Source organism: Lutra lutra, chromosome 5 (assembly GCF_902655055.1).
Source record: "Lutra lutra chromosome 5, mLutLut1.2, whole genome shotgun sequence".
Taxonomy (NCBI): domain Eukaryota; kingdom Metazoa; phylum Chordata; class Mammalia; order Carnivora; family Mustelidae; genus Lutra; species Lutra lutra.
In genome coordinates, this window is record NC_062282.1 from 80974497 (window position 1) to 81118675 (window position 144179).

Consider the following 144179-nt stretch of genomic DNA (forward strand, 5'->3'; position numbering starts at 1 on the left):
ATGGTGACTTGGCTAAAGGAAGCAATAAAAGTCCTGATATCCCAAGACATAAGCAAACTCCACATAAATCTTGCAATTTTCTTTGTTTTATAAGCAATAAGGTAGGTCCTATAAACACTTACATGAGCATAAATATTGAAAGCTCTTGGAGTTTGCAGTGGATTGTTTGACCAACCTCTCTGACTTGCAAGGAACCATTTCAGCCTCCTGGGAATAGCTCCCTACCCTCCCTACCCTACACACACCTCCTCACACTCACCCACATAGTCTCAGGGTGAGCAGGCATCTCTCCACAATGTGGTCACCCTTAGGCCGCCTTCTCCTTGCTGGAAATCTGTTCATTTTGAGACTGAGAAAAAACATCATGGGAATCATTTGGGAATAATGTCTGCTTCAGAGCTCAGGATTTTCCTGAGTACATCAGGAGGAGGAGGAGATTTGGAACTGAGAACTGGAGAGCTAATTACTTTCAAGGTGTTTGCTGATCATCCACTTGGCAATGTCCAGCAGGCAGTTGAACACACTGACCTGCAGCTCCCAAAAGAAGTCCAGACATGGGTTGGAAATCGTCAGGGAGCAGCCTGTCCACAAAAGTTGGAGCAGCTGTAGTAGCCTAAGGAGAGTGGGAGAGGCCAAGAATAGACCTATAGGCAAAAGAAGAGGAGGGAACACAAAGCAAAAGAGATTGTGAAAGATGCTGAGGGCCCTGGGCCAGGCCTGTATCACTATCCTCTGCTTTCTGAGGAGACAGTCTTTGGCTCATGCACGTGCCCACTATCTGTTCTATACATCACCAGTTCTCATTATGTTGTGTCCAAGGTGTCAGCATTTCTAGGACACATTAGTGTTCTGGCTTTGCCCAGCAGTCTGTCCGCCTATGGGAGAATTCATAACTAGGTGAGGTAAAATATCTACCCTTCCTTTGCCACATTTCATGTCCTTACATTCTGCGGAGATTGACCAAATACCCATTAGATTGTATGGACGGGATCTGAGTGGCTAGACAGCAACACCACAACCCTGGTAACTTGTTCTAGGCCAGAGAAAATGAGTAGGTGTTCGAATCCAGGTTTTGGCCTCTTGATTTCTTATTTCAATTGAAAAAGAATGGGATCTGTAACTTTGCTCTTCTAGGGGACCAACAAAGGAAGGGATGGTTCCGGTGGACAACCAAGAATGTCAGAGTCAGGTAGAATCTAGAGTTTTGAATCCTGCCTTTGGGCTTCATGAGACTGCTCAGGACATCTCCCTCTTTAAGTCTTAACCAGATTCTCACCTGGAGTGAGGTGAAGTTGAATGCCTTCAGCTGAGTCTGGCATCTTGCTCCCATTTCCATGATCCCAGAGACAAACTCAAACACACTGCTTTGGTTGGGTGAATATTTTTATGTTTCAGTTCACCAGTCACAGAAAATGAATGGATATGGTTTCAGTTTGAACTACATACCCTGGGGTTTATTTATGTACTTAAAACATAAAGTTAGTCTTGCCACTGAATTAAAATAAAGGGGGGCGGGTAGAGAGGATAAGTGAGCTCAATTCAAAATTCACAAAATGTGCAGCTATTGGTAAATAGATAGTATGGGTCAATTCCCTAGCTCTTTATTCTTAACTGTCTCCTTCAGAGAGAAGTGGATAACATCGTACCCTTAACTAGAAAGGTCTATGGAAAAATAGGCTTCTTATTTTTCCTACTCTATTTTCCTCTGAATGAAGGGGAATATTCCTAAATTTAGTGAAGTCCAAGTAGATCTTCTTTTCCTTGTCATATTGTTCCTGTTCTGTTCGTGATTCTGGCACAACTCTTGTGGTCATATGGGGGAGTTATTTTTCAGGCAAAGTGTTACTGCTTCTTTTCCGCCTAAGTGTTAAGGACAGAACCTGTGTAGTAATCCTGGACAGAAGAACAATGATGAGGTTAATGAAGTGTCAGAAGACTGCAAAATCCGCTCCATTGTTACGCTCTCCAACTTTTTAATTAGGAGTCCTGATTGAATGGCTTGCTTGTAAAATGTTCTTTCACTGGGTGACACGCCCTCACCCCCCCCCCCCATCCCCCAGCCCAGTCAGGAAAGGTGAGGAAGTATACGATGTGATAAAGCAGGGCAGTCTGTCTCTGTCTGCTTTATTCCGTGTGTGTCCGGCTCACATCCAGGGCCCGTAGCTGCCCTTGGCTGCCATAAATTATGTCCCAGGGGTTTCCAGAGGCTTCCAGAGGCCAGAGCTGCCAGCGTAGCATGAATTACCATGGAAACATGAGATAGCTGGGAGCTGTCTGTTACCATGTTCTTCCTGCGGGCCCTTGGTTTACATCCAGAGTTTCCCACAGCTTTTTTTGGTGTGCTTTCTAGATGGAGCCTTAAGATTTGGGCTTTTGTGGGATTGTCTACTTCCAGGTACTCAGAGTCATGAAACCAGAAGGTTTTCTGGAGCTGTCATTATTGAACGACCTAGGAGACTCATGATAGAACCCAAATTTGGCCAAGTTTGTACCTCAGAGAAAGTACTCTAAATGTTTTCCTCATTGTGTTGTGATAGATGTGTGTTCTTATCATCCAGGACCCTGTGGACACTATCACTGGGACACAGCCACCTTTCTTTTACCCAAGTGAATAGAGTTTTGTTCAGGAAAGGTATCCAGGCTAGAAAGACAGTGTGATTTTATGGGGATGGATGAAGTGCAGGGAGAAGAATTCCTTCTAGGAATAGAAACATGTGATGCTTTGTTATAATTTTATAAAACATATTTTCCAGACTGTGATCTTTGGACATTTTGAGAGAGGGAATTATGGGGAGCCCAGGAGAGGCTATACCTCTCTGTTCTCTCCAGCCCCTGCTACTCTCTGTTTGTCTCTTCTAGATACCTCATATAAATAGTATCATAAAGCATTTGTCCTTTTGTGTCTGGCCTGTTTCACTTAGTTTAAGTTTTCAAGGTTCATCTGTGTTATAGCGTATCGGTATTTCCTTCCTTTTTATGGCTGCACAGTATTCCCTTGTATTTAGGTCCTGCATTTTGTTAACGCATTCATCTATTGATGGACACTGGGTTGCTTCTACCTCGGCCGTTGTGAATAACGCTGCTGTGAACATGGGGGCTCTCGTATCTGAATCCTCGCTTTCTGTACTTTGGCCAACCCTACTTCTTAATTTAAATTGGTGGTGTGGGCATGTATGTTGGAATTATTTCTATGAATCTAGTGTTTTTTTTCTCTGAACCTAGCTGTCATTGTTCTTTGTATTTAGCATTCTTTTTTTTTTTTTTAAGATTTTATTTATTTATTTGAGAGAGAGACAAGAGAGAGTACAAGCAGGGGGGAGGACCAGAGGGAGTGGGAGAAGCAGGCTTCCTGCTGAGCCAGACCCCAATATGGGGCTTGATCCCAGGACCCTGAGATCATGACCTGAGCTGAAGACAGACTCTTAACAAGCTGAGCCACCCAGGCACCTCCGAAGTGGTCTTTAATAAATGTTTTACATGATGTACATTATCTAGCCTTTGCTATACATTTCATCACAGAGTTGGCTGAGCCATTAGGAGAGAACTTAAGGTTAGGGACAAAAGTACCTAGTGAGAAGTAACTCTGAAGGCTCTGTGCTTTTTTTTTTTTTTTTTTAACATTTTATTTATTTATTTGAGAGAGAGAGAGAGAGAGCAAGAGAGAGCGAGCATAAGTCAGGGGAGGGGCAGAGGCAGAGGGAGAAACAGGCTCTGCCCTGAGCAGCTGAGCAGTAGCTCAGTCCCAGGACCTCAGGATCATGACCTGAGCTGAAGGTGGACGCTTAACCGACTAAGCCACCCAGATGCCTCTTGAAGGATCTGCTTTTATTTGTAAGAAATGTCTGAACCTACCTAGTGTCAGATAGCTCAGCTAAATTCCTCATGCATTTAGAGTAATTGGCAGTAGGGCCAGTCTGAACTACAAGAAGTACAGAAAACAGATTATGACCCTCAAGCATGGACCTTTAGGGCCAAGAGCCTAAGAGACTTGCCTTGATTAAGTAAGAGATAGCTATAACTTATTTTTAAGCAGCTTCATTTGTATACAGTAGGGTCTAAAGTCACTTTAAAAAATGGTGGTTTTTTCAAGCAGTGAAAAGTTTATCCTCTAGTGTTACTAGTTTGCTTATTAAATTTCTCTTTCTAAAAAAATATTTTTATTCTTTTTGGTGGGGGGTTAGGGGCAGAGGGAGAGAGAGAAGCCCAAGCAAGCTCCACACCCAGTGAGGAGCCCAGCATAGGGCTTGATCTCAGGACCATAAGATCACGATCTGAGCTGAAATCAAGAGTTGGATACTTAACTGACTGAGCCACTCTGGTGCCCCTTAAATTTCTCTTGACAAACATTATAAAGATAGTTCAGTTTCATCCAAGCCTTTCTTACCATAAATTACCATCCCATAAAGATTAAAACTGTAAGATTTTGTTTTAAATAGTGAGCCTGCCTTCTTGGTAGACTAAATATATAGTGTGGTTTTTGTTTTGTTTTGTTTTTTTGTTTTGTTGTTTTTTGTTTTCTTAATGTTATAAGCATTCTTTTGCCCCTAAAGGATGACAAACCCTCTCCTTTATTACTGTGCTGCCACAGCCTGCCACTAAGACTAAGGTTCTAACCCTGGAGCAACTCCGTTGGCTTAAAACCCTTCATTTCCAGGAAGCTGTTAAATCTAAGGGTGGTGTTCTTGTTGGTGGTGGTGGCGTATGTGTATTTCTGTTTCAGAGAGGATCTCTAAAAGGGAATGTAAACCTATTTTGGATTGCTTGGATGTTTACCCCGTTGCTCAGTCTGGATGCATTGTTACAGCTCCCAGGTTTGCATGGGAATTCATGCTCACACTGGGAGCAAGGGAAGACTGTTGACTTTCCATCACAGGGTAGACTTAAGGGAAAACATGATGTGGAAATTGAGTCTTCAGGAGGCTCACGCCAGCAGAGGTGTTCCAAAGTGAAAAACCTGATGTGATGGCCACCTTTTTCATTATAGGCAAAGACTTGGCCAAGAGCCAGCTTGTAGATTCCAAGTTCATTAGGACTTTTTACTTGAATAGAAATTTTTTTGGTATTTTAAGGTGACTCATTAAGTGTCAGAGTGATGGAACAGAAGTTAAAATTGGTTTATTATCAAAGAGGACAAATTATAACAATAGTAATAATAACTGGTGAAGCCCATTTTATGTGCTGGGCACTGGGCTAAGTAGTCCTCTCCTCTTGTTGCATTTAGTCCTCATAACATCACTGATTTGGGTTTCACTCTCTTCATTTTAGAGGAGAGAGATGGGGGCTTAAAGAGATTAAGTCACTCGTCCAAATCACACAGTGGCCTTTCAACCCAGGCAGCCTGACTCTACTCTGAACCTGCTTCAATGAAGGAAAAGACAATTTTAGAGGTGCCTGGGCGGCCAGTCAGTTAAGTGTCTGCCTTTGGCTCAGGCCATGATCCCAGGATCCTGGGATCGAGCCCTGCATTGGGCTCCCTGCTCAGTGGGGAGTCTGCTTTTCCCTCTCCTTACACATGCTCTTTCTTGCTATCTCTCTCTCTCTCTCAAATATATAAAATTTTAAAAAAATAGAATAATCACAGTTGTAGCCATTTGTCTCAGCAAAATAGCATCATCTGCCACACATAGCTATATTTTACGTTTTATTGTCATAATTTTGCTTATAATTTCTTTATCAGTAAATCCTATTTCTTTATAAATTTGTTTTGGTTTAATAGGTGTTTAAGAACGATAAGCATAAGGGTTTATACCTACTTTTATATATTTGTATGTATTTAAGTAATATTATAATAAAAATGGCTTAGGTCAACACTGGCAACCCACAGCGTTGAGTCATTAGCACCCTCAGCACATTAACACTGTTTACTTGAAATAAAATCCCTTAATAGCCCAAGAGACTGGACATATTTGATGGATCGGGAGTGAAGAGGTAATGAGAAGGCTAAAAACAGAAGGGGTGTTCAGAAATAGCTCTGCAGCTGGTTGCAAGGTACCAAAGGCGGGGGGTGGAGGGGGGGAGAAGTTGAGATCTATTTTCTCTCAGCACTTTGAAGACCAGATTCTGTTCTCCCTTGGCCACTGCCATTGTGTTGACAAGTCTGCTGCCAGTATAAATGCCACTTCGTAGGCAATCCCTCTTTCCTCCAACTGTTTTGAAGATACTCTCCATGGTTTTCTCTCCCCCCTCACAGCTGTTCGTCTAGATGTGGCTGTAGTTTTGCTTCTACTGTGTAGGGCTCCATGTGCTTCCTGAAACTTAGGATTCATGTCTTTCATCAACTTTGGAAAATTCTCAGTAAAAATCCCTTCAAATACTGTCTGTCCACATTTCTACTCATCTCTCATTTGACAGCTCCTCCTGTCTTTCTTTTCTCCCTGAACTTTTGTTGATTTCACCATGTTACGTTCTGGTTAATTTCTTCAGATTTATTTTTCTCTTTACCCATATGCTCTCCCATATGTTCAGTATAATATTTAACCCATTCCTTAGGACTTTTTTTTTTCCTTTGAGAGAGAGCAAGAGAGTTGTGCAAGCTGGGGCAGTGGGGGCAGAGGAAGAGGGAGAGAGAGAATCTTAAGAAGGTTCCATGCCCCAGCACAGAGCCCGATGTGGAGGTTTGATCTCATGACCTTTCAGATCATGACCTGAGCTGGAATCAGGAATTAGATGCTTTACTGACTGAGTCACTTGGACTCCCCTCATTAGGGCTTTTTTTTTTAGTGGAAGAGAGATAGTTCATCATTTACATTTTAAAATACATTGAGATATCATTTATGTACAACAAAGCACACCCACTTAAATTATATATTGGAGGGTTCTGATGAATGTATGTGCCTATGAAACCCCCACAATAAAAATACAGAACATTCCCATCACTCCTAAGAGTTTCCTTATGCCCCTCTATTAAGTTTTCAGCAATTCTTTCTTCAAATATTTTTTTCTACTCTTTCTTTCCTCCTCATCTTCCATTGGAATTCTGATTAAATATGTTTTGAACATTTGGATATTATTCCCTCAGGTCTCTGAGGCTCTCCTTAATTTTCCTTAATCTTTATTCTTTCTGTTTCTTGGTACTTCTGTTGCTCTATCTTCAGGTTCACTAATTCTTTCTTCTGCCCTCCTCAATAGATAATTGAGCCCATGTAATAAACATTTTAAATTTCAGTTTCTGTTTTTCAGATCTAGAATTTCCTTTTTTTTTTTTTTTTCATTTTTCTTTTGGAAATTCCTAACTGTCCTTTCAGTATGGTACCATATTTTCTTTTACTTCTTTGAACATATTTCTAATAATTGCTTTAAAGTCTGCTAAATTCAACATCTGGAGGCATTCAGAATCAGTTTCTATTGGCTGCCTTTCCCCCTGAATACAGAGCACACTTTAACATTTCTTTGTATGTCTAGGAATTTCTGGTTGAAAATTGAGCCTTATAGATAATATGTTATGGCAACTCTAGATTCTCTTTTATTCTTCCAAGGTGCATTTTTTTTTTCTAGTAGGCAATTAACTTGTCTGGACTCCAGTGTAATTTTTGTCACCGTTGGGTATGCAGCATCGAATATCTGTATTCTAACGGCTTCTCATTGCTACTTTTTTCACCTGGTCCTTTGGGAGTTCTCCACTTCTTGTAATATAGTGGTTAGTCAGGATTTCAACAGAGATAGAGGTCTTGCTTTTAGGGATTCCCCTCTCTTTAATTCCTAGCTATTTGGCTGGTTTGGGGCTCTTTCTCTGAACTTTCAAACCTGTAAAATTCAACTTTCTGGTTCCTGACTTGTGCATGTTTGGGAAGTTAAGTCAGTTTTGAAGAAAAAAACCAGCAAACTCACAGATAGGGCCATACACAGCTTTCTTACTGAAGAGCACATTGCTTTCTGGTTTCTGCCCATTTTTTCTCTAGGCCCCTTAGCGCCTCTTCCCACACATGCGTAGTTTAGCTCTTGGCCCAGGATTTGGACAGAGTTTATACTCAGAGTTTTATACTTCTTCTGTGGTTTTTCTGCTGCCAGTACTTTTCCTGTAGATTTCTAGCTATGTTTTCAGCCTTGAACTCTGATCTTTGGCACCTTAGCTGGTAAGGCTGTGGTTTTCCACTGCTGGTTTATTTATTTTATTTTATTTATTTATTTATTTTATTACAACTAGAGCTATAAGGATTGGGCATCACCCTCAGTCCGGGAAGACATAAACTCTTAATTCTGACTCCTTCCTGTGGCAGTTTTTTAAGATTAAACTCTCTTGCTTCTGTCTGCTTTTGGACTCTCTTCAGGGTCTAAAATACTGTACATAGTTGTCCTCTAAAAAATATTTCTTTAATCTTATTTCTACTATTGTTGTCTATAGGAGAGCTTCATGTCTGCTTCACTCCCCTGACATTTCTGGAAGCAGTCTACCCATTAGGTTTTTAATTTCAGTATCTCTATTGTTCTTTTGAAATTTTATTTCACTCCTATGTGAGTTAAACCCACCTGGTGTTCAAGATAGTCTTTTTATTTCTCACACTGTAAGTCCCTTCTAAAAAAGTGTATTGGGCCACTTTAAAAGTACTTCTTGATGGTCTGTATCCAGTTAGTACTCAAAAGTCCAGTGTCTGAAGTGCTTGAGTGTCCCACAGCACCACTTTTGTCTACTGACTCCCTCTTGTTCAACATCTAATAAGTAATTTTTGTTTTGTTTTAGAGAGAAAGAGAGAGAGAGAATGCACATGTGTGGGCAGGGGAGGGACAGACGGAGAGAGAGAATCTGAGGCAGGCTCCATGCTTAGCTCAGAGCCTGAGGCAGGGCTCCATCTCATGACCCTGAGATCATGACCTGAGCTGAAACTAAGAATCAGACACTTAACCAACTGAGTCACACAGTAATTTTTATGTTGTTTGCTTGTACTTGGTGCGTAAAGAATATCAGGGACCATTGTCTTACATTAATTTTTAAGGGTATGGGTTCCTAGATGAGGCAAGTAGTATAAGTTTGTGGCCCAATTCTACTTGAGGGTAGGCTCATGATTATAGTTCTTAGAGGGAGACTTTCCTTTCTCATCATACAGACTGAGGACAACCATATCCCCAAGCCAGGGGATAGATTTTTTCCCTGTGATCCATCCCACCACTGACAGAACAGCTCTTTGAAACTCCTGGTTAGGGGGCGCCTGGGTGGCTCAGTGGGTTAAGCCGCTGCCTTCGGCTCAGGTCATGATCCCAGGTCCTGGGTTCAAGCCCCGAATGGGGCTTTCTGCTCAGCGGGGAGCCTGCTTCCTCCTCTCTCTCTGCCTGCCTCTCTGCCTACTTGTGATTTCTCTCTGTCAAATAAATTAAAAAAAAAAAAAAGAAAGAAACTCCTGGTTAGTAGTTGTCTGTTATAGTTTCTGCTTACCTCCAGCTCAAGACCTCTCCTTTGTCACCCCACCCACCAGAAGATTTTAACACTTCATTTACTTGATTACTATGAGAAATGAGATGAACTTCTAATACTGCCAGTTCCCACTTACTACTCTGATTTTTTTTAATATATTTTATTTATTTATTCGACAGAGAGAGAGATCACAAGTAGGCAGAGAGGCAGGCAGCGAGAGAGAGAGGAGGAAGCAGGCTCCCCGGTGAGCAGAGAGCCCGATGCAGGGCTCGATCCCAGGAACCTGGGATCATGACTTGAGCTGAAGGCAGAGGCTTAACCCACTGAGCCACCCAGGCACCCCACTACTCTGATTTTTTAATTTTCTAATTGATTTGACTTACTACTCTGGAAAGTTTTGAACAGAAAAAATTTTTAAAAGAATGTAATAAACTTCCATGTACCCACTTCTATATTTCTTCATTGTTAATATATTTTTTAAAGATTTTATTTATTTGACAGAGAGAGATCACAGTGGACAGAGAGGCAAGCAGAGAGAGAGAGAGAGGAGGAAGCAGGCTCCCTGTGGAGCAGAGAGCCCAATGTGGGACTCTATCCCAGGACCCTGAGATCATGACCTGAGCTGAAGGCAGAGGCTTAACCCACTGAGCCACCCAGGTGCCCCTCTTCATTGTTAATGTTTTGCCTATTTGCTTTTGTATGTGTATGTGTGTTTGCTAAACCATTGTAAATTATATATCATGATATTTTACCCCTAAATATGTTACAATACATCTCCAAAAATGAGGATTTTCTTTACAGGATTGTAATACTATTTCATATCTAACAAATTGTATTAATCAGGCTTCTTCAGAGAAATTGTGTGTGTGTGTGTGTGTGAGAGAGAGAGAGAGAGAGAATATATATATATATAGAGAGAGAGAGAGAGGGAGAGAATGTATATGTATGTAGAAGGGGTATGAGAAGGAAAGAATTATCTAAGAAATTTTGAGAAAATTCTCTAGAACCAAAAATCATGTATTTCTAGACTGAAAGGGTCCACCACTAACCTACCTCAATGTATGAAAAGATCCTCAGCAAGGTGCATCATTCTAATACTTCAGATACTGGAGCCAGAGAAGATAATGAAAACTTCCAGAGAGGAAAAGAGGTAACATTCAATAATCAGGAATCAGAATAGCATTATACTTCCTCACGTCAGCACTATAAGCTTAAGGGACACAGAGTAATGACTTCATGTTTCCAAGGGAGGGTAATTTACAACTGAGACTTCCATACCCATCTAGACTATCAAATGAAGACAGCAACACCTTCTAAAAAATAACTTTCCATTTACCATTTGTGAAAAAAGCTACTAGATGTAATATTAAATAGCCAGGGACTAAATCAAGAAAGAAGATTGCATGGAAATCCTGGAATAGCAAACCTAAAACAGGAGAGAGGCATGAGGAATCCCAGGAAAGTAGTGGTGGGAAGCCACAGGGTCATGACGCTGCCAAAGGCCCTCACAGATCTGAGGACTCCAAGAGGGATGTCTTGATGAAAACTGAAATGGTAAAAAATGTGGTTGAATGTATTGAGAGGCTTTTTAGAATCTGTCTGAAAGGTTGAGGCTAAATTAGTGATGAGTAAGCTGAAAACAGGGAAACGAAAGACAGGCACTTGTATGAAAAATGACATGAAATCATCCCCTCCCTTACGTGTAATTAACTGTTACAACATTTTACTAATCTGAACATTGAATCTTGAACTAACAAGTGATGTGACTCTTTAGGGATGATGGGAAGGGCCCTGGGATGGGGGTAAAGCTTATGTAGATAACTGGCTGACAGATCTACAGATAGCTATCTACATAACAGAAGTTATGTAGATAACTGTATCTTCCATAGAATGAAACTAATACATACTGTTTCATAGATACTGCTTAGAAATACAAAGTGAAATATCAGGAGAACTATCTAGAAGAAATAAAAGTAGTTGCATCTGGAGAGCAGGAACCAAGACCACAATGGGGAAGGGTACTATTGCTATAAATTTTGTAATACTGTATTATTAAAACTGTGTGCCTGCATTAATTTGATTTTAAATTTTTAAATTAAACATAAAAAATTCATCAATTTCAGGATGTTCAATGCTCTTTGTAATTAATTAACTGTGACACACATAAAGATGTGTCATAACATCACCATATTGGTAAAGATCTAAGTATTCCTTACCTTCTTCAAGGGCAGAGTGTTCCACCTCCTAAATTTGCACTGTCCAATGCTGTAGCCCCTAGGCATGCATAACTATTTTATTTAATATTAAATAAAATTCAGACTTCACTTTTGTAGTTGTACTAGTCACATTTCCAAGGGCTCAATAGCCACATGTGGCTAGTGGCTGTTGTACTGGACAATACTGTCCTAAATCACTCTCAGATTCTTCTCTTTGTCCCAGCTCATCGCCAGTATGCAGTATGGCATTTTGAGACAATGTGCAGTAGCAATTGAAGGTATGGGCTCTGGAGTTACAATGCATGAGATCCAGCATGGGTTTTATTACCTCCTAGCTATGTAGCTTTGGGCACATCTCATAACCTCGCAGTGCCTCAGTTTCCCCATCTGTAAAATGAGCATAGTAGTAGCACTGATACCTCCTGAAGGTTGTAAGGGCAGATCGTGGTCATGAATTTACATGAGATGCTTAGCATCATGACTGGCCCATGGTAAGCACTCAGAAAAGGTTACCTGCTACAGCCAATGTCCTCTCATCATACAATGTCATTGTCATCATCATAATCCCTTGCCCCATATCTCTTCAGCCACTTCTGAGCTTGCATGCAGCCTTGTTGGACAGTCCACACACAAACCGGCAGCTTTCCAAGAGTCTACCTCCCTTTTTCTCTCTCCTCAAGGGCTTCCTTGGGTGTTAAAGAAATCTGCTCAGTCTGGAGGCATAGCAGCTCAAAAGTGGGGGGATCTATACCTACAAGGGAATCCCTGAGCTGGAGAAGGGTGGCATCACTGGACAGGTATCCCACCTCCATAACTGGGACAATTCTGAGGTGTCTTCTCCACAGCCTTGTGGAGACCCCAGTGGAATTGAGCCTCACTTGTCCACAGAAGGGACCTGTTCTGTGAGGCATGATTAGCCCTTCTCCTGTCTATCCCTGTCCTGTTCTCCCCTCCTGTACTTGTGCTTTTTGGGATCTCCTCCCAGCCTGTGCCCAAGTCATGGTCTCAGGGTCTGTTTTGGGGGAACCAGCATTAAGAAAATCATCACCATCACCACTGTCATCAGCTCAGGTTCTCCTCATCCCAAGAACATACATACTCTTTTAAAATTTTTTGAAGATTGATTTATTTATTAAAGCAAGTGGGTACATGGTGAGGAGGGGCAGAGGGAAAGGGAGACAGAGAATCTCAGGCAGACTGCCCACAGAGTATGGAACCCAACATGGGGCTTGATCCCATAACCCTGAGATCATAACCTGAGGTGAAACCCAGAGTGGGATGCTTAACTGACTAAGCCACCCAGGTGCCCCCCAAGACCACACTTTTACAGTAGCTTTCTGATGAGTTTTCCCCATCTTCTTTTTCACACAATAGCAAGAGCTATCTTAGTTTAACATAAATGTAGAGGTATGACCTACCTGCAGAATGTCTCCATTGGTTTCTTCTTGCCCAAAGATAGAATTTAAGCTTAGTCCCGCAAGAAAGAATGTTCACAGATCCCCCAAAGCCTCCCTTATCAGCCTCACCTCTGGCTGGCTATGCTGCTCTCCATCCTCTGAACACACCATTCTCCTCTGTCGCTCTGTGTCCTCACGTGTGCCGTCTCCTCTGATTGGAGTGATGATCATAGCAGTAAGGGTCAAACACTTACCTTGCACCAAGCAGTGTTCTATGCAGTCTACACTGTGTAGCTCATTTCATCTTCCCCATAACCTTGTGAGGGAGGTTTTAATATTTTCCCTGTGTTAGAGATGCAGAAATCATACTGAATAGTGGCGCTGGGTCACTCCCAGCCTGTGCCGTGTGTCTGGAAGGAAAGTGACATCACACACACACAGAGTTAACGTAAAAGAAATCCACTTTACCAGCTCAGGAGAGAGAGAGCGTGGGGGAGGGAGGAAGGAGAAAGAGAACAGTAAATACTGTGGGTGATCTGCCTGACATTCTACTCCTGCGTCTGTGTGCTCCCAAGGGGAGCAAGAGTCTGCTGCTGTCCTGGTTTTCCAGGCCTCTTGTACTGGGAGCACCTGGCTGGCTGAAGGTGATTACAGGGCTTAATTTTTCACGGGGTTCATACAATATAGGTCCCCCAAATGCATGCTGGTTCTTCACTGAGATATGGTATGTCCATCTAGGGTCTTTTCAGGACTGAGCTTGACCATGGGGTACTGACTCCTCTTTGTACGTGGACTTTCTTGCTTCTAATCTTCGTGAATGAGGTGAGTATCATCCTGCTTCCCCCTGCACCATTGCCCCATAGTCCCCCCCTTTTCCTGCTTCCTTCCCCGCCTGGGAGACACCTGCTCATCTCTTCTGACACAGGTCAGACATCACCTCCTCTGGAAAGCTTTTCCCTAACTCCCCCGGAGAAGAATTTTCCCTTCCACCCGTGCTCCTGGAGCACCCCACATGCATTTTGTTCCGTGCTCTCTTAGGTTACGTTTTGACGGTTTTGTTTATAAACGGCATCCCCCAGCTGAGTGTCGGAGTCCTCAATAGACCCTTTTTCTCCCCTCTTCCCCCATGTCTGTTTCAATAACCTCCTCAACGGCAGAGACTCAGGAACTGTCTTCTTTGTTTGGTTGTCAAGAAGGCAGGTCTCCTTGTCTTCCAGAAAAAGAAATGAGATCAATTCAGAATTGTTATTATAAAGAGTTGGTCATGTTTCTTAAAGAATCTGGAGTGCCCAAAATAATCTATTCTGCCTCTGTTCACTTTCTGTCCTTTGAGTTCTTTGTTTTTCCCACAAGGTCACTGTTTGGCTGTAGGACTTTAAGAGCCCACTTTCTACAGGGCAATGTGGTCTGTTGAGTTTTCCTCATTAGAGCTGTGTAAATATGTTTGTGTTCTCTATTTTCATCCCCAGATTAAGACATCTCCATCAACCAGCCAAATCCCCCCTAAACCCTGAAACTGGCACCATGTCTGAAGAGTTTCCAAGTTGCCTCTCTGTGTTTTGTTTTGTTTTTTTTTTTTAATCTTACGAAGGATGTGGGTTTTGGTTATGTGATTCTTTTTAAGCCGCTTCATTTGTTTTTGGACTGATTAATAACATAGCTCCCCAAACTTGGACAGAAACGTCAAATTCAGAATCCCTGGAAGCATAGCAGTAAGAAGCTAATTAGCTCATGTTTTCCATATGAATGAGACTCAAATACACAATCACTGCTTCCTTGTTCTATCTCTCACCCTTGACTGTGAGGGCAAACCTTGCTCTTCCTTTTTCGATATGAGGGGATTTGTTGGGAACCAAAAACATTTCCCTGTACTCCACCTGCTGGATGGAATGAATAAAAGCCTGGGGGAAAGGTCTAAATATTTAGCAAATGTAACCTCAGCCCCCAAAGTTTCAAGTCTGGAATATATTTCACAGTCCCAGGCCAGAAATTTGCATGTCGATGCTGCTTATTTGTGTCCTTTGGCAGAGGGTCTAGAGAAGTGTTAAAATTCAGTTGTGTGGGGGAGAGAAAGAGGGAAAGAGAATGATTATGTACATAGAGCTTCAACTTGGTTATCTACAGATGTTGGAGAATGGAATCTACCTAACTTCCCTTTTCCCATCACTGGCCTCTACTTTGCCAGCTAGCCTCAGTTCGCCACATGCTCCCTGCCCTTTTGGTCACCACACTTGAGCATCATTGGCATTGTGTTCCCTCCTGCCAACAGGGCCTTAATATATGCTGCTGCCTCTATCTGGAATGTTCTTCACAACACACACCCTACCTCTTTACCTTGCGAGTTCTAATTCTTCTTTCATTTATTAGCTCACTTCCTTAGGGGAAGCCCTTAAATAAGTTAAATCCCCCTGTTATATATTCTGAGGACCCTGGATACTTCTCATTATAAGCGTTTGTCACACTTGCAGTTTTACATGTCTCTGTGTGATCCTTTGTATAAATTGCTTCCTAAAGTATGGTACACATATGGCACAAATGATTTGCAGGTGTTCACTTTTTTTTAATTTTAAAGTTATATGTTTAATGTGTATTAGAAAAAATATGGATATACTCATAGCTTATCCTTTTGTGAACATTTTAGCCTACATTGGGCCTAACGTCAGTAAAACTGTGAATCCACCATCCATAAGCTGGAGGAAGTAGAAGTATTGTGATCAGGCAATGGAGACACAGGTAGGTAAACATTTTGGAAGAGGTATGCAGATGACTGAAGTTTGGGAAGTAGGTTGATATGTTTCTCCTCACTAGAATGCAAGCTCCAGAAAAGAGCTCTTTTGTGCACTGTGTCTTCACCAGGCTTGGTGTATTTCTGGGCCCTGATAAATAGTTGTTGAAAGACTTGACAAGTGCTTCAGTCAACAACGTAATGACTCAACAGGTGCCCCTTGTTAGTGAGTTGAGGCCAGCTGTAGATCAGACAATAATGAAAGAAGGCTAAGATTTCTCTTGAGAATCATCTGTATGGATCGCGCGCAGTGGACACAGACCAGAGCTTTGTAGACTTAGAGCGTTCAGCTTCAGATGCCCAGTGGCTTTGTCGAGTCATGGGGCTGCGGGGCCCTTTGCAGTTATCCTGCTCAGAGCCCTGCCCCTAGCATCCTGGGCAGGTGTCATCACAGGCTGGGCTTTCTGAGAGGCAGACAGTGAGGTGAAGATTCACCTGCCGGCAGTTTATTAGGCATTTGGGGATCCACTTCTGTGGGAGGGAAGGAAGCAGGATAGGGCAGAAGGAGAAGTGAGGCAGTCTTGGTAGGAGCCTCAGCCGACATTTGGAGAAGCTCTGAAGCTGAAATGATCCTTGAGATCTGTCTGGTGTTGAAGCAAAGGAGCCGGGCAGGTATACCCTATGCAGACTGCCTCCAGGAGGTATGCCCTTGAGTAAGGCAGGTGTCTTCACCTAGGCCATTCCTGAAGGTTGCTGATGGCTTCATCTTGGGAGGGAGACGTGGGTGATGTGTCAGACTCTACCACAGGTGTCCATCCAGTGTCTGTGCGAAAGTCTCTGGGAGTGGCAGATACCAGCTGCTAACCATGGGTGTCCTTCAGCCACAGCTGGAATGGCTGTAGTTGTGACAAGTTTTTTTTTTTTCCTTTATGCTGAACCCAAACCCCTTCCTTGTTAAGTTCCCTGTACCTATTCTCATTTTGACCAGCAGAGAAAGAAAACCAAAATCACCCTTGAACTAGCTGAAGAGAGTGAAGACAAACTCATTTTAAATCCTTTACCAGGGGCGCCTGGGTGGCTCAGTTAGTTAAGCTGCTGCCTTCAGCTCAGGTCATGATGCCAGGGCCCTGGGACCAAGTCCTGCATCGGGTTCCTTGCTCGACAGGGAGCCTGCTTCTCTCTCCACCTCTGCCTGCCGCTCTGACTGCTTGTGTGCTTGCATGTGTGCTCACATTCTCTCTCTCTCTCGTAAATAAATAAAATCTTAAAAAAAAAAAAATCTTCTAACCAAACACACAGTTTCTTCAGCTCTGTTTTTGCACATGTCTTTCTGGCCCCTTACTACTCCTGTGTTATCTTCCACATACTTTTTTTTTTTTTTAATTTGTAAGATTTCATTTAAGATGTGCCATATAAAAAGTAAGCTTGGAGATGATCTAGACTTTTATCCTTTTTTTTTTTTTTACAGATTTTATTTATTTGAGAGAGAGACAGAGGTAGGAAGAGAGTACAAAGGGAGGAGCAGAGGGAGAAAGACAAGCAGACTCCACTCTGCATGCAGAGCCCATCATGGGGCTCTGTCCCAACACCCTGAGATCATGACCTGAGCTGAAAGCAAGAGTTGGATGCTCAACCGACTGAGTCTGGGTGGTTTTTTAAAATATTTTTTTAGAAAAATTTTTGTTAAATTTTTAAAAAAATTTTGTTATTTTTAAAAAATATTTTATCTATTTGAGAGGGACAGAGAACGAGAGAGAGAGAGCACAGGCAGGGAGAAAGGCAGAAGGAGAGGGAGAAGCAGACTCCCCACTGAGCAGGGAGCCCAATGCGGGGCTTGATCCCAGGATGCTGGGATCATGACCTGAGCTGAAGTTAGACCCATAACCTACTCAGCCACCCATACACCCCAATTTATATCTTTTTTAAATGAACTGATTAAAAGCAAGATCTTTCTAAATGTGGGTTCATGAAAACAATCTCTGGGAACCTGAATGGAGATTCTAAAAGATCATTTTTAGCTCTATCTTATACTATGTACAATTTATATTTATTATAAAACAATTACAAACGTTTATTCAATCCTTTTTGTACGCCACTTACTGTGTTAAAAGTACTTGCGTGCCTCCATCTCAGTTCATCCTCTCACCAAGCCTGTGAGGCCGATACTGTTTGGATCCTCACTCTTTGGAGGAGGACATAGAGGACAGCTAGATTATGTCACTTGCCCAACATGACCAGGTCAGTAAGCAAAGGAGCCAGGATTCCAACTCTGCTGGTGTGATTCCGGAACTAGCTTCTTCTCTGTGTCTATATTGCATTGGTTACAGTTGCCTTAAAATAACAAGTGACCTTATTATTTTCCTAATAAAATAAAATAGCAAATTATTTAATATCTCAAGGAAGGACCTTGAACATATGTGATGGTCTTCAGAGAGGCTCAGAGAGCAGTGATTTTTTTCAAGGGCGTAAACCAGAAAAAAATGATGCCTTCATCTAGGGACTGTCTGCCTCCATGCTGACAATAAGCCTTTTAAGGGCAAGGCCCACATTTGTTCATCTCTAATGCTATGTCTGGTGGAGTATCTAAATCATGGTTGTGCAGGTTGTCAGTTGACTGCGTCTGTTTGCGATCCATCCCTCTTTGCCTCCTTTTGTCATGCTGCAGCTGGACCCTGACGATGATGTTTCTCCTTTGCCAGCTGATGCAGCTTTGGCTTTGTCAGCAGAGGCACCAGAGGGACACTTGAAGGGTTGTCTTTGGGGTTCTTGTGCTTTTCTTCTTGCTCCCGAGGCACAGTGGCCAGCGGTCAGCTTCCAGCGCGAACCTCCAGTGAGTTGCCCTGGCTGGGCCGGGCCACAGGCTGCTTCTAGGGACGCTTGTCGCTGCCACTTGGGAAACTCCTTGAAGCGCTCCAGTGAGATCCATCTCCATCCTTGGGCCACAGACACCCCTTTGCTTGTGGAGTCTGAATCTCATCCCTGAGAGAAGGCCTTCTCTCAAGTTTTTTCTTCCTTGAGTACTTGCCTTAGCCTTGGGACAGAAGCTTCTCTCTCCATCTTCTATGCCAGTATTGCTTCAAGATCTCTCTACCCACTCAGTAGTTAATCCCTCTTTATTAGTTAATAATTCTTCCCATTAAAATTTCCCTGTTCTGATGACTGGTGTGGTCTTAGTTTGCAGACCTGACCCTCACGAACTCAATGCTAGATGTTAAATAAATGACCAGTGAATGAATGAATGAGGGAGGGAATTGAGGAAATGTGCTTCATTTTCAACATATTCCTGCTGCTTATTCTTGAGGACTCGACGGTATGGGGTAGCCCTCTGCCCTGCCAAACTCTTCCAAATGTTCAGGTTGTTGAGAGTTACGAAATTTCAAGTAGTCTATAAAACCTACCTATCTTCTTCTCTTCAGGTAAATATTCTATGACAGATTCCAGTGGCACCATGGATAGGGAAACAAGTTCCTCTCTCATATGTCCCCTCTGCACACCTGCCCTGGATTTACAATTTGGTCCTGTAATATCAGAAATAATCCAGCCAGTCCTAACACCTCCCCTATTTCCCAGGTCACACTCAGGGCTCCTAATGGAGGTGTTTTTTTATTTGTTCGTTTTCAAAGATTTTATTTATTTGAGAGAGGGAGAGTAAGCATGGAGTGAGACCAGAGGGAGGAAAGGCAGAGGGAGAGGAAGAAGCAGACTCACCGCTGAGCAGGGAGCCTAACTTGGGACTCAATCCCAGGACCCCGGGAACACGACCTGAGCCAAAGGCAGATGCTTAGCCGACTGAGCTACCCAGGCACCCCCACAGGTGTTATATTTTGAGAAAGCCATAGATCTTACTGTTTACTTCTGTAGGGAACAGCTGAACTCTCAACACACAGTTGATATTGCAGACTACGAACAGTCCTGTTTTTACAATCCAAACAGAACATGTTAGTGTATGAAGACATCCCTGTAACTCACTTTGGAGGAGAAAGCTCTGGGTCAAGGCATATCAGTAAAACTGCTCTTATATTACCTCTGGGTAAGATTAACAAAAGAATATCTCTTAAGGCAGGAAGATAGGGAATGCCAAAGTCCCAGTGATGTGCGTTTCTGTGTCTACACCTACATCCCTAGACACAGCAACCAAGTGAGCCAAATCCTGAAATTGAACACACTTCCAAACAAGGAGGGCCCAGCCCTTCATTAAGGCTGATAGAGGAGCACATCAAGGACATGGTGAGGTTTTGCTTGTTTACATAATAAAATAGACACCAGTGTTTAGCTGCTGAATGTGTAAATGTAGCCTGTGTGACAGTGGGTAGCTCAGAGGAAGGAAGCAATTTAGGAAATACCTCCTTCCCACATCACACACATTCTCAGAGCAATCAGAAGACCCCAAAACTAGGCCCTACAGTACATGTGTTTTATAAAGCAAACCCACCCTCCAGCTTCAGGCTGTGTGTGACCTGGTTTCTCTTTTTAATTTTCTAACTGGGGTGGAAAGCTAACAGTGTAGTATGTCATGGTCAATATGTCAACCACAGAGTGGGTACAGTGTTACAGAAAGATCCCGGTAGTCATTTTAGTGCATTTCCCCATAACTTGAGAGAATGTTCGATGGAACACTGGGGTCCCGAGTGCCTTGTGTCAGATCCTCACATCTCAGGCTTGGAGTTCTCTGACTGGGTTTTAGAGTAAATTTTATGTACAGTAGCAAGGGAGTTTCTTTCTGGGGCTGGAGGACAGGTCTGAGGAGTGGAGGGGGAAGGGGGGGGTGTGCCGCTTTTCACAAGCCATTACTGCAATTTTAACAGTTGTCAAACAAATGCCTAATGATTTTGAAAAAGAGAAGTTACAAGTCCCATGACTAGGTTGGGCTTAAGTATTCCTATATTGCACTACAGCTCCTTACAGATCATTTTTGTTAATTTGTACAAGTGCACATGAAGGCACGTCTTCGAGGTATCACTATCACCGTACTCCTCAATATAATGGCAACCCAAGGGTATTTAGGGTTAGGATTCTCCTCCCCTCCCCATCCCTTGGCAGCTAGGACATCACTCAGATAAACGTGGAAGGCAGTGACTTCAGTTACGCTTTTCCCTTTTGCTGTCAAGTTCACCCGTAAGAATCCGATTCTCAGCCAGCCTAACCCTCCGAAACATTTAGGGCTTAGAGTTACTTTTTTTTAGTTGGTTCAGCCAGCCAAGATGAAAATTTTCGAATCCCTGTATAAGATGCATTCCAGTAGCAGTGGTGTTTATCTTGTCACTGAATTATGGTAGGAAGATAAGAGGGTCATTGTCAGAAAGTGATGGAGGCGGGGGAGGATGCTCAGAGACCCTGGGTGTCTCACCTTTTCCTGGCTGTCTACTTTTCAAGTCTTGTTTAGAAATAGTTATGAATTAAGAGTTTGGGGATGGGGGAACAAGAGGGAGGAATGAAGTGAAGACAGTGGGAGTTAGGGAGACAATGCCCTCAGGCTCCACAGTGATGAGAGTTTCAAAGGATGGGAGGGGGCCAATGTCCTCAGGGCCCTTCCATCAGAAATCGGCTAAAAACATTGGAGGCTTTGCAAACAGTGGTGGTTGCCTGTGGGATCTGCATCATTACATTCATTATGCATGATTAGTAGCAAACCAACTAAAAGAATTCACCAAGCCCTCAGAACAGATGGTTCCTGGGTAACAGGATGTCCCCTTGTCTTTGAACAAACTGTGTCTTTGAAAACACTAAAGTCGTAATACAGGATCCCTTATTGGGTTTCTTCATCTTTGGGAAGAAGACCAGTTGCTTTGAGCCTGTGTTTTTCAAAAAATTGTGATTGTAACCCATTAATGTTGTGACCCAATTTAATGGATCTTTGCAAGCATTTTTAAATGGAATGTAATGGAAAAAATGCATTGTCTGTGTATAGTTTCCTGCTGTTTTTGTTTTAGTTGTGTGTGTATACATATGTATGTACTGGGTTGTGATAGAAAATGTAGTTCTTACTGTGGATCAAGCTCCAAAGAGTAGGAAAATATTGGGTTTAGGTGACTTTAAAAGGAAAAGGAGTGATTGATGGTGGTGTGTAGTTGGTAGAGTAGACAAACACTGCCCAACCATTATTAATAGGTACTGCTTGTTGAGAGTGTGTGTGTGTGTGTGTGTGTGTGAATGTTTGTGTGTGCGATCTGATTCTGTCTAGGAAGAAACAGTATGCTTTCTCCTAAGAATAAGAAGTCCTAAGATTTAGGGGTGCCTAGGTGGCTCAGTTGGTTAATGCCTGCCTTCAACTCAGGTCATAATCTCAGGGTCCTGGGGTCAAGCCCCCTTGTTAGGGCTTCTTGCTCAGCAGGGAATCGGCTTGTTTTTCTCCCTCTCACTCTGCTCTTTCCCCTGTTCATGCTCTGTCTCTCTGCAAATAAATAAATAAAATAAATAATAAACAAATAATCAAAAATAAATAAATAAATAAATACAATAAAAAGAAGTCCTAAGATTGAGAAGTTTATTTAAAGAGATGCTGCTTAGTATGAAAATCATATCAGAAAATCTGATGGGCAAATTAATATCCTTTGTTAGGCCCTTGAGATGAAAGAGATGCACCCTTTGCCATTGGCTACAAGTTGTAAGTCCTTAAATTTTTTTGAGGGGGTCATAGAATGTTTGCCTCAGCACAAGCTGGTCAACTGTATGATAGTAGCATAAATTTTCATAATTTTTACTATGAAGAAAAAATATCAGTTGATTTAGTTATGATACTTGGCTATTCAGGGGGCAAATCCCTTGAACGTACTTCCCTGATGGATCCCTAGAAGAACACTAATATTGCCTTAGGTTTCCAAACAAAATGAAAAAGGCTTCTACCTTAGCTTTCCTGTCAGCTTTTACGGTATCCTCTGGTGACAAGCTGTGTCTAGAAAACACAGGAGCCACACTTGTCAGGTGCGCTGGGGAAAGATGGGGGAGACCTTCCACAGGGAGATGAGACTGTGTTGTTTTAAAACTCAGAGAGACATTATCACCTTTTAGTGGAACATTTATTAATACTTGTAAGGTGCCCAAAAAAAGAGCAACAGTGATGTAAAATGATAGGCGTCTTCTTCATCAGAGGTCTGCTTTGTAGCCCATGGTCTCGGTTGGTTTAGGCAGTACGTTCCCCAAGGCTGAGAAGTCGGGCTCTGTCACTTCTGACACAAAGCAAGGACCTTGATCTTCAGGACCACTTGATGCTCTAGTCAGTTTTTGATAAGTCCACACTGTTGGCTGGAGGAGGCTCTAATTATCATCCCTCACAAGGAAACAGATCACTAACCACCTCCATGTTGGGAACAATCAAAAGCATAAATGCTCCTGATGCTTCATACAGAATATCAGGCAATTCTTAACAGTTGGCCTGAGAATGAATCCAAATGAGAGGCATGTGACAAGCAGATGGCTACATGACTTACTCAAGGAAGAGAGAGAGCACAACAGCAATGTTCCATCCATGTTTAAGGAACTAGAGCATGTTCCTTGTGGCGGGGCATCTGACAACCACCCCCCCGCCCCAACAAGACCTGACAGGCTCTTTTCTCAATTTGAAAGCAGTGCCCCTGAAGCCGACATGGTTCTACGGTTGAAAATAGTAGGTTTACCTCGCCATGTCCTCTGACACCTTGATAGGGATTTACCTTACACTGGGTATTGCAAATTCTTCCAGAACCTGGGTTTCTGGGTCTTGCTGTTTGTTCAGCGGGAATCTATACAGTCTGCGTTTTCACTTGACTGAAGAAAATGAATCCACAGCGTCTTTCATCATAAATATAATGCCCTGGGAGAGAGTACAGCAGTGAACCAGACAGACAAGGTTTCCAGGGGCCCCGGGACCCAGGACAGTGCCTGGCACACAGTAGTCACAAAATACATATTCACTGAATGAATGCATGAATAATGACTGGGCAGAGGTTGTGGAGGCCACTGTAGTGTTTCTTCTAACTGCTTTGGATCTCTGAAACCACAGACTGCTGTCTCATCTGTTAACAACATTTAATTTTTCTTGGCCAGTGTTATATTTGAATTTGATTCATACACTAAAAATTATGGACCATTATAAATATCTTAGATTTCCCCTCTCGGTACCCTTTTCTGCCAGATCTTCAGAGTAAGGAGATATTAAACCACACTGCACGATCCCCATCTTGCCCATAAGGATTTACTAAAATAACATAGAATTGTCTTATCCAAGTTACAAAAACAAAAAGCTCTGAATGCAGAATGATATTATGAACCATAGTATGAACTTAGTTCAGTTCCTCAGTTGCACTGTTGCTTTGAACTTTCACAAATTGTCTTCCCCCCCATCATAAACATGACAATTCAGTTAGTAAAGAATTATTTTTCCATTAGTCATGTCAATTTCTTATACCATGAGCTAATATTCTCAACAGTTTTTATCCACAGTTATATCTTTGCTTCAGAGTCCCCACTTTCAAAGGAAAATTGGTAATAGCACAATGGAAAATGAAGTACAATCTCTTTTTATAGGTAAGTATAGTATAAGTAGTAGATAATTGAAGAACTTATACATCATAGCCTATTATTTTATCCTCAGTGGCTGAATGCTAATCAGTTAACTGCCTTTTGAGCTCTATATTTTTAAATGTGACTAAAACATACAGTCTCACAGTAAATGTAAATGGCTTATTAAGGGCCTTTACATGGCAACAGTATCATATGTCAGAGATGAATGGTGTTTCTAATTTGCTAGCCACTTGGGTCAAGTTTACTTTAAGCAGGAAGCATATTTATACAAGTAATCGTAACACAAATGGTCTCTTGAGAAAAGCTGTTGGTGAGGGTTTAACATTTTTGAAGTATGCTTTTGGATCTCTTCTAAATGGGTATTTTATAGCCACTGGGCCAAAGCGCCTTAAATCCATGATCCGTTGCACCAGCGTCACTGCTGCTGGCGCTGCCCAAACGCTCAGGATGTCTCGGGGTGTGTATATTTCTAAGGGGGAGGCAAGAGAGGGTCAGGGGGCTTGAGCCACATTCCTTTGCTTCAGCACTTTGCTACATAAAGTGGGGGTGGGGGAGAGGGCAGCAGCCCCTGACGTCTTCAGGGCATGTTAGAAATACAGACTGCACCCCAGTCCCACTGCCCCAGAATCTACACTCGATCCCAGTCCACTTGTGATTTTTAAGTCTTGCCTGGGACCCCAGTTCCTCTGTTTTCTGGGGACTGGGCACAAGTCATGGTGTCCGTCTCTCTTTCCTCCTCACTTCTGGAATCTACCTCTTTCTAGGAAAGCATCCCCTCAGCCCACATTTCCTTTCTTTCTCAGCACTCCCACACTCCAGACCCAAATGAATTTACCAACATTGGATGTTTTCACTTTTATCAAGAGTCTGACATCATCCTGGGGCTTCCTGCTCCCAAATAATCTTGGGAAAGTCAAGGCATCGTAAGGACTTCCAAAGCTATGGATGTATTCTGCTTTCTTGCGACTAAGCCTCCCATTCTTTGTTAATTCTGCATTGAGAGCCCATCCTCCTAAGCTGTCCACCAGAACCCAATCTCCATTTGCCATTTTAGTCCCTTCTCTTTGGGGCGGGGGATTGATTTCTTTGTCCCAGTTTCCACTCATGGAACACTGCCTTCCCCTAACCTAGTCATAAACTTCTCTGTTTATATATGGGGGAACTGAAAGGACGAAAGGACATCATGCGAGATGTTTGGGGGAATCACCAACAGAGTTTACTCAGTAGAGGGAATTGTATGCAGTTACTAATGACCCACATGGCAGGCCCCTGAACACACTTCATTTGGCCACACCTTTGCTTTGAGAGGCTCAGCCTATAGCAGGTGCCCGGAGGCAACTGGACATCCACACACCCAGACTGACCAGCCAGTTGGCCCCTAGAAGCAATTTGTTCCCTCTGCTCCAAACTGTGCTGGGCTAAGAGGCTCTGCAAAAAAAAAGTGAACGGGGCATTTAGAAGCGCATTGCTTACAGATTCAGGCTCTGTGGGCCAGGGGTTAGTGCAGCCATGGTCAAGGGAGCAATCTGGGGTCAGTTGGGTGAGGATCCCCTCAGCCTCCTCTGGAGTGGTCGGCACCCAGAAGAGATTTCTTTAATCAGAGGAGACTGGCAGGGGGAGAAACAGAATTGCTTTCTGGCCATAGTGAGTCCGAGGACCGCGTTTGCAGCTTCCATTCTTCTTGAGACCTACAAACCAATTCTTTTCGGCGTGCTTCTTGGATGTGTAGGTGTTGTAATGGTTTTCTTCCAGCCTTTCCAGGAACAGACATTCCTCATTTGGTGTCTGCTAAAAAGATAAGACAGGAGAGAGGAGAATTATTCGTGACTGGTTTTCAGTGTGGTTTCTCTGCCTGCTAGCCACTGTGACCTGGGGCCAGTCTACGGAGTCTCTTTGTGCTTTGGTTTCTTTCTCAGGAAAAGCGAGATTATAATGGGACCTGTTTCTGAGGGAAGTGGTAATGGTAATGACTTAGAACAGAACCCAGCACCTAGTGAGCCTTCAAATTCATTTACTGTTTTTGCAAGTTCCCCTTCCTTCTGCTGTCCTCAGGACCCTGGAGTTCCCTGCTGGGGAGGTCCCGAATGATCAGCCGTAGCACATCAAAAGCAGGGCTGAGCCTTTCGTCTCTAAAGGCTGGCACATAGACATGACCCTGAAAAATGGCCAAAATTGGTAAAACCAAACTGTGATGTGGTGGGGATTTTTAAGTTTGGACTTGAAAAATAAATGACAACCTACTAATATTATTTTATATCCTGGCAACTTTCACTAACAATATCAGGATTTTTATGTTAACATTGTTTGGGATATAAACACTTGCACAAAATGTATCTTAAGCATAAAACATTATTCTGTAACTTAAAAGTTTTAAAAACTGAACATAGCTTTATTTTTTCCTATGTATAAAAAATATCTACTCATACAAAGAATTGTCCTTTTTTTTTTTAAAGAATTGTACTTTTAAAAATCACAACTTTACTTTAAAAAAGAAGGAAAAAATTAAAATAAAACAACAACACCCCAAAGCCACCCACCCAGGTATAAGGGCTGCTAACAGTTGATGGAACATACTTTTACATATCTTTATGTATGTACACATGGAGGGACATAGATAAGGCCATATGGATAGAGACTGATGATGTTAGCAAAATGGCATGCTATCCCTGCTTTTAAAAAGAAGTGTGAAAAAAACCTATGAAAACATTCAATCTCACAAGAAAATGCAAATTAAAAATAATATAACAGGTTGGCTATAATATCTGCAAAGAACAAAAAAATTGCAATGCTTGGTATTGTGAAAGCATAGGACATAGGCACTTCTGTGCACTGTTGGTGAGATAAATTGGTGACTATTTTCTCAGGGTAGTTTGGCAATATGTATTACCTTTGACCCAGCAATTTCATTTGTAGGAATTGAGCCCTAGGAGATAGTTGAGCAAGTATAAAACGTTATTTTCAAGGATGGTCTTTGCAGTACCGGGTATAATGGGAACACACTCAAAGCAACCTACATCTTTATGGAAAGGTGATTGGTGAAGTGGCTAGGGGCGCACCCATGCAGTGGAATCCAGTGCAGTTGACAATTTATTAATATGAAAAGATCACTAGGACATATTAAATAGTCCAGTTACTTGAAAAATAGCTACTAACAATTACTGTTTTACTTGGAATTCATCTGCTAGAATGTAGTAAGAAGGACCCCAGGCATTTGGCTTCCTATTTCATCAGGATTTTCTAAAACATTTGTTATACTTGAAGATAAAATACTTAGGCTGTATATCAACTTTGTGCCAGTTCCTAGTCACGTGATCTTAGTATTATCTCTTCACTCACAGTGGTGGGTGATGCCCTTCCTGGTGGTTTCCAGTCTTGTTGTTCATCATTCTTTATTCATGGGCATGTTTGTGTATGTAGCTGTAAGTCTCACTGAGGGAAGAGGTGGAAACTTGTCAGCCTTGCATCTACCCAGCCGACGCAGAATCTTGCGAAGGATAGGTGCTCTCCAGCTAGGTGGTGACTTTCATTTGCTTCTTGAGAGTGTGGAAAGCAGTCCATAAAGTTCCCTTTGGTTTGTAAGGAACTCTGGAACAGGAAGTCTCCTGCTCCTTATTCATTTGTAGTCTAATGGAGTGACATCTGGGTGAGACACTTTGGATCCTTTTAGAACAAGATGGGAGATAAGGGTAATATCTGATTGGGTGACTCTTGCTATCTCTGCAGGAACTTATCCAGGCATTAGTGTTCGATGCATATTGCCGGGTGTGGAAGGGGGTGGGCAGTGGTGGACCTGCATGGGTTGCTCACTCCCGTGTAGGGAGGGTCCCCCATGACACCCCTCAGTGGGCGTCAGGCCTGTGTTCTGTGACGAAGCTGAGGACAGCCACGTCCCTCACCTGACGTCTGTGTTACGCTAGAGCAGTTGACACACATACAGTGGCTGAGTCACAGGCTGAGTCAGCAGGCCGCATCAGGGAACTTCGTCTGTCCCTCCACCAGGATTTGTCAGTAGTTGTTATGCATTTGGTGCAATGCCAAGGGCCTGGAGATTAATAGTTGATTCATAACTATTTTTAAGATGATTTTTTTAATATTTAGCTCTCTTTTTTCCCCACTATATGGGTGACATAAGCCTACTGTAGAAAATCTGGATAAGACAGGCATTCACATATTATACCATTGGATGGTTATCACCCCTAGAGATAACTATATTAATATTTTGATATATAGTCTTTCAACTTATTTTCTAAAATAACATGTCCTTTCCCCAGGCATAAAAATTTGTACCAGGGTGGATTAACACCTAAAACTGGTTAGACATGTGAGGCAGAACTCAGAGATATTTTAGAACTTATCATTATTGGTGGAGAAATATATAAATTATCAGATATGATATATTAAGATTACCCTCTGAATATTTCAGGTGAAGTATGGGGATGGCCAGGACTATGGTGGGAACCTAGAGGAAATTGGATTTGGGGATTCTCCCTCAGTATTTTTATACAAGTAAAAGATGGTTATATTAAATGACAAAACGGATTTAAAAGAGGAAAAGCCATAAACTGTAAGTATAACCTGGAAAATAATGAGGATAAGCGATTTATAAACTTATTATTCGTCTTCTAGCTCTCACTGATGGGGCACCTCACACGTGTCGGCAATATCGGTGGGTGGGTTCTGTGCACTATCTCTCGGACCCCTCTTAACGCCTCTGTGTGACAGTCACCACCCATTACTAGCCTCATTTTAGACAAGGCTCAGAGGAGGCAAGTAACTTGCCAAAGTTGCAGAAAATGTTCAGTTTTGAGTCTGAGATTCAGTGATTGATCAGTTGATTGATTTTATCACCAAGAAGAAAAACCACCTTAAAAAAAATCTGCTTTCTATGTAACAGCTACTGCCTATCTCCAAACCCTTTAAAATGGCCCCATTTGATCCATATTTCAGTGAACAGCCTATAGGAGGCTGCTCATTGCTCTGACAGTGTCGTCTCCTGACCCCTAGCAGGCGGCATGAGAAACCAAACTGTGTTCACATTCCCAACCCTGCCTGAAGTTACAGCTTCAAGAGGCAGTCTTCTGTGCCCACTGCCCCTTGGCAGTTTGATGTAAGTTAAAGAGAGGTTCAGACCAAAACCCCCTACTAGCTGCCTTTTTGTAGACATCTTCATAAAAGGGAAGAAAGGGGTTTGGCCAAGCCTCAATGATCAATTGTTAAGATATAGAGAAAGGATCACTGACATGTGGAAATAATTTCAAACCTTGGGCCCATTGGCTTTAGTTCTCTTTCCATTTAAATCTTCTACCAGAGATACCAATAGGGGCAAAATTACACTGTTTCTTTTCTTTTCTCCTTAAGACCGATACATATACTGAGTCAAACCAGGGCAAAGCATTACCAAGGAGAGGGTCGGAGCAGAAGATGTGGAGGATTTTTAGCTCCTGAATAAACTCTGAGACCGTGCTTCTCAAGGACATGTGGCCCATTCATCATCACATCCCTTCAGGCCTTAGACATGGGAGCCACTTGCTAAATATTTGTTGGATGACGAGTCGCACACTGGAGTCTAGGCTCTACAGTTTTTGTGAGAAGCGTAGAGAACACATAGCCTATGGTGTTGCTCCAGAAACATTGTGGGAATGAATGAATGCAGTGGGAATAGGTATTCTGAAATGACTGACTGAAGAGTTACTGAAATTTTAATCAATGTCTCCTCTGTGTCCAGGCGATAGTATGTTTGAGTATTTTGAGAGAGCACCACAAGAAACTCTTTCATGCCTGCACCTAAAATAAGGCAGGGTAGAGGGTGGGAATCCTGCTGGAAAAAACAACAAGCAGAGACTAATTGTTGCTTTCTAGTTTGCATCACTCAACGTAACACGATTTCTGGAAACCTCAAACCTTGGCCGTGTCCGGAAGCATGTCAGCCTCATACTTACTGAGCCGTACAAAAGCCCATCGGTGTCCATGGCCAAGTACTGGCCAGTCTCGGTACTCTTTATGTACACCTCCCCCACGCTTTCCGCACTGAGCTGCAGCTGAACTGAAACAAAAATAACACGAGCAAAAGTAAATAAACACTAAACCTTTGCCGATAGGGCCTGGCGGCCAGGACAGTTAGCCATGGAAAATTTTGCTCATCCATTTCTCAGTGCCCTCAAGGATGAGCCTCACAGTAATCAAAACATAGAAATACAGTTCCTTTTTCTTTGCCCTCCAAAGAAAGCTGCCCTTTGGGAATGATGTTCTTGAGAGAAGGAGAGATGATGATGGGCGTGCCTGCCATCCCCCTGTTGGTTACAGAATGACCCCTCACGCTCTTCCTCTGTCTCTATCCCCTCCTGGTGGGGAATCACCATGGGAGGAAGCGACGTTCACTTCCCTGGGTGCTGCAGAGTGGGCAGCTGGCCAGTCTGACTGTGTTCCAATTTAATTAGGAACCTGCTTTGGGAGGGCTTTTTAGGGCCCCAACCTGTTCGGCGTGGGAGCTTCTTGTGGACAGATTGTTATTTTTAAAAATCCCATAGCATTTTTTTCCCAGACAGAGAGGTCCCAGGAAGTTGGACCGGTTAGTGCATCTGAAACTCAGGGAACACTCCCACTGTGAAGTTCAGTCAACGGCCAGCCTCTGTGGCAGCCCATCTGGGACAGAGGCTGATGGGAACCCTGGCTTCTCCTCGGGAAGACAAAGTGGATGTCTGGAAATGCAGGGATGGGAATGGTGGTTCTCGTCCTGGGGTGATGTTCGCCAGGTGACATCTGACCATGTCTGGGGACATTTTGGGCTGTGTTGGCTACAGTGCAAATGGTACATCGAGGCCAGGGATGCTGTGACATGTTCTGCAATGCTCAGGGCGGCCCCCACAACAAGAAATTATTGGGAAACTATGAGGCCAAGGCCAAGGACCTGAGTTCCTCTGAGTTAGACTCCCCATTTACACTGGTTAATACCCTAAGGAGCCTTGCCCACTGCTGGACCACTATCTGGAGTATAGCAGCCATTCAATAATTCTTCATTTGTTCATTCTCTCCTAGTGGCTCTCGAGGGGGAAGATCCTTTGATGGCTCACATTTGAGAAGCAAAATTAATTCTGGGCTCTCTAGATGATGTCTTTGGTGACTAGACTGTCACAACCATCGTGATGACTAGGGGTAAAAAAATCTAGCTGAGGACCAGTGAGCACCCCGTTCTCCGGGAGGACAAGTTGGTCTCCCTAAGGGTCGGCTTAGTCAGAGGCTGGGGGGCAGGGTGGGCTAGAAGGAACATGGGGCTCTGGTTGGCAGCTGGAGACCCCTCATTGCTTTTCCTTGTTTTCCTGCTTTAGTTAATTTCTTTGAATAGGAAATACATTCACCTGTTTCAAACTTGGAAACCGTGTAAGAGGAGACAGAGTGTTCCTTCTGTTGTCTCTGTCCCCCAGCCTCCCAGGTGCAACTGTTGTGGATACAGTGATTAAACAGGACAGATGAGACACTTGTCCTTCCTCCCAGAACACATTCTCTGGTGCTGGGGAGAGGCAGAGATAAATGAGTAAACCCCTCCTAGATCTATTTTATGTGTACCCTTCTAGAGAGCTTTTATGCACATCTGGGAAATACATGTTATCCTTCCTGCTTTTTTTATTTTTTAACACCAGTGGTATGATACACACATAACTGTGTACCTTGTTGTTTTGTTTGTTTGCTTAACAACCAACTAGAGATCTTGCCAGTTAAGCACTGAAAGAGTTAACCTAGTTTTATCAGCCAGCTGCTCCGTGTTCTACTACGTGGCTGTACCATAATCATTTAACCACTTCCTTATTAATATGTTTGTATTTTCCCATTTCCTTCTGTTTTCCTTATCTTCTGATTCATCCCAAGAGTGATACATAGTTACTCACCCTTACTGAAGATGCGGTTCTCTTGTCCTTGGATGTGTTTGCTACAGAGACTCTGGTCTCCTCTAGCTTCCTGTGGTCAGTGCAGTTTATCTAATTCACAGGAAGGAAACTGGAAGCCACTGATCTCCTTTCCCACGGGTCCTCCTGACTTGGGTTAGTCCAAGAGGGTAGTCATGAGAGAACGGGCCAGAAGGCCTCCATCATGATCTGGGCCTCCTCTCTAGCCTCACACCACACCACTTGCTCGCTCACTCAGCCCGCCCCACCCATTTAATTCCCCCGACACATCAGGCTCTCTCCCACCTCAGGATTCCTGCCCACGCTTCACGCTTTGTCTGGCACCTTCTTCCCCCTGATGTTGATTCTTCTCCTCATCCGGGCCCCAGCCTAAATGCCCCCTCCTCAGGGAGGCCTTTCCCACCAAGGCCCCCACAACTGTCTATACACAGCCTTGTCCCTGCCAGTGCCACCTGAGTTCCCCCATCGTCCTCTTTCTCAGCCATTTGTTTCCTCTGTGGCACTTTCTGTGGCAAACACCTATTTTTGTCATTTAGGCATTTGCTCCTTTGTTTCTGCCTCCCCAGGAGAATGTGTACCTGGGGAAAGAGCAGGGATCTTCTCTATCTGGTTGTCCGTAGATCTGAAGCCCCTCCCGCTGGGCCTTGCCCACTGGCTCAGCCAAGATAGATTTGTCTAATGGACAATGTTAGGCCAATATTTGCAGAGATGAACCTGCTGTCCATCATCAGTAAGCTGTGCACTTTGAATTGTGTCTCCAGTGATGCTTTGTGGAATGAAGTAAGAGGGACCGAGCTGAGCATTCCAGGCTCTCCCACCAGCCTGCTGGGTGACCTTGGTGAGGCTCCTTAGCCTAGAGGCCACAGTCTCTTTATCAGTAAGAGGGCAAGCCTTTGTGTCTAGCCTCTAAAGTTTTCCCCAGCTCTAAGAGTCTATGAAGCAGTAAATACCTTTCACAGCAATGCTGCATGCAACAGAATATTGTTCGGCCCTAAAAATGAACAGAGCACTATTACGTGCTACAGCGTGGATGAGCCTTGAAAACATGCTCAGTGCAAAAGCCGGTCCCAAAGGACCATATATTGTATGGTTTTATTTAAGTGAAATGTCCAGAGTCGATGGACTCATAGAGACGGGACATAGATGAGTGGTAGCCAGGGCTGAGGAGGAAGGTGGGGAGGACAAAGGGGGAATTCCGGTTGAGAGATCCAGGATTTCTTTTGGAGGGGATGAAATTGTTCTAAAATTGAATGTGGAGATAGTCACAAGTCTATGAATATATATATGTAAAAAACCCATCAAGTTGTACACCATAAGTGGGTTAATTCTATGGTATATGAATAATATAAAAATTGGGTAAAATTGGATAAAATTGGGGTTTTTTAGCACTTTGTGCTTTCATTGGCTCTTATGGTCTTCAGAGAAGTTTTACATATATTTCTCTGCCATTTTCTCGGCATAATCTTGATGTTTAAGAGAGACCGAGGGAAGGGACTGACTGTGTAGGGATCACCTAAGCGTGCCAGGCGTCGTGCTAGTTTCTGTTCTGGTATAAACAGTATAAAATTAGAGTATGGGTTCCAGAATCAAACCACATGAATTCAAATTCTGGCTTGGCTGTGTATTAGCTGTGTGATCACTGGGCAAGTTATTTAGCTCTTGTTGCCTTATGCATGATGATAGCACCTGCTTCATGGAATTGTTTTGAGGATTCAATGATGTAATGCATAGAGAGGGCCCAGGACCATCACTGTCATTTCCACTGAGCTACAGTGACTCCATTGCTTTTCCCAGCGTTGTCTGGAGGAAGGTGGCAGTGACTTTGTCCTATAGGTGAGAAGACTGAAGCTCGCTGATGACATGTTTTACCGTTGTGACCAGGGCCCAGCTCTGAGTATTGCAAGTATCCTGTGTTTTCTTCTCTTTAAGACAACACCTTGGGCTCCAGTGATGGGAAAGATGACTCCAAATCCAGCCAAATTCTCTTTTCTTGCACCCTCTTGTGTTCAAGGTCAGACAAGATGTACAAGATGGCAAATGGTCATCCAGTATCCCACTTGCAGCTCCTGGTTAGCTGCTGGGACTTTTTCCACCTGCCCACACATTATATAGATATTTATTCAAACACATTATAGGTGCTACAGAAATCCCAAAGGACAGGTCCTTTTGTGTAATCAAGGAAGATTTAAAAAAAATAATAAACTTTATATTTCCAAGCAGTTTTAGGTTCACAGAAGAAATGAAGGGAAGTCAGTGATTTCCCCTGTGTCCCTTGCTGTCACACGTGTGCAGCCCCTATTATCAGCACCCCCATCACAGTGGTCCATTTGTAACAAGTGATGGACCTAGACTGACACATCCTTATCAGCAAGGAGTGTTTTTAAAAAGATTTTCATTTCCTAGCTCATTTCTGTTCTCTGCCTTCCTTAGTCTCCGTTCGTCTTTCTGGGGTGGGGGGCAGGTAGAGTCAACTTCGTTGTCTGTGGACTCCCATGATGGCCACATGAAGGCCTCACAGAGGTAACCATGAGCCAGAGCTGCTTGGCACAGGACTCGGTCCTCGGCCATGAGCCCCAACGCCAGGCTTGTTGCACTGGTGAGAGTTCGTCTCAAGAGTTTCCTCTGTAAATATTATTTCTCCAGGATGTCCAAGTTTCATAGCTCATTTTCACTGGATTTCTTTCTGGCTAAGTTTCCTAAACATATATCCTTTGCGAGCGGGCCTGGCAGGAAGGAGTAACACCCAGCCGGGGCTGCTCATGGAACTGACGAGGTGTCCGGCTCCCTTCAGTGACTTCATCCACTCTTCTCAACCTCCAGCTCTGGCAGTTGTTGCCCAGGAGGAGCGGGAAGGAGGGCGTGTGAGAAAGGGGGCTCCGAAAGGGGAGGGGAGACCACACAGCCTGGCCCAGCGCCAGCTCCTCCTTCTCAGAACAGCACCAGGGTTTGGAAGCCGCTCAGTCCACACACATTCCCTGCCCATCCATCCCTGGCGTGCTGAGAACCGCGCACCGTGCCACACAGGGACCCCACACTGGGAGCCGAGGGGGTTCAGACCTGTGATGGTAAATATGCCCACTTGAGAAACCCTGCTCATTTTTCAGCTAGAAGCAAACACAAGTGCAACACCCACAGCAGAAACTCTCTTTCTCATATGTATTAAATAGTATTATGATACATACACATATGTATTAGGTAGAATATATATAATCTTTCAAAGAAAAGCAGAAAATAATGCAGAGTGAAAAAAGCAAATCGCAAAAGAATATAGTAAATCCTTGATGAAATCCTTTATAAAACACGAAACTGTGCATAGCTCATGAATATATAGGGAGTAAAATGAGAAAATGTGCCTTAGATTCAGAACAGATTCCTACCAGTTGCTGCCCTGGGAAGGATGAGGAGAAGGGCTGAGTCTGCTGAGGGCAGTGGGAGGAACCTCTCTTTTGTCCTAGCTCTTCATTTTGTTAAAGACACAATTCTGAGGCAGACCCAGCCATCAGGTGACCCTGGTTCGGTCTGAGTGGTGGGGCTTCTGGTGACCGTGGACTTCTTTTCAGGGACATCGTGGTTGTATAAAGCTCAGCTCTTAGTCAATGCGCAAACACTCAGAGCTGGCCAAGGCTCCTGTTGCTTGCTCTTGACCACTGGGGCTTGACCCAGGCCCCTTGCAGACCCAAGCACAGGTGTCCATGAAGGAGAGTCTTCTTAGGGGGTGATGGAGCCAGGAAAGTTAATGAAGCAGGACAGGGATGAGGGGGCACTAGGGCTCCCCTGTTCTCTGCTCAGTTTCCTTTTCTATCACCTTCCACCAGGTTAACCAACACCTGCACGAACAGGAAGAAGCAGCTTTTCTTTATCCTGAGCAGGAATTTAGGACTTCCTGTCTGAGATAGGAGGGTCCTTGACTCTAACCCATTCCCAGGATGAAAAGGCAAGTACTTTTTCAAAAATGAGACAAGTCAATTAGTCCATAGAGTACTTATTGTTCCACTTTCGATTTATCAGGAGAAATGGAAGCATTTTTTAATTAAACAACTTTTTTTTTAATTTATCGCTTTATTTTACTTATTTATTTATTTATTTATTTTATTATTTTTTAAATTTTAAAAAAAATTTTTTTAAGGATTTTATTTATTTATTTGACAGAGAGATCACAAGTAGGCAGAGAGGCAGGCAGAGAGAGAAGAGGAAGCAGGCTCCCTGCCGAGCAGAGAGCCCGATGTGGGGCTCGATCCCAGGACTCTGAGATCATGACCTGAGCCAAAGGCAGCGGCTTAACCCACTGAGCCACCCAGGCGCCCCAATTACTTATTTATTTTTTATTTCTTTGTTGTGGTTCCCCAGTTTGCCCAGCTCTGCCCCTGCCTGGGACTCCTGCCTTCTCTGCCCCCAGCCGGGCCTCTTCTCTGCCTCTCACCAGCAAATTTTTTAAAGGTACTCTAGCTAGATATCAGTTTCCTAGAGAAATTCAAATTTACAAAGCAGTATAACATTTTTTATACACAGGCTATGTTTGCTTGGTGGATTTGTGACCATCATGTGCCCAGTAGAAACTGGGAAGCACAGAAGGCTGTGCTGGTCTAGGAATGTGTTCTTTATCAAAACTAAAGATCAAGGTAATCTCCACTTTTGTGGATCGCGCTCCTCCCTGCCCCCCTGCTTACACTTTGAATCCCTTCACGGGGCTTTATGCTTGAAGGAGTGTACATAAAGGTGAACCCGGAGCTTTTGGGTGGACGTGCCAGCCCCAAACTAGGCAGTCTAACCTGTTTTTCTGCCAGAGCTCTGCCTGTATCTCTGGTGTTCTCTTCTCCACCGTGCCTTCCATTAGCTCTTAGCAGTACTTTTATTCACAGGAAGATACATGATTCTTATTTCCAAGGATAGAAAGAAAGAAAAAGGTGCCAAGAGCCTACAGCTGCCAAGACAAAGGGAGCTTTGGGGCCCTGCACATGGTTCCGCACCCCAAGCCATCCTCATGTCTTCCTCTTCTGCCCCTAGAAGTTTTTAAAGATAAGATATCAGCTGGTACGTTCAGGGCACAAATGAGTGCAGAGGGAGGTTCTGCTCTGGTAGCATGCCCATGGCCTTTAAGCCTACTTTCCACCTCTGCTCTCCAAAGAGAGGCCAAAAGAGATTACGTGCCTAGTTTATTCTGGGTCGGAGACTTCCCGTCCTTTGCCGTGTTTACTCAAAGTGAGGTCAGCCTCATTCAGAACTCGGTGAGGTTGTTTTATGTCAGTGGCATTTATAATTAAAGTGTAGCCACAAGCCGAGCTCCGTAAAACATTAGAGGAAGATGGAGAAGTTTAAAAAAAAAAAAAAAAGTGAATTTGTGGAAAGAAAATTCCAGTGGTTTGGAATACATATGTGTATGAAAAAGGCTTTTCTTAGAATGTATAAAGGTGTCTGCTTCTGCTTTAGGGTCTGAAAAAAAGATCCCTGGAAAATTTCGATATAGTCCACGGACTATGTGATATTTTAAAAAAAAAAAAAGTCTTTCTAGAGATTTTTCTGCATAACAGATAAGGGATGAGTGGGATGAAGGGCAGGGAGACCTCTGGCATCCTATCCCACCAAGGTGGGAACAGCCCGCAAGGGGTTGGGGAGCATTTCTGCCTGAAGACTGGCCCTGCTCACTGGCTTCTGCCAACAGGGCCCAGTTGTGCCCACCCTGGTGATCTGAAAAGCTGTCTTGACTTGCAGCACAAGCCCGTGGGGAGCCAAGTGTCCTTACCACAAGGTGCCAAGTCATAGCGGACAAACTGCAGACTGCACAGCCCCAAAACAAGGAGGTGGGAGGGATTTTACTTAAGAGGAGTCTGCCCTTTATAAAAGACTGCAAAGTACCATTTCTCTGACCAGTGAACTCCCTTAGTGCCTTTAGGATGTGGTTTGATTTATAAATATTTGATTGGCACACACTTCGCTCAGGAACCTTTCCATTTGTGCGGTGAGCAGTGCCAGTAATCCTGCTCCCCACACAGCCTCTTGTGTGCTTGGGAAAGCAAGGGGGTGTGGGTCACAGCAGAGGCTGCAGATCTGGGATGCTCGCAAACTTGTTCTCCAGTTACCATTCACGTGTTCATCCCATTGAGGAACAAATCATGTCCCCTTTGGCCCGAGAGGAAGGTGCAGCAGGAATGGCAGAATCGAACATGGAGCCCCTTCTTGCTCTGCCCACAACAGTTCGCTCTCTCTGCCAGAGAAGTTAGACAGGACAGGGCTTGCTGGGCCTGGGCCCATTTTTCCTACATTCCAGGCCATGAGAGCTCCAAACCTAGACGGTCCTGGCGACACCGAGTTGAAGAGTAAGACTAAGTTCCGTGAGCAAGGCTAACATTCATTTAACTTAACAGCCTACAGAGATCAGATGATTACAGGAAGAAGGTTAAGTTAGCCTAGAAATGATGATGATGGTGAATAACATTTTTTGAGCACCTGCTATATGACGCTTTTAAGGTTCCTCCTTTACTGTGACATGGGAACTGTTTTTAAAATGAAGAAACAGAGGCCTGTGGGGAAGTAACTTCCCCAGGGGGACAAGGAACTAATGAATAGGGAGCTGCGCCTACACCTCTCTGATCCTCATGACAGGCTGTGTGAATCCAGTACTTACTTACTTTCTTTCTTTCTTTCTTTTTCTTTCTTTCTTTCTTTCTTTCTTTCTTTCTTTCTTTCTTTTTTTAAGATTTATTTATTTATTTTAGAGATGGAGAGAGAGAGCACAAGTGGCAGGGGCAGAGGAAAAGGGAGAGAGAATCTCAAGCAGACCCCGTGCTGAGAGTGGAGCCTGACATGGGGCTCGATCTCACAACCCTGAGATCACGACCTGAGCTGAAACCAGGAGTCTGAATTGAAACAAAGGGTCAAGACGCTTAACTGACTCCACCACCCAGGCGCCCCTCCAGTATGTTTATTTAATCAGTTCTTGCGGGGAGACCACCATCATCCTATTGATGTCAGGGGTGGTAGTGGTATATGAAAAGAGTCTTAGAAGAGGAAGCTTCCTTAGAAGCAGAAGCTATGGACCCCTTTCAACTTTCCCACTTACTGAGTGATCACAGGCCCTTTTAGCTCAGTGTCTGCAGAATGATGATTATTCATAACTTTGTGAGATTATGGTTAAGTGGAAATGCAGGACTCTAACACAATACCTGGCATTTATCAGGTGCTCAGTAGGTATTTACTGAATCTGTTGTTGAACTTGAATTGATCTGCCACCAATACAATTCATTTACTCATCAAATTCATATTTATTGGGTACTATGCCAAGTGCCAGTCAATGGACTAGACACAGAATTGGATTGTTGAGCTCTAACAGACAAAGTCCCCATCCTCAGGGAGCCTAGTGGGGGCAAAAAGCATTAAATACTCACACAAGTGAGTGTGATTATAACTACAGGGAAACATGCATGGTACAAGAGGCACTCCTCAAATGTTCTGTGTCTGAAATGGAACTGGTCATCTTCCCCTGGACCTGTTCCTCTTCCAGGATCCTCCCTCTCAAGGTGAGGCCACCATCTGCCCATGTCCCAAAGGAAAGCCATAGGGGTCCCCATGAATCTTCTTGCAACTTAACATCCATTGCCTTGTCTCGTAGTCTGCAGCTCTTGACTCTGATGTTGCCTGGCTTTCCTAGAATGACGTTGTAACACATCTTCAAAGCCTGTATGGATCATTGCCTACAGCCGTGACTTGAGGAGCTTTGGGAACGTTTTACTCAGGCCTACATTACAGTGGCCAGTGCACAAACACCTGTCATAGGTTTATACTACTCCAAGAGAGGCCTTGTGTTAAGTACTTGGAAACTTACTCTCCTGGAAGTAGGAAGAAGATTAAGTTTTGAAAACACTCCAGTTTTGCCCAGGGCAGATCTGCTGGTTGCAGACAAAGAGAAGCCACGAGAAGAGTTATTTTTTTGCTTTGTAGAGCTGGAAGACACGCAGTTCTACTTGGTATGATTTATGTAGATTTATTTCAATATTTGATTGGGTTTCATATATATTCTCCCTGACGGCGGAAGTCTTAGAGTATGGCTCTGTGCCTGTGACCACAATCTCTAGTCATGCTCAAACTAATGATCTAGGAATAGAAACCATCCCCTTGCCAGACCATGCTAATCAGTAAACCAAGGTCATTTACTCTCTCTGACCCTGCCCTGTCCAGATTGATTCTGATTCAAAATAATCTGTGAAATGAAGAGGGTGTGTGACAGTACCACCACTGGGCAGTAGAGGGCGACAGAAGTACACTCAGCGTGTAGAGAGTCCTGTTGCCTGCCGGATCCTTTAAGACTTTTCAGCCTTTTCAGACACACAGAGCAGTGTCATTGTTCCCATTCCACAAGGTGAGGAAGCTGAGTCTCAATATTATTCCCAAGGTTAGACAGCTGGGAACACTGGAGACATCTACATTTCTAGACAGGAGGGGTGACTGGAAGGGTCTTTGGGCAGGGGAACTTAACGTTTATTTTGCAGAGCATTTTATGCAAAATGGGGAAAATGGTCATTGTTCAGTGCTGTCCCAGTTAGAAAGGGACAGTGCAAGAATATGAACTCAAGCTTTCTGACTCCAAATCTAGGGCCCCTTGAGTCTGGGGCGAGTATCTGCATTATCCTGTCCTCTTGGCACTGATAAGTACAGAGATGGATTTCTGCTCACTCACCCCACTTAACTCTGATTTCTGTCCCCCTTGGCCCTTGTTCTTAGTTCTAGAGTAAATAAATAGGCAAGCACAACTCTGAATGTTGCCAGACGGGCCCTGAATCAAAACAAGAATCTAGACTCTTGACCTTCCTGGGAGATAATATTACAGAAAAGATGAAGGGAAGGTCCTCAAATATTATACTGTATTTCCACGTGCTGAGTTGAATAGTTGGAAGCTTTGAGGTGATGATGATGACAGCAATATTGTACTGAGCTGTTCCCCTGAGTTAGGCACTGTGCCGGGGACTTTAACTCCATCATCTCATTTAATCCTCCTGAGAAACCAGCGAGGCAAGTCATTTTATTCTTATCTTACAAGTGAGGAAAGTGAGGCCAGAAAGATTATGTAATTATAGCCCAGGTTCACTTGGCAAACAGTTGTTCCAGCATTACTGGGAGGTAGACCTCCTCACACCCACTCCTATAGCTTTGTTGTGCTTCATTCCAGGGGTTCCTGATGTCTTAGGTCAGGCGGCTGAATCCACAGCACTTTCAGAAGTTGTCCGAATGTTATATACCCGGAATGCAGTCAGTAGTATTAATGATGGAGTGACAACAATGAAATCAAATGCCATTTGTATAGAAATTCCAGTACTTGGAAGTCCTAACTGTAGTGTCTCATTTCCCAGAATTCAAGATGTCCCAGAAAAGCCAGCCTAACCCTGAGGAACACAGTATCATGCTTGTCTTTCCCCAGGGATTCTGAGCACCAGAGAGCATTCCCATTGGTTCAGAAGATGGGTAAGACTTACCAGAAACATTTAAAATCCTGGAGGAATCAAAGCTTCTTTCCTTTGTGTTATATGGGGTAGATCACACAAATTGTGTAGCTTGCCTCACACAGTGGACTACAATCTAAGTCCATTTGTTCACAGTAGATGTTACTTATATACATGTATATGTTTAATGTACTAAACAGAGTCCTTTTTGCCTTACTCTGGTACCTAGTTTTCATCAAATAAAAGGCGTTCAGTAGGCCCACTTGAAGACAAGCTATCAAAACAAACCCCCCAAAAATCTGACCCTGCAGCTAGAAGGCCCAACACCAGCCTTCCTGCTCTTTATCTCAAGGGTATGCCTGGTGAGTGGGAAAGAAGAGACTGCCTTCTGCTTCATAGATGGCAGCTTCCGACCCCAGGACCTTTGCATTTAAAAGTAGAGTGAGCACCACTGAGGTGGTCATTTCTGCTTACAGCCTGCAACCTTTGGTGCATATTACATGACTAATTAAGACTATTTGGTAAATCACATCAAGGTCAGTATTTTGCATTCCATTTTATAGCCTGTTCTGTAGAACCTCACTTTCCACCTCTGCTGTTACTGTGCATCTCTTGGTTTCCTCTACACTTTTCTTTTCTTGATTCGCAGTGTGCTTCACCCATCAGATCACTGACTCTCTAAGCAGGAACTTAGGACTTTTGGCTTTTCCACAACAGCTAATGCCTCAGTGGTGCTCAGGGACTCCCTGATAACAACCCAAAAGGGCCCAGACACCTAATGTCAAACAGACACACCACCGTGAGAAGTACTAAAGCAGAAGGAAGAGGTTTTTATTCTTAGAGAGTCACAGAGATTCTTTTCCTTCAAGTCATACCTCAATTTATCAACACCATCTGAGGGCTAAGCTGGCAGGAGAGCCTGAAAGAGAGAGCCTTTGGCTCCCACTGCTCCCGCTCTCCAGTTTCTATAGGGTCTGGAGAATGACTTTACCCCTCCCAGTTACCACAGCCCCATCTGCGTGATACGTAGAGTGAGTGCTGCATAATTTATGATGTGTAAGACTATGATTATGAACTAGGATTTCACAGATCAGGCCCGGTGGGAGCATAAGCTGGAGAGTCCGTGACCATGAAACTGAGCCCAGGTCTTTGTGAAGGGTTCACTTCTCCTCTGCCCCATGTGGCTCGTCCTGTCAGAGAACAGGCAGGGCCCTCACCAGCCTTGGGAGCCAGGCCTTTCTTCACTAGTGTCAGAAACCCACAGCAGTTGAACAGTGGAAGCCATATCTGCTCTCAAAGCAGTTGCGTTAGGACAACAGAGAGCCCTTTTAAAACTTGGTATAGGACTCCTTTAGTTAGGCTGGATATCTCACAATGTGTTATTTTCTACACCTAGACCCTGGACACAAGCTTCTGAGTGTGTCAGGCAGAGAAAGGGTACCCATATGTAGACAGCCTCCCCACTCGCCTCCTTGACTGAGAAAGACACCAGGAAGGCAGGAGGCTGCAAGAGAGATGGGTGCTTACTGTGCAGGTCGCTCCTGTCCCTTGTGCCGTCCACTGTGCCATCTGGAAGGATCCTCAGGAAGTGGCCCCCGTTGCTACAGTAGAGGAGTTTGGGCTTCTTGTAATTCCCCGCAGGCAGATTAAACTTCTCCATCAGGGCGGTGAAGGTTGTGATTTCTCCTTCAGCCATGGCTCAGTGGCTACTGGTTATGGTGCTTTCAAGGCTGTAAGAAATCAGACAACCCTGTAGAATGTCCTTCTGGTGAAGGGGCCGCGTACCCTTTCCAGCAGGGAAGGAGAGCCTCAAGGCACGGGGCTCCCGGTTAGTCAGTAGCCACAGACAGCCCAGGTGATGGCCACTGGAGACGGGCCTGTGTGGTGGGCAGCAGTGAAGGAAGAAAGGTCTCTGGCCTGGGAGGGATTTTCAGGACATTTCTTACTTCCCAATTGGACACAGCTTTGGACCAGGCTGTGCATTTTTTAGAATTTCAAATTTAATCACTTGGCCAAGGGGAAAAAAAAATAATGTTTTGGTCCCTCCTTCTGATCCACACATATCCTCAAATTAAACACTGGAGTGGCACTAAAATAACACCTGGGCCCTGGCTGAAACCCACAAAAGCCGAGAGGCCGGCACTGAGGTTTTGCTGTCCATCCTCCCACTGTTTGGGCTGGGGACTGCTGGCCCCGTGGACACAGACAGCTCTGACATTCTGACTGTTGGGGACCCGTAGAAAAAGGGATGGAGGCCTTGCAGACCACCCACAATAGGGACAGTGAAGGGTTCATGCATAAAGGGTTTGCTGGTGGGAACAGCACCAGAATGGGGAACAGGCCTATGGTGGGTGTTCCGTGGGGATTCTAAAGGGCAGACGCCACACCAAAGGAAACCTGATGAGACAGATCATGATGAAGGGTCTGCCAGTTATCCTTCCCCAGCTTTCCTTACCTCCTAATATCACACAGAGAAGGCAGGTCTGTCCCTTGTACAAAGGGTATCTTCCTCCTCGTTATTTTCAAATGAGACCTACTTATTCTGATGAGGAAACTGCCATATTACACAGTATAATCCTCTCATAGTGTAGACACCCACTCTGTCGAGATTTATACCATCAGTGTAAAGATGTATCAGTGCCACAAAGCTAAGTTTTAAGAAGCAAAAGTAATGAACATTAGAATTTTAAAACCTCTTCTTGCCCCACCATTTAGGAGAACAATGCGTTGGCCACTACAGGGCTACTCAGGGAAGAGGCGAAGAGCTGGAAGATGACTTCGGGAGCTTCCTAACAAGAGTGAGCAGGTGGTGGTTGTGCACAGTGATTATCCAGGGGCCTTGTAATAATCATGACCATCATCATTCACGCCTCCTCCATTCACGCAAGCAAGTTAGCTTGTGTGACATTCCTTAGTACTTTTTAAGACAGACACTCATATTATCCCCATTTTTTCTAAAATGATGCTGAAGCTTTCAGATGTTTGATGGCCTCTCTAAGATCAATACCTTCTAGGTGGTGGTGCCGAGCCTCAAAAGGAGTGTGTTGAAACAAAACCATCACTTGCCCTTAACACCAGGAAAAGGTGAAGGGACTTCACTGATACTGTATCATTGCTGGAAGTGGGATTTTTACCTCTTGTGTGGCACAGACATCTACTCCCATGAGCTTGTTATGCATTAAGTTATTAATTTGTGACCCAGATGTTGGTTTTCACCAACTTTTGTCCCCATGTCAACCTTGAAGCGAGATTCCAGGCATATCGTCATTCCCTGGAGACCCGACAACACCAGGCATTAGGGAGCCTGCCAGTCTTCTGCATGCCCTGCATTACTAACCATCCATCCATCCTTCCATACATCCATCCTTCCATCCATCCATCCACCCATCCTTCCATGCATCCTTCCTTCCATCCATCCATCCACCCATCCATCCACCCATCCTTCCTTCCGTCCATCCATCCATCCACCCACCCACCCATCTATCCATCCATTCTTCCATCCATCCATCCATGCATCCATCTATCCTTCCATGTATCCATCCATCCCTCTATCCATCCATCCATCCATCCATCCATGCTTCCATCCTTCCATCCACCCATCCTTCCATGCATCCTTCCTTCCATCCATCTATCCATCCATCCATCCATCCATCCACCCGCCCGCCCATCCATCCATCCATCTATCCTTCCTTCCATCCATCCATCCATCCATCCATCCATCCACCCGCCCATCTATCTATCCATCCATCCTTCCATCCATCCATCCATGCATCCTTCCATCCATCCATCCATCCATCCTTCCATCCATCCATCCTTCCATCCATCCATCTATCCATCTTTCCTTCCTTCCATCTGTCCTTCCATCCATCCATCCATCCTTCCACTCATCCATCCTTCCGTCCATCCATCCTTCCATCTTTGCTTCCTTCCTTCCTTCCATCCATCCATCCATTCCCAGGGCAGCCTCACAGAACTGCTCACATGGAAAGCAATTCCATCACAAGTCAAGGCAACACATTTGAGTAATTTTTCTGGTGACTTTGGAATTAGGGTTTGTGCTGGAAACCTCTCTTGTTTCTTTTGCTCCAGGCATTTTAATGTCTGTGGTCCATGTCTTTTAGTCTGCAGTCACAGGGGCCAGTCATGGACCCCGGGTTCAGCCGTGCTTTGTAGTTCCTCTAACAGCCCCGAAAGGGAATTCTGCATATGCTACATAAACTGTATTTAAAGCCAAGCCATCCCAAATATCCCCTTCACATATAGACAAACTCTGTCTAGCTCTTTTCAGATACTATAGTACCAGATCGAAGATGTTCTTTATATATCTGCAGACTTTACCTTGTGGGGCATATTGCATTTCCTTCCCAAATTCACACTCTCTCTTCCAAACCTTCTCATTCATCCAAAAGCCTCTACATCCATGGGCCCACCTCTCCCTCTCATGTTTTTTTTTTCTGTCTGCTCAGCCCTTTTTCACTCAACCTCTCAATTTCTCTCTCATTCCACTTCCTCACTCCACTTGCTTCTGGATCCCCTTCTGATATAAAGCAGTTTAGTTCTTCCAAACTTGGACATCTTTACCCATCACTTCTCCATTAACATGCAACAGTGATCAGATCCCGGTGCCTTAAAGTATAGCCAAGAGATAATAAGTATTTTTTTTCCCTCCCAAGCACTTGCTAAGTTGTATACTTAATTTGGTACAGGAGACAATAATTATATACTGGTGGTTGCCATTTAACTGTACGAATAGCTATTTGTATTGCCGGTCTTTGGTGGACAGGATTTTGTTTCTCATTGTCCCTGGGTTTCCTCAAGTGGAGGTCCCTGTGTGCCCCTGACTGTGTGGGTATCAAGGATGGTTCCCTTCTAGATCTAGCATTGGTGGGGAGTCTCCATTGAGTTGTTTTCTAAGTGCTGGTATGGATTTGGCTCTATCCATTTGCCTTCTTACTTCTATCCCCTTGGTATGAAGGGGGACCAGAAAGACCAGAAGGCTCCTGAGGTTGGAGGCTCCATCTCTGGCCAAGGGTTGTCATAATGCTCACATTCTCATGTACGTCTAAGCCTGACAGCCTGGGCTTCATCACTATGGAGATCTTCCCAGGTAAACAACCTTGTCTAGAGGCCAGCAGGTCCTCAGGTATCCCTCTCCTCCCAACCACAGTGCACCCTGCAGTTATAAAGCCACAACTCTGCTCTCTGCCTGCTCCCTCCAATAAGAGGGACAGTCATGGGGGTGGCTGTACTGACTTCTAATTACTCTCACCACCCTGCAGTTCATATCCTTAGCTGGAAACCTGAGGAGAACACGTTGACTCCTGAAACTGAGCCTTGAGTCAACATGAAGCTGATAGACTGTGGCAGTGGGATTTATGAATCAGCTGAAACATACAAAAAATGAAATCCTTTTTTGCTGCTGAAGAAAACCCCAGAGGCACAAAAAGCCTTTATTTTTTTTTTTTTTTGCTTTATTTACAATTTACCTATATTTTAAGCAGTAGTTAGTCCTAAGTTCCTTGCCTACTCAGGATTCCTTAAAAGAAAGGAGTAAAGGAAGCCTATGACATGATGAAAAACCATTAAGCAATAGCCTTTACGGGCCCTTGGGGATTTTCACAAATTGTTCTAATAAATGAATCCATTAATCCATGACTACATGAAATCAGGCGTTAACCATAATGGAAATTTATAAGTTCTGCTTCTTGTGACTATTCTTTTTTTGTTGGCTGTCAGGGGTGGGGCTTATCTGTGTATATCCATTGAGGGATGGGAAAAAATCAAGCCCCGTGGACTCCATGTCATCCCTGTGTGCTGAGCCCAGCCCTTTGAGATTTGGGGCGCTGGTGACATTTTAGGGAAAGCCAGATTTCTTGACTTACCAGTGACAACAAAGTGAGGGCAGTGTGATGCTTGTTGGACTATCTGTGCTAAGGCTGCCATATTTCGTCATCTGTAGCTACTCAAAAAGAACCTGAGCTCTGACGCATGAACAGGATGGTAAATATACGGGCCTGCCCAGCAACACAACAGTCACTTTTCAGTCTGGGGTAATGAGTAACACCATATGGCCCCAGCTATGCACAGGTTGACTCTGGGAACCTCGGCTAATCATTCACTCCTTCTGAGATGTTTCTTCTAATAATCCCCATCCTGTCTACCTCATAGAGTTGTCTGAAGGGTTAATGGGCACAGTATACATAGCACTTGAAAAGTACGAAAATGTGACCTGACCTTTAGGAGATACGAATAACTGGTTCTCTTGAACTAGTTGAAGCCCGGTGTGGTTTAGGCTAATCAATGGCCATCGAATGCTTAATTTAAAATAATTTTTCAGTTGGTATGCAAATAGAGTTTTTCATTCCCTGTCATATTTGGGAGAAATTAGCTAAATTCCTTCCCCATCATTTAAGCCAAAAGCATAGCAGAGAGGATGAAGGAGGTGAAGGTAAGCCATGGTTATGTAAGAGAGAATCCAGATCCCCATTTTACACTCAGTTCTCGGCTTATCGACAGTTGTTGAAATGACATTATGAAATCCACTATTTCGGAGAGCATTTGTGCTCAGTTTGGCCCTGGTAACTAAGCTAGCTGGAAAAACTTAGAGTTCCAAGAATCAAGGAGAGGCAAACACTGATGTATTTGTTTTTAACCCCTGTCACTGCGCAGGTAATATAAAATACCCATGAAGAGAATATTCTACAAAGTGTATAATGCCACCAAAGGCATACATATAGGCATCTGGCAATCTGATAATTGGACATGTGTCCTCCAACCAAGGGTATGTAAAATAGGTCTCCCCTTTGGTTCCAAATAGGCTCTAAGTCTCTATCAATGGCATCACCCAAAAGCATTAACTCTTTGTTAGAGATATTAATTAGCGTTGGTTTTGTTGAGTCAAATATTAAATGTTAAGAGCAACTGCTTAAAGAAATGAAATAGAATGCAGTGATTCCAACCAGCAACTAGTAGGGATAAAGGAAATTAGGTGAAAAAAATAAAACTGTACTTACCCAAAGGCATCTGGAAAAATAATAGAAAATCAAAAACAGTGCTCAAAATGAGGTGGCAGAAATAAATCCAAGTATATTTATAGCCACAATACAATGTAAATGGGCCAAATCTGTTAACTACTGGATTTTTAAAAATTCCACCTACGTTCTGATTACAAGAGACATGTTTAAAACATAAACTAAGGACACAGGAAGGTTAAAAGCAAAAGGCTGAAAAACAGATACCAGACCAATGTTAACAAAAGTTAAAAGTCGGTGTGGTTATGTTAATATCATAGAAGTTAGGTCTAAGGCAAAAAGAATGATGAATGATAAAAGGGATCACTGCATAATAAGTGGAATAATTCACCAGAAAGATATAAAAACTTTAAGCTTATGTATACTTAGTGACTTAGCCTCCAAACATATGAAACAAAAATGAAGAAAAATATGAAGAGAACTTGGCAAGTCCACCATGATAGTGGGAGACTTTTTTTTTTTTTAATATTTTATTTATTTATTTGTCAGAGAGAGAGAGAGAGCGCACGAGTGAGCACAGGCAGACAGAGTGGCAGACAGAGGCAGAGGGAGAAGCAGGCTCCCCACAGAACAAGGAGCCCGACCGATGCGGGACTCGATCCCAGGATGCCGGGATCATGACCTGAGCCGAAGGCAGCGGCTTAACCAACTGAGCCACCCAGGCGTCCCGATAGTGGGAGACTTTAATACCTTTCTGTCACAAATGTTAAAACAGACAAAACTTAGTAATAAGGGTGTAAACTAAAGTGCACCAAACTTAATGAATTAACAACAGAACCCTGCACGCAACAATTAGTGAACACTCGCAAAAACTGACCATGTTCCAGGTCATAAGGCAAGAGTCAACACAAGTAGAAGAATCCATTCTGTTCTATTCTGTGGGTAGAGCAAAAATCACTCCCACTCATCACACTGGTGACAAAGCCCATTCAACTGCACCTTTTTAATGTCTCTTAAAATCATCCTCTCTTCTCCGTCCTCACACTGGCTCCTCCCTGCCGATGCTGTGCCTTGTCTCACCTGGGCTGCAAAGGTGTCTTCTCTAGCACTGCAGCCTTCCAACCCACTGTCGACTCTGCTGCAAGTGTCCTTTCTAAGGCAGGAGTCTGATCATCCTTCTGCTGAGGACTTCTGGCTGTGTCCATGGCTTGTCTGCAGCCATCAGGATAAAACCCAGACTCCGCCATGACCTGGGAGGTACTCATCATCAGGTCCCTGCCTAACTCTCTTTCCTTTTCTCTTACTGGCCTGTTTTTCTTGTAGTCCCCCCACACCCTCACGCTCACCCAGATGCATTCTTTCTCCCTCCCTCCCCCTTTCACAGTGGCTAGGCTAGGTCATCCTCTCCCTTCAAAAATTCATCTCAGATACGTCCTCCTCCAGAAAGCCGATGGGGATGCATCCCCAGCCCTAACTTCCCTCCTGTCCCTCCACACCACATACACCAGTTTAGATTTTAGTTGATTCCCTCTGTGCTCCTCTAGTAGCACTTCATTTACCCTATGGAAGCCCTGGCTATAATTGCCATGTATATCTCCCACTGGAACCATCCAGTGGTTTCCCATTGCTTGGGATAAAGACTAAGGCCTTATCCCTATTGTCTCATAATGTATATGAGTGTCGAGTCACTGTGTTGTACACCTACAACTAATGGAATATTGTATGTCAACTACGCTTCAATTATAAAACATACTTACAAGTTGCCTTTTGCTTTTTAAGAAAAGTTCTAAGGCCTTAATGGGCCTGTAGGGTTCTGAGGACCCGCCTTGGCGTCCCCACATGCTGCATCACCCACCACGCTCTTTCCCCACACTGGCCTTCCATTTCCCTGAAACCCCTGCGCCCCTGTTCACCCGGGATCTTGGCCTACATGGTTCCCTCTCTCTAGACACAATTCCTGTCTTTCCTTCCACCCCACTCGCCTGGTGAACACCTACATTTTGTTCAAGTCCTAGTTCAATTGCCAATTCCTCAAGGAAGTCTTTGCTGACTTTCTGGAACTGGGTCAGTTCCTCCCATTCTCATTGGACCATCTAACATGTCCTCTGAGCTCTCTTACTATATTTTTAAATTACACATTCATTCTTGTGATTATTTAATTAATCTCTCCCTTTATGACTGGACTGTCAGCTCCACGACAGTACAAACCAATCTGTCTTGCTCACCATGGGAGCCCAGTGCCTGGCAAAATGCCTGGCATCTAACGGGCCCTTGATAAATATTCGTTTAATGAGTGGCTGAGTATCATTTAACTAAGGTTACCTGACTATCTCCTTTACTGGTCTCTGAAGCTCCAGAAAGAAGCTCTGACTCTTTTTCTAGGCCCTGAATTTATTAGCAAATGCCTACATGTAATCATTGCCCTTGGCGTATTTGTGGATTGAATACCAGGCCAGTCTTTTCATAGGAGCCTCTAGTGGAAACATGTTATCAGAAGACCTACTTAGAAGGTGGGGTCCTTACAGGTATTAACAGAGAGGCTAAACCAAGACCCCAAATGTATTTTAAGTGGGTTCAAATTAGGCTGGAATACCCTGCCCTTGGTTAAAAGCAGACCCAAACATATGAACCCAAATATACCCCATCTTGTAGAAGACACTTCCTTACTTTTTCAAAGGTGATATTTGGGAATTGAAGGATCTCAAAAATGGATCAGATCTTTTAGTCTCAAGTCTGACTTCTTTATCGTGCTGCGGAACAGCCTGTGAGGCCTAAAAAGAGCTCTAGGTTTTATTATTTCTGTCAGGGAGGGCCAGGTTGGTGGTAGCCCACCTCACACCCTCTGGTGAAGGAAAGTTTGCCAGAAGAGAGGGAGACAGGGTTTTCTTCTGTCATTTCCCCCTTCTTCCCTGCCTAGGGGTCTGTACTGGGTCCTGGGTAGGAATGTGGCTGTGGCTCACTGGTGGGGCTAGCATCGTGGTCTGCTGCTCCCGGGCAAGCTGTATTCCATAAGCAGCAAGCTCATCTTCCAGAGTTGGTTTGGCAAACTGTGGACATGGCCCTGGGGTAGACTCGACCATGTGTACAGGAGGAGGTACCTCCAGGTTTGTGAAAGCCAATTTTTAAATATTCAGGTTAGTAAATCATTAGTGGGCTTGAAATTAATCCTTTTTAGACTATTTATACCACAGAAATTGGAAAATACTATAATCAGGGCTTTTTTTTCTCTCTCTTTTTTTCCCTCTACCTCCCTTTCTTCCTTCAGTTTTTTCCTTCCTTCCTCCCTCCCCTGCACTCCCTTCCCCACCTTCCTTCCTTCCCTCCTTTACTCTGATAGCTGGTTCACCAGCATCCTACTAGACTCAGGTTTCAGCCCTGACTGGATACTCACTAGCGAAGTACTCACTCGGTCTCACAGAGCCTCAGTTTCCCCGTCTGCAGAATGGGCCCCGTTAGCTACCGCGCAGAATTGCTGTGTTCAATGATCACATGTATAAAGTGCTAAGCCCAGCATTTGAAAACTTGTAAGCAGTCGCAGACGTTAGCTTGATTATCATTTTCTGGGTAGCTTGTTGTTTTGTTCTGCCAATCCCCTGTGCTACTGACTTAGCATTGAACAAACTTGAGTTTAACATTTAGTAGTATTTTAGCGATATTTTTTAAAATATCATTTTCTAAGCAATCAGTTAAAGCTTACCATTTGCTGATGTGCCATGATGCCTTCCTCTCATTTACTCGGGAACTGAATATATTGTGTACTAGTCACCATTCTCAGTGTATTCATGGGTTTGTGTGTTACTGTCCGGGATGACAGAGAGCCTGTGGGTTCAATGTCTTTCTCTCCTATTCTTTAATTTACAATCCTTCTAATCCTCAAGAATCCCCAAGTCACTGAGAATAAACCATCCCCTGGCTTCCAGGATCAAATATTATTTGAGGGAGATCAAGATGTCATGCTCTAGATGCCAACCACTTCTATTCAGCACCTGCCACAGGCAGACTGTACTGGAAATTTAAAAAAGAAAATAAGGAGAAAGAAACGGAAATGAAAAGAAAGACCTAAAATCCCTAATCTACATTCTGAGATGCAAAAAATCTCTGAAAACTAGACATTCTTTCATAACTCAAATTGGGGCCAAACCTGATCCAAACTGTCCTAAGACCATGTAAAGTCTTTATTTATCACCCTTTATGTTAATATTTGTGTAATATGGTGCAGAATCACCAGTGTGTTTGATGACAGGGGATGGCCCCAGACCCCACTGAAGTTCTTCCATAATATATAATATACGTAACAAACCACCTGTCTAAAATCTCCCAGAGTCTCCATTCAGAAACATACCTAGCCCCAGGGCTTTTTAGAGAAGGGATTCTGGGCTTGCAGTAGAAATCACTATCTGTCTTTAAGGAGGTTATAATCTGGCCATACCAGATCGATCTAGCTGAGCTTCCGGTTGGAGGGGCAGAGATGCATGGACCACGTGTAGCCTGGAAATCCAGTTTAGCTGTTTCACCCAACAGCTCAATCCCACTCTTAGCCCCTGCACTGCTTCATGAGGAATAGGAAACAGCAGAGGCACACACATTCCCGGGGAGCTCTTCCAGTATCTGTTATTTGTTCCCTGGGTTCTGGCTCTTCCGCCCCCAAGACACACACCCTCTTAGAGCATCATTCCGTTGGAGGTCGGGCATTAGTTTAATGCTTGGAGAGAACACCCTCCAAGAGGAGAAATGGCGCACTCCCCGGCGCAGCGACGTGCCTGGCAGGCCACAGGCCTGTCTGAGCTGTGCAGGTGCCCCTCAGTCCGGAGCATCCTGCGGGCTCTGGGCCAGCCTGAAGACCTCCATACTTCTTACGTGGAAGTATCCTGCCTGCAGGCGGATGCTGTAGAGCCCTGGGCTTCCAGCCAGATGCAAAGTGGTTCTGAAGGGGCTTGGGGGCCGTCCTCGAGGCTGTTCTCACTGATGTGCCTCTGAAACTCTTTTGAAAATGTTGTGCAAGTTACAATCTCCAGGACCAGCCCCCAGGGACATTCCTTTCCCGAAGACAGCAGACCTTCCAGCTTGCAGGGAGATGGTCTGTTTGTTAGGTGTTTTTTGTTCTTCCCTCCTGACCTATAAAATTTGACTTCTCTGAACTCAGTCTTTTGAAATATGTGTTTGTTATCTCTTTGGAAAGGCTGAGGGCGTGCCCTACCGTGTGTTTCCCGATCGCCTGTTCTGGACATACCCATAAATAATCAAATAAGTTCATAAATCAAAAAGTAGTGACCTTTTCTTGAACATTTACTATGTACCAGGTACTGTCCCAAGTGCTTTACATACATTATTTTAATTAATCCTTGGTGAAGTTCTGTGACATAAGCATTGCTTTTCCCTTTCCTTCTTTCCTTCCTCCCTCCCTCCCTCCCTTCCTCCCTTCTTCCTTCCTTCCTTTTTTGCTCCCTTTCTTCCTTCCTTCCTCTCTCTCTCTTTCTCTCTCTCTTTCTTTCTGTCGGCTGAGAGATAAATGAATAGAGTAGTATTTTCTATGTAATCATCTACCTTACCCTGCTCATGTCCCAAAGATTAATTAACTGAACAGGGAGCTGCCCTGAACTGAACTCAAGGCATGGCTTCTTTATCCCCAGTTTGCAGCTAAGGACACCAAGGCTGGGAGAGTTCAAACAGTTTGTCTAAGGTCACGCAGATAAATCAGTGTCAGAGTCAAGATCTGAACGTAGTGTTTTCTAACCACAGAGTTCATGATTTTAACTGCCAAAGATGTATGGGAAAGAGACAAAAGGCCCTTTGGATAACTGACCCTGAGCTTCTCTATTGTGGTTACTCCCCCCTGCCCTCCCAGTCCCTATAATTCCTGTAGCCCCATCAACAGATGCTTGTGTCTATTGAATGGAGTCCTTGCAGGTCCCTCCCTTGACCCAGAATGGCCCCTCTCTCAGTGCTATAAATACCCCACCAATACTTTTCTGATCATCACTGTGATGCTTCTTCCCCAAGATGACCCAAAATGGCAGTCAAGTCCCTCCTGGCCTTTGTCACAGTAGAATCACTTGCTATTGCTTTCAAAGGGCTGGGGTGAGGCCAGAGCCCACTGGGGGAATGGAGTGGATAGTCCTACTTCCGACTGGGCTGGAAAGGCCAGGAAAAAGGGAAGTTCTTGTAGACCTGGGCTTTGGTTTCTGCTGTGTCTCATTAACCATTTGTCTGACTGGACAAGTCATTAACCTATCTGATCTTCACCTGCCTCCTCTGTAAAATGGAGCCATTGAGCATGCTGATCTGGTGGCAGTGCTGTGAGGAAGGGCTAGAGCCTGGAAGGCCTGGGAAGGGCCACACCTGTAGTTAGCGCCTGGGAAATAGAAGGCATTGTTATGGTTGTTCATGTGAGCCTATGGTTTCAGGCATTGGTTATTTACATTTTTATGGCACTTGGAGTCTCACCAAACATTTCATATGAGTAAGCAGGCATCTCTGGATGCCTGTTGTGTATAGATGCTACAAGACATACTTGGTGATTACTGTTTATTTCCTATTCCTCCTATGACGTGGGATAGATGAGCCCTTTCTCTTTTTCTCTAGCCAAGAGAAGTGTGACACAGAGAGGCTGAACAGCTTATCAAAGCAAATCTGTGGCTTAGCCAAGAGCAAAACCCTGAGCCCCAAGACATAATTTATGATGTCAGCCCTCTGTTGGTCAGCCTCATTTCCAAGCGCCCCATGCGTGTTCAGAACACTGAAGAGTAAAAAGAACAAAACTCACATTTCTGCCAGAGAGATGATCTCCAGGCGTCTCTGGAAGAATGGTTAGCAATCCTGGTGTGAAGTTTTGTGTTTAAGGTGCTTGGATACGAAGGAGGATTGTAAACCCCGTGGAGCTCGTTTCACAAATCAGAGTCTATTCTGGATCTTGAAATTGGGCCATGGAGGCCCAGGCTGTGCCCCAGGAGAGCTACATTCCTGCAGAGGCTTCTAGCACTATGCAGGAAGCAGGCGGGGGAGCAGGGCCCAGGATTTGCAAAGGGACCCAGTGGGTGTCTCCGCCAAAGGGCAGGAAGAAAATAATAAGCTGTCCCAGCACCTGCCTGCCGGGGCTTAGTTTTTGCAGAGCCTTCATTAGGACAGTATAAACCTTGTTTCCTTTTGCATGATTTCTTTTTAAGGACTTTGGCTATTTTTAGAGGCTCCTTTCACTTGCCAGCTCCCTTTGATCCCACAAAAAAGTCTAAAAGGGACCATTCCCCCATCTGCACATTTTGCCCCATTTCAGCAGGCCCGATGGCTCTCATAGTCCTTTGGCCATGTCATTGGTGTTCCACACACAGTCCTATCCACAGCCTAGCTGTTGGCAGGAACCAGGTGGGTTTTATGGGAAGGAGATGAAGTAAGAGAGTATCACTGAAGGCCCTGGGCAAGGACTGCGTTTGATAAGGGATGAAAGAGCTTGGAAGTGTGTTAAAATCTTGTGTCCAAGAGGGTAAACTAAGAGAGAAATTTCTACCACCAGTGTCTAGCATCTCCGGGAAGGTGCTCATTGCACATCGCAAGCATTGGTAGGTACCAGTAATCTTGATAGTATGCTTATCTGCCAACCATGGCCTCTCAGGGGAGTTTGCATTCAAGTTGGCAGGTAGTTCAAAGCAGAGTTTGCTTTCATTCCTTCAACTCCTCATGGTTCTTCTCCTTGTTTATTTCTTTTTTTCTGACTGACCTTTCAAAGCCACTTCTATCTTGCACCATCCATTGCTCCTTGCTTATGGTTTGAGATCAAAGTACTACTCTGTTGGGTGGGGTTGTTTGAAAAATGGACAATTTCTACATTATTGGCCTCTGGAAGAAGATTAGGCAACAGGAGGCAAGAAGAAATGTCAGAGGGATTTTTTTACTTCACTAGACTGCCATCTTTTTGTGCATAATTTCTGCCAGCTTTTAAAGGTCATACATTCCTTGGTTCCTCCTTGGTGTGGGCGAGTTCAAGGGGCTCCTGGGGAATTCCATAAATCTAGATGTTTAGATGGGCCCATAGGGATAGGACGGACAGAAGGCAGAACATTTTCCGGTGTTTTCCAGTATTATATTCTTGATTCTTCAGTGGTGGGAAGACCTTTCCCATAGATGTGTTTGGGTAGAAAATAAGTTAATAGTGTTCCTTTTCGAAACAGTTCTCCATAGGAGTAAGTCATTAGGTTATAAAATTTCATATTCTGGGTGGGAGTTTGGTTGATTTGGTTTGCAAAAATTCTTCACAGCATTTTCAGCAACATAAGTATTATGGGAAACAGGATATCTGCCTGCCGGAGTCTAACTTTGTCGGGCCCACCCTATCTAGGCGGCTCCCCTCACTTCTCTGTCTATACTTCTGTAACACTTACGATAATTTATGATCTTATGTTTGTGTTTGCTTCCTAGTTATTGACTGTCTCTTGCCAACACATCTCCCAACACGCACATGCACATGCACACACACAGTGGATTATAAGCCTCATGAGGACCCACATTCAGGCTTGATTTGCTCCCATGTGAGAGCACCCAGATGTGTGCCTGATGTACAGTGATTCCTCAGTAAATATTTGGGAATGAATGAATTCAAGAAATATGTTCTTAGGAAAGCTGTTTGGTTTAAAACACCTAACTTACAAAAATAATCCCTATGGAAAAAGGTGGTATTTAAGTTTAGTTTCCTTTCTGTACAGGTCCATTTAAGTGTGGTAATTAGTGTTTGTCAGAGAAGAGTGTTTGCCTAGAGAGCTGGAATCACTGGATATCCAGATAGAACTTCTAAGGAATAGTATGAGGCCCGTCACTTTCTTTTCTCTCATTTAACCTTCAATCTGTACATCCTTTCTTTCTTTCTTCCTGTATTCACTAAATGCTAACCAATCATGGTAAACACCAATCATGGTAAAACAGGGATAATGCTATACCTTCCTCACTCGATTGGTGTGAGGGTAAAATGAGATCATTGTGTTTACCAGTTTCTGGCAAAGTTCCTAACATGTGAAGAGCCTGATAGATATCAGCCATTAACACTATCAGAAATATTTATGGAATGACTGAGGGGAGTGGTGTGGGAGGTTGTGTGAGCCTGGTGATGGGTATTATGCAGGGCACATATTGCATGGAGTACTAGGTGTGGTGCATAAACAATGAATTCTGGAACACTGAAAAGAAATTTAAAAAATAAAAATAAAAATAAAAAAAACAAGTATTTATGGCCCGACTGTGGTGTACTTTTTGTCTCAGAATCAGGAAAAAGAGTAGCATCTGTACCACCAGGGGGCTTGCGATGATTTTTGTCGTTAATTTTCTTTGCATACTGTCTACTTGAAGAGCAGAAGGTGATGTGGTGGCCTCTTGGTTTACAGGTGGGGAAGGTTAGCTTAGCCAGAACAAGAGTGAGGAAATGAATAAAATATAAAAATTTTAAGTATAAACACTATCAGTATTACAGACGTTTTCCTTTTGCCTCAGGTTCCTTATGTGGCTTGGCATAGCACTGTTGCTGATCCTGTCTTTTTAAAAGAAATTTGTTTTGCTCATCAAGGATTGTTTTTCCCTCAATTTGATTTTTCAAAAAAAATATTGCATGAAAGGGGGTGCACACAGGCTCAGTCAGAAGAGCACATGACTCTTGATCTCGGGGTTATGGCTTTGAGCCCCACACTGGGTGTAGAGATTCCTTAAGAAACACATAACCTTCAAAAAATATTGCACTTGGGACACCTAGGTGGCTCAGTTGGTTAAGCAGCTGCCTTCGTCTCAGGTCATGATCTCAGGGTCTTGGGATCAAGTCCCACATTGGGCTCCTGGCTCAGCGGGGAGCCTGCCTCTCCCTCTGCCTTCTGCTCTCCCTGCTTGTGCTCAATTGCTCTTTCTCTCTCTCTGACAAATAAATAAATAAAATCTTTTTAAAAAAAAAGAAAAAGAAAATTTCTAAAAATAAATAAAAAATATTGCACTAAAATATTATTTATCTTGGTTTCTGAGTAAATTTTGTGCCCAAAGCAAGTGCCTCCCTTGCCTCACCTTAGTCCCAGCCCTGTATGCTGGTCGAATTCCTAAGCTCTTACGGTCAAGTCAGGAGCTATCAAATTTATGTACTTAGTACCTACTGTCAACACCCAGTCCAGTCTGCTGTCTTAACTTCTGAAGTAGCCTAGTCCATGGCCCCTCCCATCACATTTATCTCTTTGAAAACCTACATCAACTTCTTGTTTGTAGCCTTCTATAGCTTTTCATTCCCATAAAATAAAGTCTGAATCCTTACCATGGCCTGCAAGCTCCTGGATGGTCTGGCCTGACCTCCCACCATTCCTTCCCTTTACCCACTGTATTCTACTCACTCCTCCACTCCTCCACTCCTGTCTTCTCTTGGATTCTTGAGGCTAGTGTGGTCTCTTCCACATGGCTGCCTTCATACACATTGTTGTTCACTTTCTAGCACTTTCCCCTGGCTGGCTCCTCTTTACTCTTCAGATGGCAGCTGAAGCCACCTCCTCAAAGGTCTTCCCTGACCTCCCAATCTAAGTTCTGTCCCCACCTCTGCCTCCATTAGTCTCTTCTGTACCTCCTGTTCACCATTTGTAATTTAAGTATATATTCATCCATGTGTTGACCTGTCCGATGTCTTCCTCACCCAGTGGACTGTAAGCTCCTGAAGGGCAGAAGCCATGTTTATTTACCATCTTCTCCCCAGCCTGTAAACAGCGCCTGGCACAGAGGGGATGCTTGATTATTTGTTGAATAAAAGGGAATGAGTGAATAAATCAGTCTTCAGCTTGCAAAATCTTGACCTGGGGACTCTGCCACATACTAAGGGACTTTCGTGTCCCATTCTACTCTTTGTTATCTTGACCTTTGCTCTTCTAGAGCAAATGTTTTTCCCCCAGATTATTTTTATTGGAAAAAGTGAAGCAAATATAGAGATAATTATTGATTGTCACTCAGCAAGTCTCTGCTCCCTATCACCAACATCCTCCTGGAAGCCTGCTGCAGGATTCCTGGGAACCACAGGAAATAAGGCCACTAAACCACTTGAAATGCTTTTATAAAAATAGACCAGCCTTGACCTTCTTCCTGTGGAAGGGCCTCTTTCCTCTGCACAAACATTGCAAAGAAATGTTATCTGCTCTTAGAAACCTCCCACATCAATCATTCTCCCAGCAGGATTTATCTGGACTTGGAATCCTGTTCTGAAATGGTCTTCCTACTGCCTGGGCCATCACCTAAGCAAATTGCACATTTACTATTTCTGTGCTGTTGTTTTTATACTGCATTGACAAGACAGACAGTAATCAAGGCCTGACGGACCTTGTGGGGACCTTGTGGGGACAGTCCAGTGTGCACTGATACACCTGCAGGGGCAGTCTCTTCCTCCCCAGAGCTTCACACCACTTTCCTTGGGACCCCAGTACAGATGTGCTCCTCATTTTGATTGCTATCTCCTTATCAAATTCCTTATTTGTGAATTGTATTTAAACTACTGATGTGTGGCTTTACTTCAGTTTCATTTCCATGTTTAAAGGAAGCTTTCTCTCTCAAGTATTAATGCAAAAGCATCCCATGAACAACAGAAGGCAGTCTCGAGGTAAGTACAGTGAAGGGCAGCCGTGGTAAGATTCTGCTTAGGCTCTGCTTCCTGCCCTGGCAGCCCTTTTGCTTGCAGAAAGAGGGAAGCAATTGAAAACATAATTGCACCAGCCCAAAGCTGTCTCCGTGAATAAAGTCATAGTAACTGAAGGAAACTTCAAAGGGGGCTCCTTTTCTCTCTACAGTTTGATCGAGAGATACCTTCCTACCACTCAGAACTTCTGTATCATCAGGGGTCCCTGCCCTTCCTTTGTGAAACAAAGGGTTAATAGGGTCTGTTGCTTTTCAGCAAATAAGCAGAGGATGTCAGTCCCCTTAGGAGCCCTCAAATATAAAAGAGGGATAGAAAAACAAGAAAATACAGATGAATGTCAGTAAGAAGTCTTTAAAGATTGTCGCTGATCCTATCAGCCAAAGATAACTTCTGTTAACATGTCTATTCATAGGGATAGAAGCCTTTTACAAAGGGCCTTATATATAGGAATATTGCAGATTTTCTGAAACAGAAAGACAGCTTTCTGCTTTCTTAGATTTCTGCATTGTTTGCCTGATTTCTGTTTTGTTGCTATCTTTATTTTTCATTTTTCTTATTTTGGCTTACTTTTACTTTACTTTGCCCTTTTACTTATTTATTTTCTTACTTATCTACCTATTTTAATATCTTTTAAAAGATTTTATTTATTTGTCAGAGAGAACAAGCACAAGCAGAAGGAGGGGCAGGCAGAGGGAGAAGCAGACTCCCCGCTGAGCAGGGAGCCTGATGAGGGGCTTGATCCCAGGACTCCTGGGGCCATGACCTGAGCCAAAGGCAGACGCTTAACCGACAGCTGCCCAGATGCCCTTATTTACTTATTTTCATGCAGAATATTGGGTCATCAATATTAGACCTTAATTTTTTTTTAGTATGAGTAGCTAAAGATAAAATTTCCCTTTAATAGTTGTTTTAGTTGCCTCCCCAACTTTTAGTATGCTGTATTTTGTATATTGTTCGGTTTAAATTACTCTAAAAATCCTCCTTACCCTATAAATGTTCTTTTGAAGGATTATTTCAAAGTGTGTTGTTTAATTGAAAATATTTGCAGTTTTCCTAGTTAGGTTTTTGATATCTCAGTTAATTACTCTGTGATCAGAGAGTTTATTCCATATGATTTCAATTCTATTCAATGGATTCAGGCTTGATCTGAAGAAAGTAGAATCACATGATTCCACTTCGTAAAATTATACATATATATCAATTGTTTTATAATCTGCTTATTTATAAGCAGACTTGACTAAATACATTAGGATTGTTTTCCTCGTTAATAAACATGAATCTTAGGGCACCTGGGTGGCTCAGTGGGTTAAAGCCTCTGCCTTCAGGTCAGGTCATGATCCCAGGGTCCTGGGCTCTCTGCTCAGCAGGGAGCCTGCTTCCTCCTCTCTCTCTGCCTGCCTCTCTGCCTACTTGTGATCTCTGTCTGTCAAATAAATAAATAAAATCTTTAAACACAAATAAATAAATAAATAAATAATAAACATAAATCTTCGTCTCCATTTGTAATGGCTACAGAGGATTGTAGGATTCCGTATTGTGGACATGCAAAACTCTGTGAGCTGATCTTCTGTTGGACACTTGGTTGTGTACTATTTGTCACTATTATAAACACAACAGCTATAGTCATCCTTGCACCCCGTGCCTTGCACCCTCCCCTCCTCTGGGGAGGATTTATGGATGTGGAATTGCTGGGGGAAGCATGTGCATTTTGTTAAGGTTTTCACTCAAAATATTCAGAAGGTTTCTGCCCATTATGGGTTTCAGTTCCATTTTATACTCCTTGTCATCCATGTGCTTCCCTTCTGATTTATATGTCTGCCCTTCAAGGTAGAGGAGAAATTAATTTGAAAGTTTCAGACCTGCTGACTTTGGTTTCAGAATCACCACATAAAGTGGGAGCTTTGCCCCCCTTGTCCCAAGGTGCTCTGAGGGTGCACAGCACCCTTCTTGGGATTTCACCGTAGGCGTTTCTGGATGCGTGACCCAAGCCAAGGGTTGCTTTTCCAGCGTGAATTCAGGCACTTGCCAGAGTCCATTAGGCAGAGACTCAGGGGGAGCAAAATGCGGGGAGGCAGCGTTGGCCGTGGGCAGCCTTGGAGTTGTCTTTTGACTGATGCTTGGTCTCTTTACTGCTTCGCTGCACCACCCCTGCCTCTTCGCTCTGACAAACCACTGCTGACCTCTGGTCAAAGCTCAGCTCCTCTCTAAATCTGCCGGCATTGATGACTCTATGACCCAGCAATTCCCAGACTCTGGTAAAACTACCTGCCAGTGCTTTATGTCCGTCTCTTTAATCCACTGTGAATTTGTAAATTTACCATAAATTCTTACAAGGGGGACCTCACCTCCCACTTACTTAATCTGGGGTTCTTGAGCCTGCTGCAGAGCACAATGTAGTGAAGGCCGTCAGTAACACGTACTGAACTAAGAACGTGCTTCATCTCCCAGGCGGAGGTGAGGCTTGACACAGCCTAAAATAAAAACGGCAGACGACTGAGAATTCTCGCTCATGTCACCTTCCAAATGGGGTCTGTCCTTGTATTTAAAATAAGAGACAGCCAAGATACAAGGTAAGAAATCACTGTGATTCAGACGGACGGGAATTACACCGACAGGTATTACCTCTGACTCACCCCTTTCTAGCTAGATGCGTGGCTGCCGGCAAGCCACTCCTGCTGTCGGAATCTGTCCTCACGTGAACGGTACCTGCTCACAGGGTGGCTGTAAGGATGGCGTTTGGTTGGAGCGTGTGCATGACTGTCTTTCAAATTTTGGGAATTCACAAAAGACCAGCCTCCCTCCTGGGTTTGGGCTGTAGAGTCTCCTGCTCCCCTCTTCCTTTCGTGCCATGGGCAGGGGTGGGGGGATGCGCCTTAAAGGCTTCTTGGCTTTCTCTAAAGCACACCCCACTCCACCCTTCCATAGAGGAGAGAAGTGCTTGCTTTGTTCAGAGGACTTCGCTTTCTTCCTCTCGCAACTCCTGAGATCCAGGTAACAAAGCCTCTTCGAGTTTTTAATCAAAACAGGGTAAGCTTCACCAGAGATCCACAGATTGATTGCTCATTGTTTTATAAAGCAGTCTGTATTGCACTAATTCTTTTGATTTTCTTAGGCCTTTTCCATTTACTTTAAACAAGTGTTTCAGTACCTCACTCTGGGGACCCCAGGAGCACATCTGAGTTTCTTACCTGAGCTGGACCTTAGGGCAGTGGACACAGGGCAGAAACTCTGCCTTTGACTCCTGAGCTTTGTTCCTCAGGAAGGGTCCTCCCTGCAGGGGAGGGTGGAGGTGGGGGGTGGGGGGATCGTGTGAGAGGGCCCGTGCCCCAGGGGTTTTCATTCACTGGACCTGAGTCAGGAGCTGGCACTTGCCAGCTCAGCTCATCTCCCCACAGGATTCTGATGCAGGCCAGAGTGGACAACCCCTGGCCTGGGAAATCCTTTCTTTCTACAGCAAGAGAGAGATAAGGAATCCAGCCTGTAAAGGGAGAGGCCAGCTTGATTATTTTTTCTCCTTTTTAGCAGAGTCACTGAAATGTCTCCAAATCTACTCTCCTTGTTTTCTTTAAAAGCAGGGGCCCGAGGGACACTGCCCATTTTGATATGTTTATTTTTTTTTCTCTTTCTTTCCATTACTCATATTTCCTTTACTGAATTATTGTTTGTCCTTGCTGGGGGGAAGAAAATAAGACAGAAAGTAAGACAAAATGAATGAAGGCTCCAGGTCTTTCTGGCCTTGTTCTGCTGTGATAGGCTGGGGCAGGAGGGCTCCTTGTCTCTGTGGCAGGGGCAATAGGCCACTGGTAGACACACCAATGCCTCTTGACTTGATTTCGATTGTTTCAGAGCTCTAGCTTTCAGAGCTCTAGCTTACTGACCATGGTGGCTCATATTTCTCTGAACCCAACCAGAAACCAGTTCTGAAGAATTAAGTGAGGCCTTGTCATAATATACATGCCCATGATAAGAGGAAATCAAGCCTGGGGTGGGGGTGGTCATTTAGCTTAGGAATGTAATGAGATTCTGGGGCGCCTGGGTGGCTCAGTGGGTTGAGCCTTTGCCTTTGGTTCAGGTCATGATCTCTGGGTCTTGGGATCAAGCCCTGCATCGGGCTCTCCGCTCAGCAGGGAGCCCACTTCTCTCTCTCTCTCTCTCTCTCTGCCTGCCTCTCTGCCTACTTGTGCTCTCTCTTTCTTTGCCAAATAAATAAATTTTAAAAAATCTTTTTAAAAAAAGGAATGTAATGAGGTTCTGTTACGTTTCTGTTTCTCTCTGCCTGTTGTTTTAGTTGATCATGTTGCTCCTGACAGTTCAAAGACTGGAGTCCTCATTTATTCACTTGACAAGCTTCTGCTGTGCCAGACATGAGGCATGTAGTGGGGAGCAAGGCAGATGCAACAAGGACCTTCTGAAGTTCACATTCTAGTGGGGATTACTCACCATAAAAGGGATTCCCAGTGAACTGAGTGTTGCAGTGAAGTCCAGGGTACCAAGGGAGTTAGATATTAGGTGACCTACAGAGCCTAAGAGATGGGAAGACTTGCTAGAAGAAGTGGAATTTATATTCCTAGTGAGTAGGGAAAAGAAGGTATCAGGAAGAGCATGTGCAAAGGTCCTGAGTCAGGAAGAGCATGTTTCACTTGGGGAGAAAATAGTCTGCTGTGGCTGAGGAGAGATGACTGTGGCTGGAGATGACAGGGTAAGGCCATGCTGAGCACTAGAGAGTTTTCGCTGAAGAACAAAGCAATGAAGGCTGGGATGTGACATGATCAGATTAGCTTTTTAAAAATGTCACTCTGGCTGCTCAGTGGAGAAGTAGGGGAGGTGAGGCAGAAGAGGGAACAGGGCAGCAGCCCAAGTGAGAGGCAGCAGAACCTCAGATAGGGTGAGAGAGGTGGGCCTAGGCCAAATGTGGTGTCCACGCTTCCCGGCTTCCTAGCCAGGATCTCCTGGATCCAGGCACAGTAGCCTTCTCTAAGAGAGCCGGCCGCATTCAGCTAGGGTGTGGTACTGAGAGGTGAGAGAGAAACTTGGATTTTAAATTCCTCACTGCCAACTATACCAGAAAATACGATTTCTGCATTTGATGGTGCTGCTTTGAGAATGCAGGTCTCATTGATCTTCATGAGCAGATTGAGAAATGGGGCACCAGGGCATCTTCACAGATGATGAATAACACTGGAGAGCCAGCATGCCCTTGCTGCCTGGCCTGCCAGTCTGAGCATTAAGGACTCTTGTCCCTGCTCCTGTCTGTCCCGCTGTGACTTACCAAATAATGGGAAGGATCCTCTGCCCCTCAGCTGCATGCGTATGACCTCAAGAACTGCATTTCCGAGTCATGCTGCTATACTTTATACAAGACAGTGTCACCTCTGAGAGTTTTAAGGGCACATCAGACAGCCTGCAGGGGAGGGAGCAGACCAGCCAGCTCTTGAGACACCTCCTAGTCTTATGAGGCTTGGGGCCTCGTGACACTTCGAAGAGACGGCTGAGGTCATCTCAGGGTGCTTTCATTCATTCACTCAGCAAATGGTTGTTAAGAATGTGCTGTGTTCCTGGGCCCACTTTCAGATGGTGAATAAGCTGGCAGTGTCCTTACCCCATGGAGCTTACATTCCAGTCATCTCCCAAGGCACAACCAGTGACCCACACTGCCTCCCCGCTCTCTTGGTCTTGGTGTTGAATAAAAAGGCCCATGTTCCCTGGCATTGGACCCTTCAGTAGCCTCCAACAAGAGTGAGATTCCATTTTACAAATGTGCCAAGCTTGCTCTCACCTCTGGGCCTTTGAACTTGCTTTTCCCTTGGCCTGAGGTTCTCTTTGCCAACATTGCTTCCCACCCCCAGCACATCCCTACTTTTACTTCAGACTTCACCTCAAATGTAGAGGACTTGCCACCAGCCCCAGGACCAGGCCTAGCCCTCCTGGGGGTGGGGTGACTCTTATCCCTCTGTTCTTCACTGGTGCTGTTTCCTGGACTCTCTCTACCCCTTGACTTCATGCCGTTAGGACAGAGCCCTTGTCTATGGCACTCAGCTTTGTAACTGCAGTGCCTCGGACAGTCTTGGTGCATAATATATGCTTACTAAATGATTACTGAAAGAAATGAGGGCAGGAGGGGGAATGACGAGCTGTACTGTGCTGTGTAGTGTGTGGATTTCCCTGAAAACTTTATGAACCAAAGCCTAAGAAATTGCTAAATGCCAGTTGCCATACTGAACTCCAGGATGAATATATTTTTCTAAAGATTTTATTTTTAGGTAATCTCTGCACCCAACATGGGGCTCGAACTCACAACCCTGAGATCAAGAGTCACACACTCTACTGCCAGAGCCAAGTAGGTGGTCCCAAGTATGAATATTTTTGATTGATTACATCCATGTAACATTAATCCTACATATTTTCTAAAACCATTGATCTCTCCCTGTAAAAACTAACAGATCAGAGAGATGAAATAGCCAGGGGAAGGATGAGTTGATCTATTACTATTCATTAATTCGTTCAACAAATAGTTAGTAAATACTATGATTTATCAGGCACTGAGGACACAGAGGCAACAGAAAAGCCAAATCCCTGCTTTCCTTGTCTAGTTTTATTCCTGCAGGGGGAGATACTGCATTTTTGAAAAGCAAACAGCTGACTAAGACAGTCTGAAACAGTGCCAATTCCTCTCTCTGTCCATTGAAATCAGACACTGTGGCGGGAGAGGGTGACCGCACCAGCAGCGGGAGAGGGGTGGGGAGTCTCAAAGGAGGTCACACTGAGCTGTGACCTTTGAGGATGAGCAGGAGTTCAGTGGGTGGGGTCAGGGACGTGTGCAGCACCCCATGTGTCCCAGGGTGTTGGACCAGCTGGGGGACACTGCATGATCCTCAGGAACAAGGAGCTGGCCCATTTCAGGGAAGAAAAGTCAGGATGTTAAACTTTCTTCCAGTTTTTGGCCCAGAATAGGCACAGGACTTGAAATAATTCACCAATTAGGGGGCCACCAGAGTTCATCTAATCTTTTCAAAGGACAGATGCTTCTCTGAGGGCCAGTACTGCCTCCTTTCTGAACCTGTCATGATCCTCGCCAAGTTCAAATTCATCGTTTCCTCCTGCAGCATGTTGGCCGGTGCTGTTTGTGGTAGTCACTACATTCTACCCAGCAAGGAGAGTTACTTATATCCTCTGGTTGGCCTCCCTGGTGACTTCTCACCTCCTTGAGGACAGGGATTGGATCTTACGCCCTCCCTTCCCCCGAGGACACACTCTTGTCTCGCACTTAGTAGATGCTTAGTAGATATTTCCTGACATTTATTAAATCAAATAACTACGATTTCTGGCTAATATTTTAAAAACATACCTATTTTAAGAAGAGTTTTTGGTCACTTGGGTGGCTCAGTTTGTTGAGTGTCTGCCTTCAGCTCAGGTCATGATCCCAGGGTCCTGGGATGGAGCCCTGCATTGGGCTCCCTGCTTGGCGAGGAGACCTACTTTTCCCTCTCCTTCTGCTGCTCTCCCTGCTTGTGCATGCTCTCTCTCTGTGTGTCAAATAAATAAATAAAATCTTTAAAAAAAAAAAAGAGTCTTGATTTGGGCAATGGGAATGGTAATTCAGAGCATAGAACTCTTGAGGGAGTTCTGCACCCAAGATGTTCTAGTCAAGGACGTCAGATGCCTGAGGTTTTCCAGTGAGGATGGCGGGATAAGCAAAACAGGTTGTGGGGGGCCCAGGAAGAAGCAGGGCCAGGAGAACTAAATGCCTAATGTGGCCGTTTTGATCTCGGTGGTGCTGGTAAAAAGTTACTGAAAATCATCTTGTACGGTCCCTCCAGCATGGCGCCACAGATGTCCATGTTTGCTCTGAGATTCCTGCTGCCAGCTGGTTAGTCGGTTGATTTAGGGGTTGGTTAGGGTTTCTTGTTTCCTTGGTCATTTCTTTCTTCCAGTGGGTTCATTTTCCATATACAGAATGACTTTTCCTGATTAATCTAGATATATGCAGCTCAAATGTATCTTTAATTATCATTGAATTAGTATGTTTAAAGTTGAATTAGTGTTCAAACTGGAATTTATATCACATGGAAATTTGGTATCGCTACTGGAAATATATAACCAGCACCAGCTGCCACAAAATGTAATTGTAACAGTAAGAATGAGCAAAATATAGCATGTTCAGAAATTTAAAAAAATAAGAAGTTTATAACCATAAAGTCTAATTAATTTGTGCTGTCTTATGAAGGGTTTCCTAGATGTTATGTCATGATTTCATGTGGCAGGACTGGAGCATACTGTTATTCTCATTTTCATAGATGAAAAAACTGAGCTCTTGAGCAAGGCAGAAAAGTTCTGCCACTCCCAGAGTTGGGAGGTCTTTCCATCTGAATTATCATTTTAGGTTTTTTGTTTGCAAATGGCTATGTGATGGAGACCCCAGGAATTTCAAGGAGACTAGATGGGTGGGGCCTGAGATGATTCCCTGTTAAAACATAAATTTAGGTATGAACCATTTGCTTTTGTAAGTAAAGATAAAATCCAATGAAGCATGGAAACACAAAGCAAAAAAGCAAGGGGAGAAGGGAGCCCTGCACTGGGGAGAGTGAAGGGATGCGCCCACTGTGAACAGAGGCTAACCCTTGGCTCCCTGAAGCCCCACATGGCTCACCTGGCTGCAATGTGGCCTCAGTTCAGCCTGAGGAATGGCTCCCTGAGAACAGGGTTACATGGAGACAGAGAAGGAAAGAGAGGGCCCAAGTGCTTTGCTTCTCTCTTGACTGTAGCTCATTAATTAAACTCAGATTCATTTTCCTTGTCCCCTTGGACAAGGTTAAAAAATCCTGACGGAGGCCCGAGGGAATCATCCTGTGGGGCCTTTCCGGGTCAGAAAACTCACATGCACTCTCCTTTGTTTACATCAGCAAATCCAACTGCATGGTGCACACGCTTGACCGGCCACTGACTCTCAACTCAAACCAGATGTCTGGGCTGCACAGAGGGAAGACGCAGGGCTCCTGAACCGGTAGGACTTTTTCTTGAGGAGTGGGGGGAAAGAATAAGAGGTGGAGGGCACTGGGTGTGCCAAGAGCTGACAATAGCAGGGTGTGCCAGACCTGGCTGTGGGCTGACTTGGGCCACATGGGTACCCGGACAAGATACTCAGAGAGGACTGGAGAGGCCCAGTTGCACTCCTGCCCAAGAAAGCAGAGTTTCCATGTATGTTGAACTCGGGGGTTTTGAACCGCCTTTGGCAGGGATGTCGCAGGAAATGAGGTCCCCTAGGCTGGAGAAGGAGAAGTGGGATCAGAACCAGGATTCCACTCAGAGCTCAGGGCTAGAAACTGCTTTTCTAGTTTCTGTCTATGTAACGTTTTTTTAATGTTACACAGATGGTAGATGATGAAATAAATCTCTCCTGATAAATGAATGGTTATCTAATAAATGATGAGGTTAGTTGATGAGTTACTCATTATGATGAGTTACTGATTATAGTAGGCATTTTCAGGTAATGCTTACCAGTTAGAAATGTTAAGTGAGTGCTGAACAATCACATCCTCCTTAAAGAACCAGGCATTTTCACATATGCTCTATGCAGTCCATCCCATCTACACACTTTGAACAAACAGGCTTGCATTACATACCACACTCTACTACTCTGTGAACTAAGAGTCGCTTAGTAGATTTGCAAATGGAAGACTCTGATATGATTTTTCCTTGAGGAAAAAGGTGAAATCAAGGCAGTAACAATTATTTCAGATACGAAGAACTGATTTTACAAGACAGTATGACATACATATATGCACACTGGAAAGTGAGAGTACAAATTACACATGCACACACACACAAACACAAAACACAAATACTCAGACATGTGACAACGGCTGTCATTGAACGGTAAGGTTACAGGTGACTTTTGTTTTCTTTCTATTTTTCCATATTTCCCTCATTTTTTCCCACAAATACCATGTATTGTATAGTTAGAGAAATTTCTATTTTAAAAAATCCATCAAAAATGCTGTATATACATTTCACTGTAGTCTAAGAGTTAGTATCTTGACTTACTGCTACAAGTTCCTCCCTCAAGGCTCCCTCTAAGAAAAGAGGCCTTTTCCCCTTCAGATAAAATTTGAAAATTTCTCTTTGGAGCAATGCCTATCCTTAAGATTCAATATGGTACCCATGGGAGAGGTAAGAGGTAAGGGACGAGGCTTCCAATCCCTCATGACATGCACAGAAAAAAAATGATTTCTCCTGCCATAACCGTTTTTCTTCCTCTGACCTTTCTGTTCTTGTGGTTCTTGTCAGCAGACTCTAGTTAAAGTAAAGCAGATCGGCATTTGCCTCCTGCTCCACCATCTGCTAACCATGGGACTGTGGCCAAGTCATGGATAATCTTTGTGCCTCCGTCTGTTTGTCTGTAAACTAATAGGTTTATTATGGGGAGTAAATGAAGTAATGCATGTAAGCTCATGTTAGCATAAGCAGTCAGCGTCGGCTATTATCATTATTATCTCCTCGGCTTGTCCCTGTCACCTTTCCCAACAATGATATGGAGAAAATTTTTCTGATTTAACTGGTTTTTATAAGTTCAAGGCATCCTTTGAGAATGGGGCCTTCCAGAAAGGCCCAAGGAGCCCTAAAACAAAAGGGAAAGGCTTAGAATGTCATTGTTCCTTACCTGCAGCACAGGGCTTGTTTCCCCCACAAAAGCTTCAAAGTCTGGTTGAACAGCAAACTTCACTCCCTGTGGAAACCCCTGGGAGCCGGGCTGCCTGGCCCCATTGCCTGCTTCCCTCAATAAGCCAGGGCTCTCTTTAAGCTGTTCCTTTTGGTTTCTGTGACTCAGACTATCTTAGGTCATTCTGAGACAGGCTTCTCCTCCCCACCTTCTCTACTTCTACCTGCTGTCTTGGACATTTGTCATCCTTTTGACTGCCCAGTATCTGAAGCCACATCCCCTATTTGAGGGATTACCTACCCCCCAGGGTCTTGGTCTGGCTACACCCTTCCTGTGATATTGGACCACCACCCCTTCCTGGTGATTCTTGGGGCAACCCCAGGTTCTCTAAATTCTCTTTCTGTCGATTAGCAGTAGAAGTCAGTTTTGGTTGCTTACAATTTAGAAACCTAGCCAGCTCCTACGCTGGCATAAATCCTTCAGCTGTGAGTGCTTCAGACTCCCTGAGCTTCTCATGTCCTATCATTTCTTATACTCTGCCAGTTATGATGTCTTACAATAAGTGTCTGCTCATCTGTCCCAGACCAGTAGCTCCGAGGACAAGGACTAAAGCCATCTGGATGACCGCAGATCTCTCGCATGGAACAGAGTTCCTGGTGCATAGCAGGCCCTCAGCCTATGCCACAGGAATGAACAAGCAAGCAAGCCTTACCACACAGGCAGGGACCAGAACAACTACAGTAGTTTCACTTGGAGAATCAGTTAACTTGCCAGCTTTCTGATAACCTGGCACCATTCCCAGTCTGATTCTAGGGGAAGCCAGATTTCCTTTAGGCTTTGGCAAGGAAGAGCTCTTCCAGCAGCATCTTGAGTGGGAGGGTGCGATGTTGGCCGAGTCTTGAAGTGGGTGAGTAATCCCCCAGGCAGCACTTAGCTTTCAGCTCTGGCTTAGAACGCGGTCATCTCCTGAAGCTCCCAGCTTAAAATGGAAAGTGGCATTACTCATGGTGAAGAGCAGACAATAAAAAAACATTTAGGTGGGGCCCGACACAATGGAGTGAGTATTCCCTGATGATGGATGAGAGCATCTCAGCCCTGAGCACCCTCAGCCCCAGCCGACAGCTCAGTCATAGCAGGGCTTTTGAACAACACCTCTAACTTAGCTCATCACTCAGTACCTTGCTCTTTGGGGTTTCTCAGCCTACAGCCGGCTTGCTGGGAGGAAATGCCCCTCGATCCGTATCAGTGGGTAGTATAAAGCAGTTGTTATGAGCATAGGCTTCGGCGTCCAACAGACCTCTGGGTCTGAATCCCAGCTCATCTATTCTAGCTCTGCGACCCTGAGTAAGTTATTTAACTTCTCTGGTCCTCAAGTTCCTCATCTGTAAAATGGGTTAAATGGTATCTACTACAGGTCGTGGGAAAAGTAAATCAGATGATCTGTATAAAGCTTTTATCACAACGCCTGGCACATACAACGCCTGGCACATACTCAGTGCTCAGTAGATGATGGCTGCTAGAACTGACGATGTCCTTTGACCATTTGCCTCCCAGAGCCTTTATTACTTCGCCATTCTTTCTGGCTCTGTTTCTCTGTTAGGCTCACTTAGCCCCCATGCCCTTCTTGCAGGAGTGATCCCTTACCTCTGGCGCCCTCTGAGCTCTGGCTACACCCCAGCCTCCCTTCCTGGCCACTACTCTCCATTTCTGTCTTGTTCTCTTACTTTCTTGCTGTCTGCCAGCTTGTGTACCAAGAGCCCACTGCTCAGTGTCTGACCTGTCATTGTGTTTTCCCCAGCACAGAATCCATGCCTTGCATACCACGAGGCAAAAATGCACTATAATAAATCAACTTGATTATAATGAAACCTCCTGGACAAAATGGGCATGAGGCTATAAACTGAACTGGACTCAACACCAGTTTCTCGTGCCCCACCGTAAGAGACATGCACCCATAGAAAGCAAAGCGGACCACAGTCCAGTCTTAGCAACTTGGGCCTTGGGCAGCAGTGGTGATAATTACAAAGGTAGTTTTTGTCTTGGGAAAGAATGGACCACCAGCTTTTCCAATAATAGTCCTCTTTGGTGAGTTCATACATGAGATTCAGAGTTTATTTTTGTTTTGTTTTGTTTTTTTTTTTTAAGATTTTATTTATTAGAAAGATGGAGAGAGAGCACAAGCAGGCAGAGCAGCAGGCAGAGGGAGAGGGAGAAGCAGGCTCCCCACCAAGCAAGGAGCCTGATGCAGGGCTTGATCCCAGGATCCTGGGATCATGACCTGGGCTGAAGGCTGACGCTTAACACACTGAGCCAGCCAGGCACCCTGAGATTCAGAGTTTTTTAAAAGGATATACTCTTGGCCTAAAGCACGCAGTACTATTTAGAGACAAACAATGGCATATGTGTGTCAAGACTTTTAGCATCAACCAGGTGGTTCTATACCAATGACCCAGAGACTCAGCAGTCATAAGTTCCTCCAGCAGTAAGAAAACCTGTCACCTTTGATCACTGATGACTAGATTAACCTCAGGTGATCATCTCAGAACATGTCCTAATCCTCATTTATTCAACACTTTCAATGAGTAGCCTTCTATGTGCTGGGTGTATTTCTGGATATCATGGGTAGATGTGTAGATATCATGGAAGATGCGATAGAAGACTAGGAGGCAAGCCTTGCCCTCTAGGAACTTACAGCCCAGCAGGGCAGGTAAATTTATACAAACAACTCATGGGGGCTGGGAGGGAATGTGAGAGATGCCACAAATGAGGCGTCAGGGTTTAATGGGAGTCCCCAGGAGGAACAGCTCACTGATAACAGATATGAGGGAGCCGTGGTTACTTGAGATGGCTTATAATACAGGACTAGGGTCTCAAAAGGCCAAGATTGGATAGAGGATACAGCATGGGAAGGGACAGAATTAGGAAAATGCATGGTGAGAACCGGGATCAGAATACTCTGAATTAGGACTGGCTCATATAGAATGGGTTCTCAGGGGTGAGGAGTAAGGCTGGAAAGATAATCTAGACAGATCTTAAGTCCCACTTCCTGTTCAGCATCTCCACTTGGATGTCCAGTAATTATCCTAAGATGACCCAGACATAACTGTTGATTTCCCCCATCCAGTCTGCCAACCTCCCTTTCTCAAGTATTTCAGATCTTGGTAAATGTCTGTGATGTTTCAGCTGAAAAACAGAGACGTCCTTTTCTGTCTTTACTTCCCCTAAGCCCATTCCATTCATCAGCATGTTCTATTATTTCTTGCTCCAGGCTTTATCCTCTGTCTGCCCTCTTCTGGGTTCTCCATCACTCCCACTGTGTTCCAAGCCACCAGTCACACCTGCCTCCTGTTTTAACCCTTGGTCTCCTCCAGCAGCTTGCTTAAGTCAGATGACATGGCCTCGCTTAGGGAAAACCCTCTAGAGGCTTACTGTTGCTCTGTTCTTGGGAAGATGGTGCTCCGCAGGCCCATGATCAGCCTCCAGCCTCCCGCAGCCTCATCGTTCACCTCTCCTCCCTTGTTCATTGCACTCCACCTACACCACTTGCTTTACTTCCCTTCCTAACCAAGCATGGACCTGCTGCAGTATGTTTGCATTTCCTGTTCTGTCTCCCTGAAATTCCCTCAGCCTGAAATGCTTCTCCGTCCTCAGACTTTTACATGTCCATTTCTCAGTTCAGATGTCCTCTCTGCACAAGGGCCTTCCCTGACCACCCTAACTAAGAGAGCCCCTGCTCAGATTTTCTCTACTCGCTCACTCTTTCCTTCATAGCACTGATCTGAGATGTTCTTCAGTATCGATGTCTATTTCTCTGTTCATCACCACTACTTCCACTAACAGGTAAGCTCCGCAGGGGCTTTGTCTTACCACTATCCCTTCAGTGCTTCACACAGTCCTAGCCCACACAGATACTTTGTAGTTATTCATGAAATGCAGGTGGCCCGGGCCACTCACCCAGAAGTTCTAATTCTAATTCTAATTCTAATTCTAATTCTAATTCTAATTCTAATTCTAATTCTAGTCCTAATTGTCTAGGTTGGGGCCAAGCAAAAGAAGAGTTAATTAATTTGAATCTTCTAGCTGTGTGCATATTTTTCAACCATATTATACCTAGCATGAGCCCCAGGTAGTTCTAAATTTAAGACAGAGTTGAGAGCCCTGACCTGGAGAATGGAAATCTCTCTAGCATCTTACTATTTGTGTGTGTCGGGGGTGGGGGCACAGGCATCACCCAGGTACTTGTTAGAAATACACACTCTGAGGCCCCACCCGAGACTTAGGGAACCAGAAGCTGCAGTTCAACAAGATGCCCAAGGTCTCTTGTGCACATATTAAATTTAGGAAGAACTGACCTAGCAGAAATGGCAGAATTACTTACTATATGTACTTTGAACTTGGCAGGATGAGGTTGCTCTACCTGTAGGACTTTGAGGTGGGCATGACCCTCAGACAGTTGGAAAGGTGGTTCTGAAGCCACAGAAAGAGAATTCAAGAGGAAGTAGCCCTCTTCCCCAAAATGCGTATTGAGGGTTGCCATCTAGGGGCTTGGTAAGGTCGTCAGTGGAGAGAAAAACAAGAGAGGAGAGAAGACAGAGTTGGTGGGCCATAGGAGAGCCCCAGGATGGTGTGAGAGGAGGGGACCTGAGGTGCAAAAGTGAGAAAAGAGACGGATTAGGTATGTTTCCAAAAGTCCGGGCAGGGGACAAGGTCAAGAAAGGGACTGCCAAATGTACCCGATTTGCAGAAAAGTCTTTTGAGTTCTGTCTCCAGAGATGGGTGGTTAGGGGAGCCAGGAGAGGTGACAAGAGGTTTGCATGGCCATAAGTAGCTGGGAGTAGTGAGCCCACACCACCCTCCCAGGAACGCCTGGGATCCCACCAAAAGAAAATTCTTTTTTCTTCTTTTTTTTTTTTTTAAGATTTTATTTATTTGACAGAAAGATCACAAGTAGGCAGAGAGGCAGGCAGAGAGAGAGAGAGAGGAGGAAGCAGGCTCCCTGCTGAGCAGAGAGCCTGATGCGGGGCTCGATCCTAGGACCTTGGGATCATGACCTGAGCCAAAGGCAGAGGCTTTAACCCACTGAGCCATTCAGGTGCCCCCAAAAGAAAAGTCTTGTCTTGAGGGAGTAAGAAGGGGGGAGTAAGGTCTCCTTTTCTCAAATGAGAGATCTGAGAATGTTTGTCAAGAAGAAGAAACCCCTGGGGCACCTGGGTGGCTCAGTGGGTTAAGCCTCTGCCTTCAGCTCAGGTCATGATCTCAGGGTCCTGGGATCGAGCCCCGCATCGGGCTCTCTGCTCAGCATGGACCCTCCTTCCCCCTCTCTCTCTGCCTGCCTCTCTGCCTACCTGTGATCTCTCTCCATCAAATAAATTAAAAAAAAAAAAATCCTTAAAAAAAAGAAGAAGAAGAAGAAGAAACCCCTGCAGGAAAAGGGACTGAACAGATTGAAGATCCAAAGAGAATTAAATTGATAAGACCGGGTCCTGAAGTGGGTAGGAGAGAATCAGATGAAGAACAGAGATTAGACTCAGGCGTTTGTTAATGCTGAGAGTGACCTAGACAGGGACAAAGGAAAAATAACAGGCTGCCTCTGGGGAAGGAAACGGTGAGCAGGGGAACCAGGGACAGCTTTCTTTTTTATTTAAGAAAAACAAAAAATAAGAAGAAGAAACACCTGTGTACACTCTGCCCAGATTTAACAAATGTTAACATTTTCTCAAATTTACTTCAGATCTTTTTAATATGTAAAATAAAACATCGGAGAGTTGAGGTTCCCCATTTTTCTTTTACATAGTATTTCTCTCTTCCTCTGATGCAACTACTATTAGGAATTTAGCGGGGGCTGTGTAATGCGCATAAACTCTCTCGGTCTGCAGATGGCTTTTTTTTTTTTTTTTAAGATTTTATTTATTTACTTGACAGATCACAAGTAGGCAGACAGGCAGGCAGAGAGAGGGGGGGATGCAGGCTCCCTGCTGAGCAAAGAGCCCGATGCGGGGCTCCATCCCAGGACCCTGAGACCATGACCTGAGCCGAAGGCAGAGGCTTTAACCCACTGAGCCACCCTGGCACCCCCTGCAGATGGCTTTTATTCACTCACCTTATATCTGACATCTCCACGTGTATACACCCATACAGATACGTCAGCAAATATTATGTAAGTAAACTCTGTAAGTAAGCTCTGATCTTAAAAATCACCTACACCATATTTGCATATATTCTGTAGGGACAGACATCTGGGTGACTTTTTCCCTTTCATTGAAACCATTGCTCTAAACAATCTTGTACATGGAGAGATGTATTTTTTACTGTCTACTCTTTTGAACTTTCTTTTTTTTCCTCCAGATTTTATTTATTTATTAGAGAGAGAGAGAGAGAGAGCACGCGCGTGCACGAGCATGAGTTGGGGGGAGGGGCAGAGGGACAAGCAGACTCCCCACCGAGCAGGGAGCCTGACATGGATCTTGATCCCAGGACCCTGGGATCATGACCTTAGCTGAAGGCAGATGCCTAACTGACTGAGCCGCCCAGGTGCCCCTCTTTTGAACTTTCTGAATTTTTTACCATTTATATTTTTAATGAGTATTTAAAAAATTTTTTTATTTAAATTCAGTTTAATTAACATACAGTGTATTATTAGTTTCAGAAGTAGAACTTAATGATTTATCAGTTGCATAGAACACCCACTGCTCATTCTATCAAGTGCCCTCCTTAATGCCCATCACCCAATGACACCATCCCCCTTCCCCCTTCCCCTCCAGCAACCCTTAGTTTGTTTCCTATAATTAAGAGTCTCTGTGGTTCGTCTCTGTCTGTTTTTGTCTTATTTTATTTTTTCTTCCCTTCCCCTATGTTCATCTGCTTTGTTTCTTAAATTCCACATATGAATGGAATCATATGATACTTGTCTTTCTCTGACTTACTTTGCTTAGCATAATGCCCTCTAATTCTATCCACATCATTGTAAATGGCAGGATTTCATTCTTTTTGATGGCTGAGTACTATTCCATTATATATATCACATCATCCTTATCCATTCATCTGTCAATGGACATCTGGAGTCCTTCCATAGTTTGGCTATTGTGGACATTGCTGCTATAAACATTGGGGTGCAGGTGCTGTATTTTAGCAGATGTTTTAAATAAGAAAAATTAATTTTCCCTGGAAACCTGCTGATTAGTGTTTCTCAACATATGATCCAAGGAACACCAACATTAGAATGACATGGGACATCTGATAAATGCAGATTCTGAGCCTTGCTTCAGACCTGAGTCTACACTATAATAACCCTCTCCAGGTGATGCTTAGGCATCCTCCAGTTTGGGAAGTACCCGAGAGAGATGGTTCTTCTGAGAGGGAGTGGGGATGGAGGGGTGTGTTCAGGGAAGAGATGGAGAGTAGCATTGATTGACAGCTCCCCTGTGCCAGGCACTGTGCTAGGACATGAGATTTGGAGTAGAAGGGAGGGGGAAATCTATAGAGATTTTTCAAGAAAACATGCAGGAAGTTCAAAAGTCCAGGACAGTTGGCAGTTAAATCCATGGCAGTTAAAAATAACTCTGAGGGGGCACCTGAGTGGCTCAGTGGGTTAAGCCTCTGCCTTCAGCTCAGGTCATGATCCCAGGGTCCTGGGATCGAGCCCCACATCAGGCTCTCTGATCAGCCAGGAGCCTGCTTCCCCCCGCACCCCGCCTCTCTGCCTGCCTCTCTGCCTACTTGATATCTCTCTCTCTCTCTCTCTGTCTGTCAAATAAATAAATAAATAAATCTTAAAAAAAAAAAAAACAAAAACAAAACTCTGAGGAGTCTACCGTGTAGTGTCTGTGTGTCCTTGGAAAGTCACACAACCTCTCTGAGCATCATCTACAATATATAATAGTACCTAACTGAGAAGAACGTTGTGAAGATCAAATGACTTAAGGCACATAACCTGCTTAACCCAGAACTTGAAACTTCTTAGATGGCCACTTAATGCAGATAGTGGTGGTGAGTGTTAATCCTTATCCTCCCTTCGTAACCCATAGATACACATGTAATTTGGGTCATAGCCCACTGTTAAAACTACAACTGAGGTTTATAGTAACCAGATGTTGCTTTCATATCACATAGATAGAGATCTTCAGTATGTAACCCTCAGCTACTCCGTTATTCTCATGGGAAAGTGTGATTAACACAGAAAGTCTGCTGTAAGATGCAGGTTCGAGAGATGCATTATAGTGGATAATGGGGAGTGCCTGAATTGTTGGAAGTGGGAGGCTGAGTCCCAAAGGGTGAACATTTTAAACTTTACGTGTAAATGTGTATGTATAGCTTAACACACCCACGTTTCCTCATAGCACGCACATGACCTAAATTATCCCTGTGGAGGAGCTGAGTGTGTATTAACACAGGGGTGTTGGTAACACAGCAGTATCCACACCCTTTCCCCGTAAGCACCTCCTGGCAGGGCCAGTGGTAAGAGGCGAGGGGGCAGGAGGCAGAGGGGAAAAGGGCTGCAGGGGTAGGGTTGGGGGCCCCATCCACAGACAAGGAACAGGGAAAATTGACCCAGGCATGCCCACCAGCTTGCCTCCCTGCATCTCGACCCCGCCTTTCTCCTGTGACTTGCATCAGCCGCCAGGAGCCCACATAAGCTGTGGGCAGAGGTCAAGACCCCTGGCTTACAGTTCACATATAGAGGTCTGAGTCCCAGCTCTGCCTCTCTTAACTCTTTTTTTCTTTTTAATTAATAGACTTTATGTTTTAAAAGCAGTTTTTAAGTTCACGGCAAAATTCAGAGGGTTCCTATCTGCCCCCCACCATGCACTGTCTCATTAGCAACAGCCCCACAGGAGCTGTGCATTTGTTACAGTGATAAGCCCACACTGACACATATTAATCTTTCGAAGTCCGTGGTTTATATTGGGCTCACTCGGTGCTGGGCATTGGAAGGGTTTGGACAAATACATAAGAACATATCTGCAAATTGTAGTATCATACAGAGTAGTTTCACCCCCTAAAAAGCCTCTGTGCTGTTCCTGTTTATTTCCCCCCAAGCAGCCCTCCTGGCAGCAACCACGGATCTTTCTACTACTTCCTTAGCTTCCTTAGTTTTCCCTTTTCCAGAATGTCATACAGTTGGGATCACACACTGTGCAGCCTTTTCAGATTGGCTTCTTCCGTTCAATAACATGGATGTAAGTTTCTTTCCCATGTTTTCCTGGTGGATAGCTCATTTCTTGTTAGGCCTGAATAGTATTCCATCGCGTGGACATGTTACCTTTTCTTAGCCTCCATCTCCTGGGCTGTAATACAGGGCTCTGGGTCACAGAGGCTGAGAGAGGGCGTAATAACGATAAGCACGGAAGTTTGAAGTGCTCGGGACCAGCCACCCTGGTAACTGCCTCCTTGTGCTTTTCCTCATCTAGTCCTTCCTGAGACCTGTGACATCGGTATTATGAACAACCCCAAGCCCCTTCCCTGACAGATGGCAGAAACTAAAGCTCAGGGAGGTTAAATAACGGGTCAAGGCCACACATCCAGGAAAGAAACCGTCTGGAATTCAAACCCAGCTGTCTGACTCCAGGTTTTAGTCCTGAGGCTCTAACCTTCAGGAATGCTCTTACCAGTATTTGGGACATAGAGAAAACATATCACCAAATGTTAACCTCTTGTTATTGTTGATGTTTCTGAAGTGGAGCCATTTAAATCAGAGGGTCACGATTCTCTTCTAAGGAGAAATATGAGGCACTGAGATGTTCAGAAATCTGCTTGAGCCACGCAGCGAACGGCTTGCAGGTCCGGAACTAAGAGCCATGGTTAATGGTGGCTTTAAGCTGCTCTGAAGAGAGTACTGGTTGATTGGTGAGGGTAGCATCTACTCAGCACTTACCAGATATGTTATCCCCCTTGATGCTATAACAGCCCATGCTAGGAAACAGAGGTGCCCAGGAGCTCTGCTCGTTATACACCCCTGAAGTTTCTCCCGAGTTTCCTGCCCCCCCAATCTCCCTGTTCCCCACCGCAGCCTGGGCCAACATCTGCAGCCCGGGCGTGCATCACAGCTCAGAAGCAGCCCAGGAGTGTCTGGGTCTGTCCAGTGTCTGGCCCGAGGTGTGGGTGCCTTGGCAGCCGGCTCTAACCCTTCCTCATCATCCTGGTCATAGTACCCACTGGTCCCCAGCAGGCAGCCTCAGCCTGGGCACACCTGCTCACTCCCTGTCCCTTCCACTTCCTTCTGCCCTGGATTTCCAGACAGAGTCAAAAATGGGTTCACATCAAATAAGATTTGTTTGCTTTCAGTGTAATTTTCCATTTATAGATGGCTTTCTCTCAGGAGGCACCATCCTCCTTCCTCTGTCTCGGTTTTTTCTGGGTATTTAAGGATAAACTCTTGGTGGTTGTTTTTAAGCCCTGTGGCCAGCAGCCCAGCCGGTCATTCATTCAGAATGTCTCCAGAAAGCCAGTGGTTACTCTTATAGGATTTATGCTAATTTCTGTGGTCTCTGAGACCTCTGAGGAACTATGGCCACAGAGCCAGTGTGTCATGTCAAAAAGAAATATCTGACCTGGGCCAGCAGGGTCCTCATCTGCGGCTCGTCCTGGTGAGATGATGAGGATGGCAACGGCAACAGTAAGAGAAGCCGCTGCTTAGATCATACCCCCTGCCTCCAGGTGCTAAATGGGATTTACTGGTTCCTACAAGGCGGGTGCTGCTCTGATCCCTTGATACAGATGAGGAATTGAGCCAAGTCCACAGCTGACCTCACAGTATGTGGTATCCTGCCGACTTCCCTGGCCCAGCCACCCTGCATGCCCCTTCCCACCCTGGGCCCAGCCATACCAGTGTTGGTTTGATGCCTTGGATCACTGTGCTCTCCTGCCACAGTTCCTTTGCACAAGCTCTTCCTGAGGCTTGGGCCACTGTTCATTCCTGTACCCTACACTTAATCTTCCCTGATCGGTCTTTCAGATCTCTCTGTGATTCTTCAAGGAGACCCCGCTGGATCCCCTCCCCCACCCGCCCCGGGGCAGGGTGCCCCATTAAAACTCAGTTGGCTCTGCCTGCCTCTCATCAAGGGTAGTGTCAGAACTGAACTGCTTTTATGTACGCAGTTTTCTGATTAACGTCTGGCTCTCTCTTCAGACCCCAACTCTGTGAGAGCTGTGGCTTGAAAGTGCTGCCTTGTAGGTAATTCTGTCATTGCACTTACCACACTGCACTGGAAGGATTTGTTTATTCATCTTTCTCATCTCTTGATCTGTGATTTTCCTGAGGGCAGCATCCGGGTCTTTTTCTAACATGGTACTCAGCTCAGTAAATATTTGGTGAGTTGAATTGAAATGTACTGGTTTTAGTGGGATAGAGTAACTGAGGAAAGGACCCCTGAAGACTCAGAGCTTAGGATGGGGTGAGCCCACAGAGTATAGTTATTCTGAACCCACCCCTCACCCTTGGAGATCTGGAGGGATTTTAGAGGCAAGGTGAGCTTTTAAAAGCTAAGTTTCTTATAGTTTTAAGCCAAGTTCCTTATAATTTTGATCACAGAATAGAGGGACCCACGACTTTCCCAAAGAAGCATCATATGACAGTTACTAATCCAAGAGAAGGGAGAAAGAAGGGACATCTTCAGCTCAGAGGTTCAGCTGAAGTTGAGGAAAAGTGGAGAAGACATAACTACTGGAATCTCACTGAGAATCATGTGGGGATTTGGCCTCCTTACAGTTAGTGGCCTTGTGTCATTTCCTTATCTCTCTTGGATGACCTTGCCTGGCTCATTCCCCCTGCTGTCATTGCTGACTTTGACTCTGTAAATGGTTTGGTCTGGTTACGTGGAAGAACCCCTCCTCTTGGGGGCTGGCCCTGTCCAGGACCTGGCACCCCTCTGTCTGACATATGAGTCGTAGGGCTTCCACACCTCAGAGAAAGAAGGGGATGGAGTGGAGGGAGAGAGAGAGAACAAACAGGGCTTCTCCTCTGACTGGGGGATGAGCAGGACAAGGGGCAAGTCGTGGGCGACGGGCCTGGGGCTCACCCAGGAGAGTTTTGAGACGATAATGCCAGGAAGCCACAGGCTCCCACATCCAAGCAGGGCCCGGCCTCGACTCTGCCCACCCCAGTTCCAAGGAAAACACGTAGCTGTTTGCAAAAGCTGTTTGCTTTCATCCTACCTCCTCCTTCCTATCACAACACATCATGAGTATGTTCCTTGGAGGTTTGAATAGTCCCTTTTAAGAAGTTCAGGGGAAACCATTTTTGGAGTAAGAGGATTAACGTAGTTAAATTTAATAGTAGCATATGATAGATTAACAGTAATGTGAAAGACACTGAAGCTCCAGTGCCCATTATGACGCTTGTAGATTGCCAGGCATTTTGCAATAAAAACACTAGCTAGTTATCACACATGTTTGATTGAAGGGACAATACCCTTGCCTTGTCCCCCACTGTGAAATAGCTCCTAGCACACTCCCTGGCATGTACATAAAATTTGCTTTGCCAATATTTGTTTAATTAATTCGGGAAATAGGAGGCTAACTAAAGGTTCTGACAGCGTTCTAGAGTGGGACAGAAAGCCTTCATTCGAAGCATATATTGCTCCAGTGTATTAGGTAATGACACATAGAACTGTTTGCCATTCTCCTTTGGCTTCCAGATCTAGTTCCCGTTTGTCCAAACTTATGAAGGTATTTTTTTTAATCTTTTTTTTTTTTTTAAGATTTTGTTTATTTATTTGATAGATAGCACAAGTAGGCAGAGTGGCAGGCAGAGGGAGAGAGAGAAGCAGGGTCCCTGCTGAGCAGGGAGCCTGACACGGGGCTCTAGCCTAGGACCCTGGGATCATGACCTGAGCCAAAGGCAGACACTGAACAGGTGCCCCTATAAATTTATTTCTGAGAGTGAACAGTGTTAAGTGGAATCCCAGTGGCTTAAATCAGATCAGAGGGTGTTTTGTTTTGTTTTAAATAACAACCAAGGAGTCGTTTTTGAAGAGGAGGCAGAGTCCTCTGTAACCTGATAATATAGCACAAACATTGAAAAAGAACATCTCGGGGTATTAGTGGCTGAGGTAGAAGAAGGACGTGCTGAAGTTGGAATTGGAAGATTAGAGCCGCAATCCAAACTTGAAAATCAGACTTGTCTGCCTGCCGTTGGTGGGCTGGGCCCCGGATGGTGCTGCGGAGCCCACGTCCAGAAGAGGGCGCTCCGAGCTAAGTGTTCCAAGGGCTGGGCCAGACTAGCAGGTCACTAGAAGAGGCTGTTTATGTTATGTCTTGTTTCTTTTCCATGTTTTCACGTTCTCTGTAGGAATAAAAGAGAGTTTTCTCCCTCTGTGCCAAAGAAGCCTCTTCTAAAAGTATAACTAAAGTGATGACTTCACAGATTAAGTACCAAAACCCAAAAGTATAATCATGTTTAAACAAAAAAAATTTAATGGCCTTCAACCTTTGATCTTGCTGAAATCTATGGACAAATTTCCCACACCAGGAACTCTTTTAATGTGCTTAATGGGCCCTCTGGAATCAGTATTTTCAAATATCAATCCTACATCTAGAAGATGGATGATCAAATAAAGAAGGGGAAACTGATTTTATCTTTCGGAGAGTTATGTGGATGTGTTCTGTATTTGTCAAGTTAGTAGGAAGAGGAACCTAGCTATGCGCATTGCGGTCCTTACCCACAACACCTTGATTAAAAAGAAAGCTGTGTATTCATCAACTATAAAGCTTAAAAGATACTTCAAAGCCTTGTTTCCATTTACAAGCATCTTGGGAAACATCTTTTTCCCTACATTTTTTATTCCTGGGCCCTGAGGGACAAGCAGACAGATTCAACAAGTACATGGAAGAGACAGCACACTCCATACAGATTCTGTGGCTGGCACATTTAATATTAAGAATTTGTCCTATGACGGGACTCACACCAGTGTGCAGAGGTCCCTGTAGGAGGTTCACAGCAGCACTGTTCATCATAGCAGGAGCAGCACCTGGGTGGCTCAGTTGGTTAAGCTCTGACTCTTAAATTTCTGCTTAGGTCCTGATCTCAGGGTTGTGGGATCAAGCCCCGGGTCAGGTTCATCCTCCATGTGGAGTTGGCTTGTCCCTTTCCCTTTGCTCCTACCCTCCCCCAACTTGCACAAGCGCTCTCTCTCTCTCTCAAATAAATAAAAGCCTTTTAAAAATCCCACTTAAATAATAGCAGGAATTTGGAAACCACATGTACCAATCATAGAATGGTAAGTTGTACAGCCAAGCAAATACCAGGCAGCCTTAAAAAAGAGACATGGACACATATGAACATAGATGAGTGGGGGAAAAAGGAAGCCCTAGGATAATATATGTGGAATTATCCCATAACTTATTTTTAAAATTATACGTGTGTCTGTAGCTACATGGCTAGAAACCTAAAACAATTATTAGCTCTGGAGAATGGGATGGGGTGGGTGAGGAGGAACTCCCATTTCTTTTTTTTTTTTTTTTTGCAGATATTTTTCTGATTTAAAGGAAAAACTAGTAACACTTTTGAAGCCCTCTGAAAAGAGGGGAAGAATACTATTCACTCAGTCTTTCCCTTCTGCCCCCAAACTTGCTAAATCCCTCCTCCTGGGGAATCCTTCCCACTGTACCCACCTCTGCCCTGGGTCCTCTTCTGTCCCGCAGGGCCTGGCTTCCCAGAGGAAGCCAGAGCCCCGGCACCTCTCCATCATCACCAGTCCTCTGGAGTCCTCCTTCCACCCCACTCTTTTACTTAAAGTGCCCATAACCAGGGTGCCTGGGTGGCTCAGTGAGTTAAGTCCTCTGCCTTTGGCTTAGGTCATGATCCCGGGGTCCTGGGATCAGGCCCTGCATCAGGCTTTCTGCTCTGCAGGGAGCCTGTTTTCCCTTCTCTCTCTGCTTGTCTCTCTGCCTACTTGTGATCTCTGTCTATCAAATAAGTAAATAAAATCTTTTAAAAATAAATAAATAAATAAATAAAGTGCCCATAACCTCCTCCAATAACAGGATTGCAGACTTGTGACCCCTGAGCCAGATGTGGCCCGAGGCTATGTAGGTGGCTAGGGTCACATGTTTGGTGGTGTTTATTCTTGATGGATTTGATACTGGGAGATTTGCCCTAGAATTCCTGCTCTCTCTTCTTTAACCACCGGAAGATCTGGCCCAGTACACCCACCTTCCCACATGGCTGGAACTGAGCGTCAGCTGGGCCCAGGATCTCTATCACTGTCTTGCGGACTCTCCTGGCCCCCTGGTCAGTGGAGCATTTGATCCCATTTTATACTCTTCTTCTCTGTTTAGTTTCAACAGTAGCACCAGATTCTAAGTTTTCTCCTTTCTCTTTAACTGCCCTTGTTCAGCATCCTGCCCTGGCTTCTTTTCCTTTAGCCATCCTTTGAATTCCAGCATCCCTCAGGAGTCTGTCCTTGGTGTACTTGCTCTCCTTGTCTCCTTTTCTCCTTGTCCCCTTGTCTCCTTGCCTGCCTCGGGTTCTGCTCTTGTCTCCCAAATCCCAGGTAACCTCTGCCTTCATTCATGACAGTACAGTGGTTACAAAGTAACCCAAACCACAGACCTTAGTCATACTCCCTTTCCCTCAGTACCCACAGGCCTCTCCTAAGGATTTGACCTAAATATTCCTTACGTTTCATTTCCTTCCTTTCCTATCATCCCCATCTTGAGTCAGGCCAGCAAAATCTTGACCCCTATCCAAAGCAATTGCTTCTACTGTTTCTTTCTATAGCTTGGTACTCTCATATCATCCACAACATCTCCAGCCTTATCCTCCCAAACCACAAAGCTGATCAAGCCTCATCCTTGCTCAAATGACCTTCCGTATTCTTCACTCTCTGCCAGCCCAAGTCCAGTGGTCTGCTTTCAGCCTTTATTCATTCAGGCAACAAACTGAGCACCCATTATTTGTCAGGCCTTGAAGACACTTTCGTTGAGAACAAGTAGTGATCCTTGCCTTTGTGGGACCATGTTGTACCTGGGACTTTACAGACTCCCTACCCCCAACATGCACACACACATTAAAGGACAAACTAAAACTCAGTTATCAAGGGACTATAAGAATAAAGAGTAAAGCTAAACTTTAGGATAAGCAGGCAAGACTCCTTGAGGTGATGACATTTAGGCTGAGACCTGAAGGAAGAGAAAATGCAGTGGGTAGTTCATTCCAGACAAAATCTCTCCTTCTCATGCTGGCCTTTCTTCAGTCCCTTTTCCTATCTACTCTGCACTCCATGCAGGCTGAACCACCATCAGTACTCACATACACTATACTCGGGGGTGCTTCTGCCCTAGCTGTGATCTTCCCATAGGAAGGAACTGGCTTGTTCATTTGGGTCCCTGGTGCCTGGCACATGGTAGGCTCAATAACTGTGAGATGAAAAACTGGATGGTTGGATGGATGGATGGGTAGGTGGGTGGGTGGATGGATGGATGGATGGATGGAAGGATGGATGGATGGATAGGTAGTTGGGTGGTGTATGGGTAGATGGGTGGATGGATGCATGCATGGGTGGATGAATGGATAGGTGGATGAGTGGATGAACAGGTAGGTGGCTGGGTGATGGATAGGCATAGGATGCGTAGATGGGTGGGTGAGTAGGTAGATAGATGGGTGGGTGAAAAAGCATATATGCTTTAAACTGAGCTGGCTGTACTGTCTTTTGGAAATGATTTTATAACCAACAAAGCTGAGGCTTGGAGTTTGCTGGAGTTGGCTTGTGCTGTGAGAAAAGTGATGGAAAAGAATTCTCACTCAGGTTTTCTGCTACTTTAGCTACACATTGTTTTTCTATTTAATCATCCTTATTATTGTGAAATGGGCAAGCATTTTTTTTATTAAGGTGGAATTGACATGCAATATTATATAGTTTTAGGCATGCAACATAGTAATTCAACAATTATATGCATTACAAAATGCTCACCATAATGTGTAATTACCATCTGTCACCATATAAAGTTACTATAATATTACTGACTATATTCCAGGCAGGCATTTTGTCTTACAAATAAAAAACAGTAACATTTAAAAAATTTTTTCTCAATAAACAGTCCTTAACTGGGTCTTGCTTTAATTTTACGGGAATTTTTGAAGGCAGAAAAACACCAGGCACTGTGCACAGTGCTTAAGTGTCCAGCCTGTGGGGCTAGATCACGGTGTTCAAATACTGATCCAGCCACTACCCACAGTGGGAGGTCAGTAGGTCCTAGGGAACCTCACCAAGCCCTCAGTTTCTTTATCTATAAAATATGACTGACAACAGTACGTACTTTCAGAGGGTGGCTGGAGGACTGAAAGCACAGCATCTGAAACAAAGTAAGGACTCAAACAACTGGGAGGTGCCGCTCTTATGGGACTGAGGATTCTTCAGCCTGGCCCATCCAAATGCCTCCTAAAGCTTCTAGAAGAATCCTAGCCAAAGATGACAAAGGGCATGCACTTGGAGTTATTTTTCTGGTGGAAGAGGAGAAATTCTCTTGCTCCTATGCTTCCTGACTTCGTAATAAGCATGGAAATGGCCACAGACACAACAACACACACACACATCCAGCTCCCATCAGCTTCTGACCATATCCCTGCTCCCACTGCCCTATGTTATGCTAGTTCAAGGTCACACTAACCAGCTACAAACAGAGCCAGGTGGCGGGGTTACAAGGTACCTCACACAGTGAGACTGTAGTTTCTGTTTGTCTAATCTGGACTTCCTCACAAGACCTCAACTGTTAGGTGGCTGAGAACAGCTCAGTATTGTCCAGGATAAGAATTTTAAACAGAGCTGTTAAGGACTACTCTGCCACTGAGATTCCCCCGTCTTTGGCCACCCTCCCGCTCCTTTTGGAACTATCATCTAGTGGTAAGAGGAGTGAGGGTCTCTGAGTCTCTCACCAGAAGATCTGAGACCCTCATTCACAGGCCTCTGGGACCCAAGGTCTCAGCATGGAGCGCTTCGCCTGCCCTGACACTGCCCACTCAGGGCCTTCATGGCTCATGTTAAGGTTCTAGTCTGTCTCAGTGTGGTCAGGGTTCAGGGCGGCTCCTTGGCTGACTGGCTCCTGCTGGCCATGGGCTCCTCGCCTCCCCACCCTAGAGGTCTCCCCCAGCCCCACAGCGGGGTCACCCTGCAGTGACCTCTGGCTCTCATCTCAGCATCTGCATCATGCAGGGAGAGCAGGAGGTCCAGAATATGAGTTACACCCACTTGCCCTGCATCACACCCATCCACACTCTCAGCCCTCCGGGCCTCCCTGTGTTGTAGGCCAGCCATGCTGCCCCCAGCTCATCCAGATGCTTCCTCTGCCAAACCACCTCCACCCCCTACACACACACACACACACACACACACACACACACACACATCCCTTTTTTTTCCACCTCTACCTCCGGATGCTCTGGGGGCAGACAGGCATCCCCCCTACACAGAGGTGGAAATGCTACAGTCTCTCTATAGACCTAGACTTAGCTGTATTAAATGGGAAGCCAAGCAATTCTACAAGACTTCCTTCCACAAATGTTGGCAGTTGAGCTGATGATATGTCCTCTTTATTCTGTGTTCTCCTTTCCTTCTCTGGCTCTGTGTGACAGGCTCCCTGACCCAGCCTCTGGGGAAGGAGGCTCCAGATGGAGCATGGTTTAAAGGCAACAGGATGAGGTGGGAGGGATCAAAATACATTGCTTTGTATTTGCCAGATACTCTCCCTCTTGCACCCATGCCTGTTCAAGGCCTACCACAGCTAAAAGCGCCAGTGTCTTTCAAGACACTTTTCTTTGCTTCATTCTCACCTGTGTTCATTCAGTGACAGTTACTGAGCCCCTGACGTGCAGGCACAATGCTGAGATCCAAGTCAGTAACTGCCTGCCTTGCAGATGTGATATGAATACAGCAGAACACCTTGAACAACAGGGGGTTGAACTGCGTGGGTCCACTTATATGTGGATTTTTCCACATATATATCCCTTCCTTATGATTTTCTTAACATTTTCTTTTCTCTAGCTTAGTTAATTGTAAGAATATAGTATAGAATATACAAAATATGGGTTGACTGTTTATGTTATCATTCATGCCTCTGGTCAACAGTACGCTATTAGTAGTTAAGTTTTTGGGAAATCAGAAGTAATACATGGATTTCAGACTGCACAGGAGGGCAGCTTCCCTTCACCCCCATGTCATTCAAGTGTCAACTATATTCTCATCATGTGAAAAGATGCTCAAGATCATTAGCCATGAGGGAAGTGCAGATCAAAATCATAGTGAGCTACTATTTCCCACCCACTAGGACAGCTATCATCAAAAGATGGATACTAACAAGTGTTGGCAAGGATATGGGGGAGTTGGAGCCCTCATACATTGCTGATGGAAGTGTAAAATCGGTATAGCCACTTTGGAAAGCAATATAGTGGTTCCGCAGATGGTTATCCAGAGAGTTACCATACGAGCCTACAATCCCACTGCGAGGGATATACCCAAGAGAAATGAAAACATGTTCATACAAAAACATGTACCTTAATGTTCATAGCAGCATTATTCAAAATAGCCAAAAAGTGGAAACAACCCAAATGTCCATCAAATGATGACTAGGTAAATAAGACATAGTGTAGCGGCACAGTGGAATATTACTAAGCTATAAAAAGGAATGAAGTACTGATAACATGCTACTACACAGATGAACCTTGAAATCATTACGCAGTGTGAAAAGAGGTGGTCACAATATACTCTATTTTGTATGATTCATTTGTATGAAATGTTCAGCGTAGGCAAATTCATAGAAGCAGAAAGTAGTTTGGTGGCTGCCAGGGGTTGGGGGTGGGTAGAATGGGGAGTGGCTGCTTAATAGGTGTGGGTTATTTTTAGTATGATGAAAATGTCCTGAAGGGATATAGTGGCCGGAGTTGCACAACTCTGTGAAAATAGTGAGAGCTATTGCATTGGACACTCTGAATGAGTGAAATGTGTGGTATGTAAATTATGTCTCAAGAAAGCTGTGAAAAGATGTGCTCATTTCATTCTCCCATCGAACCTCTTTCCTAGTGCCTTACATCTCCTAGGACAAATAGGAGTTCAACTTCCAGTCACTGCAGTACTTTCTCCAATACACTTATTAGAGTCTGATAGTAGGAAACTTAAATACCTATTTAATGATTTTTAAGCAATTATGTTCTATTAGAAGGTAAGCTCCAAGACAGCAGGGACTTTTGTTTTGTTCATTGTTGTATCCACCATGCTTAACATAGGCCTGGCACATGGTAGGGTCTCAAATTGTCATTGAACGAGCAGATGCTTTCATGGAGCTCACACACCAAATGGACACAGAAGGCCAGTGATGACTGCTACTCATCATTTACTCAGTGTGTATTTCCTGCAGCCTCGTGGTGTGTGCAGTGAATGAGTAAAGCAGCTGTGTCTCTGTGCTGGGGGGGGGAACTTATAGCAAAGGAAGCTTATACCGAGAAGGTTTAACACTTTGATGAAACACTGAAAACAAGTAATATCTAACATTCACTAAAGATCTGCATATATTGAAAGCAGAAATTCTGTTAAAGTTCCTCTTACTAGGGCTTTGTGCGAAGTCGGGCTGAGTTAAGACAGTTGTGAATCTTTAAGAAAAAGATTGTGAAGGATAGAGGATGAATGAGTAGAAGGTCAATCCAGAAAGAAAGAAAATGGGTGCTTTCCAGTGATTTTGCTGGTTCCAAGAAGGCAATTCCAAGTTATGATTTTGAGTTCTTGTTGAGGTGGGGAGTAATATCGGGAAGGGGGAAAGCGCCAAGAACCATCCTCCATGTCCACTGTCGGGAAGTCTTCGAAAAGAGATAGGAAGGGAAAGAGTGACTCAGTGGCTGGGAGGAGAGGGAACAAGGGTGTTTTAAAGAGATGGGGAAGATTTCATTACAGTGCAATGGCCTTCTTCACAATGGAAAATTATGGGAATGACAGCCAAGAGGTCAAGAGAGAGGGCAACAAGATATATGATGATGACACGGTTGGGAAACCAAGGGGCCAGCTTGTAGATACACAGCCCATGGTGGGTGATGGAGGTCTTGAGTCAAAAATGAAAGCAAGAAAACTAGTCCAATTGACTTTTCTCACACTTACAACCTCCTCATTCCATCTCTTTTTGGCCCCACATTTTCATTTTAATATGCAGGGTTTCTAGAAAACCTATAATGGGAAGGAGATGTGAAACAGGGCTAGGAACTGATTAAGACATGACCATGGCTCTTGCGCAAAGCAGGTCAGGGTCAGAGACTTAAGACACTTGGAGAAATGGGAGGAGACAAGAAAGATGGGCAGAATAAGGTTCAGGGTCAAGGATGACGCCATAGAATCTAGCACAAATTGCTCACTAGAGTTTAGGGAAAAGGGAAGGATGGGTCAGAGAAAGACCCAAGACCGAGGAAGCTTACGAGCTAGAAAATGAATGGGTAGATCTTGGAGGATCTTCCTAAAGGGGTCAGCTGAATTTGCAACTAGAGCTCCCCTGAGCTCACTCCCAGAGCTCAGGGGAGCTTAAGAGTTAGAGTGAGCCCAACTCACAGATGACCCTGTGAAGGAGAACAAGGTGAGGTTTTCTTTTTTCTTGAGGCCAGGTACCTCCACTGTGTTTTTGGTTTGCCCAGCTATCCACCTGTCAGAAGGAACAGATGACAAAGATGGCTTGTCTTCTTCAGAGGTGGTCTTGCCAACTGGTTAAGGGCAGGCATTTTAGCCCAGGATGCTGCTGAGTCTCTGAGGCTCCCTGGGTCTGTGTCACTGAGCATGCGTACAGGCCTTGCTCCTCTAAGGACTGTGTCCTTGCCTATAGAAGCAGGGGTGAAAAGCAAGGGCTATAGCTGGGATGAAATGGGGTAGTAGAAGCAAAACTCCCAGCACAGTATGCACTTAAAATACTTCCCAGGCCTTGGGGACAGTTTTCTTTGGCTATTTTCACATCTCTAGAATCAGGAAGTATGGCATTTTTTTTCACAGTGGTATGTAAAATGATGGTGTATCTTTCAATTTATGATTTCTTATATTTAATAAAACACGCAAGTAGACATCTAGTTAGAGGCAGTTGGGGTGTTTTGTGGTTATTCTACCTGTGCTAGATTCACGGCTCCATCAACATCTATGGGTTTCATTTTTGACTCCAGGTGGGTTGAGCCTTTTCCCTGGGGACAGAAGCCTGGCCCTGTCAGCCAAAGAGTCACCTCCACTGAGGGCAAGTCTTGGCTTGGCTACCAATCACCATGAGACCAGGGCTAGGTGCCGTCACCTCTCTGAACCTCAGTTCTCTCTCCTCTATAAGGGGGATAACATGTGAGGACAAAATGGCATAGAGTCCTATAAAGGGCTTAGCACAGTGCTGCATTGCATACACATTGAATAATGATGATGATGAGACTAATAATTAAGTAATATATATATATATACATATATGTATATTTCCTCGATTTCCTAATTTTATATATATATATATATATATATATATATATATATATATATAATAACCAGATTACATTTCCTAAAAAGTGTTATTATTTCTGAAATACCTGGGGAGCCCCATCACAAAACATCCAGCTTGGACTCTTAGCAGGAAGGGATCTTAGAACCCAAACCAGTGCTCCTATCTGTGCTGGTGTGTGTCTAGGACTGCAGCCTCACCTCACACGCTGTCCCGCAACTGCCATCCTCCTTTCTGATCCAGCTTTCCATCTCCCCAGCACTCCCTTCCTCTGGACTTTGGCCCCTCTGGACACATTACTTTAGGAACTATTTGCCTTGGGAAAATGGCTGGCTCATCTCCCTTGGAAAAGACCACCATAAACCGTGGGGTTTCTCAAGCAACTGCTGACCCAAGAGCTTCCCCAACAAGGCTCCTCTCTGTCCCATCAGCCCCCTATCTCCTCTTGCACCATTGCTCCCTTTGCCCAGTGGTCTGCCTCTGTCCTTGGTGGGATTCCCTCAGTACTCGGTAGCCTACATGTAAGTGCATGTTTTTCTCGAAGCCTCTTACCTCTACCTAATGAGTCTGGCTTATCAAAATCAGTCAAGATCTATGTTTATCACCAAGTAACTCACACACCAGAGCCTCCCCGTATCTTGAGAGCTCCCTGGCATTTCCCATCCGAAGTTCTCCACAGTCTTGAGAGCATTGCACGGATTTCCTCTCCCAGTGGTAGAAACAGGCTTTCCTCTGGGGAGTGGGGGGCTGCAGGGGCTCCCAGGCAGATAGGCTCTACCAGCTCCTTTCCCTTTATCGTTGATATTTCTCCTCGATTCATGAGGACGCAAACTGGAACTAATGACTTTTCCCCAGGTTGGCCCTCCAGCAAACCTTCCTCTTTTCAGGTGAGACCCACCCCCCAATCTACCTTGTTCCACCTTGAATAGCTGATCTGCCTCGTTGCATCAGTCCCAGGGTTAGGAAAACCCAGATTTTTAGGTACACCTTTGCCAACAGAATTGTACTGTTGCACAAGCCACTCCGGCATGGCATTTGAAGAATGTTCTCTGACATTGCTCGTTTCCCCTCGAGGTCTGGTTTTCATGGAGTTGGATCTGGAGCAGCACCGTGGGCCCTCCAGATGCCCCTTGGGAAAGCTTTGGAATTAGGACTTTTCACTGGGTTTGCGACACAGTGGAATGACTCTCATGGTCTAAGGAGCATGCCGAAAAAGTCCTAGCTTCTCAGAACTTGTTTCTGCTCGCTTAAGAATCTTAAGGCCATAGTGCAGTGTGCTGGCTGGGTTGGCGCGTAGGGCTTCACACAATGCAGCAGCACTGTGGCATCCGTGAATCAGAGACTGGCAAGCACAACGTGTTAGACAAGACATATCTATCTGCCTTTCTGTCCATCTGTATATCCTCAGATGCGTTCCCCCCAAAATTGTGGCATTTAAGCCAGGCTGCGGAAGACAATGTGGCATCATAAAGATGTCTAGGCTACAGCAAGATGAGCCAAACTCAAGCCAGGGGTAGAAATAAAGCGAAGAAGGGCTGCCCACCTTGTATGCAGTTCCTACCAGGCTAATGGGGAGAGGCAGTGGAGAGAAACGAGTGGGCTTTCTCCCACTCCCAAATGGCCACACTACAGAGGTCTTCTCTTAGGGGGATTTGAAGACTGAAGCACCTTGGGCGGGCAGGTTTTGGAACCTGGGGCCACACTAGTCCAAGCTCTCCAGAGCTCTGCTCCCTGTTCACGCCCACAAAGGACAGAGGAAGTACGCTGGCTGGCCTACTGGTGGAAGCCTGTGTACTGCCCTCTGGGCACCCAGCTTGTCCCTTTTCCCAGTCTCCCCATCCCGGCTCTCCACTTTGGCCCTGCTCCCATGGACTAGGGTGCCACAAAGGTTCTGCCCGCCAGCCCTCATGCACAAAGGCACGTCTCTCTGGAGCAGAGAAGGGCAGGCCCTCAGGGGAGGGCCTGGCCTCCACACCTCTCCCCTTAAGGGAACAGACAGGTCCAGTCCAGTGAGTTGGGGAGAGGCTCTTGCCCTCGTTAAACATCTCCCAGGCTCAGGCAGAGAGGCACAGTGACTGCGTGAGAGGAAGGTGCTCTGTTTTGGGCACCTGGTGCGACAATGCTATGTGAGAGGGGTGTGACACCACCCAAATCAAATCAGATTAAACCAGTCAGGAGACAAGTAACTGCTGCCCAGTCCTTTGCTCCTCCATCAGTCAAAAATCTGTCCTCTGAAAATCTCCTCGATTTCCTAATTAATACACAGAAGAGAAGACACTAACCATTCTGCATTTGTCCTCTCTCCGAGACTGTGATTTACAGAGTGACTTTGAGCTTGACTGTGGCTGTCACTGTTCCCATGCACTTATTTGAGCCACCCTTAGTTAAGTATAAGGGACCTGACAAAACATAGGAAAGGAATAAAGGTGAGGTCATGGTCAAAGGCATGGGCTCTGCAGTCAGGATTCCTGGATTTAAATCCAGAAAGGCAGTTTGCCTACACAAGGAGACCAGGGATGGTGCCTACCCCACGTGCTCGCTCTAAGGATGCAACAAGGTAACACGAGTGAAGCACATGGCTCCCAGCACACAGAAAGCATCTCAGTGGTTTTAGCTATGATTTTTGTTGTTACCGTTATTCAGAATGAGTAAAACCAACTTCCTGTGCTTGATGGAGGGTGAGAAGTGAAATCGTCTATGAGACAGACCATGTAGGTGGCAGGATGGGAGTGTGAGAGCCCGGGGAAGATGGAGTCCTGGGGGATGTGGGGGAAGCTGTAGCCGCTCAGCCAGGACAGACAGGCTTCGCAAGTGTGGTTGTGGGGTGAGGGAATGGCTTCACTGGGGGCCCAGGTATGGGACATAGAGGTGGTCATCTTCCCACAGGGGGCCGGGTGCTGCTGGGCAGGGTGATGGGCAGGACACACAGGGTCACCTCACACTCATCTGGAGTCAGGTCATAGAGGACCTCGGTGCCAGTCTGAAGACTTTTGACTCTTATCGGCAAGCTCTGGGGAGCCAGTGGAGATTTTTGAGAAGGGAATTTGGTAGATGCTTCTGGTAACATTTTACAGGAAAATAGTGGTGGTGGGAGAGGGCAGGGCAGAGGCAGAGCAGAGGCCACGGGGTACAGTGCTCTGTGTTTCCATCCTGAACAATTCATCAGTCTTCAGGTGCTTGCTTACTGCTCATCTTCTTCCCTGGACTGCACTCTGGTCAAGGGCAGGGGCCGCGTGCTTCCTCTGCACTGCCGTACCCCCCTCAGCACCATCCCCGGGGCTCCATCAGCTGCTAATGAATGGAAACAGGAAGGGAGATGATGGTTCCAAAACCACGGGGGGCGGACAATGAGGAGAATTTGACAAATGACCGGAACTTAACACAGGAATTGCCAGATAACTCAGGGTATGGGTACGCAGGATGGAGGCAGGGATGGAGAGGCTGTTCGCCGACAGAGTAGACATGAGCAGGAGAATCCTACTCTACAGAGCAGAGGTGAGCTCCCTGGGGCGAGTGCCTCATCGGAAAGGAGTCACCCACCCATTCAGAGCTGAGAGTGGGGCAGGTAGTGGGGGTTAGGCTCTGCGGAGAGGGCAGGTGCAGGAGAGTCGGAGCAGAGGGAAGAGGGGAATCTGCAAGGGAGAACAACCTGGAACCTGAACAGAGAAGTGGACAGAGGTGGCTACCCTGGGGGGCACTCTGCATCCTCAGATCCATGATGTAAGAGTTCTCTCAGGGAAGCCACAGGAGACAGGCCCAAGGCACAGGATCACAGCATTCAAGGGGGAAGCTGTCACTGGTCCATGCTGCACAAACCTTCAGAGGCTCAGCAGGTGGAAAATGGAAGACAGAGCTGAAGGATCAGCCTCATGCCTCTAAGCTCTGTTGTTCTAATTACGTCTTACGCTGTCACTGAGTCCTTATTCTGGAGGAGGATCCGGATGCCATGGCCTCCATTACCAGAAACTTTCCATGGCTTTCCACTTCCTAGACAGTCAGGCCCAGAGTCTGTGGCAAAGCATTTCAGTGACTCCACATCTGGTCTTAAAAGCACCCCCTTCTCCTACATCCTTCCCCATCCCATCAGTCTGTGGCTCTCCCTCTCCTTGTTGCATGCCAGGGACTCTCATGCCTTCATGGTTGGTGTAGGCTGTTCCTTCAGCCTGGAAGGTCCTTCCCCCCACCCCCATGGCTGCTAATTACAACTCTTCTTATCCTTCAAGGCCTCTGTCAAATGCTACCTCTCCTGCAAAGCCTTCCATGATATCTCCAGCAAGTAGGGTCCTTCCTCCCTTCCAGGACCCATGGAGTGCTTTGTCTAGCAATTACTTCATTCTTTCTAGGATTCCATAGAGCTGGTAGCTTGTCTCTCCCCTCTGCTAGCTTATGTATGAGAGCAGAGGACATGTTCTATCTTTGAATCGCCCACAGCATGCGATCTCATGCACAGAAGGCAGTCAACCAATACCAGCAAAGCATATGAAGGGAGAAGTACTCCAGAGCAGGAGTGGCTGGGAGCTCTACCATTTCCCACTATTTGTTTGGAAATTATGGGGTGCCTCATAGTTATTTGGCCTTAGGGGTTCGCTCTGTAAATAAATATCTTGGCCCAGCAGTGCATTGCCTTACAAGTACATGTGTTACCCATGATCTCTAGAGCCATTTTGATAGTGAGGATACACTCTTATACCTACACAAAGATTTTGCTGAGCATTGCCTGGAGTTAAAGAAAAATGGAAAAACTTGGCCTGGCCATCAGAAGTGCTTTGTCATTATGTGATATCCCTGATGGCAGTTTAGAGAAAGCCCTAGACAGTTCCACCAGGATTATAAGCATATTTCAAGAGCCATGAATTAGGAGGATAAAGTTTCCCAAACACTCAATTTACAAACTCAAAAAGCATCTGTTCATTCAATCATCTATCTTTTCCTTCTGCCCCTCCACATGGGCTCTAATGGTATTTAGATGTAATGAATATCCTGATTTATTTCTCAACAGCTTGCTGTCTGTAAGGAAAACATATATTCAAGAAATACATTCAGCAAGGTTCAGTGATCACCTACTATGTGCCAACAGTGTGTCTGGGTTAATGATGTACAGTACACGAGTCAGGGTAGTTCTTTCTGTGGTCTGTGTTTTAGGGGTTAGATATTTTCTGTTTTGTTATATAAAACTGAGAACAGTTTAGGATTGCTGTAGACAGTCCTGCCTTTTTTTTTCCTACTTTGTTTTTATTTTAGGATAGACATTTATAAAACACAGCTGGCTAAATGCTAAATGCAGCTGTGAACAACAGAATTTAAATATATCTCTAATCCAACAAACCTGGTTCTTGGCAAGGAAGGGGAAAAAAAGTTAATTGTTTTTTAATTTAGTCTTACACACACACACACACACACACACATACATACACAAAGAGTAGAAGGGTAATATAGCCAAAGGGTAATAGTGAGTGATTTTTTTTTTTAAGTTCATTTTACTTGGATCCTGCACTGTAGATTGGACAGGAGTTTTCCAAAACATTGAACCTGTGAGAAAAATCTTCTTCTATTTTCATAATGATAGAAACCACCCTTTTCTGAGCATTCATTCTAGGCTGGGCAGATGGCTTGAGAGAGCTTTGCCTGACTTGCCTCATTGCACTCTCTGGGGTGTATGCCATTTACGCATGAAGAAACTAAGGCTCAGAACAATGAACTTGCCTGCAGTCACACTGTCGGTGAGGGATAGGACCGGAACGTACAGCCAGCTGCCTGACTTCAGGGCCCACATTGTAGCCACAACTGGGATTTTTCTTAACCCACCTGCATTGCGACACAGTGGCACCAAAACATACTTGAGAGGTGAGTAATGACAAGACTGGGAAAATGGAGAGTATTGTAAATGCCATTGTCTTTGCTTTCATTCTGAAGGACAGATGCCAGAAATATGCTAGCTGGCCTACCCAACAGAGCCCCCTGGATAAGTGTCTTTCTCCATTCTGTATTTCAATACATAGTCATTTTCTCTTTAATAGTAATACAGATATGCATACATGTTTTTTAGAAGGAAGTTCAGTAAAGCATTATTAATATTAGTACTACAAACTGAATATCTGGTAACAGAGGGCCCATTAAGTAAATTGTAGGGAAATGCACTGCGACTGTGAAGAATTCTTTTTTAAAAGAATGTAAAATGGAATGGAGAATGCCCGTGATAAAGTGAAAAAGTAAGTTAAAAGTCTATAAATACTGTATGATCCCATTTTTGTTTAATACACACATGCTGTCTGTATGCATCAATAGGGAGGTAGGTAGAGATGGAGAAACAGAAACACAGGAAAAGGACTATAAAAATATCAATATCACCAATATTTTAATAGCGATCATCTCCGGACAATGGGTAAACTTTATTTCTGGTATTGGCTACCTTTCCCATAGTGAAATATATTAATGATGTAAAGATAATAATTTTAAGTAACACATACTCATTAACCCAACAATTTCAGTAAACAATTTTTGAGTATCCACTATGTACCAAGTGCTATGTGTTCCAAACATTAGAAAAGAAAATACGAACAAAAAGGAAAATCTGCTGATATCCCCGCGCCACTCACATTCTGGACGATCTCCTTCCAGACTCTTTCAGTGCAGTTTTTGGAACTGAGGCGTCATAGAGCAGGCAGCCCTGAGTCCTGGTCAATAGGAGTTCGTTCAGCCAGTCAGGGCCAAGCAGCCCCCAAGCCCCAACTCTGCCACTTGGACCAGCAGACGACGCTGCCCCCTAAGCTTTAGCTCCGTTCCCAGTGACCAGGACTAAGCGTGGTACCCGCCTCATCGGTCTCTTGGAGGATGCAGTGAGTTACAAGTAAAGTACCTGAGGTACATAGCAAGTCATGTTATTATTATTGCTGTATGTAGAACAGATACGCTGCGATTCTGCTTTGTTTTCCTTCTCCTTTCTTCCCAAGAGTGTAAATAGTTGTGTTTCTCTTGGACAGCAGAGACCACTGTTTGGGTCCTTTGGGTGTATAAAGTCACCTTTGAATTTTGTTTGCAGGTGAGATCACCCAGTTAAAGCCTTTTGGCCTCATACCCAAGCCAAAGCTGTAAAGGACAGAGAGAGGGGCCATGGTGGAGAGGAGCTTGTGTGCACCTTTCAGAAAATCATGGCAGTCAGTGTTGGACAAAAATCTTACTTAATTGGGTTTGGAAACCTAATAAATCTGTCGAGTTATAGGCAATAGGACATCTAAACTTTCATGGCTTATTCCGACCACTTATTGCCTTTGAGCTTTGGTGTTCTGTTCTGTCTTCTGAATGGGGGTACTTAGGGCTCTTTGGAAGGACAATGGCCAGTGGCAGGCTCATTCTTGGAAGAATCTGCCTGTTTCTAGCCGTGGCATGGCCTGGCTGCAGCCTAGCCACCATCATCTCCTTTCTGCACAATTCTGAGGCCTCTGAACTCATGCCCTGCCTTCCCTCCCACCCCTCTTAGGGTCTGTTTTCCACCCACAACCCAATAAGCATCTTAAAATGTCCATCACTGTATGTTACCTCCTAATTTTAATCCCCAGTGACTTTCCACTGCCCTCAGACAAAAGCCCCAACTTTCAACATGACACCACATCTCTGTGTGATCTGTTCTTTGCATGCTTCCCCATTTTGAGCACATCTTCCCCCTGTCCACGGTGCTTGAAGTATCCTGGCCTTCTGTTGGAATTCTAGAACACGCCATACACTTGCTCACCTCAGGACCTTACCCCTATTCTTCCTTCCACACAGAATATTCTTGGCCTTACTCTGCTTGTGTGACGCCCCTCGTTCTTCCGGCCCTCTCTTCCGTGCCACGACCTTAGAGAGGCTTTCCTTGGCTACCTAATTTGTCACAGCTCTTCTTGTTGGTGCCTTGTTTGTACCTTTTATAGACTTGGCCTGAACAAATTTCTACGATTTCACATATTTATTTGTTGGCTTACTTGGTGTGTGTGTCTACGTGCTCAGCTTGCCTGTCCCCGGTATTCCCTACCCTTTGAGAATATAAGGTCTCCGAGGGCAGGGACTGCATCTTTCCCTTTGTTGCCGTGTCCTCTGGCAGAGGCTCTCTGAGAGAAGGTGCCCAATAAATATGAAGGGAAGTGAGAGAAGGAAGGAGGGAGGAAGGAAATCTCCGAAAAGGGGGATGCTTTTCCAGGCAGTCCAGTTCCCCGGGAATGTGGGCAGTGTGTCTTGCTCAGCCCTAGCATTACTGAGCAAGTTTAAAAATAAAACCCCTGGGTGGAGTGAGAAGACTTCAGAGAGGATGGGGGAGAGATAATGAGAAACATGAGCAGCCAACGCAGGCCCAGCAGGATGTGGGACTGGCCAGGAAGAGAAGGGGACCTTGACTCTGGGGAAACACTGACTTTGGGGGTGTAATAGTCTGACGAATGTAGGACTCCTAATTAGTCACCGAGGTCTTTCTCTTGATCTACTGTATAAGAAGACTTTAAAGTAGCCAATTCAGCCCCTGCTTCCATCCTACAGTAAGACATGTTGAGAGCTCGTTTGAAGAGATGTTCTTTATCCTCGCTGAAACAGGGGCCTCCACACCCTACATCTGACTGCCGTTCCATCAGAAGAAGGAAAGGCCAGGAGGTAACAGAGGCGATTAAGCCTGCTTTGGCTCACCCTCCCCCTGACCTTCCCCAGGGCCTGTCCCAGCGTGGGATCCGAACCTCCCACCACAGTAGGGCCCTAGCCAGACATCCTAAGGTGTATCCGCCCTCCAAAGGCTTGGCTCAGTTCTGGGGCAGCGTAAGTCAGGGAGGGTCAGGTCAGCGGATCACTAGAGACAACTCGGACATTGCCTTGGAAACGCTCCCCCCGATGTGCGCTGCCTCCGTTTGGATCCACCCTGAACCAGCTGCGTGTTCAATCCTCGGGCCTCAGTGGGAGGTGGAGAGGCATCTGGGGAAGGTCAGAGTGGGTCAGGAAGGGGTCCCCCTCCTTTAAGGAAGACCATGAATCTTCAGGCCTTCGTGAGAAGTCTGACATCCCAGGGGAGCAGCGGGCTAAACATCCATAATCTGGTTCTGGCCCTGGTGGTGCGAGGATGGGCTGAGCTGAGTGCAGGGGCTGCCAGCATCCCCTCCTTCAGACCATGACCTGGACCCCTTCCCATAATCCATCTCTCTGCACTGCTCCAGAAGCCAAGTGATGTGCTCATGGTCACCTGGTGCAAGCAGATATTGGCAAGCCTTTAACACATTGATCGCCGCTGGGTTTTTTCCATATCCACAGCTATGTGATGGTCAGGAAGGCCACAAAGGAAGGAGTATAGAGAGGGACAGCTGGAGCTCTACACGCCGTGCTTAACCTCCAACCCACTCTCTAGAGGCAGCTCTTGTAGAGAAGGAGCCCAGAGCATAAAAAGGACTGGTTTCTTACACAAGGTCACGCAGTGGGAAGGGATGGAGCAGCGGACGGCCTCAATGCAAAAGCCAGGCCAGTCCAGCCTATGCCAGCCTGTCCCTTTCATCCCAGCAGTTGGATTTTCAAATGACTTAAGCTCAAAGTCCCAGACCAGGGCCCTAGATTAGTATTTGTGAGGAGTCTGTGCCCTGAGGAACCTCACACCCCTGGATGGGTGGGAATCCCAAAGCCATCATGTGAACTGAGCAGAAGGAGGCTGCTGAAGTTGACTCCTGTAATTGTTGGAAACGCCCACAGCCTCAAAGTACTGAACAAGTAGCCTGTGTGTATTTCATGTCCAGCTCTTTAAGTGCTCTGTTGCTTTCTTGGCTAGTTCTAGGTTCCTGACACAAGGATTTTATTTTATTTTTTTTTATTTTTATTTTTATTTTTAAAGATATTTTATTTATTTATTTGACAGAGAGAGACACAAGCAGGGGGAGTGGGAGAGGGAGAAGCAAGCTTCCTGCTGATCAGGGAGCCCAATGGGGGACTCAGTCCCAGGACCCTGGGATCATGACCTGAGCTGGAGGCAGACGCTTAACGACTGAGCCACCTAGGCGCCCCTGATACAAGGATTTTAAAGTGCTGAGAAAGCACAGGGTGATAACTGTCCCTTGAAACAACAAAAAACTGATGGAGAAACAGTAGGACAACAGATGACCTTCATGTCCCAGGAACATTTTTTAGATCAATTAAATTCTTACAAAGCGTTCTAAAAAAAGCCTTAGCCACTACAGACTTGTCAGTAATTATATTTTATTGGGCAAATACTGTGTTGTGTGTTACATCCTAAAACCTTTTTGGTGCTTTACACAGACTGTTTCACTTAAATTTCAACCCAGCCCTACGAGAGAACAGCACCCAACGCTGACAATGTCATGCAGAACAGACTTAGCCTCTATTGACACCCATACTCATGGGAACAACCCCAGAAAACAGGTGCCCCTGTTCTGTTTCACAGAAATGGAGAAGTTGTGTAACTTGGCCAGGGCCATGCATCTGTTGATTCAGAGCCAGAATTCAAAGCCAGCCCTTCCCCGGAGTCCATGCCCTTGGCCATTTTGCTCCCCTACCATTAGGCAGCACAGACTGTCAGTCTGAACTAATGAAAGGGTAATGAGAGCAGTGGGTCAGAATTGGAACCATGAGATGAATCTTGGGCTTCTCTGTTGACTCTCTCTCCAAGGAACTTAGGACTCTGCTTCCGGAGCCCTCAACAAAGTCATCCAGGACCAGCTGGGGAGAACGGAGCAAGTTTTCTGTAGCCACCTGGGCGAAGATTTTGTGCTTGCTCCTCTAATTTAAATTCCTTATCACCAAAGCCCGAGAAGCCTGGGCCAACCCAGCCCATGACCCTGAACTGGGAGCATGTTCTCTGGGCTGCAGACTTGCTCTGTGTGGGCTCTAGGGAGTGACTAGAGCCTTCATCTCAGCTCTCCCCTTGTTGCCATTTCTAACTCTGACAGAGATCCTGAGGAAGGACAAGATGACTCTCATTTTCTAGAGATTCTTTATGGCCCCAGAGATACTGGTGCAGCCCTTTGCACACATTGATTAATCAAAGCAAACTGCTTCTGTTCCCACCTGACTGATGGCTCTAGCTGCCTCCGTAGGTGCGAGGGCCAGAACTCAGTGGATTAATGTCTCCCTTCTAGGAGGTGCCTGACATCACTGACTTGCCTTTGATGCCCATCAGCCAAAAGATGTTGTTCATCTCTAAGCATGAACAATACAATGAAGCTGAATTTTCCAGGCAACCAGAGTGAGTTCTCTGAAGAGGTGAGACCAGGCTGGCTAAGCCAGATTTGGTGGCATATGGCTTGGGGACCCATGAGGGGTGTGTTCCCCTAAGTCAGGGTCGGAGGTGCTTGGGGCAAACTAGTCAGCTTTGCCTTCAGATGTGATACACCCCTTTCTAGAGCTATGAGGAACAACAGACTGGGAGATCCCACAGCTGGCCTTGGCCTTGGCTTTCCCACTCCAAGATTGAATGATTCACTCATTCATTCATTGGGCCAGTATTTGTTGAGCACCTGCTCTGTGGCTAGGCTCTGTCCTAGGGATACAGTATGAAACAAGATGGATGAGCTTCTGCCCTCACGAGGCTCATGTTCTAGTGGGAAAGATGGGCAACAGTAAGTCTTGGGAAAACTGAAAAGTAGAGACTGGGACAAGTGCCATGAGAGGGAGAGACAGGAAAGAATGCCTCTTTGGGGAGTTCCCAAGAGAGGTGAGGCCCAAGGGTGAAAAGATCTGCTATGTGAAGAACAGGGGGAGCATTCCAGGCATATGGAACAGCAGTCGTAAAGTCCGAGAGGCCGGCAAGGACATGGCACCACAGAGGAACAGGAAAGAGGCCGGTGGGGCTAGAGTGGGGGCGGGGGGGGGATGTGAGAGGAGCAGAGTCGGGATCTTGCTCCCCAAGAGGCCTCGGGCTGCTTACTCACCTTCCTGAAAATCCCCTCTCTCCTCCGAAGTGTGCTCTGCTTGCTCCAAGAACTTATCCTTGCTTAGCCACATCCAGTCCCTCTTCAGAAAGAACAAGGAAGAGAGTTCTTTTTGTGGCAGGTGGGACCTGTCAAAGGCATGGCTCTAGTTTTACCCGGCGACTCTTGTGGGGAAGGTGCCCACAAGGACAGGCATGGATGAAAAGTGTCCCAGCGATGGGCATGGTGTGTTGTTCCGGTAGCGGGCTTGCTGCTGCTCCCAGGAACTCAGCAATAAGGCAGCATTTGGCTTTGCCCTTTCAGACGGTTCTCTGCCTGCTCTCACCCCTGATAGCCTCAGGGGTCTTTCTGGGCTTCCTGCCCTTACTTCTTTCCCTTTCACAACTGGAATTTCTGCCCTTCTCAGCAGCCCGATGGAATCATTGCCTCTGGAATGCATGCCTGCTCCTGTTGCTTCAGGCAAAGCATGTAAGCAGAGAGCTTGTATTCTGAGGCCTCTCTTTGTCCTCCGAGGGATGCCGAACAGGGGGCTGCCCAGTCAACCCATCCAAGGTGCTCAGCTTGCTGTCACAGACAGGAGAGAACTGTCCCTATTAGACCCTTTCCAGTGGGACGGTGACAAACACCTAGAATGTTGCGGGTAGACCACAACTACAACAATTTTTTGGAGGTCCTGGAACTTATCCCTAGAGGCAGTGCAGCCAACCCCAAGTCTGGGAGCTCAGAAAACCTGATGTCTGGCTTCAGGGTGGACCCACTGCCAAACCACACCATCGGCATCTCCATCCCAGCATTCCCTTTGTTGAAAGGAGTTTTCCCTATATAGGATCACTTCCTTCTCTGGCCTTCTGTGGTTCTCATTTGAAGAACCTAAATTGTCAGCATGGCTGCCATTGTCAAGACCCCTCCTGGGCCTTGAACTCTGGCTGTCTCCTCTTTCTTCTTCCTTGCATTCCAGCCACACTGGCCTTTCCTCCACTCCTTGGCAATGCCACACTTCCTCATCCCAGGTGACCTTGGCAGTACTCTTCCCTCCATCTGAAACACTCATCCCTCACCCAGTGGACCCTTGCCAGTCCCTTACTTCTCAGCCATCATGAACTCACCAAAGCTTTTCCAGACCCCCTGACTGGGTCAAGTAGTACATTTGCTTTCCTGAGACACTCAAAAGTACTGCGTGCTTGAGGTCTGTATCCCTATCTGACCTCTGGCTTTCCTGAAGGTAGGGACCATCCATTCCAGGCTCCGTTCTACCCCAGTGTTCAACATGCTTCCCGGCACACAGGTGGCCTCCCACAGGGGAGTGGAATGGACCTGTCACGGGCATGAATGACCCTCAAGTATCCCCCATCCAGTCCCCATTTTCTCTCCTTTTCCTCTTCCTGCCTCTTTGTTTCTTTACTTTCCCTTCCCGCTTCCCTCCTCATCCTTGCTATTCATTCCTTCTTCCTTCCTGGGACCTGGACCTGCCTATGACTCCCATGAACAGTGTGGAAGAACAATCGTGAACAAAAGAAGAATAGTCGTGAGTTAAAAGAGAATGTTGTCGTAGCTTGCTATAATGTGTTGGCCTCAAACTAGATCACCCCAAACTCAGGGGATGCGAAAAGAATGTAGGTTCCCACTGTACTAGTCTGCTAGGGCAAGTACCATGACCATAGCTCAAGCAATAGAAGAACATTGCTTCGCAGTTCGAGGGGCCAGAAGTCCAAAACCAAGGTATCGGCAGGGCTGGTTCCTTGGGAGAGCGGCAAGGGAAAGAGCTGTTCCAGGGCTCTCTCCATCTTATAGATGGCAGCTGGCTCCTTCTGAGTCTGGGAAGGAGGGATCCATTCCAGGCCTCTGTCCCTGACTTGGAGATGCCCTCTTTTCCCTGTGTCTTCGTCCCTCTAGATCTGTCTCTGTGTCCCAGTTTCCCCATTTATAAGGATGTCAGTCACACTGGATTAGGGCCCACCCTAATGAAGTCATCTGGATTGATTTCCTCTGTAAAGGCGGCTCCAGATTAGGTCATGTTCTGATATTCTGGGGGTTAGTATTTCAGCATATGCATTTAAATAGAGGACACAGTTCAGCTCATAACACCTGCCTTCCACCTGTCCACTGCCCCGATCCTTTTTGATTTACGACGGAGAAAAAGGTAAGGAAGCACAGGGACACATCTTCTGAGGAAGTTATGTGGGAGCCTGGGAACAGAAGTGGACAAGAGAGGAATGTGAACCAGAGAAAGACCCCCAAGAGTGAAAAGGGAAAGGCTGAACTGACAAGCAGCTAAAACCCCAGTTGTCGCCTGGCCCAGAGGTTTCCTGCTGCTGCTCTGGTTATGGGGTCATCCTACGTTCACACCGAGATCAGTCACTTACTAGCAGTGGCGACTTGCCCCTCCTTTGTAACAGGTGGGTTAGTGAGCACAGTTAACCGATGGGACGGCTCCAAAGACTGATGGAGGGACGAGCATGAAGGGTTTGCCACTGTGACAGGCACAGAGTAACTCACGGTGCAGCGGGTGTGGCGTCATCAACCTTACTGCCAGTGGGGGGCGGTCCCAGGAAAATGGTAATTTGGGAAGAAGGTGATTACAAGGAAGAGGCTGATGGTCACTGAGGCCAAATGACTCTTGTGTTCTCGTTCACGGTAAGAGCCATGATCAGACTGCAGCTGTGGCCTGTGGACCAAAGTCAGAATCACCTGGGCCCCACCCAGGAAATGCAGAATCCTGGGGCCCTTAGCGGCCTGGCTAAATCAGGACCTCTGTGGGCAGGACCCGGGTACCTGATCTTTTAAACAAGTTCCCCGGTGATTCTTATGCATGTGAAAGTTTGCAAACCACAGATCTTGAAGAGACAGAGATGAGTCTTGTCCAAAGGACCACCCACATCTACACAACCCTGGCGCAAGGCAAGCATGCCCCTCACACCTGCCGTCCTCGCCAGCATTCCTGGACAAAATCAGAGAGGTGGTCTGGAGCAACTGTGCAAAAGCCAGGCAGAGTGCCTAAAACACAGTAGGGGCTTAGGAAAACACTAGCAACCAGCACAGAAGCCCTTCAATTTCTGAATGCTCTGAGATGCAAGCAGAACTCCACGCCAGAGCCAGAGCACCTCCATGCTGCCCCAAAGGTGGCCCTAGTGGTCACTCACGGAGTGTCACTTTGGACTTGGGAACAAATGGTCTTGGGACAGCCTTTTCAGACCTGCCATTCAGTAGTAACAATAGCAGATACTCACATAGTATTCACTATAAGCCAGGCACTGTGCTAAGAGCATGATTCATTTGATCCTTTCACCAACAAGGATGGGAGCTTATTACCCCATCTTACAGACGACGAAACTGAGGCCCAAGGCCATGGTACGTCTGAACTTGAACCCCAGGAAGCTCAGCAGCAGAATCTATGCACTTAGCCACTATGCTAGGCTGCCTCTCTTAAGTAGTGATATTTAAGAATCAGACCATTGCTGTTCCCTTCCTCCCTCTTTTCTCCCTCAAGGCCACTAACCTAGATGCTTGCCCTTGTCCTCATACCTTGAACTCTGCCTCCCAGCTGAGTTGGACATCCTGTCAGCCCAGGCCCATCCTCCATTAGCTGCCCACCCAGGTAGGGGCCCTCCCTTCTCTGTGGTTGAGTGGGCTTGATCCAGTGGTACCTTGAGATGGGACACCTTGGGAGTACCCCATGAACATTGGTTGATCAGCAGATCCTTTTTTAAGGAAAAAAAAATTCACTCGCCTGTAATTTGTGTCATGTGTGGGTGTTAGGTTTACCTAACAAATGACCGCAGATTATTTTTCTAGTAGCTTAAATGAAGGAGTATTGCATTAGCCAAGCCACACCTATTTGATGAAGTGCAAGGGGCATGCCTTCCACTGTGCACCATCTCTGCTTCCCAGAAGCTGGCACAGCAGGCCTGGTAGTACCCTGACCCTCCGCGGTTGACTCAGGGTCCAGTGAACACCTGTCAGCAGAGTCAGCGAGCAGCCCCTCTGTCCTGGGATCAGGCATCCCTGTACTAAGGGCGGACGAGCGTGTGATGTCCATCTACCGTCTCGACAACAAATGCAGTCATCACCACTGACGCTCCCCGCCTGTGATGTCACACGACCGAATGAAGCAGATAGTGCCTCCTTGGGTCCTTTTTGCAACCATGCGAGCCATCTGTGTATGACCGCACACCAGTTTTGGGAGGCAGTTTATAAGAAGCTCTGTGTTTCCTCCCTTAATTGTTTACGCATTAACTTCGCTCTTGATTAAGCACCTCATTTGCAAATCCATTTACTCATACTAAAAAAGCAGGGTCAACAGAAGTGAGTGTCCAGTGTTCACCGGTGGCCCTCCGCAGCAACTGGATGATCTTGCCTTCAGATACACAATCTCAAAAGGGGACTTTCCTCAGAAGCCCTCAATGACCAACACAAAGAAAACAAAGAAAAAGGGAATTTGTGACTGTGAATCACAGGCTCCACCAAAATCCACACTCATTCACCCAGACAGCCCCAGTACCCTGCTGGCCAACGCTTCACTGGACACCACTTTGCAAAGCCAGGCTCATTTCTTTTCAACCCTTTGCCCCCATCAGGCTGGCTCAGCCCCACGCAGCACCCGGTTCGTCCTCTGCCGGATGCTTGCCTTCCCACTGGTGTGCGCAGAGCTAAATCATAAACAATCAATCCCTGTGGGGAACAAAAGGGAAAGTGCCCAAGCAGAAAAGAATGCAGAGAAGTGGGGGTGGATTGAAACAGCGGGAGAAAGCACGGAGTGTTTACATTCTGCCAAGTCACAGAGGGAGTGGTTGGATCCGGTGCCCAGATAAGGTGGGTTCCTCTGGGATCTCTAAAAAAATGGGTGCTTGATTGAATGTCTGAATTCTGCCCCAGACCTGGAGGTCTGAATTAATCAAGTGCTCCTCTCTAAAAGCCTTGCATACTTTGGGCATGGAATCGTGATGAGGTGTGGCCAGGCATTCGCGTACGTTCTCTTCGGGTGTCTGTCTGCAGGGCTACAGAGAGGAGGATATGATTTTCAGAGAAGATCAGAAGAAGGTAAGGAATAATCCAGGTGGCTGGAAGGGCCATCAGAATACCAGCCTGTCCTCTCCCATTCAGCTAATCCTATATTGCAGCCTGACTTTCCTACCAAAATGCTGATAAAACCTGAGGTGCCCAGCCAGTGAACAGACTTCCTGAGGCAGCTGAATGTCCAGGCTCCCCAAGTGGGTGAGTGTGCCAGCCAGACTTACTAAAGCCACAGATTCTGGCTTCTGCCGAACCAAAGGGCCACATCCAGCACTTTGGTAAATGAGAACATTCTGTCCCCTCCAGTCCTCACCAGCCCGGCAGCCTGGAGGAAGGAAGGTGCTGGGCAGCATGGGGCATGATTATTTTTACGGTGTCTAAACTCTAGGTGCTATTTTTACCTGCCTGTGCCACCAGCAAGCCCTTCCCCCAGAGCAATCTGCAGCCCGGCTTCAGTCCAGCCAGAGGGGAGCTTCTGGGTGTTCCGTGCAGGACAGCTGCTTCCAGTGGGATCAGCTTCAAACATCCTACTGCCTTCACTTTCCCCGATTTTTCCCCCTTTCTGTGTCATTGTTGTCCTTGCACTTAGATACACACACACACACACACACACACACACTCAGCTCTGCATATAAGCTGCTCTTTGTTTCCTAGAACAGACGCTCAGAGTCTTACCTGAAAAACTTGCAGGCTGAGGACTGCGCCTCTCTCTCCAAGAGGAAGGGGAATCCGCAGGGTGTCGCCTGCTCTGTGTCGCGGCTTCCCGGAGCGGCCCCGTGCGCTGGCTCTCTGGACTGCTCGGCTGCTGCAGCTCTGTGTGGGGAGAGGGGACGGGCCGTGGCATGCACATCAGGGTGCTGGTCCGCCTCCAGACACCATGCCACACAGCCGGCTACCAGTCCCGCAGGCCTGTGTGGAAAGCAGGGGGGCTGGCTGGGGGTGCCGAGAATGGCAGCCTCTGGGTCTCTCTCTGGCCTCATTGATCAGCAGAGGGGACCCGCCTTCAGACAACAGCCCACACGGACCCCACCCACAGGGACACACACAAAGCTCTACGTGCCCCCAACACGGACAGCCAGCAGCAGGCCCAGGAATGCAGAGCTATTGGCCGGCAGAGAAGGGGGGCAGAGACAGCAGACGGCAGCAGCAACTGTCCTGGGTGTTATTCTAGCGTGGTTTGTCTTGGGACAAATGGCTGAGCCGAATGGACTACTGGCCTGTCTGAGCAGAATCCTGTTTATTTGGAAGTCTCAGTCGCCAGGGAAACAGCAGGTCGTGGCTCAGAGAGGCTCCTCTGGAATCAGAAGGCTGCTGGATGAAAGAGTCCTTTTCTGTTCTGTCATCTGGCATCCCTGCAGGGGTGTAAGTGTCTGTGTGTGGCAGAGTGTGTGTGTGTGTGTCTGTGTGTCTGTGTGTGTGTCTGTGCCATTCCTAGAGCCAAGCCTTAAAGAGGGCATGTTGCAAAGCCATTCAAGGCAATGGCCATCCAGGCTAGGGCTGGAAGGGGCTGCAGAGCAAGCATTTCTGTTATTCCTTACCCGTGGTCGAGCCTGTCACTGCTGAGCTAGGCAAGTGAAGCCTCAGGTAAGCCCAGCTCCCGGGGTGGGGATTTCATTAAAGGACCTCGGGAATCATCTTTATGCCGCTGGCCAGGACAGGATGAGGAAGGGAGGAAGCTGACTATACAAAAAGCTCTTTGTCTAGAAGGTAGGGAGTGATGCTAGAAATTGGATTGAGAGGATACAGATCAGGAGGTATCTTTGAAGAGACTAAATGGAAACATGATTAATGGTTTCCTATAATTGATGAAGAGTCCCTCCTCCTTAGGTAGGCATTTGAGTGTGTGTGTGTGTGTGTGTGTGTGTGTGTGTGTTTGTCTAAGCCTACCCACCTGATGATTCAGACAGAGAGGTACAGATTGACCTGTGAGAACTAGAAATAGGCTCTCTGTTCTCCACTTCCCCTTGGAAGGTGGAGGCAGGAGCCTGTTCTCCAGGCACATCGTGTAGCATCTAATGCATTCTGTGGTAGCATCCGGGGAGCCATTTTTGTGCCTTCTGAGGGGATGAGCTTCCAGAGAAGCTCATCCTCTGAGACAGAGACCTTAGAAGCACAAACATCACGTAAGTCCAACCATGGATGAGCCACAGCTCTCCTGAAAGGGGCTTGAAAAGTACAGAAAAAGTTGATTTCACCAAATCTTATTCACTGGAACCTCCGTGAACTGCCATGTCTGCACACTCATAGGCACTCATAATTTGCTTTACAAAATAATAATCTTCCTGAGGATCTGCTCATTGCTGAAGGGCCTCCTGAAGCCCGGAGAGATAACAGTATTGCAGACAATCATCTTCTCAATACTGAAGAAGTAGTATGCTGCACCCAGCGTGCATGTTAACTTTCCAGCATGTGGGATGATGGATTTTAAGATTAAAGAACACTCAGGAAATTAAGCCCATTAAATAGCAGACCAAAAATTTTGAGGACAGAGAGGCAGCTCAGAGTCTGTACCCCTAACTAAAACCTCGCTGTGACTAAAAACGTGTCCCTAGCTCAGGGTCCTGCCTACACGGCATGGTTGGCCCGTCCTGGGCAGCTCAACTCCTTGGGGCTCCCCTGTCCCTCCTTCACACAAGAGATTAATGAGACTCTGCTACCCGCATCTTCCCAGCAAGCCCACAGCCATATCGTGAGATCCAGTATGCCTAAGTGCGTGAAAGCACCATGAAAACTGGTAACGCATGTGTAAGTCACTATTTTAGTTTTGTTTTTCCATGACATCTAGTTGTGAAATGCTGTTCAAAACAAAACAAAACAAAACAAAACAAAAAAAGCTACATAGCTTTTAGGCAAATATAATCCCTAGCTACTGATACAAACTAATTTCTTTACTGCATATCTGGTACTTGGCAATGATACTGTCCAACTGTGGGGAAATAATGAATCCTCTGTTCCTTAAAGTATTTACTATAATAGAATGCCCCTCAATATCGAATTTTCAAGAATGTCACCTTAATATCGCCCAAATTCCACATTCACTTCAACTTGCACATCAAGCATCTTGATTCATCTTTGAAAATAATATACATTTGGATGTTTTGACTCAGGAGACACGATCAAGTTAATGCTTTCTGGCCTGTTATTTAGCATGGGAAGGGACTTGGGGGTTGCCTCTCCTGGAAGTCTGGCCTCAGAATAGCCCTCAAGCTCTGGGCCAGGAAATAGTCCACGAAAATAATAGCTGGTAGGGCTGCTTATTAAGCATCCACAAGACACCGGCTCCTCTACAGACCATGTAATAGAACCCATCTCTTCCCAAAAAGCTCCCAGACCACTTTTAAAGCCATTTCTGCGATGGCTACAACCTGTGTGCGGGTCTCCTAGCAGTGCAGAGGGTGGATCTGGGAAAAGAAGAACACAGCAGATTTGCAGGACCAACAGAAACCCTGGGAGAAACCTGGTAGGTTTATCCACAGAGGTGTGGCCATGGCAAGAGTCATCCACACCTAAAATGTTTTGGCCGGTTGCGGAGGTGAGGTTTTTTCCTTCTGCATCCTAAGAGATTGACTCACAGTGGAGCCTTTGAGCGGCTGCCGGTAGCAGAAGTGGCTCTAAACCTCTTCTAAGGGCCGTAGCAGGGTGATAAAGGTGGAAGGTGGCACTGCTGTCCATTACTTATTCTGTGCTCAGTGCTCTGTAATCAGACAACCGTGGTCAATTTCACTAACATGACAGCAGAACCAGAGCATGATAGAATCAGCAGAATTCAGAATGCCCCCCAGTAAATACTGTCCCTCTCCAGGCATAACCTAGAAGCAGTGGTTTCTTGTGCCTTGAATCTTGAGTCTGGTCCTCAATATTTGCTTTAAAACTTACCCCTTCGTTCATCCTGCTTACAGAAATGATGCAGTTATTTGAAACACACACCAGACACACTGCATTTTCTTTCTAATTTCATCTGACCTTGTTGGGACACGACAAATCCTAATCAGCTGACAGGAGAAATCAGATGCTGCATTATACTCTCTCCCCTGGCAAAGTATTTCCTTCTGTTTATGCCAAATCATGCAATTAAATGAAGGGCATGCTGGACTCATGGTGAACCAAATGCCAGGATGTCAGGGGAGCGATCTGACAAACAGGGCAAAGAGAAACGCAGCAGACATTCACATGAAATTGTATTAGTTGCCCAAGGAGATCTGAAAGCCACAAACATCACCAGAGCCGCAGGACAGAAACAGGGCCTAGTGGTTTTCAGATGGGCAGTAGCCAATCCCATGGTAACCCAAGAACAGCTCAGGCTATGGGTGCCCTGCCTCTCCAGGGACTTCAGGAGCCCGTGCTTGGAAAGGACTCTAATACACGTGAGGTGGGCTTCCTCTCTCTGATATTGATCACCCATCACCTAGTCTGTGTTTTCCTTTATCTCAGTTTTTCAATTTTTATTTTAAAACATTTTATCTTTGGGGTGCCTGGGTGGCTCAGTGGGTTAAAGCGTCTGCCTTCGGCTCAGGTCATGATCCCAGAGTCCTGGGATTGAGCCCCGCATCGGGCTCTCTGCTCCGCGGGGAGCCTGCTTCCTCCCCTCTCTCTCTCTCTCTCTCTCTCTCTCTGCCTACCTCTCTGCCTTCTTGTGATCTCTGTCAAATAAATAAATAAAATCTTTTTAAAAAAATATTTTATCTTTAAGTAAAAGTAATGCTTCACACATGTGACAAAAATGCATGACACATGAAAGGCTGTAAAATGACCCTCATTAATCTCCTCTCCCCAGAGATAACCATCATTAACTTTTTTTTTTCTGGAACCTGTGGGGGAAACTGGCTTCATCCATCTGAATGTGTATGTGCACAAAAACAATTTACTAGGCACAGTGTCCTGCATTGTTTGTTTGTTTTCCCCTTAATAATAGATCTTTGCACATTGGTCTAGTCCATCCAAGCACCAGTATTCCTAGGTTATTGGAATATGCTCCTAGCTGATTTTTCTGCTTCTAGAACCCTAACCCTCTATATTTCATTCCAGAGGGATCTGCTGAAAGGTAAATCAGATCATGTCCCTGTTTGTTCCAAACTGTGCATTGCCTTTGACTTGTTCTAAGAACAAAAGCTAAGCTTGCTACCACCACTTGCTTCCCTAGATCCACCCCCTACGAACTCCTTGCTCCCTGTGTTCCAGTCATACTATTCACTAGGCCAAACGTAGTCCTACCTCAGAACCTTTGCATCTGCTATTCCCTCTACTTAATGTGTACACATTTATTTTCTGCCCCTCTTTGTATGGCCAGCTCTTGCTTATTATTCTTATCTCATTTCAGATTGCCTCTTCCCTGGCCACGGGCTCTAAATCAGCTCCCATCACTGTCCTTCATTTCCCCTTGCTTTCTTTACCTTCTTAGACCTTACTACCATTGAAACATTATCATATTCAGTTATTTGTTTACTTGTTTGTTTCCTCTCTCCCCTACCACACACACTGGAATGTCAACTCCATGAAGAAAGCAGGGGTTTCATCTATCCTTTTACCATTACAAACTACATGTCTCTAGACCAGTGGTTCTGAAATGTAGATGTGCATCAGAATCACTGGGAGGGTTTGCTCAGACACAGACTGCTGGGCCCGACAAAGCTTCTAATTCAGCAGGTCTGGGTGGGCCTGGAAATTTGCATGTCTAACAAGTACCCAGGTGATGGTGAAACTGCTGGTCTGGGGAACCACACTTTGAGAACCCAGTCTAGACCATGCCTGGCACACAGAGGGCGTCGCATACATATTTAGTACATGAATATATGTACACACACACAAGGGTCTGCCACCTTCTCTGTCATGGCAGTTGCATTTCCCCTTTATTTATCATTTATTTATATTGTGGGCCATAAGTCTCCTCAAATCCTTTGTGACAAGAGGGCCCCAAGTTTTGTCAGCTAAAATGATTTAGCTCCACCGATTTGTCAGCAGATGAATAAAATGTAAAGTTTCCAAGCCCAGGGAGAGCCAGTGAGAGTCAACTCTTGTTCTCTGCCTCAGTTTGCTGTCAAACCAAAAGGGTGCAACGCTCCCCAGACATGTGATGGAGAACTTTCCACAGAAGTAATCGCTCAGTCTTCCCCTGTAATTGTTTAATAATTGTCCTCTTGTCTTGGATTTGGCCTCATGCACTGGGACGTACATGCACTGTCTACCTGGACTCAGGCTTCGAAATGTAGAGAGTTCAGTTGTTTTTCTGTGAGTCATAAAATCCCTGAGAATGTGACAAGATCTATAACTCCCCCTCCCCCCAAAAAGAACACACATACATACACACACATACACACATTTTTTTATATTTAATTCCTGGAAATTACAAGGTACCCCAAGTCCATTGTAACTCCAAATTTAAAACTCCTGATTTAATAACTGGCTGTCTATTTGGCAGAACAAACAAAAACAACCTGGATCCTCAGGTGAGTATTTAAATGGAAGAAGATAAACCTTAGAGGAAAACATTAGTTAAGTTCTGTAAGATTTGTAATCTTAGAACAGAGAATGCTTTTTAAAGCCTGACTTGAAACCCAGAGGGGAAAAGAGAATAGTGAGATCGATTGCATAAAACTGTAAATAATCTACACGGGAAAGGGGGGGGTCAGAACTCCTCCTCCCGGAGTCTCTGTGGAGAAATTGAGGGATACCATCTTTTCCACCTACGTTCCTACTCCTCGGATTGTCGGGGTGGCCTGTGGCTGAGCTCTGCAGGAGATGACCTGAGCTTATCAGAGCCTGTGGGTGAGCCCACATCCTGCAGTGAAGCCCTGTCACTGGGTTCATTATTTCATTAGCCATGATTTCGGTTTTGAAACAAGTCTGAGATAGAATTCAAATGCTGTACAGTTCATCCATTTAAAGTAAACAGTCAAATGGTTTCAGTGTATTCACATGCTTGTGCAACCATCACCACTAATTTTAGAACATTTTTGTCATCCCGTAAAAGCAACCCCATGCCTAGTACCAATCACTCCCCATTCCCCCTTCCCGCCAGGCATAGGCAACCACTTGTCTGCTTTCTGTCTCCACAGAATTGCCTGTTCTGGCCATTTCGTAGAAATGGAGTCATAGGGTGTGGGCTTTTTTCCCTTCAAAAGCACAATGTCTTTGAGGTTCATCGGTGTTACAGTGTGCGTGCCTTGGAAGTTCATGCCAAGTTCTTGCTGAGTAGTATTTCATTGTCGGGAGAGGCCACATTGTGAGGATCAGTTCGCAGCCGTGTGGCTTGTTTCCCTGTTTGGGCTTTGACAAATAATGCTGCTATCAGCCTTCATGTACAGATCTGTGTAGTTTTTGTGTGAACCTATGGTTTCATTTCTGTTGGGTCTAACTGTGGTTTTTCTCTTAAAGACTCAGCCAGACAATTTTACTTAGCCTATGTGATTCTTAACTGTTTTCTACAACAAACTTAAGAAGTGAGCAGACTTCGTCACTGAGACCCCAGAGCTCTGCCAGGCCCAGTCTGGGCCGTTCTTGGCCTCTGTGTCATCTGGGGCCTGCCTCAGTCTTCTCGTGCCTCAGCTGTGAGAGAGCTCGCTCTCCGATCCTCCCACAGGACCTGGTGAGGATTGATGACAAGACTCAAGGCGGCTCTGCTCTTGAGAAGACGCTAACCCTTATGCATAGGTCAGGGTTCATCAAGGAAACCACAGACCCTCAAAGCAAGGGCCTCACAGGGCCCACAGGTGACAGCATCAGACAAGAGGTCAGCGGCCAGATGCTCGAGGCACAGACATTACCAAAAATACTCACATTTTCTCAAGATTTTGGTTTTCTTCAAGATCAGAATGTGGTTGCAGAATGTGGCAGAAATGTCAGGGTCATCTACGTAATGATGGGCAGCCAGAAGGGCAAGCTTAAATTCTAAAGCCCACTTGCCAGCTAACATTTCCTGGAAGACTACTCTACCTTCGTTTAATAGAAAAAGTACCTCACTCTCTACAAAGCCCCAGAGATACCTTGTTTTGGGAAATCCATCTGCCCCTGACTTTCTTTTTGGCTTTGGTTTAGCTGAGTGTCTCTTCAGCCCTGGGTACAGTCTAATAAGGAACCCCCCCCCCACCCCTCCCATGGAAACACTGGGAGCCCTGTTGGCAGAGGATGGGTCCAAAATATCTAAGCTGACTCATGCCCTTTGGCCAGCCACCAGTGTTCCTCAGTCTTTAAAATCAGGCAGCCGGAAGCTCCCCTGATAAGCATGTCAGGGACAAGTTTAGTAGGAAATGAGATGGCAGGCATGCCTGGGTTCCAACTCCCATGTCACCACTTACTAGCTGGATGATATGGGACAAGTGGCTCAGTTCTCTGAGACTCGGTTTCCCCATATGTCAAATGGGGATAATGGCAATACTTGTCTCATAGGGTCATGGGGAGAGTTTCCTGAGATGTTGCCCATGAGGCAGCACACAGTTCAAACTCAATCTGTGTCTGCTATAGTTATTATATTACTTTTAAAATAAAAATATAGGACTTCAAGTAATCGATCCAGCCTCTCTCAGGTATTCAGGGAGGCTGGATTTCTATTGGTCACTTAATTGGGCACCGGCTAGGTGTCAGATTACCACAGAGAGAGCTAGAGATGAAATCTGATTCCCCACCAGGAATGTAAAAGTCAAGCCAGAAGAGAAAGTAAGATACAGTAAACTGTACTAGTGACTTTCATTGCTGTCCAGATTCAGGGAAGAGACGGCAGAAAGGCTGGAGGGGCCCAGGAAGGCATCAGAGGGGAGGCACCCCTGTGGCTGGCCCTTGAAAGGGAAAATGGGTTCACATCAGCAGAGCAGAGGGAGATACAAGTGAGCAGGGGTGGGTGAGGGGGAAGGGGAGACCCATGTGCGCACAGGTGGGTTGGGGACCTAAGTGGGTCTCGGTGTGGTGAACTGTCCAGGGACTGAGCCAGAAACAAGCCTTCTAGTTGCTTTTCCGTGGTGTGGGGGTCTCTAGGAATGAAATGCCATGGGGTCTTTTAGTGACTTCTAATAATTATCCTTATTATGAGACTTGCTGTCACTAATTTTTGTGGACTATAAGAGAGAGAGAGGAGGAGTTATCCTGGGGGAGCTTGACCTCTTTATCCAGACCATCACAAAAAGAGCAACCTAGAGTGGCCAGCATTGACTGTGGCTGTTCTGTGTCCAGCCCCCTCTCCTAGGACTAGCACCCTGGTTATCTCTGGGGACCCAGCCCTTCATTGCTTTCAGTCCATGTGGTTTTGGGCAGGGATGACTATACCCCCTGGCGAGGATGGGCATGGTACGCACAATGGTTCAGACTCTAGACTCTCAGGAATGGGCAGTGCCTGTTGTTCCAAGATGGCTGTGCCAGGAGGGCGTCAGCCTGGAGCTGCTGGTGGCCATGTCACCACTGCCATCAGTGAGTCTTCCTGGGATGGAATGACCCAGGGCTGCAGAGCCACAAAGTGGAGAGAGACGGAGGCAGGATGCCATCAGCTGGGAACCTAGATCCCACCACACCAAAACCTTTTCACTTACATGAGGAAGCGAATTTCCTTGTTTTGGCCCAAGTCTCTTCAAACTGGCTTCTAGTCTACTGTCACTAAAAGCATCCTGATTCATTGGAGTGGTTATCTTGCTCCCACCTACATTAGCATAGACATCTGTGGTCTATAGTCAAGGAGGGAGTTCTGTAACAGGGTTAGTGTTAGGCATGTGCAAGTGATAGTGACATCTGTACACATCCCCCAGCGGGCACAGGTACCTGTCATGTGCTTGGGAAGGGAAACCAAGACTTTCCAAAATTTGTCTTCTTCATCCTATGACTCTGCCTTCAGAGCAATTCTCCCTAAACCCTCCATTTTATTCCTCTTGTTCTCAACCAAAGAAATGAGTTCTTAGATCTGTTAAGTCTGTTTCTCAGGGTTTAAGACATCAGGAGGAGGTGTGAAGGGGTGAGGAGGGAGGAAGGTCTGCACATCCCCTATGTGTTTTTTCCCTTTTGCCCAATAATAAGGAATGAGCTGATATCCTTTTATTTCCTGTTTCATGCAGGGCTTTTTTAAAACTAAGCATTAACTCTACTATAATGGGATTTGTCTAATGATTTCTTGGAAAAAAATCTTCTTGGATCTCAGCAGAGATAATTCACTTGGTGGGAATCATTTCCTGTTTCCCCCGCTAAGAACTAGACCTAGCCAGTTCTTTCTGGAAGCAAATTGGCCTTAAAGGAGAGAAGAGAGTACAGGTATTTGAAGCTAGCATCTATCATGGAGACTCCAGCCTGCCGGGGTCCCAGGTCAGGGAGAAGGGGCAAAAGCAGGGCAGGGGAGAGCATTCGTGCTGGACAGGAGCAGGAAGCCAAGCAGAACATCTGTAGTAAGGAGCCCCTTGGAGAAGGGGATGCACTCACCTCTTTGCTTGGGCTCTGAAGCACTTTCTTTCCCCGGGTGACGCAGCTGCAGCAGCCTACAGTGTCCACATGGAGCTAGAAGGAGCGCTGCAGGCAGGCGGCTGCGGGAGGAAGGGAGTTCCCATTCTCCATCACAAGGGAGTGTCCTTCACCAAAAGGAGGCCATGCCCTCATTCCGCTGAAGTTGAGGCTGCTGGTTCAGCTTGCTCCTTGTCTCCTGCTCCCTCTCTGGTGTGAATGGAGCGCCAGGGAGTCCTGAGAGAAGGGCTGAGTGCAAAGCACACACCACACCCACCCTGATACAGGTTGTTTGCCCAGCCTGGGAGAGCTCAAAGAGGGAGGCGGCCTGGTGTGCTGGGAGGCCTCGCTCTCCAGGCCCCCACCGGTGCGGCTGATGTACCCGCAAAAAGCCCAAGGACAAGCACTTGCGTATGTATTTCTCCCCTCTCATGTGATCTTATTTTTGGACTGGACACAAAAGCTATTTGGGGGCTGGACAGCTGCCAGGTGAAAGGACCGATATCTTACCCAACTTGTCTCCATGCCTCCCTCTGAACTAGTCCCCGTCACCTTTCCCTGTATAAGGCAGAACTCTGGGGGTCTTGCTCTGGTCCTGACTTTTCGTACATCCCAGCAATTAGTCCCCCTTAACTAACTTTAGGTCAACTAGTTTACCCCCACCCTTTGAGTTTTCACAGAGGATGCAAATAATGAGCAATGCCAGTACTTTTCCGTCTGAGGCTGGTGGGCCTGTCATACAGTCAGCGAAGAAATGGCCGGCACAAACACACTATGTTAGACATAGAGACCCTCTGATCAGTCCCGGGGTGGAAACTTCAGGCCTGGGAGGCAGTCGAGGCAAGGTGCAGGAACAGAGCGGGCCTGTAACATTGAAGCCCTGATTCCCCGCTCCCCCAATCCAGCTGTTTCTGCTTCTAACCCCGAGGCTTATGAATCTTGAAGCCTTTTAGTGGCTTGGTTTTTCACCTCTGATTTTTCCTCTTCGGACATGAATGGAAAGTTTTGGAACACTCATGCCTGACAAATGCTGTATCATCCTCTTCACCATCGTCAGTGTTACTTATTAAGCTCTTGTTACATGCCACTCATATGCTGAGCCCTTCCTGCGCTGGCTCATTTCTCCTCACTGCGAACCTCTGTGGAAGGGACTGTGGTCCCGATGGGACAGCCCGAGAAGCAGAGGCTGGGAGAGTGGGCTTGCCGAGGAGAAAGCCAGGCCCTCCTCTGTCTGATTCCAGAGCAGGAGTTTCTGGCCACTTTGCTGACTGTCTGCTGAGCTATGAATTACTGAGATTTCAGTATTGTTTTCATTTCCTAAGAGGAAAATTAAAAAATCTTCACAGTTGATTCAGACCCATGACTTCACTCCTCCATTTCTTTCCGAAACCCTGTTCTTGAAGCAGAGAGAGAAAGAGGTTTTTTACAAGTCCCCGGCCCTGATTCTATATACAGGATGGAGAGTCTCTAGCCTCCATTCTCCTGGGAGCCGGTCTCCTATGAATAATTCACGGTGTGAACATGTGCACACCAGAGAGGACTGGGCTGGGCCGCTCCTGCAGTGGCTCCCGACTGCATCCAGATGGAACTGGCCTTTTCTCTCAGCTCCCCTGAGCCGGGAGGGCCAGAGATGGAGCCCATCAGCTTGTCCAACACTGCCCCCGGCCGGCCACTATGCTGCATTACTCCCAGGATGGTAGTGAAAACTTCACAAGGGGGCACCAAGGGTTGTTTTTAGAGAATTGGCTTCCAGATCCTCAGTTTCTCTAGGCACACTTTCCTAAAACTGATTTGCCTGAGAAAGGGTCTGTGTTGGTAATAATCCTTCCCTTACTGGAAAGCATACCCCGCACTCCACAAATCTTATTAAGGGACTGTTGCTCCAAATATAAGAATCTCCAGGTCTAGGTTTCCCAAGCTGGAAACTTCCTTCACTAATTTAATTCAGCTTGCTTTCATGATTAATTAAGGCATTTTTTGTATGTAACAAAACTTGTTTCTTCCTTGATTTTGAAGGAAAGCACTGTGAAGGCAAATCATAAGGAATATTAGAAATAACAGATTAAGAGGTATCTTTAAAGAATGATGTCACAGCTTAATTTTTCATTTCCAATATTTACATTATGCTGGAAGGTATTATCTTGAAGCCAAATGAACCTAATGATGAACATGTAACGTATCAGCTTTAAAATGTAGCTATAGGTAACATCATTTCTTAGAACTTTTTCAGAAGGCACAGGAATACGACTGGTCAAAGATTGTTGTACCCTGAGCTGGCCATGGCTGACTGGATGTTTTTCTGTCCATCCAACAGAATTGAGCACCTACTGTATGTCAGGCATTGTTTCCGGCACTAAATGGAAAAATTATGAACAAATACTGACATGTTAACATGCCAGATTCTTACACATGGCTGCCTCTAAGGAGCTACCTCTAAACAGCTTAATTTAAAAATTACTCAACTAACTCTAAAATTCAACTTTGTAAGAACTACTAAGGAGGGGCATTTGGTGATTAGAGAATGTAGAATAGAAACTGACAAAAAATAAGGAGGATCGACCCATTTCATGAAGGAGGTATCAGGGAAGGTGACCCTAAGGAAATGACATCTGAGCCAAGAACAATGTAGACTTGGGGCACCTGGGTGGCTCAGTCATTAAGCATCTGCCTTCGGCTCAGGTCATGATCCCAGGGTCCTGGGATCGAGCCCCGCATCGGGCTCCCTGCTCAGTGGGAAGCCTGCTCTCTCTTTCTCTCCCCCTGCTCGTGTTCCCTCTCTTGCTGTGTCTCTCCCTGTCAAGTAAATAAAATCTTTAGAGAGAGGGAGAGAGAGAGAGATTGAACAATGTAGACTCTCTATGAAAGGACTCTGAGAACCCAGGAAGAAGGGCCCTGGTAAGTACGGTAGGATTGGGAGAAGGAGGATCGACCTTTATAGAGTAGGCTGTTTTGAGGAAGGACCTTTGCATTTACAGAAGTACAACCCATGTTATAAAGCAGTGGTTCTCAACTGGGAGGGATTTCTTTCCCAGCAGACATTTGGCGATTTCTGCAAGACAGAGTTGGTTGCTGTAGCCGGGGTGGTGCTAGTGATATCTAGAGGGTAGGGACCAGGGGTGCTGCTAAATATTCTACAATATACACGACAGCCCCTACAACAAAGTAGGCAACCCTCTGAGTCGCTAGTGCTGAGGTTGAGAAACTCTGTTATAGGTGGGGATGGGACAAACCGGTCCAGAAACTTGTCTGCAGTGGATGTGGATTCGTTTGTTCATTCATTCAACAAATACTTGAGGGCTCACTATGCTTGAGACCCTATTCTGGGTATATTTGAGGCATGTCAGGTACCCCTTAACCAAAATTGTCTCCTCAAATGGCCAGCCTAGTTGTGTTCCTGTGACCCAGCCTAAAATTGTCACCATTCAAATAGTGGCAAAATTGTTCTTCCTGTGTGTAGAAAGAAAGACAGAGCAAGGGATGGACATTATTAGCAAGGTGGTCACTGAGGCCTTTTTTGTAACAGTGGAAACAACCTAAGTATCTGTCAGCGGGGGAATGGTTACAGAATTCTGACACAGCCATACCGTAGCATCCTATCAAAAGGAAAGAAACAAGATGACACAAAATAACCATGAAGATATTGTTCATTGGAAAAAAAAATTTGGAATAGCAGGTAGAGTATGATTGATGTGATCTTTTTTTAATTGGTTTATGTGTGTGTTTGCGTGTGCATGCAAGGACTGGAGAAATTGTCACCAAATGCTAATAACGGCTACCTCTAAGAAGTGGAAAAATAACCCTGGAACATGTTCACGGAGAATAACCCTCTACCTGATTTCCTCCTTTCACATCAATTAGATTCCCTCTGGCTTACCATGTTCATTACTAGCAATATTCAGCCAGTCCTTCAACTTCCAGGACAGTATCCATTCTTTACTGTTAAATCCAAAGCCCTTCCAAACTTGCCTCCAGCCAGTCTACTTAGGGCTCTTCTTGGGAGCTGCTCTCCCTTACCAGCCTTGTCCCCAACCCATCTCCCTGGAGCTTCAGGCATAGTGGATTCCTGGGAATCCATCGTACCATATTCCTTCAAGAAAGGCTCACCTCTGTGCCTGAAAAACAGTCCTCCTCTTTTTATACCTGTATTAGACAGGATAGACTAGGTTATACTGTCATTATAATTAATCCCAAATGCCAGTGACTTAAAATAAAAAAGATTTATTTCTCATTCATGAACATCAACCTGTCTCTTTCCAGGTTGTCTGGGGAGCTCTGCTCTGTATCACCCTTAACCAAGGACCCAGCGCTCAAGAAGGTCAAGGAACTCCAGACCACCACTTTCAGGAAGGGAAAAGGAGATATGTTTAGTAATACACTAGCATCTAGAAGCTACCTCTGCTCATATTTCATTGGCTAAAATTAGTCCTATGGCCACACCTAACATAAAATGAGATGGAGAATTTCAATCCTATTTTTTCTTGGAAGGTTGAGAATTATACATTTTTGAGGAACCCAAATTCTGTAATTGTTGGGTGAGACATTCTGTATATATCCATCAAGTCATTTGCTAATCATATTCAAATAATCTGTATCCTTACCTATTTATCTGCTCACTTCCTCCTGTGGTTTTATCAATCTTAGCTTCACGTTTATAAAAAAAAAAATTATGTATTAGAGAGAGAGAGAGAGAGAACAAGCAGGGGGGAGGGGTAGAGTGAGAGGGAGAGAGAATCTCAAGCAGACTCCCCGCTGAGCACAGAGCCCAACACAGGACTCCATCTGATGACCCTGAGGTCATGACCTGCACCAAAAACAAGAGTCAGATGCTTAACTGACTGAGCCACCCAGGGGCTCCTTGGCTTCATATTTTTAAAGCTATAAAATGTGTATAAGTTTTATAATCACCGTGTCTTCCTTGTGAATTGAGTTTTTTATTATGATGTGTCTTTTTTAGCTGTAGTAATGATTTTTGCCTTAAAATATAAGTTGATATTAACATATACTATTAATCTTATATAGTTTTGGTTAATATTTACATATTTTTCACCCTTTCGACATTTAAAAAATTATAGTGTTTCTTATAGTATGTAGATTTTTTTTATCCAGTTCAATACTCTTTCACTTTTAACTGAAGTATTTTGTTCATTAACATTTGATGTAATTACTGATATATTTAGATTTAAATCTACCATCTTATTAAGTGCTTTTATTTGTCCCACGTGTCCTATGTTCTTTTTGTCCTCTCTTGCTTGTTTGGTGTGGTCAAATGTTCTATATTTTTCCTCTATTACCTTGGAAGTGATACACTTATTTTACTACTCTTTTAGAGGTTATTCTAGATAACAACATGTATCTTTGACTTATCAAGTCTAATGTTAATTGTAATTTTTATCTTGTTCCACAGTAATACAAGGATCACAGACCATTTTAATTTCATTCACCCCTTCCTTCTGACTTACACATACTTGTCATATATTTTAAAAATTTAAATCCCCAGTGGACATTGTTATGTTATTTTATATAGTCTAATTCATTTGGATTCTTCAAATTAGCCTTTGCATTGTTCTTCATTTCTTCTTATATCTATAACTGTCATGTAAAATCATCTTCCTTCTGCTTAAAGAACACTGCCTTAGTATCTACTGCTAGTAAGGAATCCTGAAAATGTCTTAATTTCACTTTTATTATCACAGGCTGCTTTCATGGGATATGGAATTCTAGGTTTTCTCTAAACACTTTAAAGATACTTAAATTCTACTAATTCCTAGCTACTGTTGTTTCTGCCAAGAAGTAAGCTAGTGGTTTCTTTCTTTCTTTTTTTTTTTTTTTTCCAAGTAATGTTAGCTCTTTTACCTTTATTTTCTCTTTGTCTTTAATTTTCATCTATTTAATGTGATGTACCTACATGTGGCTTTCTTTTTATTAATCATGGTTGGGGTTCCCAGGGCTTCTGGAATCTGTGGCTTGATATTTTTGGTCAATTTTGGTCATTTCTCAACTATTTTTCTCTTCAAATGTTGCTGCTGCCTTATTGTCGCTCTTATTCTGGAACTTCAGTCTTCACTTTATCTTCCGTATCTCTTATTCCCTGACAGCATTTTTCATTCTTTTGTCTTCCATTTTTCATTCTGATGTTTCCTTCTACCCTACTGCCCAGTTCATCACTTCTCCCTTTAACCATGGCTAGACAGCTGTTAAACTCATCTACTGAGCTCTTTACTTTTGTTATTATATTTTTCAATTCTATATTTCTGTAGAATGATTACGTACAAATCATCATTGTCCTTTTTTTTTAAGTTTCTAGTTCTCTACCAGAATTTTTACCCTTTTATCTCCTTTGCATAGTCTCTGCCTGATAACACTAGTAACTACAGTTTTCTGAGATTGTTTCTATTGTAGTTGTTTCCCCTGGATCTCATTCATATTGTCTCATTCCTTTTGTGCCTGGTTATTTTCATGTGTGCAGCAATTGTGTGTGAAAACCTGTAGAAGTAACATGAGACCTTAATGTGTACTATTCCTCCAGTGTTTACATTTGCTTCTGCTAGGCACTTGGAAATACTAGGAATCCAGGATCACCTTAATCCAATTTGAAGAATGAAGCTCATTGGTGGCTGAGCTGAGACCCTGCAAAATGTGGTCTGTTTCCTATTCTTCAGTTTTAAGGTGCAGTCCGTCAGGGCCCTCACCTAAAATGAGGGATTTCAGGGCCCCTTCTCCTATGGTGGGCCCTGGATTCCAACTTTTGTCCCCTTAGGATGCAAAACTGCTTCCATGCTGCTTAGCCTCTCAGCTTCTTAGCTGTCTCTTCCAGAAGCAGCAAATATCCCAAGGGGAAAAGATGTCTCAGTTGATGGGCTTGCCCCCTCTAAATTCCCATCTCTCCCCAGATCTTGGTTTAGCAAATCTTCATTATCTTTTTAACTCTTTGATGCCCTTCAGGTTGATTTTGTTTTTATTTTGTCCAACCTCTGACATTGTGCTCATCAGGAGAGCCGGCTCCAGTGGAATAGTCTGCTGTTACAAGATGGTAGGGGATAGAAACACAGGAAGCGAGTCAGGTTTATGTGCATCTGCACACCTCACATGAGTGCGGGGCGCTTGGGTTAACCAAGGAACATGAGCCTCTTTTGCCATATGGAAACGGGAGTCTTATGTTGCCAGATTTTTCCTTTTTTTTTTTTTAAGAAGCAGGAAATGCAGGCTTTTTAAAATGTGAAATCACAATTTTCAATGGTGGCTAAAAAAGAAAATTAAACTCTCAGGAAATCGAGTAAGACATATTTGCAGTTCAAATCCCTTTTGAAATACCTGAACGTGTTGCTGGGAGAAGGGAGGTTAATGGTGGTCATCTTTCACTATTAACCTTAGCTTCCAGTCATCCAGGTTGCCTTGAATAAACCCCAGTCCCTCATACAAAAAAAAAAAAAAAAGCTTTGAAACCATTTTACACCTTTACTGAAATCTCTTAAAAATGCCAATAGGAGGGGCGCCTGGGTGGCTCAGTCTGATATGTGTCTGCCTTTTGCTCAGGTCAGGATCCCCAGGTTCTGGGATTGAGCCCCGCCCCACCCCAGGTTCCCTGCTGAGTGAGGAGTCTGCTTCTCTTCTCCCTCTGCCTGCTGCTCCCCCTACGTGTGCTCTGCCTCTGTGTCAAATAAATAAATAAAATCTTTTTTTAAAAAAATGCCAACAGGAGGATGGTTTCTATTCATAACACCAACAATGTTTCTGGAAAATCTCCTCCCATCTCTCTCTCATATCCTTCTTATGACAGCCCACCAACTACTACAATCCCCCTTAATTTATCTCTTAAATCCCCTCCCCCCACCCAGGTTCATGCCATCTCTGGCTCTTAGCTCTTTTATCCTTCCTCTTACCTTCTGATCTATTCTGCTTTCCCTCGCAGGTAATTCCCTGCCTTTTCTTCAGTGGACTCATCAAGCCATCCCCACCCACAGCACCATGTGACTCAAAATCCCTTCCAGCATTTTTCTATATTCCACACAAGAGAGGCTCTAAAACCTAGCTGCCAAGACTAACCCTCCTTCACAGGAAGTGGGGGTAGGGAGACATGACGCTGTAAATACTCTAAAATCTGTATTTTTTTCTTCCCTGTCCCATCAGCTGTGCCATCTGGGATGGGGTGAAGCCAGGACGCGATGTCATTTGCAAAGGAAGGAGGGCCAGTTTCCAGGATGCTTTGGCATCAAGTTGGGTTTTCAGATGGCTGCCATTTCCCTGTCATTTACCTTCTATTGCAAGGACAGTGCCCCCGCCCAAACAACCACCCATCTTGCAAATGAGGAGGGAGAAGCCAGAAGGAAGGGAAATCAAACGTGAACTTTTCCTGATTTGTCTAATAATAGAAAGTTGGTAAAGCATGTCACAGAATAGAAAGTATTTGATAAAAATAGCATCTGCTAAGCCTGGGACTCAAGCTGGAGATGCATGGAAATGAAATGTATTCCTTCTTGAGTGTTCCCCAACTAGTATAACAATTCTGTCTCCCTTATTAATGAGAGAGGTTTAAAATGCTACCTTTTGTGACCAAAATGCCTCTCTTTCCCAAGGCTGAAGGTGGAGGAGGTGCTGGCTGAATTAAGGAAAGCACTAGACTGAGAGGCTCCCTCTGGCCAGTCGGGTGTGGCTCTACCTTCCTCACACCCATTCTCGACTTTGAGACTTAGTGTCAGGGCCCCCCCGCCCTTTACACCAGCTTGTGAGATGGGGGATCTGGGAGAAGGTTTTCTGGACAAGCCAATGTCACTGACTCACAGGAGCCTAATTGATGATCATAACTGTAGTATTGTTACTCTCTCAGAGGAAGGTCTCTGGCCAGGAGGCCCTCAGTAAAAGGGCAAACAACAACACCCAGAGGCAGATATCCTCTCCTTCACAAACCAGCTCCTCAAGGGGCCGGGTTTTCACATTTTCCTCCTGCTACTGAGGACCTGCAGGGGTGTCCCCTCAGCTCAGGACAGGAACCCCAAATTGGGCCTTTCTCAAAGCACATTCTAGAGCCCAGTGAACTCTCTTCCTCATGACTGTCATCTGTGTCACCTGCTCTTCCAGGTCCCAGCCCCTTGATGTCCTGCTCGTGACTGATAGTCTTTTTCTGAAAAGCAAAACTGAGCCAAACTAACAATGGACGAGAACAAGTGATCAAGTGGCCCCTGTTAAATGACCTGGGTTTTTAATGTTTTTTAAAAAAAAACATTTTTTTTTTTAATGTTTAAAATGTGATGGGGCGCTTGGCTGGCTCAGTTGGTGGAGCATGTGACTTTTGATCTTGGGGTTGTGAGTTCAAGCCCCACATTGGGTATAGAGATTAAAAATAAAATCTTTTGGGCGCCTGGGTGGCTCAGTTGGTTAAGCAACTGCCTTCGGCTCAGGTCATGATCCTGGAGTCCCAGGATCGAGTCCCACATCGGGCTCCCTGCTCAGCAGGGAGTCTGCTTCTCCCGCTAACCTCTCTCCTCTCATGCTCTCTCTTTCATTCTCTCTCTCTCTCTCAAATAAATAAATAAAAAAAATCTTAAAAAAAAAAAAAAAAAAAAAAAAAAAAAAAAAAAAAAAAAATAAAATCTTTTTTTAAAAAACTAAAAAAATAAGGGCACCTGGGTAGCTCAGATGGTTAAGTGTCCTACTCTTGATTTCAGCTCATGCCTTGATCTCTGGGTCATGAGTTCAGGCCCCGTGTTGGGCTCCACTCTGGGCATGTAGCCTACTTTAAATAAAGAGAAAAAGAGGGGGCACCTGGGTGGCTCAGTTTATTGGGCTTCTGACTCTTGATTTTGGCTCCGTCATGATCTCAGGGTGGTGAGATCGAGTCCTGCATGGGGCTCTATCATGAGCATGGACCCTGCTCGGGATTTTCTCTCTTCCCCTCTTCTTATGGCCCTCTCCGCTTGCACTCTCATGCTCTCTGTCTCTAAAAAAAATAAAAGAGGGGGGAGGACAAAAAAAGGTAAAAAATTAAAAACTAAAAATTGTGATAAGGTGCATATGACATACAATTTACTATTTTCAACCACTTCCAAGTGTATAGTTCCTTGGCATTAAGTACCTTCATGTTCTCATGCAACCATCACCACTCTATCTCCAGAGCTCTTTTCATATTTTTTTAAGGTTTAAATAATTTTATTTTTTCCTTAAAAACAATGCCTCTCCTCCAAATAAACCGAGGTCAGATTAAATAGAGAGCTCAAGAGGCCTATCACCCATTTGTCTAAGTGCTGGTGGTGTGGGCATGAAAAGCAGCAGCAGTTACAACAGCAGGCAATAGATCTAAAGTAATAGCCAAACTTATTCTCATTTTCCCATTTCTAAACCATCCTTAAAGAAAGTCATACTGGGAGCTCTCACTGTCCTTACAGTAGCACAGTAGTCCAGCAGAGCAACCAGGCCATCTGGATTTGTGTTCCCATCAATAAAGAGCTGGTGGTTTTTGCAGTTAACAAGGATAGGCTTGCTTTGTTCTGTAACCTGGGTCTCTGTTCTTCAGGTTTGCTTTTGGTTGAGTTCATGTTGTCTGTGATGTACTTCTTATAGGCTTTCTTAACGTGAAGCTGGTTTCTTGCAAGTGATGGTCATGACAGTATCAACGCCAGTGACTGCTTTGGGTACCTTCTTTACCTCTCAGGGTCTTTAGTGGAGGCATTGCCATAAATGAGTAAGTCATCAGTGTTACCCTCTGTCCTGCTGACCATCTTCCCCTCCACCTCGGGTGGTCAGCCCACCCTTGGTCTCCTTAATCTTGATGTCTGAGGATTTACCATCATGGTTGATGAGGTCCCAGTCCACAAACGCAATGGCAGGTGGAGAGTGGAGACAGATGGGGATGGCTCTAGGTTAACAGGAACCTGGAACCTGGAGACAGAGGTCCAGCCTGAGCACTGCTCCACTAGGGAGGAGAGCAGGCAACAGGCAGAAAAGCAGAGCTCTTTCTGTTTTGCAAAACAAACTCCATGCCCTTAGACAACAGCTTCCCATCGCTCCCTCCCCCTGGCCCCTGGCAAACATCATTCTGCTTTCTGTCTCTATGATTTTGACTGTTGTATTAACTCATATGAGTGGAAACATATGGTATTGGTCCTTTTGTGACAGCGTGATTTCACTTAGCAAAATGTCCTCAACTTTCATCCATGTTGTGACCTGCATTTCCTTCTTTTTCATGGCTGAATACTATTATTCCATTGTATGTATAAACCATATTTTGTTTATGCATGGAGCCATTGATGGACACTGGGTTGCCTCCACCTTCTGGCTTTTGTGAATAATGCTACAATGGATATTAGGTGCTTTTTTCAAAATCATATTTATATTTCATTTTTATATTTATATATAAATATGTTATATTTATATATAAGTATGTTATATTTATATGACATATTTATATTTCAACAGGACTCTAGGGAGATAATTCAAATAGTGGGATATTTTAAGAACCCAAGAAAGTCAGTGAGAGCTATTTTAGGTGGAAACAGACTTCAGTGTCCCTTCTACCAAATCAGGTCACCTGCATTTGGAACGGCCCCCAGATGCACGTTCTGGCATCATGTATTTTACATTTTCCTCACTGAAAAGAATAAAAAGTTGTCCCAGTGGGGAGAAGGTGTATACAAAACACTTAACTTCCCAAGCCAGTTGACGATGGGCATTTTGACTGTGGTGATTTATCAGGCAGTGACATTGGGAGGTGACAGAATGATGTAGGAGGAACAAATATACTTTGGCATTAAACCTGGCAAACGTATTTCCCCCACATGGGCTCCACACACCTTCCTGTCCTGACTCTTTGGGATCCTTGTTGATTCCCATTTACCCTTCCCTGAGCTCTCCTGTGTCTTCAACTCTTAACTTCTCCCCATCAGCACTGCAACATGCTGAAATCTTTAACGAAACAAAAGTGCAAGGTAAAAGCACAGCCCCTCCTTTGAGCCCTGTTTTCCTTCACCTCCCCCACCCCCTTGTCCCACTGGAAGCCTGTCTTCACGTGAAATCTGCTTTCACATTCCAGTCCTGGACCCACTGCACTCTGGCTTCGGTCCCTATGCTCTTCTTCTGGGTTTGGTTGTGACCTTGCTGGGCCTTCTGGTCTGAGCTCGTGGTAGACCTGAGTCTCATTGTCCTATTCAAGACAGCAAGCACACTGCATTCAGCGAAGTCCTGGCCTATAGCCTCAGAAGCAGTCTCTAGAATACCGAGAATACATATTTTTTTTTTCCCCATGAAGGTGTATGGTAACCCAGGTAAGGGGTATGATCAATGGAACCATATCGTTACAAACTAGAACAAGAATAACATTTGCACAATATCTTTCAGACAGTGGAACCTAGAGGTCAGGAGATCAACTCTATCATCAAACCGACCCAGAGAGACCCCCAGCTCGGCCAGTTGCTACCTGGGAGACCTTGGACAAGTTACTTCAATGCTCTGTGCCTCCTCACCTCACCTCAAAGATGGCCATCACAATAGTATATACCTCATGGGACTATTAGAAGTGAGTAAGACAGTGTGTATCAGGTGCTGAGCACAGTGCATGGTTCATAGGAAGCATTTCATAAGCAATAGCTCTCATTATTACTTTTTATTGGTATAAGTTGACCTTATGATCTAAGTCCGCCTTGATTTTCATACCTGTAAAGTGTGAATGCATGAATGTGGCAAGACTAAGGGTTTGCTACAAAATTTTCTAGAAAAATCATTGGTTTCCTGAATGATCAAGAACATTTAAGGGGCACCTAGGTGGCTCCATTGGTTAAGCATCCGACTCTTTTTTTTTTTTTTAAGATTTTATTTATTTATTTGACAGAGATCACAAGTAGGCAGAGAGGCAGGCGGTGGTGGGGAGGGGGCAGAGAGCCCGATGCAAGGCCGGATCCCAGGACCCCTGGATCGCGACCCCCAGCCAAAGGCAGAGGCTTTAACCCACTGAGCCACCCAGGCGCCCCAAGCGTCCGACTCTTGATCTGAGTTCAGTTCTTGATCTCAGGATCATGAGTTCAGGCCCCCTTCATTGGGCTCCACATTGGATGTGGAACCTACTTAAAAAAAAACAAACCAAAAAGCCATTTTAAAAGGGCAGTGTGAGAAACTACAGGGAGAAACATTGCAGAGGGCCCAGAGAAAGGCAGACTTCTCAAATGAGAATGAACATTCCTAGATGTTGGGAGATAAACCAGAAAGCACAAGAGTATGATGAAAATGTGCCTATGTGGTTAGCATCAGATAAGATGAATGATCTCTGTTCCCCAAGTACAAACACAGACTGTGTAGGGAAACAGCCACTGGAAGAGCCATCAGAACTAAAATTAGATAGTAGTCAACAGTCTGGCCACCAGAGGAGGCATCTACTATAATAAATTAAAAACGTAGTCCTCGTTTTAAAATAAGTAGAGATGCTCCAAGAACAGATTGCAGAGCACGTGAATAGGCCTGTGAGTCTGACAAAATGGCTGAAGTACAGGCAGAAATTGAAGGACGAGGAAGTAAAATTGGCACATGTTGGTCCACAAATGAAGGCTGGAGGACAGCTGAGCAAAGAGTCTGGGCCTGTGCTGTCCGGAGGGGCGGCCTCCAGCACAGGCGGCTCTCAAGCCCTTGAAATGTAGCTGGTGGAAATTGAGAAGTATGAGTGTAAAGATACACACAGATCTCAAAGACTAAGTACCAAAAAATGAAAGAACATAAGATATATTAACAATCTAAATAATATTGATCACACATTAAAACGATAATAGTTCAGATGCTGAGTTAAGCAAACTATACTAAAATTAATTTTACTGTGTTTCTTTTTCTTTTTAGATGTGGCTTCTATAAATGTAAAATGTAAAATCACACACGCGGCTTGTACTTGTGACTTTATGATTTTATTGGGTTGTCGTGGTCTGGATAGCCCTATATTCCACGTGCCCCCACATCTTACACTGGCAATAACCATGATTGGGGGCAAGTTGTTTAACAAGTCAAAGCTTTAGTTTCCTCATCAGTAAAAGAAGTGTTATGAGAATTAAAGGGGTAATTTGTTTAATTTTTTAAAAGTTTTTACTTAATGATGATTCACAGACCTATACCCCTGGGGCAAATAATATATGTTAACTAAAAAAAAAGTTTTATTTAAATTCCAGGGTAGTCAACATACCATGTAATAATATTAGTTTCAGGTGTACAACATATGATTCGGCACTTCCATACATGACTCTGTGCTCATCACAACAGGTGCCCTCCTTAATCCCCATCACCTTTTTCACCCATCCCCCCACCTCCCTTCCCTCTGGTAACTATTAGTTTGTTCTCTATAGTTGAAAGTCTGTTTCTTGGTTTGCCTCTCTACTTTTCCTCTAAAGGGGGTGATTTGAAAAGCATTAGCAAAGTGCTTTGCGTATAGTAGGTATTCAGCATATGTAAGCTGTGTTTTTTGTTGTTGTTGTTGTTGTTGTTGTTGTTTAATTCCAAGATGCTGAGAGTTTACTATATGTCAGGATCTTTATGTATTTAAGGCAATATTTGAGGATGCCTTCCCAGTCCACCAAATGGGAAAGGAACATCTACCCACCTTTAAGAGCAGCGATTTTGGGGTGGGGGCAGTTTTGCTTCCCAGGGCCATCTGGTAATGTCTGAGACATGTTTGCTCATCAAACCTTGGAGAGATGAAGCTGCTCCAGGTATCTAGAGGACAGAGGCAAAGGCTAACGCTAAACATCCTACAGCTTACGGCACGCACCCCCCACTCTATCCCCCATGGCTGCCGCCCCATCACAGAATATCAGTAGTGTCCCAGGTGAGCAGCCCCGAGTTAAATAGAGGCTTTTGGTCATTTACAGGCTTTGATAAATAATCAAGCTTCAGAAATGTGTGGCACAAGAAGAACTACAGATGTCATCCAGGTGCTTTCGGGACCACCCCCAGCAGCAGTCTCACCACCCAGGAAGTTATTAGAAACTCACCTTCTTGGGCCCCGCCCTCTTCCCCACTGAATCAGATAAGGTGGAGCTGAGAAATCTACGTTTAACAAGTGAGCCCTCCAGGTGGCTGTAATAATACACTCTCAAGTCTGAAAAGCCTGCTGAGCTGACCGTGTCCCCTGCTTACCTCCTCCTGCATGTTCCGCGCCTGAGCAGCAGGTGGCAGCAGACCCGACATCTGGATCGGACCACCGGCTAAAAGCAGAGAGACCCTGCGCGTTCGCTCGCGATCAGCTGTGTCAGCCCGCAACTGCGCGCGGCCTCACACTCTAATGTCTGCTTTGAAATTGTTCCGTTCTAATTTCTATGAAGCATATTCTCCAACAGAGAATTCGGGGAATAAACCAGTTTGGATTATTCTTTTCAAATTTCGCACCCTACAAAATCCTAGACCATGAGAATCAGTGGTTTCTGCTGTCCCTGAGCACCTTTGGGCCGAGCACTTGACATCGCACACCTGAATGATTCTTTGGCCTCTCATCTACATGTGCACCCGAGCTGGTGGATGATGAACCACGCAGGTTTCCCCGGATCTTTTGTGAGGCAGATACACTTAAAATGAGTTCGGCAAACCTCGTAATGGTCTAGAGCGAATGTATTACCGTTCGGGTAGTTTTCCATGTCGGCCACAAGGGGGCACCCTCCACCCTGCCATGGGCGTCCGCGGGGCCAAGTAAAGACCCTGAAGGGGAAGGTGGCCTGACCTGTTAGATAGTGAAGGGGTGGGGAGGGAACGGTTACTTTTTTGGTAAAGTGGTTCAGTGGTGTGACTTTTGAGTTGGACCTCCGCCCTGGACTCTGGGGCCAGATTCCTCAAGGTGTGGCCCCCAGTCTGGCAGCATCAGCATCACCTGGGAGCTGTTAGGCAAGCAAGTTACTGGACCCCATCCCGGACCAGCTGAATCAGAAGCTCTGGGGGCGGGACCCGATGGTGATTTCTGTTTTAACAAGCGTCTTCCCTCTTATCCCCCGTCTCCACCCCAGGTGACTGCGGTGCTGGCTCAAGCTTGAGAACCACTGCTTTCTAGTCCAGAGAATCTTCCAGGGTATTAGCTGGGATGCAAAACCACGTTGTTATCTGATCTCGTCACGCTTCTGCCAAGAGGAAATCTAAGAGCCTAGGTTCTTGATGCCTGACATCTTCTTCAGGTCACTTACCTGAGAACACTTGAGGACACCGAGGTCTGTCTGTCTGTGTGTATGTGTGCAGTCCCTGGACTCTGAGAGATAAAAAGGAGAGCTAAGTGAAGTGTCAGTCCTTATGAGCTTCCATTCACCTGTAGAATGGGGGATCGCCAAAGCAAAGACCAAGAGAACCAAAGACCAAGAGGGCTCGTGGTTCTAACTGGTTGTGGGAACAGAATGGAAGTGCACACATTACAGAACTCCCCCCCGCCGCCATCCTTCCTTGCTTTTCCATTCTCTCACACCCAGCTGCTGATACAGCCCCCTCCTTTTCCTTCCTGCTCACTGCCCACCCTGGGTTTACCCTAGTTTTCTCTTTTATTGCTCCTAACCTCCCCCATCTCTTGTCCTATTCCCCCAACCCCATTCTGGTTTTGTTTTAGATCACAGAAGTCCAGGGGGTAGATTCAGCAAGGACAGAGACCCCCGAAGGCAGGGAGAAAGGAGAGAACAGAGTGGACAAGGACAGATTTCGATTCAGGATAAAGACTGAGAACACCCAAGTGCACTCGGCCATCATTCCTCCTGTCCCTGTGCAGTGCAACCCTAGGGAAGGGAGACTGCGCTGCAGGCTGCGGAGTGTGACAGAAGCTCCTGAGGGCCATTGGACTTGAGCTAAGCCTTGGCAGGTGAGGGGGCTCCAGGTGAGCAGAGGGGAGGGAGGGGCCCTTCCAGCCCAAAGCAGGAAGGAGCCAGAGTGTGAGGGGCCATGGCAGCCTGTGGGGGCTGGAGGATATGATGCAGAGTCGTGGGAAGTGAAGCTGGATGGGTCCCCAGATGGAGGAGGTAACAGATGAAGTTGGAGTTGTTTCCTGAGCAGAGAACTGTGTGGAAGAATGAATTCTATTGGTACCAAGAAGGCATCCTGTCCTGCAGGAGTCACGATGGAAAGGCGTGTGGTGTGAAGCAGGTCAGGTACGAAGCAGTCGGGCTGGGAGGGGCCCACTCTAATGTGGGGAATCACTGGGCAGTCAGAATGCAGAACTCTGGACTTCTTTCTCTTAATGTAAAGTTTCTGCATTTTTTTAAAAGAGACTAGGTTTTTTAAAATTGAGGTATAATTGACACCCTGTTATGTTAGTTTCAGGTATACAACATGGTGATTTGATGAGTGTATCCATGATGCTGTGTTCCCCACAAGTTAGCTCCCATCTGTCCCCAAACAGTGCTGTTACTGTTCCACTGACTGTACTCCCTGTGCTGTATCTTCCATCCCCGTGGCTTATTTATTCTGTAATTGGAAGCCTGTACCTCCCAATCCCGTCACCCATCTTCCTCACCAGCCCCAGCCCCAGCCTCTTAACCTCTGGCAACTGTCAGTATTTTCTCTGTATTATGGGTCTACTTCTGCTCGTTTTCATTGGTGTCATTCATTTGCTTCGATTTTTAGATTCCACATATATGTGCAATCACATGGTATTTGTTTTTCTCTCTCTGACTTATTTCACTTAGTGTAATTCTCTCTAGGTCCATCTATGTGGTTGTAAATGGCAAGATCTTATGTATTTTTATGGCTGAGCAATATTCCACGGTTTATACATCATATCTTCTTTATCCATTGCATCCATCAATGAACACTTGGTTTGCGTCCATATCTTGACTATTGTGAATAATGCTGCAGTAAAAAAGGGCACATATATCTTTTCAAATTAGTGTTTTCATTTTCTTTGAGTGAATACCCAGTAGTGGAATTACTGGATAACATAGTATTTCTATTTTTAACTTTTTAAGGACTTCCATACTGTTTTTCACAGTGGCTGCCCCAGTTTACGTTACCACCAAGGATACACAGGATTCATTTTTCTCCACATCCTCACCAATGCATACTTCTTATCTTTTTGATGCTAGCTGTTCTGACTGGTAGGAGGTGATAACTCATTGTGGCTCTGATTTGCATTTTTCTGTTGATGAGTGATGTTGAGCACCTTTCCATGGACCTGTTGACCATCTGTAGGGCTTCTTTGGCAAAATTTTTATTCACATCCTCTGCCTATTTTTTTTTTAAGATTTCACTTACACATTTGACAGAGAAAGAGAGTGCAAACACACAAGAGTGGCAGAGGGAGAGGGAGAAGCAGGCTCCCTAGGGAGCAAGGAGTCCTCCCAGCCCTATCCCAGGACCCCCAGGGCTCTGGGATCATGACCTGTACCCAAGGCAGACACCCAACCTACTGAGCCACCCAGGCACCCCCCTCTGCCTATTTTTTAATTAGACTATTTGTTTCTTCATTTTAAAATATGATAGCTAATTAAAATTTTTTAAATCTGGGCCTTTGGTTGTCAGTTCTGACTTGGATTTTTTTTTTTAACTTAAAGAGTTTTTTAAAAAGTTTTTATATATTTTTAATACATATTTTTAAAAGTTTTTAATTTTTTAAAAAAGTTTTTATATATCTATTCATGTAATCTCTATACCCAATGTGGGGATCAAACTCACAACCCCCAGGTCAAGAGCCTCATGCCCTTTCAACTGAGCCAGCCAAGCACCCCTCTGACTTGGATTTTTTTTTTTTTTTCTGGCCTGGGGATTTGTACCATACTCTGAAAATACTAAAGCTAGTATATCTTCTTAGTTTTCTCCCACATTCTCTTTTTATTAAACCCACATATTATGGACAACAAAAAAATAAGTATGATGTTCACTAAACATCAACAGTGCACTTTTAAATGCTTCCCATGGATTATCCCATTTAATCCTCACACAGCCCTGTAAGATTAGCTACTTCTGTCTTAAAGATGGGAGCACTAAGGCTCAGAGGTTGCACAGTAAGTAGGGAAGCCAGGACTCCAGCCCAGGTGGTCACATTCCTGACTCAGGCCTTCAGTCTCTGTATAATATCCTTTCCTGTAGAGTTCAGTTACTATATTTCAGTCATGGCTTTCCCCCTTCCAAGTGTGAATATTTGTGAGGTTGCATTTTACCTTCTTGTGTTAAAATATTGGTGTGCTTTTTCCTTGCCCATGCCTCAGTGTGGAATGTGGGTCTCTTCTGGTTGGTTCAACAAATATTTACAGAGTACTCATCACATGCCATGTAGCATGTTGGCCCCAGTCATTCACAATCATGAAACCATTTTTATTTTATTTATTTATTATTTTACTTATTTTATAAGTAAACTCTACGCCCCACTGTGGGGCTGGAACTCAGGACCCACCTTAATATCCAGAGTCATGTGCTGTACCTCCTGAGCCAGCCAGGCGCCCCATGAGACTGTTTTAATAGGAAATGCTGACAGAAGCCCAAAAATCTCAACATATTGTGGGATGTCATGTTGGAATAAAGGCATCCCCAGAATGTGGTGAGGTCACACACTGGAGTCCTGCATGTCGGGGGAGGGGTCAGTCAGGGATGACTTCCTGTGAGAAATGTCACAGCAGCTGAGTGTCTGAGAACCACGAGGAGCAGCGAGGTTCAACGGGCCCATACTGGAAGAGCCAGTGTAGGGTGTAGGCAAGACCAGGAGAGTTGTGGCCAGGCATCAGGATGAGTTGGGGACCTCAGCGTTAGATGCACCCAAGAGAGCTGATAGAAAGCCGGTGCTAGAGGAGGCAGGGTTGGTGGGCTAAGGGGCAGACCCCACAGAGAGAATAGAGACTGGTTTGTGGGTGAATGGATGAGCTAAATCAGTTGAAAGGCTGAAAGAGGGCATCACGTGAGCTCAGCCTGACACATGGAAGGACTGACCGCCTCTTACTGGTGTGATAGCGTAAGCAGGCTGCTTCACCTCTGCCATCCTCCGTTTCCTTATGCAAAGTAGAGTGTTAGTCACACAGTTTGGGGAATATTGAGTAAGATGCCCCTGGCAGGTCTAGGCCTGTGCCTGGTCAGGGCAGTGACTTAGTGTTACTATCACTGGAGGCATTTAGTAAATGTTTGTTGAATGAATGAAAAACAGCAATGGTTTAACCCTCCCCAGTGATACCAATGGGAGTTGGGAGATCATGCAGGAACTTAAGCTTGAGACTGGCCCGTGATTCTGCTTGAGTTTTGAGGACTGGGAAATAAAGGCTACGTTCATTTGAGATGGAGCTACATTTTGGCTTTAGTGTAAAGTCCCAGTGAAGCTATCTAGTCCCCCAGAGCAGGAGCCTGCCTCCGCACGCCTATCTGACCACAGATGCTGCAGCTGAATCAGGCGTCACTGGGTGCTGAGGCTGCTGATCTTCCCCAGAGGGCTTGTCTGCACTCCGAGGAATCTAGCATTCCTACAGGTTTCGTCATTCTCTCCAGGGGCTCACAGCCAGGCCAGCAGCATGCTCTCCATCGGGCAGCTGCAGCAGCCTGGCGCCTGGCACCGAGGAGCCCATCTGCTGGAAATCTGCATCTGTTCAAGAGGCATGACAGCTTCACGGGCTTCTGCGTGTTGGATGGATACAGCTGCTTCCCTGTGTCCCTTGCTCCCAAAGAACACAGAAGGGGACTATCTCCCAGCCAGCTGGGTAGCTCCAGGTGGCCATGTTCACCTTGGGGATTCCCAGGAAAAGAGGGAAAATCTCTAAAATGAATATAGTTGCACTGTCCCTATCTGTAGTCCTTTCTGCTTTAGGACCTCAGCAGCTGGAGCCCATGGGAGTTTTTCTCCAAGACTGCAATGCAGAAAGCTGTGTACCCTGATTTTCAGGTAGTGATGAGGGCCCCAGGAGGAAGGGACATGAAAAGTGCAAGTCTGGCTTATTTTTTCTGAATGAAAGAATTTCTGTGACAGTAGGTCCCACTCTTACCTGTGTGCCAGATTCCTCTCTGGAGTGGGAGACACACAGGGCTGCGAGTTCTGGAAGGGTACATATGTGGCCAGACCCAGACACTTGTATCTTTATTCAGCCCCTTAGGACTTCTCACAGTGTGGTCTGCAGATTGCCTGAATCCAATCACCTGGACTGATCATTTAAAAATGCAGGTTCTGGAGCGCCTGGGTGGTACAGTTGTTTGAGTGTCCAACTCTTGGTTTCAGCTCTGGTTGTGACCTCAAGGTCATAAGATGGAGCCCCACGACCCACTCTGTGCTCAGCGGGGAGTGCTTGGATTCTCTCTTCCTCTGCCCTTCCCCCTCTCCCATGCTTGAGCTCTCTCTCTCTCTCTTTCTCTCTCTAAAATAAAAAAATCTTAAAAAAATAAAATAAAAATGCAGGTTCCTTGACCTGACCCCAAACTCATGAAATAGACAGCTTTAGGATTTTGAGGCTCTAAGTTTTTTAAATTGAAGTGTAATTGACATTCAACATTGTATTAGTTTCATGATTCCATACTCGTATACATTAGGAAATGATCACAGCAGCAACCCTAGTTAATATCTGTCTTCATACGTAGTTACAAAAAGTTTCTTTTCTTTTGATGGGAACTTTTAAGATTTACTTTCTTGGCATCTTTCAGATTTGCAATAGAGTATTACTAACTATAGTCACTGTGAAGTACATGACATCGCGTTACTTATTTTATAACCGGAAGTCTCAGCCTCTTGCCTCCACTCACCCATTTCACCCGCCCCCACCCCCCACCCCTCTGGCAACCACAAGTCTGTTCTCTATATCTATGAGTTCTGTTTTTTTGTTTTGTTTTGTTTTGTTTGTTCATTTGTTTTGTTTTGTTTAGATTCCACATTTAAGTGAGTCCATACTGTATTTTTCTCTCTGTCTGATTTATTTCACCCATCAATAGCTTCATTTTTAACAAGTGACCTAAACCTCAGGTCTTGAACATGTGGACGTTTGAGAACCACTGCATCAATGATTCTGACACATCACGACACGTGCAAAGCCATGCTCTACAATGGTTAAGCTTACATTTCCATCTTGTGGACCCTAGATTTTTTTCCCCCTGACTCAACCAGACTTCCCTCATCAACAAAGAGCAATGTTGGCCAACAGAATACAAAGAAGCAAAGAAAGTAGAAAAGTGATGTAATTCGAAGCCACATTGAGTCTGAGGCCGAGAGATTGTGATGGAAAAACACTAGGGTGCCTCACCTTGACTGTGACAAAGCTTCAGAGGGTGAGATGTCATGTGTGAACCTTCTGAAAACTGTCAACCCTACACAGTTCTTGGGCACATGGGCCAGTTGTAGTTAACAGCTTCCTCCTGGAGAGCAAGAAGCTGCTTCTAGACTTAGTTTGACTCCTTGTGGCAGTCTTGGGGCAGGATGGTGTGAGCGGAGAGATTGGGAGCTTGGATCCCAGAGGTCAGAGGCCTCAGCCCCGGGCTGAGTCTGCAGTGTCTGATCTCGAGGGAGCAGAGGGGTGCAGTCCACGTGTCTGTGTGGTGTGTCAGGGCAGGCTGTGCCACCAGCCCCATGGAGCCTTCACCCTGGTGGCCCCTCTCCTGGCGGTCAGTGAGGGCACTGTGAGTTCCTGAGGACCCAAAACAGAGCCATTCTATTGGAACCTAGCCAGCTGGACAATGGGCACTCTGTTCCTGTGTTTGCTAGTACCTAGCCAGTTAAGCCAGAGCTGCCCTTGTGCCCTGTGGGGCAGGCAAATTTAAAAGCTCTCCTTTCAACTTTGGTCCCACCTCTCAGAGGCTGAGAAGATGCACTTTCCTCCCTCAAAGCCCAATTTTTCCATACTCTTTGACCATGATCTCTTCAGGAGGGTCTCTTTTCTTCCTCTGCAGCTACTAATCCCTGCAGGATTTATAGATCTTCAAAATTCCCCCAGGAGCTCTGGGGATAAGAGCCACCTATGTCCACCCAACAGTATGGACTGGGGGCACTCACAGTGTCTCTCTCTCTCACCCCCATAAGAGCCAGAGATCAAATAGCCATCCCAGAAGACCAGAAACTGGAGGCATTTTTAAAATTTGTTTTTAACTTCATTTCATTAAACTTGGTGTCATTTCAAAAATTGAGACAGCTTAGGGGCGCCTGGGTGGCTCACTGGGTTAAAAATTGAGACAGCTGGGGTGCCTGGATGGCTCAGTGGGTTGAAGCCTCTGCCTTCGGCTCAGGTCATGATCCCAAGGTCCTGGGATCAAGCCCCGCTTCGGGCTCTCTGCTCAGCGGGGAGCCTGCTTCCCCCCCTCCCCGCTCTCTGCCTGCCTCTCTGCCTACTTGTGGTCTCTTCCTGTCAAATAAATGAATGAAAATCTTTTTTAAAAATTGAGACAGCTGGGCACCTGGGTGGCTCAGTGGATTAAGCCGCTGCCTTCGGCTCAGGTCATGATCTCAGGGTCCTGGGATTGAGTCCCGCATCGGGCTCCCTGCTCAGCAGGGTGCCTGCTTCCCTCTCTCTCTCTCTGCCTGCCTCTCCATCTACTTGTGATCTCTCTCTGTCAAATAAATAAATAAAATCTTAAAAAAAAAAATTGAGACAGCTTACCAAATTATATACAGTGTATCTCGGCAAGAGGAATAACAGCAAAGCGAAAGCAAAGGAAGGGAAACTGAAGAAACCAGGTAGAAGTTTTTGTATGAATTCCCTGGTATACTTACTAAAGACAGCACACAGATTTGGTTCTGAGCTTTTTAGCAAGCAAAGAAGTGATCAGTTCTAAACATAGTTAAATAGGCTCCACTCTGCCTTCTGCTTTATTAAAAAAAATGTTGGCT

At 45.2% G+C, this 144179-nt stretch overlaps 1 protein-coding gene, 1 long non-coding RNA gene and 1 other non-coding gene across 5 annotated transcripts; 1 reads left to right on the forward strand and 2 right to left on the reverse strand.

Annotated features, from left to right (window-relative positions):
- Window positions 1-22312: 22312 nt before the first annotated feature.
- FGF1 (fibroblast growth factor 1) lies at window positions 22313-120885 on the reverse strand. 3 transcript variants are annotated; one of them, XM_047730373.1, is made up of 5 exons: window positions 120467-120885; window positions 110756-110893; window positions 43043-43245; window positions 30123-30226; window positions 22313-25968 (listed from the first exon to the last, which is right to left on the reverse strand). In XM_047730373.1, the coding sequence occupies exons 3-5, from the start codon at window positions 43209-43211 to the stop codon at window positions 25777-25779; spliced, it is 465 nt and encodes a 154-aa protein (XP_047586329.1). In that variant the 5' UTR covers window positions 43212-43245; window positions 110756-110893; window positions 120467-120885; the 3' UTR covers window positions 22313-25776. The 3 variants fall into 3 exon arrangements, with proteins under 3 accessions (XP_047586329.1, XP_047586327.1, XP_047586328.1); XM_047730371.1 differs by having other exon boundaries at window positions 22682-25971; window positions 120467-120883; XM_047730372.1 differs by having other exon boundaries at window positions 22682-25971; window positions 110756-110989; window positions 120467-120883.
- On the reverse strand, window positions 53976-54098 carry LOC125101459 (small nucleolar RNA SNORA36 family). The gene has a single exon (XR_007127857.1). It is a non-coding gene; the product is annotated as a small nucleolar RNA SNORA36 family (small nucleolar RNA).
- LOC125100280 (uncharacterized) lies at window positions 101587-108675 on the forward strand. Its single transcript, XR_007127487.1, has 3 exons — window positions 101587-101804; window positions 104282-104402; window positions 108558-108675. It is a non-coding gene; the product is annotated as an uncharacterized LOC125100280 (long non-coding RNA).
- Window positions 120886-144179: the final 23294 nt, after the last annotated feature.

Excerpts from the sequence above, each read along its gene's own strand:
- FGF1 (XM_047730371.1), bottom strand. The coding sequence starts at position 43,211 with ATGGCTGAAGGAGAAATCACAACCTTCACCGCCCTGATGGAGAAGTTT. Across the intron at positions 30,227-43,042 it reads GGACAGGAGCGACCTGCACA|TTCAGCTGCAGCTCAGTGCG; the intron begins GTAAGCACCCAT and ends TTTTTGTTTCAG. Across the intron at positions 25,972-30,122 it reads ATGGGCTTTTGTACGGCTCA|CAGACACCAAATGAGGAATG; the intron begins GTAAGTATGAGG and ends TTATCTTTTTAG.